The sequence below is a fragment of the Dendrobates tinctorius genome, unplaced genomic scaffold, assembly GCF_039654945.1.
Source record: "Dendrobates tinctorius isolate UK_male_01 unplaced genomic scaffold, ASM3965494v1 ptg000160l, whole genome shotgun sequence".
Lineage (NCBI taxonomy): Eukaryota > Metazoa > Chordata > Amphibia > Anura > Dendrobatidae > Dendrobates > Dendrobates tinctorius.
In genome coordinates this window covers 1,612,287-1,756,465 of record NW_027361827.1, presented here as the reverse complement: position 1 = coordinate 1,756,465, position 144,179 = coordinate 1,612,287, and the positions used below count along the sequence as shown (strand labels likewise).

The 144,179-nt window shown below is 44.3% G+C and overlaps 1 protein-coding gene across 1 annotated transcript; it reads left to right on the top strand.

The window, feature by feature from the left end:
- Positions 1-67,907: 67,907 nt before the first annotated feature.
- LOC141052409 (solute carrier family 49 member A3-like) lies at positions 67,908-143,820 on the top strand. The gene is made up of 10 exons (XM_073549638.1): positions 67,908-68,311; positions 94,095-94,253; positions 113,925-114,144; positions 114,241-114,317; positions 114,406-114,543; positions 115,830-115,946; positions 117,896-118,048; positions 129,680-129,837; positions 132,202-132,314; positions 142,728-143,820. The coding sequence occupies exons 1-10, from the start codon at positions 68,117-68,119 to the stop codon at positions 142,865-142,867; spliced, it is 1,470 nt and encodes a 489-aa protein (XP_073405739.1). The 5' UTR covers positions 67,908-68,116; the 3' UTR covers positions 142,868-143,820.
- Positions 143,821-144,179: the final 359 nt, after the last annotated feature.

Sequence of the window (144,179 nt, the reverse complement as noted above, 5' to 3'; positions counted from 1 at the left end):
CAGCTTCGGTCTCCCCAGCTCCAGTGTTTTCAGCCTATTCTGGCTCCCTGCACCACTCAGTGCACAGGACGCACTGTAGTGATGTCCTATATGTACTCGCCTCTGACAATCTGTTTGATCTGTGACTGTTGCTTGGTGTTTCAGCTGTGTTCAAATCCAAATCCTCTCCTATTTGGTTAGCCTTCCTTTTTTTCCCTGTTGTATCTCTTTCTTGTCTGTGACTACATAGTTTTGTGTTTGGTGTTTCATTTATCACTGTATGTCCTCTCTTGTTCATCTGGTTTGTGTATATACATACATTATTACTCCCGATTTTCCTGGGTGGGGAAGGGGACAGACTATCGGGACCTGAAGCACGTGACTGCTGGGGGCGTGGCCTAAGCTCCACAGAGCTAGGAGCTGCAGGGAAACTCCTAGAAAGGTAGCAATAGATCAGAAACCAGAACAGGCAATAGGGACAAACTGTAACGGAGTAACGATAGTCAAGCCAGGAGGTCAGAACCGGAGAAGACAATAGTACCAAAACGAGAGACGGAGTACAGAGTGAGGGAACAGACCGGGTCATACACGGGAAGCAAACAAGCAACGCAGAATACATGCACACCAGGGGTCAGACACACCAGAACAACAGTATAGCTGACAGAGAACCCTGGTAAAGAGTGAGTATAAATACCCCTCCCAGATCCAGAAAGAGGCCACGAACACTTAACCCTGTGAGTGCAGGGCAAGAACCTTGTTCAAACCATGACAGTAAGGAGTCCCTGGCCCTGGGTATTCTGACAACAGAGTTATGACATGGCTGCTGTACTCACGTGGCGTGTGCACATGGATCGCCTGTCAGGGCAGTGGTGAATACTCGATACTGGGCCACTTTTTAAAGGGGCAGTGTCACAGCAGCGGTGACCCAGTCTGTGGCCCTGGGCATCCAATAAAAGGGGATATTTACAAGGGATAAAGTTTATAAAGTTTGTGATAAGTGTTCGTGATGCCACCTGTGGTCTCTGGTCAGAGGTGACCAGCGCTGCCGGGCAGATCCTCTGGGACTGATGGTGATGCAGCAAAGTTTGTATAGTTGTTATAGCTCTCCACAGGTAGAGCTTTGTCCCAGGGCTGTAGTGGTAGAAAAGAGGTTGTGTTTAATGGTGGTAGATGTAGCAGTGCTGTGTGAGTGTTGCAGAAAGAATTCAGAGGACACAGCTGGATGCAGTTCCGAAGCTTTACTCACAGTTCTGTTGCGCACAGATGCCCGCTTGGTGCTGAGTCCTCCAGGTGAGGGGCTCAGTCAACTCCCAGGCAAATGGAGAACACCTTTCCAGCACTCCCTTCAGTGTGTGCCTTTCCTGGCCGACTCACTTTGTTGATTTCTCGCCTCTTCCTTCCCAACACCTCACAGTCAGTGTCCCAGACCAGCAACCGCGGACCTTGTCGGGTAACATCCTCACTATGTTCCCTTGCTCCTTTATGGCTGCCTTTCCGGCGAAGATAACTGTGGCTTGTGGCTGAAGTACCTAAAGGTGCCTCAGCCTCTGGCTTGCTAATTGAGTCTGATGATATCTCCACTAGGCTAGAGGACCGGTCCCCCTCTACGACCTGATCCCTCCACCTGACGGCAGCCGGTGTGGAACGAGCCCCACGGGCAGTATGGTCGCTGCTCCGTGCCTCTAGGATCCCTTCCCTCTACAGGGAGCCTCCTTCAGTCTCTTTCCTTCCAGCAGCTCCTCTGGACAGGAGCTGCTCCACACATGTCTGTTCACCTCTCCCCCTACGGGAAGTCTGTTCTGACTAAAAGCCTATTCTCCCGCTCTGAATCTACAAGCTCCACACACCTCCCAACCCCCTTTACCAGGCAGGGTTGAGATCCTGCTCCCGTAGGGTACATTCAGATGCCCTGCTGCTATAGGGTGTGTTTAGGGTGCAGGTGTTAGAGTACTGTCAGGTGCCTCCATCTTATCTGGAAAGTGGGATACCACACCTCTGGTTGATGTGCAGTACCTCTGTGGCGACTGAACCCTCAGGGGCGCCACACACACATCTAATATTAGACTAATTGGAGCAATGAGGAGAGCTCAACAAATTATTTTAAACAATGCACACATTTTAGTAGGTATACACTTGTGTTTAAAGAGAGCCTATCACTATTTTTTATAGTATATAATTTAAAATGACATGTATATGGGTCGCCCTCACACCCAGGGCTGTGGGGTACTCGGTACCGGGCCCGATGAGCTTCAGTGGGAGATGTCACGGCAGCTGGGACCCGGCCCGTGGCCCTTGGCGCCCATTGTAAAAAGGGGTTGTTTCAGTGTGCTGATGGTAGTGAAAGTTTATAAGTGATTCGTGATGCCACCTGTGGTATTCGGCAATAGAGATGTAAGCCGACGCTGCAGGCAGATCCTCTGGGACAGATGGTGTGGTGCAGCAGTGATGTTATGGCCCTCTACAGGCAGGGCTGTAGTCCCAGGGCAGTGTAGGTGAAGTGACACTTAGATGATGTAGTGTCAGACGCGAGGGATGAAGCGGTGCTGGGCAGGTTGGCGCAGGAATAAGTGGAGGACACCAGGGCATGTAGTTCCAAAGCTTTACTCACAGTCTGTTGTGCAAACAGGTGTCCGCTTCCGTGCCGTGTCCTCTGGGTCAGGGACTCAGTCAACTTCCAGGCCAGATGGAATACTCCCTTCCAACACTCCACCAACATATGTGCCTTTTCTGAACGTCTCCTCTTATAGCGCCTTTGAGTGAAGTACTCCCAGTACTGAGTTACACTGGAGTTCCTCCTGCCAGATGTTCCTATGAACTCTACTTGTACGGCAGACAGCTGTAGCCTGCTTCGGGGACTCCTTGCTATTAAGTTCTGGCTCACTAATATGTTGCTGTTGTGCCCCCAAGTCTTGTATGGGAATAAAGTGGTCACTACTTCTATTCCTCCTGTGTCTGCTGCAGGACCATTAGTATCCGTACAACCTCGGGGACCGGACCCCGGCCTTGCGCTTAGAACTTGGGAAGGGTTCTCCTCTAACCCTAATCCTTAGTTCTCTTATTCTCCTCACGTTCCGTGCTAATCCTTCTTTCCAATGGAGAATCAAGCTTCCTTCCTCTGTCTTTTTCCTGTGCCAGCAGACCCAGATCACTGTGGCCTGCTGCAGCACTTCCCTCTTCCATCCCTCTCCCGGGGATCTTCTCTGTCTCACACTCTGGCCTTCTACATCTTCACTCACTGACTGAATGAAAGACTGACTGACTCAACTCTTCTCGCTCTTTTGGTGCGAACTAAACTCCACCCACCTGCCAGCATGTTTCGTGTTCCAAGCAGGGAGCCACCAAGGGGTGCTTTGCTATACTCCAAGCAGGGGGCCGCCGAAGGTGCTTTGCTACACTACTTTGTGGTGTGGGGTGCAGGTGTTGGAGTATGGTCAGGTGTTTCCACCTTACCTGGATGGTGGGGCACCACACCTCAGGAGGAGGTGCAGTACCTCTGTGGCGACTGAACCTCAGGGGCGCCACATAGACCCCCTTTAAACACAGCACGTCCGCGGGCTGCAAGGAAACAAAGTTGACAATAGAGGAACATACAAATTTTTAAATTGCATAATGAACAGTTCTTATCTAATCTTCTCAATATGAGAGGCACTCGTTCTTGAACGTTACAAACAATTGAACTGTCTATCTATATTTAAAGTTATGCTACCTAATTTAAAGTGCTATAGAAGCAAATTCACTATCAGCTTGAGTAACACGTTTTCTAGCAACACATTTCTTTTCTGTTATCTTTCACATTTTCTATTCTCTTCTTTTCCTTTTGTCTAGATTCGTCATCTGCATATTTTTATTCAATTCTCATATCTTTATTCAAACATTGTAAAACATTCACTGTATGTCTGTCTCAATTAAACCCTATGAAATCTGTCATTAATATTTTCACTTCCTAGTTTCTTATTCAAAAATGCTAAGCATTATCAACAAGTGCAAAGAGTAGACATTGGACCGGCCATCATGTCTGGAAATGTCCTTATAACGAGGTAGTCCTTGTTCCAAGGGCAGGTTCCTATGTAAAACCAAGAGAAAGCACCTAAAGAGGTGCAAACTATATACATTAACAGTTCTGGATCACTCAGCGTCCATGATCTCCACAGTTCAGATGCAAAGGCTGCCAATGAAACTGGGCAACAAGTGGGAAGAAACAAAAAACATGATAACCAAAAAGAAAAATAGAAAACAAGAACAAAGGGTGCAAATACCCTCTAAAGTAACAAAGTTAGTTATTAGGGCTAGTTATCCCCTCCCGGGGTTCTGGAAACTGGTTCTTGGTAGGACCTGCACGGCCGCGTCAGGTCCAGGCGGGAGCTCCTCTTCCTTCGCTTCAGCTCCCAATGCTTCACACAGCGGCGATGGTAATGGAGAGACTGCAGGGGATGCTGCCGGTGGTGTTGCAGCGGTCGCAGGCGCTACAGGGTTCGTCTGGGGGAGATCCGGTGCAGCAATGGCGGGTACCGGTAACTGGGGTACCACGGGTGTAGACCCCTCCAGGGCAGGCTGCCACTTCCTCCTCCAGAGCGCCTCCTGCTTCATCCGCAGTTCACAAGTCAACTGGATAATCTCTTCCTCCAGCTGTTGACAGTCCATCCTGGAAGCTGGGTCGGAGCCTTCAGCCATGGCACCGGGGAGATTCAACGCAACCTCCTCACGCTCCGCAGGACTCCTCCCTTCTCCTTCCAATATGGCGTTCTGGTGTTCTTCATCCTGCCTCAGCCCTTTTCCCGCCACTGGCTTCCGCTCCTCCATCTGGGGGTATCGTCTTCTTCCAACTCCTCCATACCAAGCCAGTATACGAACCCCTCAGGGGTGGGCCATGTTGCTGTCGCATAGAAGTTTAGAAAGGGGAGGCCCAGGACAGTTCACGGTCTTTTCTTAGGACCACCCAGGTTGTCACACCCTTCTTCGCCGCGCCGGCGGCCATTTTTAACATTCATCTCACAGTCTATCAAATTAGGTCTTCTGCACATTTCCAAAAGTTTTAAGTCCAACAGATCTCAGGCACACAGAACCCGAAGGCATCGGGTCTCGTCATCCTGTTCGTGATGCCAAAAATGGGTCGCCCTCACACCCAGGGCTGTGGGGTACTCGGTACCGGGCCTGTTGAGCTTTAATGGGAGATGTCACGGCAGCTGGGACCCGGCCCGTGGCCCTTGGCGCCCATTGTAAAAAGGGGTTGTTTCAGTGTGCTGATGGTAGTGAAAGTTTATAAGTGATTCGTGATGCCACCTGTGGTATTCGGCAATAGAGATGTAAGCCGACGCTGCAGGCAGATCCTCTGGGACAGATGGTGTGGTGCAGCAGTGATGTTATGGCCCTCCACAGGCATGGCTGTAGTCCCAGGGCAGTGTAGGTGAAGTGACAGATGATATAGTGTCAGGCGCGAGGGATGTAGCGGTGCTGGGCAGGTTGGCGCAGGAATAAGTGGAGGACACCAGGGCATGTAGTTCCAAAGCTTTACTCACAGTCTGATGTGCAAACAGGTGTCCGCTTCCGTGCCGTGTCCTCTGGGTCAGGGACTCAGTCAACTTCCAGGCCAGATGGAATACTCCCTTCCAACACTCCACCAACATATGTGCCTTTTCTGAACGTCTCCTCTTATAGCGCCTTTGAGTGAAGTACTCCCAGTACTGAGTTACACTGGAGTTCCTCCTGTTTGATGTTCCTATGAACTCTACTTGTACGGCAGACAGCTGTAGCCTGCTTCGGGGACTCCTTGCTATTAAGTCCCGGCTCACTAATATGTTTCTGTTGTGCCCCCAAGTCTTGTGTGGGAATAAAGTGGTCACTACTTCTATTCCTCATGTGTCTGCTGCTGGACCATAAGTATCCGTACAACCTCGAGGACCGGACCCCGGCCTTGCGCTTAGAACTTGAAAATGGTTCTCCTCTAACCCTGGTCCTTGTTCTCTTATTCTCCTCACATTCCATGCTAATCCTTCTTTCCAATGGAGAATCAAGCTTCCTTTCTCTGTCTCTTTCCTGTGCCCGTAGACCTAGATCACTGTGGCCTGCTGCAGCACTTCCCTCTTCCATTCCGCTCCCTGGGATCTTCTCTGTCTCACACTCTGTCCTTCTACATCTTGACTCACTGACTGAATGAAAGACTGACTGACTGACTTAACTCTTCTCGCTCTTTTGGTGCGAACTAAACTCCACCCACCTCCCAGCATGTTTCGTGTTCCAAGCAGGGAGCCACCAAGGGGTGCTTTGCTATACTCCAAGCAGGGAGCCGTCGAAGGTGCTTTGCTACACTACTTTGTGGTGTGGGGTGCAGGTGTTGGAGTGTGGTCAGGTGTTTCCACCTTACCTGGATGGTGGGGCACCACACCTCAGGAGGAGGTGCAGTACCTCTGTGGCGACTGAGCCTCAGGGGCGCCACATATAAACATTAATAATTTAAAAGGAAAATATAAACAAAGCATATACCAAGCAGGAGAAAAACTTCTTTCCTTGGCTGGAGACTCTCATTTGAGTCAGCTTCAGTTAAAGTTGCTTCCAGGGGGAATTCCCAAGCTCCTCTGCTCTGCTTACCTCACTCTCCCATAATGCATTGCATCAAGGAAAAGTGAGCAGCAGTGCAGGTCTGCGCTCTGCTTATGCTAGATCTGCTCAGCTAGGGGTAAGACGCAGAGCAAGATCGCTGGGCTGCTATATACATTTGGTAACTATCCTGCTAGCAATTTAGCAATAACTTAACGATTGTACTCTGCATCTGCTGGCCATAATAATCATCTCTGTGTCTGCTGAGGTCCTGCAGCTAAGGGCTCATACTCACATGCGAGAAACTCAGACGAGTCTCGCACGTCAATATACGGCACTGCCGACGGCACGTGGGAGCGTAGCTTTCAGCTTCATAGAAATACATGGAGCTGAACGCTCTGATCCGAGTGCCAGCAACAGTGCCGGGTATTGACGTCCCTGACTTGTCCGAGTTTCTCGCATGGGTATGAGTATGGGTCGCCCTCCCAGGGCCGTGGGGTACTCGGTACCGGGCCCAACGAGCTTCAATGGGAGATGTCACGGCAGCTGAGACCCGGCCCGTGGCCCTGGGCGCCCATTGTATAAGGGGGGAATGTTCAGTGTGCTTATGATGATTTGAATGAATGAGTCGTGACGCCACCTGTGGTGTTCGACAATGAAGATGTTAAGCCGACGCTGCAGACAGATCCTCTGGGACAGATGGTGTGGTGCAGCAATGATGTTATAGCCCTCCACAGGCAGGGCTTTAGTCCCAGGGCAGAGTAGGTGAAGTGACACTTAAAGTAGATGGTGTAGTGTCGGGCGCAGGGGAGGTTGCAGTTTCGGGCAGGTTGACGCTGGAATAAGTGGAGGACACCATGGCATGTAGTTCCAAAGCTTTAATCACAGACTGTTGTGGCACAAGAGCCCCCACCCGTGCCGTGTCCTCCGGGTCAGGAGCTCAGCCAACTTCCAGGCCAGATGAAGTACTCCTTTCCAACACTCCCCCAACTTATGTGCCTTTTCTGAACGTCTCCCTCTTAGCGCCTTTAGTGAAGTACTCACAGTACTGACTTACACTGGAGTTCCTCCTGTCAGATGTTCCTATGAACTCTACTTGTACGGCAGACAGCTGTAGCCTGCTTCGGGTACTCCTTACTACCTAGTCCCGGCTCTCTTACGATGCTGTTGTGCCTCCAAGTCTGGTGTGGGAATAAAGTGGTGACAACTTCTATTCCTCTGGTGTCTGTTGCAGGACCATTAGTATACATACAACCTCAGGGACCGGACCCCGGTCTTGCGCTTAGAACTTGGGAAGGGTTCTCCTCTAACCCTAATCCTTAGTTCTCTTCTTCTCCTCATGTTCCGTACTAATCCTTTCCTTCTTGTGGAGAGTCAGGCTTTCTATCAAAGTTCCTTTCCAGTGCCAGCGGACCCAGGTCACTGAGGTCGGCTGCAGCACTTCCTTCATCCATCCCACTAAGGGGATCTTCTCTCACAGACTGACCTCATCAGACTCCTGTGACAAACTGACCGAATCCTAAACTCTTCCCACTCTTTTAGTGCAGACTAAACTCCACCCGCCTCCCAGCAAGCTTTGTGTTCCAAGCAGGGAGCCACCAAAGGGTGCTTTGCTACACTACTGTGTTGTGTGAGATGCAGGTGTTGGAGTGTGGTCAGGTGTCTCCACCTTACCTGAATGGTGGGGTACCACACCTCAGGAGGAGGTGCAGTACCTCTGTGGCGACTGAACCCTCAGGGACACCACAATTATGAGCCCTTAGCTGCAGGACCTCAGCACATCTCAACATCTCAAATAGGACTCCAACGTCTGGTTTGTTCTCTCAGTCTGCACATTGGTCTGAGGATAAAATGCAGAGGAGAAAGACAACTGAATTCCCAGTTTGGAACAAACAGCCCTCCAAAATCTGGAAACAAACTGGACCCCTCTGTCCGACACAATGTTCTCAGGAATCCCGTGCAAATGAACCACTTGTTGTAAAAACAAGGGCACCAATTCAGAAGAAGATGGCAACTTTGGGAGTGGTACAAGATGCACCATCTTAGAAAATCTATCAAAGATCACCCAAATAACAGTCATTCTCTGAGAGACAGGGAGATCAGAGATAAAATCCGTTGAGATATGGGTCCATTTCAATAGCAGACGGGGACAAAATGAATCCCAAAAACGAAATCCTCTGTACATCAAAAAGACATTTTGATCCCTTAACATACAGAGTATTTTCCCTCAAAATCCAGGACACAGTCCGGACATGTTCCACATGAGAATCCCAATCACTGGAAAAAATCAAAATATCATCCAGATAAATGATCAAAAACTTATCCACAAGGTCCCGGAAAATATCGTTCATAAAAGATTGGAAGACGGAAGGAGCATTAGTGAGCCCAAATGGCATCACCAGGTACTCAAAATGTCCCTCCGAAGTATTAAACGCCGTCTTCCATTCATCCCCGTGCTTGATGCGAATAAGATTATACGCCCCCCTGAGGTCAAGTTTGGTAAACCAACAAGCACTTTTAACTCTGGAAAATAAATCAGAAATCAGGGGTAACGGGTACTGATATTTAACCGTGATTTTGTTAAGGGAACGATAGTCAATACATGGCCTTAATGAGCCATCTTTTTTGGCCACAAAGAAAAAACCAGCATCAAAAGGCGAAGAGGATGGTCTGATATAACCCTTCTCCAATGATTCTTTGATATAAGATATAGCATCATGTTCAGGTATCGATAAGTTGAAAAGCCGGCCCTTGGGAAATTTACAACCGGGCATTAACTCAATTGCGCAGTCATAACTCCTATGTAGAGGCAAAGACGCTGACTTACTCTCACTAAATACATCAGAAAAATCAGCCAAACAGTCAGGAACGTCATGAGACTGGGGAGAGGTGGAGAAAACAGGAGTGTCACCAAGAACACACTGACAACCCCAACTCACCACAGACAGAGATTTCCAATCTAAAATAGGATTATGGGTTTGTAACCAAGGAAAACCCAGTACAATAGTATCATGTAAATTGTGCAACACCAAAAATTTACAATTCTCTTGATGGTCCAGGGCGACCCGCATTACCACCTGGGTCCAAAACTGGGATTTATTCTCCGCCAAAGGGGTAGCATCAATCTCCCTCAAGGGAATAGGGGTTCTCAGGGGCACCAAGGGGAAACCACAACACTTGGCAAAGTCAAGATCCATCAGATCCAAAGCTGCTCCTGAATCAACAAAGGCCTTAGCAGAAAAAGTAGACAAGGAGCAGATCAAGGTAACTGCCAACAGGAACTTAGGATGTACACTGCCCACTGCAAATGCATGAGCAAAACGTTTTTCTCGTTTAAAGCAGACAGAAATAACATGAGAGGCATACCCACAAAAAAAGCATAACATATTACGCCTTCTGAACTCTTGACGTTGCGCCCTAGACAAAACCCTATCACATTGCATGGGTTCAGAAGTTTGTTCAAAAGGCAGCACCGCCTCTCACGTACCTTTAAGTTCACGTAAACGTTGATCAATTTGAATGGCTAATGACATGGAGTCGTTAAGACCAGAGGGGACAGGAAACATGTGTCTGAATGCCCAATGTAAAGCCTGTATGTGTGTGTCTGTGTGTGGAATAGGACCTGTAGTGAGGTCATGACCATGTGATCCATACCTCACCTGTGGGTGTGGTTATGTACCATATAATGTGCCTGAGGTCTGGTCACATGGGGAGAGAGAGTGTACCTGGATGGTTCAGGGTGGAAGGTCCTGGAGGGTCTAGGTGTTGGAAGCTGTGCTGTCTTCCTGAATAGCACCTTGGACCTGGTGAGGCCGGTGTGTTGGGATTCCCTGGGAGTAGGGACGGATCCCTGAATTGCACCCGGTGAGCTGTGAGTGTTGGACAGTCTCAGGACGGGACGGACGTCCTGAATAGCACCCGCTGAGGCCCTGGACCTGGTGAGGCCGGTGTGTTGGGAGACCCAAGGAGGAGGGTCGGTTCCCTGAACAGCACCCGGACCGGCCACGTGTGAGCAGAGTCTGTGACGGCACTGCATTGGGGGATCTACTGTCCGTCTGTGGATCTGGACTGTCAGGTGGCCTGGTGAGCAAGGTGTTGTCTGGAACGTTAATCCCAGTTCGGCAGCTTCGCTGAGAGAGAGGACTACCAAAGAGTCAGCATGTCGAGTAGGAGCTCCTGCGAGGTAACCCCAGACATGGGGATATAACCGTTGGTGCCCGTGATGTTCTTTGGACACTAATGAACTGAGAGAGCGGAGCTCTACTACGATCATTAAGGATTAATCTGTCTGATGCAAGACTGTATTCTTTGTGTTGCCTAACATGGTTTATGCTGTTTAATAAACCACATGGACTGTTTAAGTGGAAAGTGTTTCTGTGTGATGTGAATCCGCTGCCAAGTGAGTGTCCCCCAATACACTTGGTGAGCGCTACCTTACAGTGTATATACTGTCTATATGTAGTGTGTGTACAGTATATAGTGAATGTCTCTATGCTGTGTGTATATGTACTGTATGTCTGTATTCATTATATGTATAAACTGTCTATTTATACATGCCAGTTTACAGAGAAGCCCCTCATTTCTCCATCTCTTGGGCTGGAAGCGGTTGCCCTCTTCTTTCCAACACCTGTAGCTGTACTTTATCCCCTTTACCCCCAAGGGTGGTTTGCTCGTTCATGACCGGGCCAATTTTTACAATTCTGACCACTGTCCCCCTATGAGGTAATAACTCTGAAACGCTTCCATGGATCCGGGTGATTCTGACAGTTTTCTCATGACATATTGTACTTCATGTTAGAGGTAAAATTTCATTCAAATAACTTATGTTTATTTGTGAAAAAAAATGGAAATTTGGCGAAAATTTAGAAAATTTCGCAATTTTCCAACTTTGAAATTTCATGCCCTTAAATCACAGAGATATGGCACACAAACAACTCAATAAGTAACATTTCCCACATGTTTACTTTACATCAGCACAATTTTGGAACCAAATTTTTTTTGTTAGGAAGTTATAAGGGTTAAAAGTTGACCAGCGATTTCTCATTTTAGCTTTACGGACCACATCACATTTGAAGTCACTTTGAGGGGTCTATATGATAGAAAATCCCCAAAAGTGACACCATTCTAAAAACTGCACCCCTCAGGGTGCTCAAAACCACATTCAAAAAGTTTATTAACCCTTCAGGTGCTTTACAGGAATTGTTTGAATGTTTAAAAAAAAAATGAACATTTAACTTTTTTTCACAAAAAAATTACTTCAGGTCCAATTTTTTTTATTTTACCAAGGGTAACAGGAGAAATTAGATGGCAAAAATTATTGTGCAATTTGTCCTGAGTACGCTGATACCTGACATGTTGGGGGGAACCACTGTTTTGGCGCATGGCAGAGCTCAGAAGGGAAAGAGTGCCGTTTGACTTTTTCAATGCAAAATTCGCTGGAATTCAGATCGGATGCCATGTCACGTTTGGAGAGCCCCTGATGTACCTACAGTGGAAACCCACCATAAGTGACCCCATTTTGGAAACTAGACCCCCCCAAGGAACTTATCTAGATATGTGGTGAGAACTTTGAACCCACAAGAGCTTCACAGATGTTTATAACGTACAGCCGTACAATTAAAAAATCATATTTTTTCCACAAAAATGATCTTTTCACTCCCAATTTTTATTTTCCCAAGGGTAACAGGACCCTAAAAGTTATTGTGCAATTTGTCCTGAGTACGTTGATACCCCATATATGGGTGTATACGACTATTTGGGCGCATGGCAGAGCTCGGAAGGGAAGCAGCACAATTTGACTTTTTTGGCTGGAATTGAGATCGGACACCATGTCGCGTTTGAAAAGCCCCTGATGTACCAAAACAGTGTAAACCCCCCACAAATGACACCATTTTGGAAACTAGACCCCCCAAGGAACTTATCTAGATGTGTGGTGAGAACTTTGAACCCCCAAGAGCTTCACAGAAGTTTATAACATACAGCCGTACAATTAAAAAATCATTTTTTCCACAAAAATGATCTTTTCACACTCAATTTTTATTTTTCCAAGGGTAACAGGACCCCAAAAGTAATTGTGCCATTTGTCCTGAGTACGCTGATACCCGAAATGTGGGGGTAAACCACTATTTGGGCGCATGGCATAGCTCGGAAGGGAAGCAGTGCCATTTGACTTTCTTGGCTGGAATTGAGATTGAACACCATGTCGCGTTTGGAAAGCCCCTGATGTACCAAAACAGTAGAAACCCCCCACAAATGACACCATTTTGGAAACTAGACTCCCAAAGGAACTTATCTAGATGTGTGGTGAGAACTTTGAACCCCCAAGGGCTTCACAGAAGTTTATAACATACAGCCGTACAATTAAAAAATCATATTTTTTTCACAAAAATGATCTTTTCGCCCTCAATTTTTATTTTTCCAAGGGTAACAGGACCCCAAAAGTTATTGTGTAATTTATCCTGAGTACGCTGATACCCCATATGTGGGGGTAAACCACTATTTGGGCGCATGGCAGAGCTAGGAAGGGAAGCAGCGCCATTTGACTTTTTTGGCTGGAATTGATATTGGACACCATGTCGCGTTTGGAAAGCCCCTGATGTACCAAAACAGTGGAAACCCCCCACAAATGACATCATTTTGGAAACTAGACACCCTAAGGAACTTATCTAGATGTGTGGTGAGCACTTTGAACCCCCCAGTGCTTCATAGAAGCTTGTAACGCCCAGGCATGAAAATAAAAAAAATCATATTTTTTCCACAAACATAATCTTTTAGTCCCCAATTTTTTTATTTTCCCAAGGGTAACAGGAGAAATTGGACCCCAAAAGTTGTTATCCAATTCGTCCTAAGTACCCTGATACCCCATATGTGGGAGAAAACTACTGTATGGGCACACGTCGGGGCTCGGAAGGGAAGTAGTGACGTTTTGGAATGCAGACTTTGATGGAATGGTCTGCTGGTGTCATGTTGCCTTTGGAGAGCCCCTGATGTACCTAAACAGTGGAAACCCCCCTTAAGTGACCCCATTTTGGAAACTAGACCCCCCCACGGAACTTATCTAGGTGTCCAGGCGTGAAAATAAAAAAATCATATATTTTTCCACAAAAATGATATTTTTGCCCCCAATTTTTTATTTTCGTAAAGGTAACAGGAGAAATTGGACCTCAAAAGTTGTTTTGCAATTTGTCCTGAGTAGGCAGATACCCCATATGTAGGGGTAAACCACTGCATGGCAGAGCTTGGAATGGAAGGAGCACCTTTTGACTTTTTCAACGCAGAATTGGCTGGAATTGAGATCAGAAGCCATGCTGCGTTTGGAGAGCACCTGATGTGCCCAAACAGTGGAAACCCCCCAATTCTAACTCTGATACCCCATATGTGGGTGTAAACGACTATTTGGGCGCATGGCAGAGCTCAGAAGGGAAGCAGCACAATTTGACTTTTTTGGCTGGAATTGAGATCGGACACCATGTCGCGTTTGAAAAGCCCCTGATGTACCAAAACAGTGTAAACCCCCCACAAATGACACCATTTTGGAAACTAGACCCCCCAAGTAACTTATCTAGATGTGTGGTGAGAACTTTGAACCCCCAAGAGCGTCACAGAAGTTTATAACATACAGCCGTACAATTAAAAAATCATTTTTTCCACAAAAATGATCTTTTCACACTCAATTTTTATTTTTCCAAGGGTAACAGGACCCCAAAAGAAATTGTGCAATTTGTCCTGAGTAGGCAGATACCCCATATGTAGGGGTAAACCACTGTTTAGGCGCATGGCAGAGCTTGGAATGGAAGGAGCACCTTTTGACTTTTTCAACGCAGAATTGGCTGGAATTGAGATCAGAAGCCATATTGCGTTTGGAGAGCACCTGATGTGCCCAAACAGTGGAAGCCCCCCAATTCTAACTCCAACCCCAACCCCAACACATCCCTAACCCTAATCTCAACCCTAGCCCTAACCCTAGCCCTAGCCCTAACCATAGCCCTAACCCTAGCCCTAACGGGAAAATGGAAGTAAATACATTTTTTTAATTTTATTATTTTTCCCTAACTAAGGGCAGGGTGATAAAGGGGGGGTTTGATTTACTATTTGTGGCGGGTTTTTATGTTTGGCAGCTGTCGCACGCTAAAAGACGCTTTTTATTGTAAAAATAGTTTTTGCATCACCACATTTTGAGAGCTATAATTTTTTCGTATTTTGACCCACAGAGTCATGTGAGGTCTTATTTTTTGCGAGACGAGTTGATGTTTTTATTGGTACCATTTTCGGGCGCGTGACTTTTTTTATCACTTTTTATTCCGATTTTTGGGACGCAGAATGAACAAAAAACAGCATTTCAAGAATTTCTTTTGGGGGGTGCATTTACACCGTTCCGCGTGCAGTAAAATTGATAAGGCGGTTTTGTTCTTTGGGTCAGTATGGTTACAGCAATACCTCATTTATGTCTTTTTTTATGTTTTGGCGCTTTTATGCAATGAAAACAATTTTATATAAAAAATAATTATATTTGCATCGCTTTATTATGTGAGCTATAACTTTTTTATTTTTTCGCTGATGATGCTGTGTTATGGCTTGTTTTTTGCGGGACAAGATGATGTTTTCAACGGTACCATTGTTATTTATATCAGTCTCTTTGATCGTGCGTTATAGCACTTTTTGTTCGGCGGTATGATAAATAAATCATTATTTTTTGCTTTTTTTATTTTTATTTTTTAAGGGGTTCGCTAAAGGGGTTAACTAGTGGGACAGTTTTATAGGGCGGGTCGTTACGGACGTGGCGATACCAAATATGTGTACTTTTATTGTTGTTTTTTTATTTCCAAAAAATGAATTTATTAGGGAATATTTTTTTTAAATTTATTTAGCGATTTTTTTATAAATTATTTTTACCCTTTTTTTTTCTTTTTTAACTTTATTACAATGTCCCAGGGGGGACATCACTGTCATGTGACAGATCGCTGATCTGTCACATCACAGATCTCTCTGACAGATCTGCACTGCAGCAGACTTCCTCATGCCTGCGCTCAGCAGTCATGAGGAAGACGCCTCCCTTGCAGGCCCCCGAAGGTCCCTGGCGCCATATTGGATCCGGGGACCTACAAGGAAGGAGGCCCCTGCAGCAGCGCTGCACATCGCCCTGCTGCTGGGGGCTCAGGGAAGCACGGCGGGATCCCCCTCCCTGCCGGTGCTTCCCTAAACCCCCGGTACACTGCGATCGTGTTTGATCGCAGTGTGCCAGGGGTTAATGTGTCGGGGGCGGTCAGTGACCGCCCCTGACACATAGTGCCGGGTGTCAGCTGTGATAATCAGCTGATATCCAGCCGCGATCAGCTGCGCTCCCCCGTGAGCACAGCTGATCGCGCTAGACGTACTGTACTATCCTGTGCATGGGCATAGGGGCCCGGGTTCCATGGATGGGATAGTACGTCTGATGTCAGAAAGGGGTTAATTTGCATTTTTTTTTCTGGATCAGCTGCTCTACCTCTCGTAGGTACGTCGCTCGATATTCCAGGAGCATTCTGATGTTCCTAAGGCTTTCCACAGAGCCAACAACAATGACTGGAACCATGTCATCTTCAACAGCTACTTGGATTTCACCAGCAGGTGGGATCCTCACTCTCTTCACACCGGATCTATTTACCATCTCCTGCATTACCTTTCCAATTCTTCCAACGACTTTCCCCACCAGATTTCTGGGTACCGTAATTTTGTCTTCCACAAAGCCCAGCCGACTTTGAGCCTCAATCGCAAGCTCCAGATGTCGAGCGGCTTTCTTATTACGCAACACGAGCATGTGTTTCGTGCGGAGACATTATAGGTGCATCTCCTTCAAGACAGCCACCCTCTTCTCTGTGTCTTCCGTTTCTGCCAGTATCACCAACTGGTCCGCGTCTGGTGCCCAGTTCACTCTATAGGCCTTTACTGCCTTTTTAAAGGCCTCATGCACACCCTCGCTGGCACATGCTTCTCGCACGTCTTCGGGTACCTCCATCACGCACTAAAAGCGCGAAGCCTCACTCTCTTCAGAGACAGACGGGTCCTGGTTTACCACGGCAACATCCATCAAGACATCTGCCCCGACCGGGTGACTGTCTTGTTCAGCTTTTGGCTCACAATCTTCCTGAGCTTTAGTCTTCAGGACCCTTTTCCAAGATGAGCATAGGCAGTTCTGCCTTGCTATCACTTGGGCACAGCCGCTGTAAGTTTTTGACGACCACCTTCTCCTCTTGCAGAAGACCTCTCACTGCTTCTCTGAGCACTTCCATATCTTCCCTTAGGGTCTTATTCCCACCTTGCCATGTTTGTCAGGTGACCTCTGAGCTCCAAGACTTCTTTCTCCAGCTCATCCACTCTGTGCTCGGCCATTTGTCTCAGGGCCTTGACTGCCAAGAGCTCGGACTCTAGGTTGTGCAGCCGCTCCAACTGCATGGAGTTGGCGACTTCCATACTCGCCACCTTTGAACATTCCTTCACCAGCTGTTGACAGATCTCTTTGCGCTCTCTCTCCGAATTTCGTATGTGCGCTTCTACCTGGTGAAAACTGTCAACTCGCTCTTTCCACATGCACACTTCCTTGGTCAGTTTGTCAACTTGACCCTCTAGCTGTCGGGTGATAGCGGTCAAATTGGAGAGCTTCTCCTCCTCAATGGTCACACATTCTGGTTTGACTACCAGTGTCCTGCTGCCTTCACCTTGTGGAGCACTGTCATTACACTGGGTTTGTGCTTCTGTCTGACAAACATTGTCTTCAGCCCTAGTGGTTGCAAATGGTAATAACATATTACAGTCATGCCCGGTACCTGTGTCACACCCCACAGTATGGTAAACGCTCAGGTCGCCCTCTGTTAGGATGTCAGCTCCACTCTTTTTAATTACCACATCACTATCAGTCACCCTGTGGTACCTGTCAGGTGACATCATGTCCGTAAGTTGGGCCGACGTACCCTTCTCTCTGGTCATACTTTCGGGCATGGCTGTTACCATCATGTCACTAAGTTGGGCACGTCCACCATTTCCTTTGGTCATGCCTAACTTAGGACTGTCAACTTTAGGGGGCGCACTTCCCACACCATTACCTCCCACCACATTATTTCTACAGACACTTTTTTCTCCACCAGTCCCACAGGGCTTCTAAGTCCCGCCCTATTACTATAGTACACTGTAAGTCCGGGACTACCATCACTTCATGGTACGTGGAACTATCAGTCATGTAAATGTAGAAGTATGCTGTCAAAGGTTCTTTATTGTCCCCACCAAAGCCATTCACTCTCGTCCACGTCCCAGGCGACACAGAACGTCCAGGAGGGGTCCTCAGCTCAGACACCCTACTCCCTGGGTCTAACAATCCCATCACCCATTCTCCATCCAGCCAGAAGGGGCACTGTAGTGTCAGTTCACTGACCGAGCTATCCACAGTATAGCAGGGGCCTGTATAGCAGGAACTTCGCTGCTCCCAGCTACAGTCCAATGGCGCCTTTGCCGCTGCCTCTTTTTTTGCCACCACCCCAATTTGGGTTACCGCCCCCTTTTGGGACTCCACCCCCTTTGGGGCAACTACTCCATTGTGGGATACCACCCCCTTTTTGGATTCCACCCCCTTTTTGGCAATCATCCCTGTATGGGTTACTGCCCCCTTTTGGGACTCCACCCCCTTTTGGGCAACTACTCCATTGTGGGATACCACCCCCTTTTGGGATTCCACCCCCTTTTTGGCAATCATCCCTGTTAGGGTTACCGCCCCCTTTTTTGGGATACCACCCCGTTTATGGATACCACCCCTCACCGGGGTACACTCCATGGACTCCCCCACGGCAGTCTCAAGACCGAGTTCACACAGTCCCTTATGTCTTTCTGGGGCTGGTACTGGCCCTTTAAGAGGTTGCACAGTCTGTACCTCTGATGTCTCTATGACACCCTACCAGCTCCTGCTGGCACTGCCACAGCTCCTGCTGTAGCCACAAACCACCGGCACCTCTAGCTGCCGCTCACAAGCAGCTGATGGTGTCACTGCAGCTCCTGCTGCTGTAGAACCTCTTGCTGCAGCTTGCAATTGCAGCTCCCGCTGCCACAAGTCCGTGCACGCTTCCGCTGCGCCGTCTTCGTGGACCCGCCGATCCACAGCAACCTTCGTAACCCCGACGAGTTACAGCCAGCCGCTTGTCACCTTCGTGACCCCACCGAGCCACTGCAAGTTGACTTGAGGAAAAAAAACTTTGTGACCCCACCGAGCCACAGCAAAACACCTCACACGTGCTTTCTGGACCATTGCTCCTAGCAACCGAGTTTGTAGACCTCGTCTGTTGCCCCTAGCAACAAGGCTACAAAAGTGCCCTTAGCATTCTCCACCATATGTAATGTAGCGCTTATTGCTAGTGTTGGGGAACACTCACTTGCCAGCAGATTAATAGGGTCAGGCACAGGTTTTTCCACATAAACAGTCCATTTTGGTTTATTCAAACATCATAAACCGCTGTAGGCCATGTTACACTTCACAGGCTTAACACATAGTCCAGAACATTTACAGGTTATGGCTTTTCCTTGCAGTCCCTAAACACGCTGAACCTCTCTGTCCAGTGACCGTGGGCGACCACACGCCAAACAGTTCATTAACGTTCATAGAACCTCACAAGCACCAACAGTTAATCCCCCTGTCGGGGGTTACCTCGCAGGAGCTCCTGCTCCAGATGCCGACTCTTTAGTAGTCGTCTCTCTCAGGGAAGCTGCCGAACTGGTATCAACATCCCGGACAATGCCTTGCTCACCAGGCCACCTGACAGTCCAGATCCACAGACAGACAGTAGCTCCCCCAATGCAGTTCCGTCACTGACTCTGCAAACACACGTGGCCTGTCTGTGTGCTATTCAGGATGTCCGTCCCCACTTTGGGACCGTCCAACACACAGGCCTCATCAGGTGCTATTCAAGGATCCAACCCTCCTCCCAGGGTCTCTCAACACACCGGCCACCAGGTCCAGGGCCTCAGGGGGTGCTATTCAGGACGTCCATCCCCTCCTGAGACCGTCCAACACTCATGCCTCACCAGGTCCAAGGTCGCAGCATGTGCTCCAGGGATCCGATTCTTCTCCCAGAATCTCCCAACACTGACCCTCCAGGACCTTGCACCCTGAACCATTCAGGTACACACTCTCTCTCCATTTGACCAGACCTCAGGCACATTATATGGTACATAACCACACCCACAGGTGAGGTATGGATCACATGGTCATGACCTCACTACAGGTCCTATTCCACACACAGCCACACACATACAGGCTTTACATTGGGCGTTCAGACACATGCCCCTGGGTGGGTTTGTAGGTGACTGGTCCCACCCATCTCACCAAGTCACCTGGAAGTTTCCCTGATACACAGTGTAAGGTAACGCTTGTTATTAAGGTTGGGGACACTCGTTTGGCAGCCAAATAATCAGATCCGGCACGGGTTTTCCATAAAACAATAACAGTCCATGAGGTTTATTCAGGCATCATAAACCATGACCAGCAACATAAAGTTCATATCAAACAGCATAACGTCCATGACAGAGCTCCACTCTGTCAGCCCTGTAGTCATACAGGTTAGGCAATGTCCAATACGCAGGCTTTCTAGCCTCACAGTTATCTCACCCCGTCAGGGTTTCCTCTTGGCTACTTCTCCATACTACAGACGTTCATTCCCTCTCCTCTGGGAACTCTCAGACACGTGCAGCCATTACACACAGCCACTTCAGGAAGGCAGACACATCTTCCAGCGAGACCTTCCAAACGGACTAACCGGGTCCCAGCATTCACTCATGTGACCTTCCCCGGCCACCTTATATGATTCGTAGCCACGCCCACTGGATCACATGGCTATGACCTCATCACAGGTCCTTCAAGCACTCACACATACATTTTACTATGGCATTCTAGACACACCCCCAGGTGGGTTTGTAGGTAGCTGGGGTCGCCCGTCTCACCAGCTACCTGGAAAGCTCTTCCCTGACATAGTGTAACAAAAGCTCAGCAGTACCTCTGCTGATCAACACACATATTCAAGCTTCCTTGGGATACATAATGATCATTCAGCATCCTGCCACTCATCCTCTCTCCTGGGACACCCACACAGCGCCCCCTAGTGGACACAGTGGTCACTACACCACAACAGCAACAAATCCTCAGCAGTATATCTCTGCTGATTAATACATATCCCAGCTTCCATCACAAGGCACCCACCCTTGTGATACATATCGGCCATTTACAATCCTGCCGCTCACCATTTCCCCATCACAATAAAGGAAACGTCTGCATGCATGTTCTGGGAATCCCATACAGTGCCCCCTAGCTGTCACAGGGGTCACTGCATCACAGTATATATACTGTATGTGTGCAATGTGTGTATATACTGCATGTCTGTATGCAGTGTGTGTACATACTTTCTATGTATAGTCAGAAACTGTTGGCATCCTTGAAATTGTTCCAGAAAATGAAGTAATTCTCCCAGAAAATTATTACAATTACACATATCTTGTTATACACATGTTTATTTCCTTTGTGTGCATTGGAACAACACAAAAAATGAGGAAAAAAAAGACAAATTGGACATAATTTCACACAGAACCCCCAAAACGGGCCAGACAAAATTGTTGGCACCCCCAACTTAACATTTGGCTGCACACCTTTTGGAATAAATAACTGCAATCAATCTGTAAAGTAGTGAGAAGGTACTGTGGGCACCTAGGCGATTTGCCGAACTAGGGGCACCCTAGTCTAGCCCTGTTCCTTGGATTACCCCAGATGGTGAAGACACCAGAGTCTCGTACCTAACTATGCACCTAACTTAACCCTTATATAGTGTATAGGAAAACACTAACCAGACAGGTGTAAACAGTAAACTACAATCATACAAATACACTCACAAAACAACAGAGAGAGAAATGGGAGGAATAGGAAGGGAAAACAAAAATGTGAGAGGATGAACACGGAAACCAACTCCACATAGAAATCTCCAGAAAAACTCTTGAACCGCCAACTCCAAACATTGAACTTTCTCCTTCACCACCAAACCAGGAAATAGAACTATCACTGGCAACTTCCAAGTGCCAGTGGCGAGCATATATACCAGATGGGGGAAGCCAACACAGAACAGCTGAGACAATTCAGGATGCAGAGCTCCTGGAGATCAACTGAACTGATTAACTTTTGCCATGACGGGGCAAGGAAAACCTGCACTAATTTATAGGATGGCGAAGCAGTTCTAATAAGTGCAGGAATTCATGTAACCAGATGCCCCTCTATCGTGGTATTCCTGTGATGTTACCCCCCTCCAAAGCGGGACATCAGGAACCTGAAAACCAGGTTTATCTGGATGTAAAGCTTGAAAAGACTGGATCAACCTTATCGCATGAATGTCAGACAGTGGTACCCACATTCTCTCCTCAGGACCCTTTCAATAAACCATATACTGAAGAGACCGGTGTACCAATCAAGAATCGATAATCTTTGCTGGGATTCCAGATTCCCATCAACAATAACTAGAGAAGGTGCTGGTGGAGATGATTCAGAGTAAGCAATATATTTTTGAGAAGTGATCAATAAAAACTTTATAAATCTTAAAAGTGGGTGGCAAAGCAAGGTGAAACACTACAGGATTACAAGTATCTTATAGGGGCTGATGAACCTGGGTCTCAGGTCCAAGAAGGAACCTTTAATTTAGAGGGCAAGCACACCAAATCACCAACACACAGTTCTGGACCCGCCAGCTGTCTCCGATTAGTTTTTCCTCCAGAACACTAAGTGTTGTGAGTGGTTAAGTTAATTTACATAATGGGCTGGCTTTTATGACATTCACAGAACAGGTGGGAGGATGTCCACCTTATCGCCACCCCAGTGTGTGGTCTGGGGCTTAAGTAGCTGGCCTCCAAATGCAGCAATGTCTGGAAAGGAACACTTCAGAGAAGTTGTGCTGGAACCAAACTGAACTGTGTGTTCTGCTAGTGGTGAGCAGGAGGAAATCCACTCTCAGAAGGACTGTGCTTTCTACTCCATTTTTGTTTTGTTTACCAGTTTTGCCCAGAGGACTGTATTTGCTTTACTACACCTTGGTTTATGCTGTCCATAATAAACCAAAGGAAGTTCTTAAAGCCGCAGTGTTCCAGTATCTACCGCTGTGTACAGCCAAGTGAGCCGATCTACCACAGGTCTTAGAACGCTCACAAGTACTGTAGGCAACTACATATTCCCGAACATCCTGGTGCACCCTAAACCACCAAAAACGAGTAAAAAGATCTGTGGTGGCTTTACTACCAGGATGTCCAGCCAGGACCAAATCATGATGTTCACTCAAAATATTAAGATGGAAATTCACAGGAACGAACAGTTTATCTGACAGACAGGCAGCAGGGGTTTCCCCCTAAGCCTATATGACCTCTTTTTCCAGATCAGAACACATAGTAGAAATAACTACACCATTCTGTAATATAGGTGTCACAACTCTGTTGTCAGAATACCCGGGGCTCCTTCCCTGTTTTTAATGCTAGGGGCGCCCTAGCCATCCCTGCTCCCTCGATTACTTCTGATGGTGAAGCTGTTGGGGCTACACACCTTGCTGACATTCTAAATCAGCCCTATATCTGTACCCCCACCCAGGGAAGTGGGGAGTAATAGTATATGTATATTCACAAACCAGACTAGCAAGGGAGGATTTACAGGGATAAATGAAAATATCAAACATACAAATATGCACTCACAGACAACAAGACAACAGAGAGGAACACCAGGGACAAAATGGAGGTAAACTAAATAGGAGAGGATAACGACTCACACACAGCGGAGACACCAATCAAGAATCGCAGATCAACACTCCAAACGCTTCTACCAACAACCGACTCCTCCACTCCATGCCAGACAATACAAGACTAACACTGGCAATCCAGATTGCCAGAAGCAAGTATATATAGGAGAGAGGAGAGGCCAATACTGAACAACTGAGTTCATCCAGGCAGGAAGACTTCAGAGACTCTTAGGGTATGTGCACACGATGCGGAATGCTCTGTGGATTTGGCCGCGCGGATTTTGTAAAATCTGCAGGTAAATCTGCAGGTCAAAAGACCTGCGGTTTTACCTGCGGATTAGCCTGCGGTTTTGCCCTGCGGTTTTTCATCTCCACAATGGAGGAGATGGCAAACCGCAGCGGAATCCGCAGAAAGAATTGACATGTCAATTCTTTCTCCGGTTTTGAAACCACAGCAAATCTGCGCGGAAAATTCCGCAGCGTCTGCACAGCGGTTTTTTGTTTCCATAGGATATTATGCTACTATACACCGCAGCAAAAACTGCTACGGATCCGCAGCGGCCAAATCCGCTGTGGATCCGCAGCAGAATCCGCAGCGTGTGCACACAGCCTAAGCTCTAACTGTTTAACTCCTGCACTGCTAACAGAAACCTGCACCATTTAATATGAAGGGGAAGTGCTTCTAATCAGTGCAGGAGTACATGAAATCATACGCTGCGGTCTTCTGGCCTCTCTCATGGTAAACCCATGATAATAGGAACTGGCTCGCAATTACTTCTTTCCCCTGGAAAACAATGACATAAAGCATCTACCTTAACGTTCTTATCCCCGGGCCTATAAGTCACAAAAAAAGTTGAATGTAGTAAAAAAACAATGACCATCTTGCTGATCTAGGCGTCAGACAAATACAAAAGATTTTTATGATCCGTGTTTATCATGATTGGATGAACTGCCCCTTCCTAAAAATAATGCCACTCCTCTAAACCCCACATTATTGCCAAGAGTTTCCTATTACCAATGTCATAGTATCTCTCAGCAGACTACAGGTTCTTGGATAAGTATGCACACGTATTCCATTTACTTGGAGAAGAACCCTGCGACAATACAGCCTCATCCCCTATCTCTGATGCGTCATCCTCTACAATAAATGGCTGAGTGACATCAGGCTGTACTGTATAAGAATCGGTGCAGAAGAAAAACATCTCTTGAAAGTAGGAAATGCCTCACTGGCTGGACTGAACCATTTAGATAAGTTCATCCCTTTCCTTGTCATATCCGTCAGTGGATTGGCCAGTACCAAAAAGTTCTTGATGAACTTACGATAATAATTGGCGAACCCAAAAAACTTTTGCAAAGCTTTTAAGTCTTCAGGACGATCCCAATCTAGAACCTTCTGGACTTTTGCCAGATCTATGTGAAAACCGATGGATGATAAGAAATATCCTAGAAAAGGGGTCTCCTGAACTGAAAACATACATTTCTCTGACTGACATATAATTTATTGTCCCTGAGTATTTGTAAGACCTGCCTGACCTTTACCTCATGTGACTCGGGGTCCAGTGAATAAATCAATTTGTCGTCCAGATAGCCTGCCACAAATCTACCTGTCAGATGAAAAAAAATGTAATTTACAAAGTGCTGAAAAATGTTGGGAGAATTAGGCTATGTACACACGCTGCGGATTGGTCTGCGGATTTTGCAAAATCCGCAGGTAAATCCGCAGGTCAAAAGACCTACGGATTAGCCTGCGGTTTAGCCCTGCGGTTTCACACCTCTACAATGGAGCAGGTGTGAAACAGCTTCGGATTCCGCACAATTGACATGCTGCAAATTAGAACCCGCAGCAAATCTGTGCGGAAAAATCCGCAGCATGTGCACAGCGTTTTTGTTTTTCATAGATTATAATCGTACTGTACAACGCAGCTAAATCTGCTGTTGATCCGCAGGGTCAAATCCACAGCGGATCCGCAGCAGAATCCGCAGCGTGTGCACATACCCTTAGTGAACCCAAATGGCGTAACGAGGCTTTCATTGTGTCCATCATGTATTAAAAGCAGTCTTCCACTCTTCCCCCTACTTTATACGGATGAGATTATATGCCCCTCCGAGTACCAGTTTAGAAAACCACTTAGCTCCACCAATTTAGTTAAAGAGATCCGGAATGAGAGGGAGTGGATAAGGATACCAAACCGTGATCTGGTTAAGTTCACAGAAATCTAGGCAGGGGCGTAACCCCCTGACTTTTTTCTTAACAAAGAAGAACCCTGTTGCAACGGAACACGAGAAAGGTCTGATATGACCCTTAGGCTGCCGTCACACTAAACGTATGGAAAATCGGTCTGAGTTTCCCTGCCAAGAGTCGCAGGAGTGTAACGTGAGTGTCATGCGAGTATTTTTCACACCTAGCATCCAATTTACATCCGTATACAATGCGATTGCTATCTGATTGCAATGCGACATTAACATGAGCTTTAACATTCAGCAATTCTCTAAGCCATTTACACATCGTTCTCAAAGGAAATACTCATCAAAACACACACACGTACAGCTCTGGCAAAAATTAAGAGAGCACTGCACAGTTTTATAAAAATCAGCTTCCCTACATGTCTGACAGCCATTCCATTCCAGTGTCAGTTGAATTCCAACCAGAATACACCTCATTCTACATAATGTACTTCTGATGAGGTGACCACCTGAACCAAATCTTATTTAACGAAGGAAAGTATAAAAAAAACCCTGCTGTAGTGTTCACAATCCTCTTGCAGTAGGACAAGCTGGATGGCAAAATAAGTGCTAGTAATATCCCAAAAGTAATAGGAATGAAAAAATTACTTTTAACCATGCCAAAGGAGTTGAAAAGAAAAGTCTTGAGTGAGGAAAAGAAGGGCTCAATTCTGGCTTTACTAGCAGAGGGATACAGTGAGCGTCATGTTGCCTCCATCCTTAAAATTTCTAAGACGGCAGTCCATTACAACAAGGTCAAGCAGCAGACATTGGGGACAACAAAGCTACAGACCGGCAGAGGGTGAAAACGACTCTCCACTGACCAGGATGACCATCATATTATTTGAATGTCACTCAGCAACCATAGGATGACATCAAGTGATCTACAAAAGGAATTGCAAATGGCAGCTGGGGTGAAGTGCACGGCAAGAACAGTTCGTATCAGAATCCTAGAGGCAGGGCTCAAGTCATTTAAAGCTAGGAAAAAGCCTTTCATCAATTAGAAGCAAAGGAGAGCCAGGCTGAAGTTTGCCGAAGACCATAAGGATTGGACCATAGAGGACTGGAGTAAGGTAATCTTCTCTGATGAGTGTAATTTTCAGCTTTGCCCAACACCTGTTCGTCTAATGGTTAGATGGAGACCTGGAGAGGCGTACAAGCCACAGTGTCTTGCACCCACTGTGAAATTTGGTGGATGATCGGTGATGATCTGGGGATGCTTCAGCAAGGCTGGTATTGGGCAGGTTAATCTTTGCGAAGGACGTATGAATCAAGCCGGATACAAGGTTATCCTGGAAAAACAGTTGATTTCTTCTGCTCAGGCAATGTTCCCCAACTCTGGGGACTGTGTTTTCCAGCATCACAATGCACCATGCCACACAGCTAGGTCAATCAATGTGTGGATGAAGGACCACCACATCAAATCCCAGTCATGGCCAGCCCAATCTCCAGACCTGAACCCCATTGAAAACCTCTGGAATGTAATCAAGAGGAAGATGGATAGTCACAAGCCATCAAAGAAGAACTGCTTAAATTTTTGTACCAGGAGTGGCATAAGGTCACCCAAAAGCAGTGTGAAAGACTGGTGGAAAGCATGCCAAGACCCATTAAAGCTGTGATTAAAAATCATGGTTATTCCACAAAAGATTGATTTCTGAACTCTTCCTGAGTTAAAACATAAGTATTGTTGTTTCTATATGATTTTGATCTTGTTTTCTTAGCATTACTTTATTTGAGGTCTGCAAGCACTGCATTTTTCTGTTATTTTGACCATTTCTCATTTTCTGAAAATAAATACAAAATTTAATGCTTGGAATTTCAAAGACATGTTGTCAGTAGTTTATAGTTTAAAAGAGCAATTTACATTTTACTCAAAAATATACCTATAAAGAGGAAAATCAGATAAACTGAAAATTTTGCAGTGGTCTCTTAATTTTTGCCAGAGCTGTTTTTACAGTGGGTACGAAAAGTATTCAGACCCCTTTAAATTTTTCATTACAAAGGGTCTGAATACTTAAGACCATGTGATATTTCAGTTTTTCTTTTTCAATAAATTGGCAAAAATTTCTACATCTGTTTTCTTCAGTCAAGATGGGGTGCAGAGTGTACATTAATGAGAAAAAAAAACTTTTTTGAACTTTTTTGAATTTGCCAAATGGCTGCAATGAGATAAAGAGTAAAAGTCGGCAATTTATGTGCCACGTACAGTAAAATCACAAAGTGACAGGTTAGAATAAAATAGATATATATCTGTAAAATCATTGCAGGAGCCAACAGGATAGAAGAGATGGATTACATACAGTAAATACAAATAGAATAGGTAGATATATAGATTTCAGTGACAAATACATTTAGTACAGTGTATGTGCAAATTACTGGACATATATTTAATTAATAAAAGATTATTTTTCGGAAAAAAATGGCAATTTTTGTAACCAGCAGAGGCAAAACCTATGGCTGAGAGCAGATGTTTCTAGCGTGGGAAGGGGGTAATACCCAGAGAGCTTCCCAAACTACTAATATCAGCTCACAACTGTATAATTAGTCTTTACTTGCTATTAAAATGAGGGACCCTAAAAAATGACTTAGGGTGCCCCTATCTATTTATATAATTGCCTTGTAATGTTTTCATTTCCTGTTCTGTCCAGATGTCACCGTATCCTAGAATTCCAAGCGGAGGAAGTTCAACGATCACCGTATTAGGACACCCAAGTGATGGGTGCCTCAATATGGAAACTGCTGCTGGTACCAACCTATTGCGCGGTACCACCAGCGGAACACCGTGGCACCACACACACACACACTGTATACGCCATACGCACCACACACTCACTCACAATCTCATACTCACACACTCACATTCTCACACTCACACACTCACACTCACACACTCAGACTCACACTCATACTCACACTCAGACTCACACACTCACATACTCACATTCACACTCATACACTCACACACTCAAACTCTCACACTCATACACATACTCATACTCACTCTCACACTTACACTCACACTCACACACACTCACGCAGCCTCTTGCGCAGTACTACCAGCAGAACACCGTCGCACTGCGCCTGCGCGAATTCCATGCAGGCGCAGTGATCCCGGCGGCAGAAGTGTAACGTGTCTACAGGCAGAGGAAGACGGTCACATTAAAGGGGTTTTCCCATGAACGAAAGTTAATTTTTAAAATTGTCTGCGTCTGACCGTGTACGGAGCATACCACCGACTGTTTTTAAACAATATTTTTCCTCACAAAATGTATCCTCTGTGATCTCCTGCTGTAATGTCAGTATTGTCTTTTGCTTCTCCCCTGCCCAGGAGCTGTGGTATGTTTGTTCTGTACACGGTCAGACACAGAGGTGAGAGATGGCAGAAAAAACTGACGGCACATCTAGAACTAGTCTGAATAGGTGCATACCAAAAAACAGCTTACATATCAAATAAGGAAATGGTTGCACTCAATTGCATCAAGGCATATCAAATATGAAATATATGAAGTACGAATAGCATAATGGCTTTTGTAATCTAGAAAAACATATGAGATACTTAGCACAAAATTTGGCCAAAAGATGTAAGCCCATTCGCCAACGTCAAGGTGATCTCATTGAATGGGTCCCTATTCTAACTGCCTAGTGTGAACTAACCTCTGGCTAATAATATGGTAAAGCATGTATTTTTAGGAAGATATGCCTTGATGCAATTGAGTGCAACCATTTCCTTATTTGATACAGAGGTGAGAGACAGAGCACAGGGGGGAGACAGCTCAAACGGGACAGCACATGAGGGGAGATCACAGCACAGGAAGGAGAGAGACAGCAGACAAGGGGGAGAGCACATGGGGTAGACAGGTCAAAGAAGAGAGCACAGATGGGAGAAGTCAGCACATGGGGAAAGAGAGAGTGGATAGATGGGTGAGCACATGGAGGGGAGAGATTCTCAACACTGCAAAGCCTGCCCCCATCGTGACATTACTGCCCTCCCGATGTGATAGCATCGGGCCTTCATCTAGTAATTAATAACCAGCAAAGGCTATGCAGACAGCTGCAGGTTATTAATAGCCTAGGAAGGGGCCATGGATACGGCTTCCCCCCAGGCTAAAAACATCAGCTCTCAGCAGCCCTAGAAAAGGCACATGTCTAAGATGCGCCAATTCTGGCACTGAGCTTTGCTCTTCCTACTTGCCCTGTAGCCAGGCCCGGATTGGCAATATAACTAACCGGGCATTTTCCCGCTGGGCCGCTGTCACGTGGGCCGCGGGCATCTGGCCGCTTGCCAGCTGCTGCGGCCACTGTTGCTCCTGCTGCCGGCCCTCTGCGGGCATGGCGGTGATAGTTTCAAGTTCCTCCCGCACTGCAGGGAGATAAGCCGCCACGCCCCCCGCACCCCATCCTCGCCTTAGCATGAGACCCCCCCCAGCCACTCACAGCGTCGCACTCACTTGCCTGCTCACTCTGTTCGCAGGCCCTGTGATGAGGTCACAGGAGGGGAGGAGTCAGGGGGTCACATGATCAGCAGGAGCCTTTGTCCAGACCCCCGATCATGTCACCCCTGACTCCGTCCCTCCTGTGACCTCATCACAGGTCCTGTGCGCTCAGCCTTGCCTCTACCGTCTGCAAGACTCTCCTTTGCTGTTGTCATGGTGCTGGTTGAGGTATGTATGTGTGGGGTCAGGATTTACAGTGTGGATGTAGCAGAGCTGTGTGTGTACGAGGTGTACGGAGCGGAGCCGTGAGTGTACGGAGCGGAGCCGTGTGTACAGAGAGGAGCCGCGCGTGTACGAGGTGTACGGAGAGGAGCCGCGTGTGTACGAGGTGTTCGGAGCGGAGCCGTGTGTACGAGGTGTACGGAGCGGAGCCGTGTGTACGAGATGTACGGAGCGGAGCCGTGTGTGTGTACGAGGTGTACGGAGCGGAGCTGTGTGTACGAGGTGTACGGAGAGGAGCCGCGTGTGTACGAGGTGTACGGAGAGGAGCCGTGTGTACGAGGTGTACGGAGCGGAGCCGTGTGTACAGAGAGGAGCCGTGTGTACGAGGTGTACGGAGAGGAGCCGCGCGTGTACGAGGTGTACAGAGAGGAGCCGCGCGTGTACGAGGTGTACAGAGAGGAGCCGTGTGTACGAGGTGTACGGAGAGGAGCCGCGCGTGTACGAGGTGTACGGAGAGGAGCCGCGCGTGTACGAGGTGTACGGAGAGGAGCCGTGTGTACGAGGTGTACGGAGCGGAGTCGTGTGTACAGAGAGGAGCCGTGTGTACGAGGTGTACGGAGAGGAGCCGCGCATGTACGAGGTGTACAGAGAGGAGCCGCGCGTGTACGAGGTGTACAGAGAGGAGCCGTGTGTACGAGGTGTACGGAGAGGAGCCGTGTGTACGAGATGTACGGAGCGGAGCCGTGTGTGTGTACGAGGTGTACGGAGAGGAGCCGTGTGTACGAGGTGTACGGAGAGGAGCCGTGTGTACGAGGTGTACGGAGCGGAGCCACGCGTGTACGAGGTGTACGGAGAGGAGCCACGCGTTTACGAGGTAGACGGAATGGAGCCGTGTGTATGGAGTGGAGCCATATGTGTACGGGATGTACGGAGCGGAGCCAAGTGTATACAAAGCGGGCTTTTCCCACGGACACAGGAGTACACGGCGGAGCCCCGAGGAGCATTTTAAAACACACACATGACGTTCCACCTGAAGTGATGTGCTGGAAGCTGACCGGAAATGAGATAATTTCTTGAGGAGATTGTGACGCAACCAGGAATGCTTCAGATCCATCACCGTGTCCTCCTCAGACAGCGCAGACAGCAGGATCGCCTTGGAATCGGGGATGCCGGCCATGTGAGCGGATCATGATAGGTCCTGCACCGGGAGGCTCAGGTGGGCACTACAATGGGAGCCGGGCTGCTATAGTATCTTTGTAGAATCTTTCTTTATTTCTTTTTCTCTTTTTCTTTCTTTCTCTGTTCTTTCATTCTCTGTTCTGTCTTTCCCTCATTTTCTTTCTCTCTGTTCTTTCTTTCTCTCTCTGTTCTTTCTTTCTCTCTCTGTTCTTTCTTTCTCTCTCTGTTCTTTCTTTTTTCTCTCTCTGTTCTTCCCCTCTTTCTTTCTTTTTCTTTCCTCTCTTTCTCTCTGTTCTTTCTTTCTTTTCTTTACTTCTTTCTTTCTCTCTCTGTTCTTTCTCTGTCTCTCTCTGTTCTTTCTTTCTTTCTTTCTTTCTTTCCCCTCTTTCTTTCTCTGTCTGTTCTTTCTCTGTCTCTCACTGTTCTTTCTTTGTCTCTCACTGTTCTTTCTTTCCCCTTTCTTTCTCGCTCTGTTTTCTTTTTTCTCTCTCTCTCTGTTTTCTCTCTTCCTTAGTGCCAGTCAGTGTGCCCATAATGCCAGCCACTGTGCCCTCAGTACCAGTCAGTGTGATCAGCATTGCTAAATGGGTGCGATTAGGTGTGGACATGGGTGTGACTAGTTGTGAAATGGGTGTGGCTGGGCGCGGCCAAAATTTGCAGCGGCGAGCATCTTTGTCCATCTTTCCCTTCTTCAAAAGTTGGGAGGTATGATAGGGGCGGCTATGACCAGGGGGTCTGGTTGCCCAATAGAGAGCAGTTCTGCCAGGAATTCTGTAATCATGCATACAAAAGGGGACAGAGATTTGGGAGGAGTACTGTACCTAAAAGCAATAAATAGGACTGAGCTGAAATACTGGGCACAGCTGTGACTACATGTTATATAGTTGTGTTAATCTCCTCTCACTTCTTGTAAACTACAAGTGTACAAAGATATTATATAGTCACCATGTGACTAGTGGGCCTGTGTAACTTCAAATGCCAGGGCTGAATTTTAGTCCCAGTCCGGCCCTGCCTGTAGCCAAGGTAGTCAAAGAACCATAGGAGTAGAGATGAGCAAATATGTTAGAAAAACGATTGCCAAATATAAATTCAACATGAATATGGCACATTCGTATTCATGATCAGAAACACAAGCAAATTTTTATAAAATCGGACAAAATCGGTGACACTCGGTAAAAAGTGTGGGAAAATATTTGCGTTGCCACTAAAGTATTTTGGACACTTCGGCTAGCATAGTGGCGGTTTATGATGAGCGTGGGGCACGTGTCTGATGAGGGTAAGGAGTGGGGAGAGCCAAGAGGAGTCGCATGCTTGTAAAAATGTTTTTATTTTTTTTTCTAACGTTATGTGTGCACATTGCGATTTGCCAATCAGGGCACAGGAAACATTCACAATATTCAGACACAACGGCTTTTTTCAAAAAAGTGTGTTGTGCACTGTTTATATTGTGCTCCATGCACGAGTAGACCTTTCTAAATCTTATTTTTTCTATTGCTAAATGTGATATAGCAAGGCATACGTCACCTTGTCATTTAGTGGCAGTGACATTGTGCTGTGATTTGAGCTGTTGGCCAGTAAAAACATTTTTTTGGCAGTAGCAAACGTGATTCAGCACACCATATCTCACCCTGTCATTCAGTGGTGTTGAAATTCATCTTTCTGTACAGCTGTTGCACAGTAAAAAAAAAAATTCAGTAGCTAAATGTGAAACAGCCTGCTACATTCCACCCTGTCTTTTAGTGATGGTGAACTTCATCTTTCTGCACAGCTATTGCACAGTAAAAAAAAACAAAAAAACTTTTTTTCTGTTGCTAAACATGATAAAGCCTGCCATAATCCACCTTGTCATTTTTTATGGCAGTGAAATTGTTCTGTGTATAGAGCTGTCGCACAGTGAAAAATTTTAGGTAGTTGCTAACGTGATTCAGGACACCATATCTCACCTTGTGATTTATTGGGGGTGAAATTAAGCTTTGTGCAGAGCTGTTTTACAGTTAAAAAATAAAAATTTTGCAGACCTTTCTAAATCTTATTTTTCAGTTGCTAAATGTGATACAGCAAGGCATATGTCACATTGTCATTTAGTGGCGGTGATATTGTTTTGTGATTTGAGCTGTGGGCCAGTAAAAAAATTTTGGAGGGGCAGTTGCTAATGTGATTCAGCACGCCATATCTCGCCCTGTCATTTAGTGGGGGTGAAAGAAATTCATCTTTCTGTACAGCTGTTGCACAGTAAAAAAAAATTCTGTAGCTAAACATGATACAGACCGCCATATAGCACCTTGTGATTTTGTGGCGGTGAAATTGTTCTGTGTGCAGAGCTGTTGCACAGTAGAAAAAAATTTGGGGACAGTGGCTAACGTGATTCAGCGCGCCATATCTCACCTTGTAATTTATTGGCAGTGAAATTCAGCTTTGTGCAGAGCTGTTTTACAGTAAAAAAATATATTTTTTGCAGTTGCGAACGTGATTCAGCCCGCCATATCTCACCTTGTCATTTAGTGGCGGTGAAATGTAGCATTGTGCAGAGCTCATGCAGAGTAAAAAACAAACAATTTTTTGCGGTCACAAGTGTGATACAGCACGCGATATTTCACCTTGTCATTTAGTGACAGCGAAATTGTTCTGTAATTTGACCTGTTGCACAGCAAAAAAAATATTTTTGACAGTTGCTAACGTGATTCAGCATGCCATATTCCACCTTCTTATTTAGTGGCAGTGAAATTCATCTGTCTGCACAGCTGTTGCACAGAAAAAAAAAACATTCGTGCATTCGTCTGGAGACCTGGGCAGGTAAACATCGCTGCCTTCTTTTTGCTGTTTTTTTTAATTTTTGGAGGAATTCAGTCCTCTTTTAGTTGCTTTGCTGTTTAGAGCAGGACTCGCAAGCATGAGGGCCCATGACGCGGATTGCGAGCTTGCATATCTTGGCCAAAATATCGACTAATACCTCACATATTTTTATATGTACTGTATTTTCTGCACTTTATTTTTCAGGGTGCAGCCAGGCCCATTTGGTCTTGTAAATTGTGGTGTCTTTTCACATGGAATGCTTTTGGATAGAACTGGGCAGCCCGCCTGATCTAATAGTGTGGGCGTCACTAATAGGCTGTTAAACTGGATGCTGTGCATTACCATTGTGTGAAAAGCGCCACATGCAAGTCTCTATTGTGCAATAACATACAAAGCAATCACCCCCTCCATGGATTGGTAGTTCACTGTAAGAGAGTGTCACCCCGAGCCTGTACACATGGACCATTGTAATGAATGGGTCACCGAGGAGAAAAAAGCAAAACAAGCTAAGTCACAGAAAACCAGAGCGGTTGGTAACTATGCAGATTGCAGATCCCTGATTTTACCACACAACTAGCAGTAGCCGTGGAGCGTGACTACGATGTTCCTAGATGCCTTGTAACGGCCAGAGGACTAAATAAGCCTAAAGCAAGAAAAGGGAAAACTAACTGCCCCAGAGCAGACCCCAAAGGAATAGATAGCCCCCACACATGTATTGACGGTGAAACAAGATGAAGGCACAAACACAGGCAGGAAAATAGGCTGAGCAAATGATGGGGCCCAAACTAACTAGACAGGAAAGGAAAGGAAAGACACTGTCTGCAACCTGCAAAAAACCCTACAAAAATCATGTCCAACACTTCTGATAGCAAAATTAACCCTGAAGTCACTAGACTTATCCCACTATATCAGCACTCTGAAATATTCTGAGACAGAGCAAAAAGAGACCGAACTAGTAAGGGACAAAAAGCCAATGGGCAAAATACTGATAAATAAGAGTGGAAATTCAGCACAGCCCCCAGTAGGGGCTGGCTAAAAACTGAATAGACCAACAAAATCAAGTGTGAACATTAGCAGAAAAACTTAGCTTTAGATGACTGGAACAGAGCTGAAAACCAAGAGCTGACAGGCCAGAAGGAATCACCAGCAACTGAATAGGGCGTCGGCTGTCTTAAATCCAATCTGAGACTCCTGAGATCCAATCGTCATCCTCATTCTCAGGTGGCAGATCTCCACCGATCAAATCACCCTCTCCACCTCCTGTTACCACCAGAGGGAGTCTGGAAGGAGAACTCACAACTGGTGAACCAGAGAATGAACTCACAACAGTACCCCCCACTTGAGGAGGGGTCACCGAACCCTCTTCCACGCCACCAGGTCGATCAGGATGGGCCCGGTGAAAAACACGAACCAATCTATTGGCATGAATATCGGAGGCAGAGACCCAAGAATTATCCTCCTGACCATAACCCGTCCATTTGACCAAATACTGGAGTCTCTGTCTAACCAAATGAGAATCCAATATTTTCTCTACCTCATATTCCACATTGCCTTCAACCAACACAGGGTCAGGAGGTGCTGCCATAGGAACCACTGGCTCAACAAACCTCTTCAGAGATTTGTGAAATACGTTATGGATCTTGAACGTAACTAGAAGAGCCAATCGAAACGAAACAGGATTAAGACTTTCCAAAATCTTATAAGGACCAATAAATCTTGGCTTAAATTTAGGAGATGCAACCTTCATAGGAATATTCTTAGATGACAACCAAACCATATCACCCACTTTAAACCGGGGACCAATGGTCCTATGCCGGTTGGAAAATCGCTGGGCCTTTTCTTGAGAGAGTGACAACTTATCCACCACTTGGTCCCATATCTGCTGCATTCTCTTAACCACAGTGTCCACACCTGGGCAGGACGAAGATTCCACTTACCCTGAAGAGAATCGAGGATGAAACCCAAAATTACAGAAAAAGGGTGACATCAAAGTGGCAGAACTAGCTCTATTGTTCAGTGCGAATTCGGCCAAGGGCAAAAATGAGACCCAATCATCCTGATCAGCAGATATAAAACATCTCAAATAAGACTGCAAGGTCTGGTTTGTTCTCTCAGTCTGTCCATTGGTCTGGGGATGAAACGCGGAGGAGAAGGATAACTGAATTCCCAGATTGGAACAAAAGGCTTTCCAGAATCTGGAAACAAACTGAACTCCTCTGTCGGACACAATATTCTCAGGAATCCCATGTAACCGAACCACCTGTTGTGAAAACAAGGGCACCAACTCAGCAGAAGATGGCAACTTTGGGAGTGGTACAAGATGGACCATCTTCGAAAATCTATCACAAATCACCCAGATAAGTCAGTCTCTGAGAGACAGGAAGATCAGAAATAAAATCCATTGAGATATGGGTCCATGGCCCCTTGGGCACCGGCAAGGGCATCAGCAACCCACTAGAACGAGAACAGGGTTTAGACCCTAGAACAAGTCCCACAGGACTGTACAAAATTCCTGACGTTACGAGATAAGGCAGGCCACCAAAAGGACCAACTCACCAAATCTCTGGAACCAAAAATACCTGGATGACCAGCCAATGCAGAGAAATGAATTTCAGACATCACTCTCTTTCTCCACTGGTCAGGAACATACAATTTTCCCATAGGGCATCGCCCAGGTTTATCCTGAAATTTCTCCAAGGCACATCTCAAATCGGGCGAAATGGCAGAAAGAACTACCCCCTCACCTAGGATGGTAGTAGGCTCGGTCACACTAAGAGAATCGGCAAAGAAACTCCTAGAAAGGGCGTCTGCCTTAACATTCTTAGTGCCCGGAAGAAAAGAGACCACAAAATTAAAACGCGTGAAAAACAAGGCCCCTCTAGCCTGTCTAGGATTCAAGCGTTTGGCCTACTCCAGATAAATCAAATTCTTGTAATCGGTGAGGACCACAACTTGATGTCTAGCTCCCTCCGACCAATGTCTCCACTCCTCAAATGCCCACTTCAAGGCCAACAATTCCCGATTCCCCACGTCATAGTTGCGTTCCGATGGGGAGAACTTTCGAGAAAAGAAGGCACAGGGATTCATCTTAGAAGTCACAGGGTCTTTTTTGACAAAACAGCTCCTGCACCAATCTCAGAAGCATCTACCTCCACCTGAAATGGAAGTGAGACATCAGGTTGCCGTAAAACTGGAGCTGAAGTAAATCTCTGCTTAAGCTCCTGAAATGCTGAGATAGCCTCAGGAGACCAATTCAGCACATCAGCGCCCTTCTTGGTCAGATCAGTCAGTGGTTTGACAATACCAGAAAAATTACCTATAAATTTACGATAGAAAATAGCAAAACCCAAAAACTTCTGGAGGGCCTTCATAGAAGTAGGCTGAACCCAATCATAAATGACCTGTTCCTTGACCGGGTCCATTTCAATAGTCGATGGAGATAAGATAAATCCCAAAAATGAAATCCTCTGTACACCAAAGAGGCATTTCGATCCCTTAACAAACAGGGAATTCTCCCTCAAAATCCGGAACACAGTCCGGACGTGTTCCACATGAGAATTCCAATCACTGGAAAAGATCAAAATATCATCCAGATGATCAAAAACTTATCCACAAGGTCACGGAAAATATCATTCATAAAGGACTGGAAGACAGAAGGGGCATTAGTGAGCCCAAAAGGCATCACCAGGTGCTCAAAATGTCCCTCCGGAGTATTAAACGCCGTTTTCCATTCATCCTCGTGCTTGATGCGAATAAGATTATATGCCCCCTGAGGTCAAGCTTAGTAAACCAGCAGGCTCTCTTAACTCTGGAGAATAAATCAGACATCAGAGGTAACGGGTACTGATATTTAACCGTCATCTTGTTAAGGGAACGATAATCAATACACGGTCTTAATGAACCATCTTTTTTGGCCACAAAAAAACCCCTGCACCTAAAGGTGACGAGGATGGTCTAATATGACCCTTCTCCAATGACTCCTTAATATAGGATCGCATAGCATCATGTTTGGGTACTGATAAGTTGAAAAGCCGACCCTTGGGAAATTTACACCCAGGCATCAACTCAATTGCACAGTCATAACTCCTATGAGGAGGCAAAGACGCAAACTTGCTCTCACTAAATACATCAAAAAAATCGGCTAGATAATCAGGAATATCATGAGACTGAGGAGAGGTGGAGAAAACAGGAGCGTCCCTAAGAACACACTGACAACCCCAACTCACCACAAAGCCAGATTTCCAATCCAAAACTGGATTATGAGTTTGCAACCAAGGAAAACCCAGAACAATAATATCATGCAGATTATCCAGCACCAAAAATTTACAATTTTCTTGGTGGTCTGGGGCAACTCGCATTGTCACCTGGGTCCAAAACTGAGGTTTATTCTCCGCCAAAGGAGTAGCATCAATACCCCTCAAAGGAATAGGCATCCGCAGCTACGTCATGGAAAAACCACAACGTTTAGCTAAGTCCAAATCCATCAGATTCAACGCTGCTCCTGAATCCACAAAAGCCTTCGTGGAAAACGTGGATAAGGAGCAGATCAGAGTAATTGCCAAAAGAAACTTAGGTTGTATACTGCCCACAGCAAATGTGTGTGCAAAACGTTTCTCTCGTTTTGGGCAGACAGAAATAATATGAGAGGCGTCTCCACAGAAAAAACACAGCTTATTACGCCTTCTAAACTCCTGACGTTGCGCCCTAGACAAAACCCCATCACATTGCATAGGTTCGGACGTTTGTTCAAAAGGTGACAGCGCCTCCCGTGTAGTTTTACCTTCACGTAAACGCCGATCAACTTGAATGGCTAATGACATAGAATCATCCAGACCAGAGGGAACAGGAAATCCCACCATAACATCTTTTACCGTCTCTGATAAACCCTTCCGAAAGAGAGCTGCCAATGCACTATCATTCAATGTAGTAAGGACAACTTTTCCCTGCTTTTGAGTACCCTAGAATCTGCGGTATGGCTGGTGATCCTGTTATGAATGGGTCACCGAGGAGAAAAAAGCAAAACAAGCTAAGTCACAGAAAACCAGAGAGGTTGGTAACTATGCAGATTGCAGATCCCTGATCTTACCACACAACTAGCAGTAGCCGTGGAGCGTGCCTATGATGTTCCTAGACGCCTCGTAACGGCCGGAGGACTAAATAAGCCTAAAGCAAGAAAAGGGAAAACTAACTGCCCCAGAGCAGACCCCAAAGGAATAGATAGCCCCCACACATGTATTGACGGTGAAACAAGATGAAGGCACAAACACAGGCAGGAAAATAGGCTGAGCAAATGATGGGGCCCAAACTAACTAGACAGGAAAGGAAAGGAAAGACACTGTCTGCAACCTGCAAAAAACCCTACAAAAATCATGTCCAACACTTCTGATAGCAAAATTAACCCTGAAGACACTAGACTTATCCCACTATATCAGCACTCTGAAATATTCTGAGACAGAGCAAAAAGAGACCGAACTAGTAAGGGACAAAAAACCAATGGGCAAAATACTGATAAATAAGAGTGGAAATTCAGCACAGCCCCCAGCAGGGGCTGGCTAAAAACTGAGTAGACCAACAAAATCAAGTGTGAACATTAGCAGAAAAACTTAGCTTTAGATGACTGGAACAGAGCTGAAAACCAAGAGCTGACAGGCCAGAAGGAATCACCAGCAACTGAATAGGGCGTCGGCTGTCTTAAATCCAATCTGAGACTCCTGAGATCCAATCGTCATCCTCATTCTCAGGTGGCAGATCTCCACCGATCAAATCAGCCTCTCCACCTCCTGTTACCACCAGAGGGAGTCTGGAAGGAGAACTCACAACTGGTGAACCAGAGAATGAACTCACAACAGACCATACTGTAATCAGGCTTACATTAGCATTCCTTTTCCTGTATCTGGTGGGGGCATGCTTGTCTTTTTTCCCCTCTGCAAGGGGGCAACTCCAATACACAAACCTGTAGACAAACTGCAGACAGAGTTTCTGGAACGTTCTAAATCCTTGGAGCTATATTTAAGAGTGATAGGACAATAAGCTACATGTTCAGTTAATTGATGCTGTGTCTTGGTAAGAAAAGATCTGCAGCTGCGGCCAGGTCCTGTGTCATGAATGGAGATGGAAGATCATTTGCCAACTGGGATTGTGATGTCTTACAACTCAGCTGGATTTAAGAACCGAATCTAGAGAATATTGTTACAGATTTCTTGGCGTCGGATTAAGGGGTGGTGCCCCCAGGTCAGCTCCCTTTGTGTGGACTCATTGTGGACTCATTACGGACGATGTAGCATTACCGTCATTTGTGCTGCCCAGTTCCCTGTTCCAATATATCGTTGGATTGTTTATGGGCCTGATGTCTCTGTCACATACCCCGTCACAGCCATGAGTGGTAGTTTCATCAGTATTTTTGCACCTGTGTTACCTCCATCTTAACTACATGGGTCTGCTGCACCCTGATAGTGCATTTTTCTGGAGGCCTGGGCAGGTAGACATCGCTGCCTTCTTTTTGCTGTTTTTTGAATTTTTGGATGATTTTCAGTCCTCTTTTAGTTGCTTTGCTGTTTATTATATTGATCACCCATAGACTATTCCTTGGTCTGGAGTACATTTTGTTGCTATATAAGCCTCAAAAAACTTTTATCGGTAATAAATTGCTCATCCATAGGGTATTACATATTCTTGGGTAAATTTTATTGCTATAAAAGCCTCAAAAAATGTTGGCAAAAATGTATCGGTATTATATTGCTCATCTATATAGGGTATTACCTCTTCTTGGGTAGATTTCGTTGCCATAAAAGCCTCAAAAAATAGTCCAAAGTTTATGGGTATTATAATGCTCACCTATAGAGTATTCTGCGGTCTGGAGTACATTTACTTGCTATATAACCCTCCAAAAATTGTTCAAAATTTATCGGTATCATATTTCTTACCCGTAGACTATTCTGTGGTCTGGAGTCCATTTCGTTGGTATATAACCCTCAAAAATCTTGTTTTTTGTGTATTGGTATTATACTACTCATCCATACACGATTCCATGGTCTAGAGTACATTTCATTGCTATAGAAGCCTCCAAAATCTTGTTCAAAATTTTACTCTGCGGATCTGGTGCATTTTTGTTGTGTTTTTTTTTCGGTGCCGATTTGTGACAAAACCTGAAGCAAAACAAGATGTCAGCAAAGTGAATGAGAAAACTAAAGTGTTAAACGTACACGTTAAATATTTTTGATTGACGGAAAATAATATGTCGCATGTCAATTCTCTGTGTTTTTGTTTTTTTCACCATTGACTTCACTAAACTCAACCAAAAACGCAAGGCAAAAATACACCAAAAACGTGCGGTTTTACAGCTGCGGTTTTCCTGCCAGGAGATGCAGAAATGGTGCAGAAATTTTTCTCAACGTGTGCACATACCCTTATTGGTATTATATTGCTCACCCATAGACTATTATTGGTCTGGAGAACATTTAGGCCGGGGTCACACTAACCGACGCAAAATACGGTCAGTATTTTACATGCGTAATACGGATGAATGGCCCCTAAATAGTGCTCCGTATGTCATCCGTAATCAAGGTGTGGTCGCGTATTTTGCGCATGTAAGCATCCGTATGGCATCCGTATGGAGAGATTTTCTCGCAGGCTTGCAAAATGGACTTATAATGGAGCCCTATGACAGGGTTTCTAACAGAAACCAAAGAATAGATATATACACATAGAATGCATATATATATATATATATATATATATATATATAGTGGGGCAAAAAAGTATTTAATCAGTCAGCAATAGTGCAAGTTCCACCACTTAAAAAGATGAGAGGCGTCTCTAATTTACATCATAGGTAGACCTCAACTATAGGAGACAAACTGAGAAAAAAAATCCAGAAAATCACATTGTCTGTTTTTTTTTCCTTTTATTTGCATATTATGGTGGAAAATAAGTATTTGGTCAGAAACAAGCAATCAAGATTTCTGGCTCTCACAGACCTGTAACTTCTTCTTTAAGAGTCTCCTCTTTCCTCCACTCATTACCTGTAGTAATGGCACCTGTTTAAACTTGTTATCAGTATAAAAAGACACCTGTGCACACCCTCAAACAGTCTGACTCCAAACTCCACTATGGTGAAGACCAAAGAGCTGTCAAAGGACACCAGAAACAAAATTGTAGCCCTGCACCAGGCTGGGAAGACTGAATCTGCAATAGCCAACCAGCTTGGAGTGAAGAAATCAACTGTGGGAGCAATAATTAGAAAATGGAAGACATACAAGACCACTGATAGTCTCCCTCGATCTGGTGCTCCACGCAAAATCCCATCCCGTGGGGTCAGAATGATCACAAGAACGGTGAGCAAAAATCCCAGAACCACGCGGGGGGACCTAGTGAATGAACTGCAGAGAGCAGGGACCAATGTAACAAGGCCTACCATAAGTGAAACCAAACTGGAACTGTTTGGTAGAAACACATCTTGTCGTGTTTGGAGGAAAAAGAATACTGAGTTGCATCCATCAAACACCATACCTACTGTAAAGCATGGTGGTGGAAACATCATGCTTTGGGGCTGTTTCTCTGCAAAGGGGCCAGGACGACTGATCCGGGTACATGAAAGAATGAATGGGGCCATGTATCGTGAGATTTTGAGTGCAAACCTCCTTCCATCAGCAAGGGCATTGATGATGAAACGTGGCTGGGTCTTTCAACATGACAATGATCCAAAGCACACCGCCAGGGCAACGAAGGAGTGGCTTCGTAAGAAGCATTTCAAGGTCCTGGAGTGGCCTAGCCAGTCTCCAGATCTCAACCCTATAGAAAACCTTTGAAGGGAGTTGAAAGTCCGTGTTGCCAAGCGAAAAGCCAAAAACATCACTGCTCTAGAGGAGATCTGCATGGAGGAATGGGCCAACATACCAACAACAGTGTGTGGCAACCTTGTGAAGACTTACAGAAAACGTTTGACCTCTGTCATTGCCAACAAAGGATATATCACAAAGTATTGAGATGAAATTTTGTTTCTGACCAAATACTTATTTTCCACCATAATATGCAAATAAAAGGAAAAAAAAACAGACAATGTGATTTTCTGGATTTTTTTTTCTCAGTTTGTCTCCCATAGTTGAGGTCTACCTATGATGTAAATTACAGACGCCTCTCATCTTTTTAAGTGGTGGAACTTGCACTATTGCTGACTGACTAAATACTTTTTTGCCCCACTGTATGTATATATGTATTCTATGTGTATATATCTATTCTTTCGTTTCTTTATTAAAACTGTCAGTGTGAGTTTACTGTATAGCGCACTGAATTGCCGGCTTTGCTAAAAGACACCGGGTGCGTATTTCTCGCAAGTCACATGTGTGGGCCGTGTGTAATCCGTATTTTTTGCGCACCCATAGACTTGCATTGGCGTACTACGGCCGTAGTACGCTGACAATCGCAGCATGCTGCGATTGGCACGGACCGTAGAATACGGATGAGAAATATACGGCTGGTGCGAGTGACCCCATAGAGAATCATTGGTCCGTGTCTAATGCGTGCTTTTAGCGCCTCTCACTCGGCCGTATTCCTCGCCAGTGTGACCCCGGCCTTACTTGGTATATGTCCCTCAAAACTTCATAGCCTCTATGAGTCTAAGAGTACCAATACATGACAATGTGAGCAGAATGTATATAAGGCCCTCCTTTACGTGTAATACAGGGTGTATCTGAGTCCCTCTGAGTCTCTAATTTTTGGCAGTTCTTGCTTCTGTGGCTCCCCTGCGGGTCCAGTAGCCACAGAGGTATTGCACCTCACCCAGAGGTGTGGTAATTCACGACCAGGTAAGATGAGTGAACCTGATCACACTCCATACCTGCATCCCGCACACACTTAGAACAGCAGAACACCCTCTATGGCCCCTGCTTGGTTCAAAAAGAGTGTTGGGAGGTGGGCGGAGCTAAGGAAAAGAGCGGGAGATTTGTAGTCAGTTGGTGAGTTCCCTCGGAGGGAGGGGAAGTGAGAGGATGTGTTTGGAGCAGCTCCTGTCAGGAGGAGCTGCTGGATGGATTGGCTTTGAAGGAAAGCTCCCTGAAGGAAAGAGTGGTTCTTCTAGAGGCACGGGTGAAGAGTGCTCCCCATTGGGCTCGTCCCACGCTGACAGCCGTCAGGTGGGGGAAGAATCCAGGTCGCAGAATGGTTTCATCCCCTAGCCTAGTGGAGTGTACATCGTGACTTAACTAGCAAGCTGACAGCTGTGGCTACTTTATGGGCCACAGTGAATTACCATAGTTATCTTCGCCAGAAAGGCAGCCACATAGGATCAAAGAAACGCCTGAGTCACGTTATCTGACAGGATCTGCGGCAGCTGGCCTGGGACACTGACTGTGAGATGCTGAAAGGAAGGAAAGTGGAAAGCAGCATTGTGGAGATGGCCTGGGAAGGTACAAATTGACAGGGAGTGTTGGAAGGGTGTTCTCATTTGCCTGGGAGTTGACTGTACCCCACACCTAAAGAACACAGCACTGAGGCGGGCATCTGTACTGCAGACAGAACTGTGAGCAAAGTCTTGGAAGTACATTCAACTGCGTCATCTGTTTCCTTCCTGCGTCATCAACCCGGCACTGCTTCCATTTTCACTCCACATTACATCACCGCCTCTAAAACTACTCTCAACGGCCCTGGGACTACAGCTCTACCTGTGGAGAGCCATTTTCACCTCAGCTGCGTCAAACCAACGGTCCCAGTGACACGGCATTGCAGCGTGGTTGCCTCTGACCAAAATATCACATGTGGCGTCACGAATCACATATAAACGTTATTTTCATTTAATTACACGCCAAATTACATGACCGCCTGGGGACACGGATCGGCTCACTGCCACTGTGACATTTGCCATTGAAGTTAACATGCCCGATACCGAGTATCCCACGGCTCCCGGGGCGCATCACTTCCTTCATAAATTACACTGAAATTTCCTATTTTTTTTAATTTAAAAAATCAATGGTTTACTTAAAATATATATTTTTTAAAATCCTGTTTAAAGGGAATCTGCCACCTATTTTTTGGCATATAAGATGCGGCCACCGCCATCAGGGGCTTGTCTACAGCATGCTGTAGATAAACCCCCGTTGTAACCTGAAAGATAAGAAAAATGAGTTGTATTATACTCACCCAGGGGCGGTCCGGTCTGGGTCCGATGGGTGTCGTGGTCCGGGTCTGGCGCCTCCCATCTTCTAGCAATGACATCCTCTTCTTTGCTCCGGCGCAGGCGTACTGCTCCGCCCTGTTGAGGGCAGAGCAGAGTACTGCAGTGCGCAGGCGCCGGACCTCTCTGACCTCTCCCAGCGCCTGTGTGTGACGCTTCAGGGATTTGGCAGCGTCCGAGAGTGGACCCTCTGTGTCGCGGAACTGAGGCCCCCGGGGCGAGAGCGCCAGGTGGAACTGACCCCTATACAGGGACCGTTAGGGGCAGGCCCGCGGGGGTCAGACACCGCGACAGCTGGAACCAAGAGGGGCCGCTCGAAGGACTGGAGTGGCCACAGGCAGGACCGGGATACTGGACAGGAACCAAGGTACGGGACTCCGTGCGGTAAGTGCGGGTAGAGGCACGGAGCGGTTTAGCACCAGGAACAACTAGGACGACAGACAGTTAAAAAAATCCCAGAAAAAGGAGTTAAAACTAGGTGATAAAAATAATAAAAAGTATACTCCAATAAAACTTGTAAACAAAAAAGAAAGAATAAGGAGCATCTAATACCATATGCAAATAGTATTTTATTGAATATATTCATAAGTTATAAAAAAAAAGATTTTTATTCATTATTATTTATATAAAAAAAAATTTTATTAAAAATGTGAAGGACACAAGACATAAGGTCCAACACAGTTACTATAATTACAGATCAGGGAGACAACTTTATAATATCTTCACATATACCAATGGTATCAGACATATAGAGTCATTTATGCCACTTTAGATATACATATATATACATATAGCATATGCCAAAATAGCATCCACACACAATCTATTTGAACAATCTGAATAGTATAAAAGGTCTCAACCGAAAATATCTGTGTAACCGGTCACACCAAGCAGCCCCAATCGCTTGGGCTTCCTCAGGGGGCTGTGCATAAGTCTATGTGTTCAGTCATATATATATACCCCATACAGCTGTACCAGAACACGGTATAATGAGCGGCGCACATGGATGAGTCACATAAGGTCAAAATCTAAAAGGGTCCGGGTCATAGAACAATCACATGACGACACTATTACCATAGCAACCTCACATATCGTAAACAAAAGTCAGCTTGTAAATACCCACATCATCATGAACATACTAAGCGGCGCATGTGGATGACACACGCGGGGCCGAAAAGGACGTCCCCCCGGCCTCCAGTGAGTAGTGCGAGTACACAGATCGCCCCATAGCAATCTGAGTCTCACACCCCACACCACGGTCGCCAGAAGCAATGTCCCCGCTCATACGCGTCATAGACATGCGCACATGTTCATAGGAAACCAGGCATATAATAACATGGATTTTATATCTCCCCATATAGCACAGCCTGCAAGAACACTGACGGGGATCGTTGGAAAGACATCAGAACCACCAAGTGATCCCGGTTAAAGCACCACTCAACGAGAGTATATTCATAATTTAAATTATAAGCTAATAATGAGAGACTTATTTATAAATATCAAGAATTTACCATTATATATATAACAGATACATATAAAGAAAAAAGAAAAAAAAAAAAAAAAAAATATATATATATATATATATAAATAAAGTGACCAATTATAATAAAAGTTGAAAATATCATAAAGATAATAATACAATCATAGAAAAGTGTAAATAATTAAAATCATAAGTGTCATGTCATATAACATTATACATAATGTATACAATAACAATACAATATCATAAAGTGACCAATAATAAACATAATATATAACAAAAAAGTGAAAAACACCGTGAAAACAAAAAACAAATCTTGGTCCGTAGTCTAGCCATTATTCTTTCTACTTGTTGTTTTACTTGCTCCCATGTTCAGCCAAAGGATTCCATATATGCAATATGGGTATTTCAATGGGGTAACATCAAATAGACAAAAACTAAATAAAAGACAATAAAAAATGTTAAAAACAGAACACACAAATGAAAAACCAAATCTATCTCATAGATATGAGGCAAAACAGAGTTGCTCATTTAAACCGTGGGGCACCATAGTTCCCAGAGTTGCAATCCACTTGCACTCTCTCTGGGTCAATATCCGTTTATAGTCACCCCCTCTAATCCCTAATCGAATCCTGTCTATCCCACAGATACTTAATTCTTTAGGGTCACACTTATGTTTCTCCCTAAAGTGTCTTGGGAGGGTTTTTAGGGTACTAACATCATCCACATTATTAGCAGCTATTATATCTCTGACGTGTTCACGTGCCCTTACATGCAGTTCCCTTGTAGTCAAACCCACATATATCAGTGAGCATGTACATTTCGCATAGTACACCACATTGGTAGTGCTACACGTAATGTAGTTCTTGATCTTAAAAGTCCGGGAACCATCGCTAGATGCGAATGATGTAGTCCTTACAAAATTATTACATGCCAGACAGTCACCACAGGGATAAAAGCCAATCCTAGATGTACCAGCCCCAAAATAATCCGGGGGCTTCGCCACATAATGACTATTGACAAGCAAATCCTTCAAATTTCTAGATCTCATTGCCGTCATCATTGGTCTCTCCGGTAGATAACTTGCTAGAAAAGGGTCAGTCTTTAGTACCGACCAATGTTTAGTCATAATGGCCCTCATTCTCTCCCATTGATGATTATATGTAGAAATAAATCTGGTGACTGTCTGTCCTTTCTTTTTCTTATCATCCCTCCTAGACTGGTTATATGACAGAAGTGAACCCCTATCTGTTTTTTTAGCTCTCAAATATCCACTCTTAATATTCCTCTTACTATACCCATGTTCTAAAAACCTCACCCCCAGATCCGCTGCCTGTCTTTCGAAGGCTTCTGATTATTGGGTGGTTCCGCTATATTGATGAAATTCTGTTTATATGGCAAGGTACAGTTGAGCAATTACAAATTTTTATGATGGATCTGAATCGCAATGACTCAAACATTAGGCTCACATATACTTATCATCATCAGGAGATTTCTTTCTTGGATATTAAGTTACAAGTCCAAGATGATGGCTCTATCTGTGCAGATGTCTTTAGGAAGGAGACGTCCATCAATGCCCTCCTTCATGCATCATCAGCACATGTCGGGTCCACTATTAGAGCTGTACCTACTGGCCAATTCCTTCGTATGCGAAGGATTTGTACTACGTCAGAAGTAGCTTATAATTTAAATTATGAATATACTCTCGTTAAGTGGTGCTGTGTGGTACTTGAACCAGGATCACTTGGTGGTTCTGAGGTCTTTCCAACGATCCAGTGCTCTTGCAGGCTGTGCTATATGGGGAGATATAAAGGCCATATTGTTATATGCCTGGTTTCCTATGAACATGTGCGCATGTCTATGACACGTATGGGTGGGGACGTTGCTTCTGGCGTCCATGGTGTGGGGTGTGAGACTCAGATTGCTATGGGGCGATCTGTTGTGAGTTCATTTTCCCCTTCGTCACTGGGGTCTGGTGAACTCCCTATTCTGATGAAGGAAGGTAGTAAGCCTGATTATCAGGCACCTGAGTCTAATGAGGATGACTGGCTGAGTGGAGTCACAGACTGGATATAAGGCTGCCGACGCCCTTCTGCCCTGCGGGTGATTTCTCTGTGGACTCCTAGGACACCAGTCTGATTCCTGCTCCCTAAAGCTAAGTTTTCTGTTTTGGCTGTTAGCCTTTTTGTTTTGTTTTTTGTTTTCCTTGCTTTTCAGTATTCTGCCATCCCCTGCTGGGGTGAGCTGAATCTCCTTTTGCCTGTAGCTCTGTCTTCAGTATATTCCTGAGTGCTGACATAGCTTTTTGAAGCCTAGCGTCTTCAGGGCCTTTTTCACTGTCAGTTTGTTGGCTCTTATTTTCATAGGGTTTTTCACGGATTGCAGACTGCAGCCTTCCTGTCCTTTTCTACCAAGTTAGTTTGGGCCCCTCTTTGCTCAGTCTATCTTTCTGTCTGTGTAAGTATTTTCATCTTGCTTCACCGTCATTATATGTTGGGGGCTGCCTATTGCTTTGGGGTCTGCTCTGGGGCAGTTTAGATTTCCCCTTTCTTTCTTTAGGCCTATTTAATTCTCCGGCTGTGATCGAGGGGTCTAGGGCATCGTAGGAACCCCCCACGGCTACTGTTAGTTGTGTTGATAGGTTCAGGGGTCTGCAATCCGATAGTGTGACGAACAGCCCACCGCCGTTCGTCTACTTACGGGCGACACTAACGGGGGTCCCGCTGCCACCAAAACGCGACGGACAGCGGACCCTGTGTCACCACTATGTCACAATCCCTCCACTGACACGGGTGTATCAGCGGACGGAGGGACGTGACACAATGCCGGCACACAGCTATCACAGGCACCGTTGGGGCTTATCTTAGTTATCCCACCACCGGCACCATGTGACAAAAATATCCAGCAAGCTAATCTCGCTCTACAATTTGCCGCAGGGGGAGTTTAATTTGGATGCCCCACCACTGCTATCAATCTTCCAAGTACTGCGGGGATTTATGTATATCCCACTTTCTCAGTTCCACTTTGGAACTCACAGCTCTCCGGCGCCCCCCTTACCCTCAGGTCAGTCAGGGAACTGCACCTAGGATAATTGGTCGCCGGACGGGCTGCCTGTTGTGAACCGGCAATTAGGCTTCTGCAGTAAGGGAATTATCAATGCTGTGGCCGCAGACCCTTATTCAGCAATATAAGACCCTTCTGTACTGCCAGCAAGCCGTAATAGCCGTACACAACGCGCTGCCACCAGTCACGGTTACTTAATTCACAGTGTTAAATTAAGAGGGTCCGTGGCAAACCCTTTGAATTAGTAGCGATTATCTAACAAAGGCGTATAGTTCGATTCTTAGAGCATGGAGACAGATCTAAATAATTTCATTTATTTTCCGAAAGAGGACAGTGATTACAGATAAAAGTTGCTATAAAATTGAGACACAAAATATGTACAGTACAGGTATAAAATAAAAGTGGAGAAAACAAAGAGATTACACTCACAGTTCCATATTGTTCCTTAGGCAGACCATGCGGCTTTAAGGTGGGTGGAGGCGGAGCTGCACTTCTCCGCTCATCTGAGTTCTTGTCAGCACGGACTCTGCAGCTGTTCTGTGCTGGTTTGCCCAGGGAAGGCCTTATAGGCTTTGCTTTGTGACATCACGGAGAGATGCATTCTGGGTTGATCCCTCCTCTCTCATCCGAGTTATGTTTTGGCTACAAAACTTAGATTAGCTATAACTTTATGGGAGAAGCTGGTATGGACTCATCAGTGGTATCATGTTACCCAGCGTAATGAGCCTATCAAGAAAACATCAAACATCTATGCGATATGACCGTCCATTTGGGCGCAAATCATATCTCAGGTTCTGGACAGGGTAGAACTTCGAAACATACGCGGTCTCGAAGCTGGGACCGCTCAGGTTACAAAAATATGATTTTCATATCTCTAGGGTATTTGGTTCTTATGGTATAGTCTCTCATAGTTTTATTCGTTTCAAACAAAGAAGTTTAGTTCCCGCACTTTTTTCTCTTTCAGCTGAGAGAAGCCAAATGGTGTGAGGAAGATGGTCTAGCTAATTAACATTCCTGCTCTTCCAGAGGAAGTGGCAGGGTTGGTAAAACCTGGGGGGAAGGAATTCCTACTACTGACAGTTTACAATGTCCTAGGATGGAGGATTTGTTAGCACATTGCAACAGAAAACATATCTTGCAGATATTGTACATCACACCTCCCCCCTTAAGAGGGCGCTAAGGAGGCATTACCTCTCGGTAATCGGCCATGCGCACCTCAGCGGGTTCGCTCCGGCGGGACAACCCATCGGCATTGCCGTTTTCACTGCCCTTCCTGTGTTTTACAGTAAAATCGTACTGTTGAAGGGCAAGGCTCCAGCGGAGCAATCTTCCATTGGTTCCGGACACTGTGTGCAACCAGCTCAGAGGGTTGTGGTCGGTTACCACCGTGAAGGCGCGCCCATACAGGTAGGGCTGCAAACGCTGCAGTGCCCACACCATGGCCAGACACTCCTTCTCGATGGTCGAGTATGCCACTTCCCTCGGCAAAAGTTTCCGGCTCAGGTACAACACGGGGTGCTCTTGGTCCCCCGAGTCGACCTGGCTAAGCACAGCACCGAGGCCAAACTCGCTGGCGTCGGTCTGTACCAGAAACGGGCGACTGCTGTCGACTGCTCTCAACACTGGAGAGTTGCACAGGGCTGCTTTCAAAGCTTGGAAAGCCGCCTCACAGTCATCTGTCCAGTTGACTGTTTGGGGTAGCCTCTGCTTGGTGAGGTCAGTCAAGGGTTTGGCAAGGGCGCTATAGTCCTGTACGAACCGCCTATAGTACCCTGCAGTGCCCAAGAAGGACTTCACCTGTTTCTTGGTCCTGGGGGTGGGCCAGGACACGATTGCGTCCACTTTTCCTGGCTCCGGACTCATGGAACCCCCGCCTACCCGGTGCCCCAGGTAGTGGACCTTGCGCATGCCTATCTGGCACTTCCCCGGCTTGATGGTCAGGCCTGCCTGGTGAAGACGCTTGAGCACCTCCTGGAGGTGCTGAAGGTGTTCCTCCCAGGTGGAACTGAAGACGGCAATATCGTCTAAGTACGCCACGGCGTACTCCTCCAGTCCCCGAAGCAGGTGGTTGACCATCCGCTGGAAAGTGGCAGGGGCATTCTTCATGCCGAAGGGCATGACCGTGGACTCGTACAGTCCAAAGGGGGTGATAAAGGCGGATTTCTCCTGCGCCTCAGGGCTCAGGGGAATCTGCCAGTATCCCCGACTCAAATCCATGATGGATATGTAGTTGGCGTTTGTCAACCGCTCGAGCAGATCCTCGATGCGCGGCATCGGGTGGGCATCAGAGGTTGTGATGGCGTTGAGCCCCCTGTAGTCCACGCAGAACCGGGTGGTTCGATCCTTTTTAGGCACGAGGACTACAGGTGAAGCCCACGCACCTTTTGACCGTCGAATCACTCCCAGCCTTAACATCTCATCGACCTCTCGGCGCATGACTTGTTGCACCGTTTCAGAGATCCGATAAGGTGTTCGCCGTAATGGGGCATGATTCCCGGTGTCCACCTCATGAACCGCTAACTCCGTCCTCCCAGGACGGTTGGTGAACACGGGCCGGAAGAGTTCCAGGGTGGCCATCAACTGCAACCGCTGGGACACGGTGAGCGAACCACTTATCTCCATGTCCTCAATGGACCCATTGGCCTTGGCCTGGGCCAGCATGTCCAGGAGGGAATCTTCCTCCCCATCCTCTGGCAGATTGCAGACCGGTAGGATGCAAGCTTCACGTTCGTAGTGCGCCTTCAGCATGTTGACGTGAAAGGCCTTGCGCCTACCCCGAGCATGGTCAAGCGTGACCACGTAGGTGACCGGGTTGAGCTGTTGGTGGACGACGTATGGGCCTTCCCAGGCTGCCTGAAGCTTATCCGTTGGTACGGGGACCAGCACCCACACCTTTTGACCCACCTGGTAGGTCCGCTCCCGGGCGTTCTGGTCGTACCAGCGCTTCTGGTCAGCCTGAGCCTGCGTCAGGTTGTCATGCACCAACTGCGTCAAGGTCTGCATCTTGTCACGGAAGCGCATGACATAATCCACGATGGACACTTCTGTGGGGTTTGGCTCATCTTCCCAGGATTCTCTTATCAACCCAAGGGGTCCCCGGACTCGCCTGCCATACAGGAGCTCGAAGGGGGAGAACCCGGTCGAGGCCTGCGGAACTTCTCTGTAAGCGAACAGCAGGTGTGGGAGGTACCGCTCCCAGTCGCGCCCTTGGGTCTCAACCAGTATGCGGAGCATCTGTTTGAGGGTACCGTTGAAACGTTCACACAAACCGTTAGTCTGTGGGTGATACGGACTCGATACCAGCTGCGTCACCTGCATTTTCTCACAGAGAGCCTCCATTAGGCGAGACATGAATTGGGGCCCTTTATCGGTAAGCATCTCCCTGGGAAATCCTACTCTTGAAAAGATGGTCACCAGTGCGTCAGCCACCTTATCTGCCCTGGTTGAAGACAGAGCTACTGCCTCTGGGTACCGGGTAGCGTAGTCTACCACGGTGAGAATGTATCGCTTTCCGGAGCTGCTGGGGACGGACAGCGGTCCTACAATGTCCACCGCGATTCTCTGGAAAGGCTCCTCTATCACCGGCAAAGGAATAAGGGGAGCCTTAAGAGCAGGCCCCGCCTTACCCACTTTTTGACAGGTGGCACAGGAGCGGCAGTAGTGTGTTACATCTGTCCCCATCTTGGGCCAATAGAAGTGTTGAGACAGCCGTGCCTTTGTTTTGCTGATCCCCAAGTGTCCAGCGAGTGGAATCTCATGGGCAATCCGCAACAACTCAGTTCTGAACTGATAGGGGACGACCAGCTGTCTTTCCCTCAACCACTCCTTTTTAGGATCTCCGGGTACTGTCTCCCGGTACAACCTTCCTCGTTCCCAGAACACCCTCTCCTTATCAGACTTGGAGGTGGGCGTCTCGGCGAGACCTCTCAATTTCTCCAGGCTGGCATCTGAGTGCAGAGCAGCCTGGAACTCCATGCTGGAGGCTGCCAGAAGTGACGTCAGGGTCCCCTCTTTACTGGGACCCTCTGGAACCGGCTCTGGGTTCACCTCTGGTTCAGTCTCTCCTGTAGCAGCAGAGGGTCCAGAAGACAGTGCGTTACCTGCGATCTGGGCACTCTGACTGCGTGTGACAGCTGCTATGTATGCTGTCTCCCTGGGGATTTCTTCAGACCCACCAGCTGGTGCTGCCCTGGGCTCTACCTCCCCATCCACCCCCAACACTTCAGGAGCAGTGCTACTTATGGGCCAGTTACCTTCCTCGGTGGCACTGGTCAGCTGCATGGCATTACCTTCCTCATGGTCCCCATGCACCTCCCCATTTCCTTGAGCACCGTTGCTTGCTCCTGCCAGGGGTTCCTCAGCCGTCTCACTCCGCAGAGTGACGGGGCTGAGCACTTCGGTACCTGTGGACACATCTACCGCTTCAAAGAAAGGGTTAACGGGTTCAGTCGGCACAGATACATCAACATCATCATCATCCTTCCTAGGAGAAGAATGGTTATCAGTTTGCTTTGGTACATTCACATCAGCATCAGCATCGTACCTGGGGAAAGAATGGTTGTTAGTTGCATCATTACTCATCAAGGCATTAGCAGGTAACACATTCAGTTTCCCGTCATCATCATCATCATCAGGGTTAACGTTACCCTTATTATCAGTTTGGGGAAGGGTGTCAGGGACGTAGTATGCAACCATCCGCCCCAAGTCAGTCCCCAATAAAACATCAGTGGGCAAATTTTCAGACACTCCCACCTCCCTCAACCCGCTCCCAGCACCCCAGTCAAGAAAAACTCGTGCCACTGGCAAGGGACAACGGGTGCCTCCAATCCCGGTGACAGTCAGGGTTTTCCCCTCAACAAACTCTTCAGGGGCCGCCAGTCCAGGACGGATGAGGGTTCGTTCAGCCCCGGTGTCCTTGAGGCCTGTAGCAAGACGGGCCCCCACCTGAACAGGTTGAACGTTGTCTTCAGCCCTCCCAACCACACCTCCCACCAAAAGAACAGAGGCGTTGGGCCCGGGGGCCTTGGCTGGGGGGTTCTTCGGCCTATCCGGACAGGTGTAAGAGAAGTGACCAGGCCGCTTGCAGTGGTGACACAGGCGACTGTCAGTAGCCGGCCTGTTGTTGGCAACAGGGACAGGGCCTCCGGAGGGACGGCTAGCTGGGGCATTGGGGTTGGTTGCTGGCTTACCCCCTTTCCAGCTGGTGGCGACTGGCCTCCGCGTCTCGGGCTTCCGGTTGGCCTCGTGGTTGTCGGCGATCTGCGCCGCTTTGTCCGCGTTCGTTGGTTCGCGGTCCAGGATGAACTGTCGGACCTCAGCTGGGCAGAGATGCAGGAACTGGTCTTTGATCATCAGGTCCCGTAGCTGCTCAAAGGTTTCAACGGACAGTCCATGGATCCACTGGTCAAAGTGGGTCCTGAGTCCTTGCACCACATCACTGTAGCTATCATGTGGGCCACGTTGGAGGTGTCGGAACTTCTTTCGGTATACCTCAGGTGTCAGCCGGTATTTGGCGATCAGCGCCTGCTTTATGGCGTCATAGTCGTCATCAGCTTCTGGCGGAAGAGAAGCAAATGCCTCCAGGGCTTTGCCTTTTAGCCCTGGGGTCAAGTACCTTGCCCATTGGTCTCTAGGCAGCTGGTACTGTCTGTAGGCTTTCTCAAAGGCTCGCAGAAATGTGTCCAAGTCCCCATCCTTTTCCATCACGGGAAAATGCTCTGGCCGGGGTTTAGGAGTCTGGACGCTGCTGGGCTCACTGCTTCGGGCTGTGGGGGCATTCCCACCCCGCTGGAGTACCTCCAGTTCATGGGCCCTCTGCGCCTCCCTCTCGGCTCGCTGCTCTGCTCTCTCAGCCTCCGCTCGGCGCTCAGCTCTCTCAGCCTGGGCTTGACGCTCGGCTTGGGCCTCCTGCCGATATTGCTGGATCAGCCTCACCCGCCCATCACTGTCTTCTGCGGGAAGTGCGTCCAAGGCCATTTGCAGATAGGGGTCCACCCCGTCCTGGTTGAATGTGGGGCCAGCGCTCAGGAGTGGAGCCTCTGCTGCAGCCCCATTGCCACTTGGGCCAACTTCTGCGCTCGCTGGATTCTGGTCGTTGTCCAGCTGCACTAGAGCCGCGATCATTTGAGCTCTGTTTTTGTTCGTGGCGTCAAGGCCTTGGTACGTGCATAACCCAGCAAGAACTTCCTTTGTCTGCCGGTTGTACCAAGGTTCTCCTTTTGCCGCCATGGTTGCCAAATAAAAGATAGAAAAAGAAAAACGAAGAAACGGGAGGGGGATACTTGCAAGTACACACTAATGTCTCAGGACTAGTAACCACTGAGTCTGTTCTCCAAAACCTATGATGCAGGATTCCCGCAGGAACCGTGCAGGTTTTTAGTGAGAGGAATGATTGCTCAAACCAAATCACTAATGCTCTAGGATTATCCCACTGCTGCCACCAATATGTGACGAACAGCCCACCGCCGTTCGTCTACTTACGGGCGACACTAACGGGGGTCCCGCTGCCACCAAAACGCGACGGACAGCGGACCCTGTGTCACCACTATGTCACAATCCCACCACTGACACGGGTGTATCAGCGGACGGAGGGACGTGACACAATGCCGGCACACAGCTATCACAGGCACCGTTGGGGCTTATCTTAGTTATCCCACCACCGGCACCATGTGACAAAAATATCCAGCAAGCTAATCTCGCTCTACAATTTGCCGCAGGGGGAGTTTAATTTGGATGCCCCACCACTGCTATCAATCTTCCAAGTACTGCGGGGATTTATGTATATCCCACTTTCTCAGTTCCACTTTGGAACTCACAGCTCTCCGGCGCCCCCCTTACCCTCAGGTCAGTCAGGGAACTGCACCTAGGATAATTGGTCGCCGGACGGGCTGCCTGTTGTGAACCGGCAATTAGGCTTCTGCAGTAAGGGAATTATCAATGCTGTGGCCACAGACCCTTATTCAGCAATATAAGACCCTTCTGTACTGCCAGCAAGCCGTAATAGCCGTACACAACGCGCTGCCACCAGTCACGGTTACTTAATTCACAGTGTTAAATTAAGAGGGTCCGTGGCAAACCCTTTGAATTAGTAGCGATTATCTAACAAAGGCGTATAGTTCGATTCTTAGAGCATGGAGACAGATCTAAATAATTTCATTTATTTTCCGAAAGAGGACAGTGATTACAGATAAAAGTTGCTATAAAATTGAGACATAAAATATGTACAGTACAGGTATAAAATAAAAGTGGAGAAAACAAAGAGATTACACTCACAGTTCTATATTGTTCCTTAGGCAGACCATGCGGCTTTAAGGTGGGTGGAGGCGGAGCTGCACTTCTCCGCTCATCTGAGTTCTTGTCAGCACGGACTCTGCAGCTGTTCTGTGCTGGTTTGCCCAGGGAAGGCCTTATAGGCTTTGCTTTGTGACATCACGGAGAGATGCATTCTGGGTTGATCCCTCCTCTCTCATCCGAGTTATGTTTTGGCTACAAAACTTAGATTAGCTATAACTTTATGGGAGAAGCTGGTATGGACTCATCAGTGGTATCATGTTACCCAGCGTAATGAGCCTATCAAGAAAACATCAAACATCTATGCGATATGACCGTCCATTTGGGCGCAAATCATATCTCAGGTTCTGGACAGGGTAGAACTTCGAAACATACGCGGTCTCGAAGCTGGGACCGCTCAGGTTACAAAAATATGATTTTCATATCTGTAGGGTATTTGGTTCTTATGGTATAGTCTCTCATAGTTTTATTCGTTTCAAACAAAGAAGTTTAGTTCCCGCACTTTTTTCTCTTTCAGCTGAGAGAAGCCAAATGGTGTGAGGAAGATGGTCTAGCTAATTAACATTCCTGCTCTTCCAGAGGAAGTGGCAGGGTTGGTAAAACCTGGGGGGAAGGAATTCCTACTACTGACAGTTTACAATGTCCTAGGATGGAGGATTTGTTAGCACATTGCAACAGAAAACATATCTTGCAGATATTGTACATCACAGATAGCTGCCAACTTCTCTGGTTTTCTAGACTTAGCTAGCATTTCTGTTTTTGCCTCCTACGGTGACTCAATCATAACAGAATCACCCGCCATACCGCAGATCCTAGGGTACTCAATAGCAGGAAAGAATTGTGTTTAAAAAAAAAAAAAAAAAAGGTGTGTGTATATTCTTTCCTCTATATCTCTGAGGCCGTAGGGGGAATTTTTTTTTTCTCTCAATGGAGATAAAGCAATTGTCTGATCATGTGGAGCAGCTCGCTGCGGAAGTGCGGGGAATTTCCGCCTACCTTGCTCGTTCGCATGCTGTTGAACCAAAGATCCCTACACCTGATGTATTTTTTGGGGATCGATCTAAAATTTGAGTTTCAAAAATAATTGTAAATTATTTTTGGCCTTGAAGCCTAACTCGTCAGGGAGCTCCGCGCAGCAGGTTAAAATTGTCATCTCTTTGCTGCGTGGCGATCCCCAGGATTGGGCGTTTTCTTTGACACCAGATGATCCTATTCTGACTAATGTGAACGCATTCTTTCAAGCTTTGGGGTTGTTGTATGACGAACCTAATGCTATTGATCAGGCTGAAAAGACCCTGTTGGCATTGAACCAGGGTCGAGATTCTGCAGAGTTGTACTGTCAAAAGTTCCGAAAGTGGGCGGTCCTTACTACCTGGAATGATAATGCCTAGGATGCTCTCTTTCGGAAGGGTTTGTCAGAAGCCGTAAAAGAAACTATGGTGGGATTTCCTGTTCCCTCTGGTCTGGACGATTCTATGTCATTAGCCATTCAGGTTGATCGGCGTTTACGTGAACGCAGGATTGCACGAGAGGTGTTGCCACCGGTTGAACAGACGTCTGAACCTAGGCAATGTGATAGAGTATTGTCTAAGGCGCAACGTCAGGAGTTCAGAAGGCGTAATAAGCTGTGTTTTTTCTGTGGAGATGCCTCGCATTTTATTTCTGTTTGTCCTAAACGAGAGAAACGCTTTGCACACACGTTTTCTGTTGGTGGTGTTCAACCTAAGTTTCTTCTGGAAATTACTCTGATCTGCTCCCTGTCCACATTTTCCGCCAAGGCTTTTGTGGATTCGGGAGCAGCGCTAAACCTAATGGACTTGGATTTTGCTAAACGTTGTGGATTTCTGATGACACCTCTGCAGACGCCTATCCCTTTGAGGGGGGATTGATGCTACTCCTTTGGCTGAAAATAAACCTCAGTTTTGGACCCAGGTGGTCATGCGGGTCGCCCCAGACCATCAAGAAAATTGCAGATTTTTGGTATTGCATGGTCTGCATGATGCCGTTGTTCTGGGGTTTCCCTGGTTGCAAATTCATAATCCAGTTTTGGATTGGAAATCTGTGTCTGTGATGAGTTGGGGTTGTCGGTGTGCCTTTAGTGAGGCTCCGGTTTTTTCCACCTCTCCTCAGTCGCATGATGTTCCTGACTATTTGGCGGACTTTTATGATGTATTTAGTGAGAATGCCAACTTCTTTGGTTTTCTGGACTTAGCTAGCATTTCTGTTTTTGCCTCCTACGGTGACTCAATCATAACAGCGATCTGTGTACTCGCACTACGCACTGGAGGCCGGGGGGACATCCTTTTCGGCCCTGCATGTGTCATCCACATGCGCCGCTTAGTATGTTCATGATGATGTGGGTATTTACAAGCTGACTTTTGTTTACGATATGTGAGGTTGCCATGGTAATAGTGTGGTCATGTGATTGTTCTATGACCCGGAACCTTTTAGACTTTGACCTTATGTGACTTATCCATGTGCGCCGCTCATTATACCGTGTTCTGGTATAGCTGTATGGGGTATATATATATGACTGAACACATAGACTTATACACAGCCCCCTGAGGAAGCCCAAGCGAAACGCGTGTTGGGGCTGCTTGGTGTGACCGGTTACACAGATATTTTCGGGTGAGACCTTTTATACTATTCAGATTGTTCAAATAGATTGTGTGTGGATGCTAGTTTGGCATATGCTATATGTATATATATGTATATCTAAGGTGGCATAAATGACTCTATATGTCTGGTACCATTGGTATATGTGAATATATTATAAGGTTGTCTCCCTGATCTGTAATTATAGTAACTGTGTCGGACCTTATGTTTTGTGTCCTTCACATTTTTAATTAAAATTTTTTTTATATAAATAATAATGAATAAAAATCTTTTTTTATAACTTATGAATATATTCAATAAAATGCTATTTGTATGGCGCCACCGAGGTACTGCACCTTATCCTAAGGTGTAGTGCCCCACCATCCAGGTAAGGTGGGAACTCCTGACCACGCTCCACACCTGCATTCCACACACAAGATAGTTCAGTGAGGCCACCTAACAGCTTTATGCCGGGGGTTAGTAGATCACCCCTCGTGGAACCCTGCTTCGTAACACGAGATGTGCTGGGAGGCGGGTGGAGTAAGATGATACAAAAGAGTGGGAAGAGTGAAAGTTGTGTTAGTTGGTTAGAGGAGAGAGAAGAGAGAAGATGGGTGTCTGAGGGACATGCTGCAGCAGGTCCCAGTGATCTGGGCTGCTGGCACGAGAAAGACCAGAGAAAGAGATTGATAACCTAACCTTCTATAAGAGAGAGAGAGAGAGAACAGATCGGAACGAAGGAGAATAGAAGGACGGTGGGAAGCAGGTTGAGAAAGAGAGAGAACCCTTCCAGTCCAGAGAGCGCAAAGGCCGGGGCCCGGTCCTCGAGGTTGATTGGATCTTTATGTCCGGCAACAGACACCGGAGGAGTAGTGAGCCGCTAACGCCTTGCTCCCATCATAGACTTGGGACACAACAGCAACTGAATAGAGAGCCGGGACGCAGAGTGGAGTCCCCGAAGCAGGCTACAGCTGTCTGTCATACAAGTAAAGACTAGGAACACCTAGAGAGAGGCATTCCAGGGTAACTAAGTACTGGAGTGCTTCGCACCTAAAGGCGCATTGGAGGAGTCGTTCAGTAAGGTACATGTCGGCGGAGTGTGGAATGGAGAATCCTATCCTGCCTGGAGGTTGGCTGGAGCCCTGACCTGGAGAACACAGTACGGAGGCAAGCAGTTGTGTGAACTGCAAACAGTGAGTAAAGCTTTGGAACCGCATACTCTGGTGTCTTCCAGTTATTCCAGCACCGCTACATCTGGGTAACATCATCCATACCAATCTGCACCTCTCCTCATCCATTGCACCTACACTGCCCTGGGACTACAGCTCCACCTGTGGGGAGCTATACCATCTCTGCTGCACCACACCATCAGTCCCAGCGGATCTGCATGCAGCGTTGGCTTACCATCTTACTTGCCAAACACCACGGGTGGCGTCATGAACTATTCATATAAACTCCCTACACCATTGACATCACCGCCATTGATATTGGGCGCCCAGGGCCACGGACCGGGTCACCGCTGCTGTGACACATTCCCGCCTTGACACCGGCCCAGTACCGAGTACCCCGCTGCCCTGGGTGTGCGAGGGCGCCCCACTTGCATATGGTATTAGATGCTCCTTATTGTTTCTTTTTTGTTTAGGACGACACAGACAGCAGGCAGGAGAACTGGACAGGGAGCGGGACAGACACTGGAGGACAGAACTGAGACTGAGACCAGAGGTGACATAGGCTGTGGAACAAGGACCAGGCAGGACGGAATACAGGCAGGGAGGCAGGAAATAGAACACAGTGGCATAGACAACCAAGGCTGGGACAGGAGGAACCACGAGACTGAGGGAAAGACTATAGACTAGCTATAGGCGTCCAGATTAGTGCAGGGAAGGCACACGATAACCAGGCGTCCTCCCCTTATGGGAGAAGCCTGATATATCCCCTGCTGGCAGGTGATTGGCTGGCCGAGATCCGGCAGTCGCCCACCGCAGGGTTAAGAAATCAGACGGGCGCGCGACCTAAGGCGCATGTGCGGGACCGCAGATGCCCAGGAGGAAGGAGGAGGGAGAGCGCATGAGCAGGGAGGAGCGCGGCAGGCTGGGTAAGAAGATGCAGTGGCGGGACCCGATGCTGGGGGGGACGACGGCGGACACGACCGCCGACGTTACACTGTGCACTGCAGTACTCTGTTCTGCCCTCAACAGGGCAGAGCAGCACGCCTGCGCCGGAGCCGCAATGGGAGGTAAAGAAGAGGACGTCATCGCCGTTTAGTGATTGGGTTAATTTTTTTTATATTGATTGGGCAATTCTGAACGCAGCAATACCAAATATCTTTGTATTTGATTTTTTTATTGCTTTATTTTGAATGGGGCGAAAGGGGGGCGATTTAAACTTTTGTAAATTTTTATTTTTTAAATATTTTTAAAAACTTTTTGCATGCTTCAATAGCCTCCATAGGAGACTAGAAGCTGCAGTTGTCAGATCGGCTCTGCTACACACAGGCGATTATCAGATTGCCTGTGTGTAGCAGAAATGCTCAGTTGCTATGAGTGCCGCCCTGCTGGAGACCTCTGGTTGTTATGTTAAACCTTAGGTGACCCGCGATCACGTGATGGGGACACCGATGGGTGGGATTTCCGACACGCTTCCGGTAAGCCGCTGTCATAGACTTACAGAGGCATCTAACTATCTAGTTAACAGCCGCGGATGGATCTCGATTCCACCTGCGGCTGTTGCGGGCACATGTCAACTGTATAGATCAACTGACATGTGCCTAGAAAGGTGAGCACTCAGCGCCACAGCCCGCACTAAACAGGGGAAGTCCAACATCGACATACTATTACCCCCGATGTCGGAAAGGGGATAAAGTGGAATAAAAGTGTGACACCATTTTTCTCAGCAGCAATCTGGTAGTCAGAGATGCTTCCAGGGGTCTTCCCCATACTATTCTCCTTCCATTCAGCACTTTTCCCATCCATACACATTACAGTCCTTTTTTGTGGTCCCTTTGTTTCATACTGATTGTAATAGACCCCTGATTGTCTGTGCTACACCATGTAATCAGATTACTGCAGGGTATAATAGGGAAGCCTGCATTGCTGCGCCAGATGTCATTAGCCTGCTTATTTTATTTAGTGTGCAGCTTTTTTCAAATAGCGCTGGGCATTTTTTTTCATCGTAAATCTTAACGCAGATTTTTCGCTCTTTCAACTGTATCTGTATCCTGGATGCAGATACAGTTGAATGCAATGATGTAACAGGGAGTGGACCCTCCTCCATCATTCTCCCTGTACGTCTGAGCTTTGATGTCTCAATGCAGTAGGTGTGATGACGTCACTACATCACACCCGCTCTGCAGAGTTGTGCAGAGCTTAAGAAAACACGCCACAGAAACCGGAGCAGTGGGGGAACGAGGCAAGATGAGTATTTTATTTATATTTTAACTAATGAATACATTCTATGGGGCCTTTATACTGTTTGCAAGGCTATGTGAGGGGTCTTTAAACTGTTCAGGGTTATGCGGGGGGATTTATACTGTTTGTAGGGCTATGTGAGGGGTCATTATACTGTTTTCAGGGTTATGTGGGGGCCATTATACTGATTGCAGGGTTATGTGAGGGGGCCATTATACTGTTTTCAGGGCTATGTGGGGGCCATTATACTGTTTTCAGGGCTATGTGGGGGCCATTATACTGTTTTCAGGGCTATGTGGGGGCCATTATACTGTTTTCAGGGCTATGTGAGGGGGCCATTATACTGTTTTCAGGGCTATGTGAGGGGCCATTATACTGTTTTCAGGGCTATGTGAGGGGCCATTATACTGTTTTCAGGGCTATGTGGGGGCCATTATACTGTTTTCAGGGTTATGTGGGGGCCATTATACTGTTTTCAGGGCTATGTGAGGGGCCATTATACTGTTTTCAGGGCTATGTGAGGGGCCATTATACTGTTTTCAGGGCTATGTGGGGGCCATTATACTGTTTTCAGGGTTATGTGGGGGCCATTATACTGTTTTCAGGGCTATGTGAGGGGCCATTATACTGTTTTCAGGGCTATGTGAGGGGCCATTATACTGTTTTCAGGGCTATGTCAGGGGCCATTATACTCTTTTCAGGGCTATGTGGGGGCCATTATACTGTTTTCAGGGCTATGTGGGGGCCATTATACTGTTTTCAGGGCTATGTGAGGGGCCATTATACGGTTTTCAGGGCTATGTGAGGGGCCATTATACTGTTGGTTTATATGGGGGCCATTATACTGTTTTCAGGGCTATGTGGGGGCCATTATACTGTTTGCAGGGCTATATGGGGGCCATTATATTGTTTTCAGGGCTACGTGGGTGCCATTATGCTGTTTGCAGGGCTAAGTGGGGGCCATTATACTGTTTTCAGGGCTATGTGGGGGGCCATTATACTGTTTGCAGGGCTATGTGGGGGCCATTATACTGTTTTCAGGGTTATATGGGAGCCATTATACTGTTTTCAGGGCTATGTGGGGGCCATTATACTGTTTGCAGGGATAAGTGGGGGCCATTATACTGTTTTCAGGGCTATGTGGCGGCCTTTATACTGTTTTCAGGGCTATGTGGGAGCCATTATACTGTTTGCAGGGCTATGTGGGAGCCTTTATACTGTTTTCAGGGCTATGTGGGGGCCATTATACTGTTTTCAGGGCTATGTGGGGGGCCATTATACTGTTTACAGGGCTAAGTGGGGGCCATTATACTGTTTTCAGGGCTATGTGGGGTTCATTATACTGTTTTCAGGGCTATGTGGGGGGCCATTATACTGTTTGCAGGGCTATGTGAGGGGCCATTATACTGTTTTCAGGGCTATGTGGGGGCCATTATACTGTTTCAGGGCTAAGTGGGGGCCATTATACTGTTTTCAGGGCTATGTGGCGGCCTTTATACTGTTTTCAGGGCTATGTGGGACCCATTATACTGTTTGCAGGGCTAAGTGGGCGCCATTATACTGTTTTCAGGGCTATGTGGGGGCCATTATACTGTTTGCAGGGCTAAGTGGGGGCCATTATACTGTTTTCAGGGCTATGTGGGGGCCATTATACTGTTTTCAGGGCTATGTGGGGGCCATTATACTGTTTGCAGGGCTATGTGGGGGCCATTATATTGTTTTCAGGGCTATGTGGGGGCCTTTATACTGTTTTCAGGGCTATATGGGAGCCATTATACTGTTTGCAGGGCTAAGTGGGGGCCATTATACTGTTTTCAGGGCTATCTGGGGGCTATTATACTGTTTGCAGGGCTATGTGAGGGGCCACTATGCTGTGTTTAGGGTTATGTGGGGGCCATTATACTGTTTTCAGGGCTATATGGTGGCCATTATACTGTTTTCAGGGTTATGTGGGGGTCATTATACTGTTTGCAGGGCTATGTGAGGGGCCATTATACTGTTTTCAGGGCTACGTGGGTGCCATTATACTGTTTTCAGGGCTATGTGAGGGGCCATTATGCTGTTTGCAGGGCTATGTGAGGGGCCATTATACTGTTTGCAGGGCTATGTGAGGGGCCATTATACTGTTTGCAGGGCTATGTGAGGGGCCATTATACTGTTTGCAGGGCTATGTGAGGGGCCATTATACTGTTTGCAGGGCTATGTGAGGGGCCATTATACTGTTTGCAGGGCTATGTGGGGGCAATTATATTGTTTTCAGGGCTATGTGGGGGCCATTATACTGTTTGCAGGGCTATGTGGGGGCAATTATATTGTTTTCAGGGCTATGTGGGGGCCATTATGCTGTTTTCAGGGCTATGTGGGGGCCATTATGCTGTTTTCAGGGCTATGTGAGGGGCCATTATACTGTTTGCAGGGCTATGTGGGGGCAATTATATTGTTTTCAGGGTTATGTGGGAGCCATTATACTGTTTGCAGGGCTATGTGGGGGCAATTATATTGTTTTCAGGGCTATGTGGGGGCCATTATACTGTTTGCAGGGCTATGTGGGAGCCATTATACTGTTTGCAGGGCTATGTGAGGGGCCATTATACTGTTTGCAGGGCTATGTGGGGGCAATTATATTGTTTTCAGGGTTATGTGGGAGCCATTATATTGTTTGCAGGGCTATGTGAGGGCAATTATATTGTTTTCAGGGCTATGTGGGGGCCATTATACTGTTTGCAGGGCTATGTGGGGGCAATTATATTGTTTTCAGGGCTATGTGAGGGGCCATTATACTGTTTGCAGGGCTATGTGGGGGCAATTATATTGTTTTCAGGGTTATGTGGGAGCCATTATATTGTTTGCAGGGCTATGTGGGGGCAATTATATTGTTTTCAGGGCTATGTGAGGGGCCATTATACTGTTTGCAGGGCTATGTGGGGGCAATTATATTGTTTTCAGGGTTATGTGGGAGCCATTATATTGTTTGCAGGGCTATGTGGGGGCCATTATACTGTTTGCAGGGCTATGTGGGAGCCATTATACTGTTTGCAGGGCTATGTGAGGGGCCATTATACTGTTTGCAGGGCTATGTGAGGGGCCATTATGCTGTTTTCAGGGCTATGTGAGGGGCATTATACTGTTTGCAGGGCTATGTGGGGGCAATTATATTGTTTTCAGGGTTATGTGGGAGCCATTATATTGTTTGCAGGGCTATGTGGGGGCCATTATACTGTTTGCAGGGCTATGTGGGAGCCATTATACTGTTTGCAGGGCTATGTGAGGGGCCATTATACTGTTTTCAGGGCTATGTGGGGGCCATTATGCTGTTTTCAGGGCTATGTGAGGGGCCATTACACTGTTTGCAGGGCTATGTGGGGGCCATTATACTGTTTGCAGGGCTATGTGAGGGGCCATTATACTGTTTTCAGGGCTATGTGGGAGCCATTATACTGTTTTCAGGGCTATGTGAGGGGCCATTATACTGTTTTCAGGGCTATGTGAGGGGCCATTATACTGTTTTCAGGGCTATGTGAGGGGCCATTATACTGTTTGCAGGGCTATGTGAGGGGCCATTATGCTGTTTTCAGGGCTATGTGAGGGGCCATTATACTGTTTGCAGGGCTATGTGAGGGGCCATTACACTGTTTGCAGGGCTATGTGGGGGCCATTATACTGTTTGCAGGGCTATGTGGGGGCCATTATACTGTTTGCAGGGCTATGTGAGGGGCCATTATACTGTTTTCAGGGTTATGTGGGGGCCATTATACTGTTTGCAGGGCTATGTGAGGGGCCATTATGCTGTTTTCAGGGCTATGTGGGGGCCATTATACTGTTTTCAGGGTTATGTGGGGGCCATTATACTGTTTGCAGGGCTATGTGGGAGCCATTATACTGTTTGCAGGGCTATGTGGGAGCCATTATGCTGTTTTCAGGGCTATGTGAGGGGCATTATACTCTTTTCAGGGCTATGTGGGGGCCATTATACTGTTTGCAGGGCTATGTGAGGGGCCATTATACTGTTTGCAGGGCTATGTGGGGGCCATTATGCTGTTTTCAGGGCTATGTGGGGGCCATTATACTGTTTGCAGGGCTATGTGAGGGGCATTATACTCTTTTCAGGGCTATGTGGGGGCCATTATACTGTTTGCAGGGCTATGTGAGGGGCCATTATACTGTTTTCAGGGTTATGTGGGGGCCATTATACTGTTTGCAGGGCTATGTGGGAGCCATTATACTGTTTGCAGGGCTATGTGAGGGGCCATTATGCTGTTTTCAGGGCTATGTGAGGGGCATTATACTGTTTGCAGGGTTATATGAGGGGTATTATATTGTTGCAGGACTTTGTGCGTGTCACTATACTGTTTGCTAGGGTATGGTTGGAAATTATACTGTTTGGAGGGCTGGTGGAGGCTTATACAGTTTGGAGGGTGGCGTGGGGTCCGTAATACTGTGTGGATGGTTATGTAGGGGCCATCATACTGTGTGTAGTGGTGCGGGGGTTATACTGTTAGAAGGGCTCGTATTGTGTGGGGTCACTGTAGGGTCATCATACTGTGTGTGTGTGGACTGGAGGGTGCTGTGGGAGACTGTATAATACAGTGTTTTGTTGGCAGAGACCGTCAAAACACCAAGAATTAAAACACAATATGAGAATCCTGACGAAGGAGAAGAGGGAAAGCTGGAGACCAGCCTCTGCCCAGTGCAGGGAGAGACTACGCCGTGGGAAGCCGGGCTGGTTTCCGTGTCTGTGCTGTGGGCAGGACTCAGCCCGTGTCATGAGGCTCCAGTCACAACCATCACACAGTGATTACACGGGGTTTGTGTGGCTTTCCCACTTCCTAGTCGGAGCCGGGTGCAGGGCGGACGGATCAGTCAGGGGGCCGTCTCCGGTGCGTCCCGGTCATCTGCCTCTGTGCCTGGCATCACTGAGGGCGAGCTTGGTGGCCGATGCATCGGACATGTGTTACTTGTGAGCGATAGAACCCTGGAGAGACATGGCTGAGGCTGCCACCCTCCACGGGCCGGTGCACAGTGCCCCTGACGATGCCACACAGTTGCCAGTTGGTGAAGAAGATCCCAGCAGCTACGAGCGGTGCCAGGCTCTGGGGAAGCTCGGCCAGGTCCGGCTGTACAACAAGAGGTGGCTGGTCCTGGCTGCAGTGTGTCTGCTCAACTCCTCTAACGCCATGGTAAGTGCCTGTGAGGACCCACTCCATGTCCACTTGTGCCGGCAGCGTGTCATAGCTTCCTTGTCAAGAGGTTCTGCAGCAGCACGTCTGTCTATATATGAAATTGTGTCCATAAGCAATACTATGCATCTCAGTATATAAGTGTATAACCATGGCTGCTTTACTTATGTGCTTTATTTATAAGTGAAATAATATAAATAAACCACACAATACACCAGTACTGTATATAGTGTAACTATGTATACCACACAATACACCAGTACTGTATATAGTATAACTATGTATACCACACAATACACCGGTACTGTATATAGTATAACTATGTATACCACACAATACACCAGTACTGTATATAGTATAACTATATATACCACACAATACACCAGTAATGTATATAGTATAACTATGTATACCACACAATACACCAGTACTGTATATAGTATAACTATATATACCACACAATACACCAGTAATGTATATAGTATAACTATATATACCACACAATACACCAGTACTGTATATAGTATAACTATATATACCACACAATACACCAGTACTGTATATAGTATAACTATGTATACCACACAATACACCAGTACTGTATATAGTATAACTATATATACCACACAATACACCGGTACTGTATATAGTATAACTATGTATACCACACAATACACCAGTACTGTATATAGTATAACTATATATACCACACAATACACCAGTACTGTATATAGTATAACTATATATACCACACAATACACCAGTACTGTATATAGTATAAATATATATACCACACAATACACCAGTAATGTATATAGTATAACTATGTATACCACACAATACACCGGTACTGTATATAGTATAACTATGTATACCACACAATACACCAGTACTGTATATAGTGTAACTATGTATACCACACAATACACCAGTACTGTATATAGTATAACTATGTATACCACACAATACACCAGTACTGTATATAGTATAACTATGTATACCACACAATACACCAGTACTGTATATAGTATAACTATATATACCACACAATACACCAGTAATGTATATAGTATAACTATGTATACCACACAATACACCGGTACTGTATATAGTATAACTATGTATACCACACAATACACCAGTACTGTATATAGTATAACTATATATACCACACAATACACCAGTACTGTATATAGTATAACTATGTATACCACACAATACACCAGTACTGTATATAGTATAACTATATATACCACACAATACACCAGTACTGTATATAGTATAACTATGTATACCACACAATACACCAGTACTGTATATAGTATAACTATATATACCACACAATACACCGGTACTGTATATAGTATAGCTATGTATACCACACTATACACCAGTACTGTATATAGTATAACTATGTATACCACACAATACACCAGTAATGTATATAGTATAACTATGTATACCACACAATACACCAGTACTGTATATAGTGTAACTATGTATACCACACAATACACCGGTACTGTATATAGTATAACTATGTATACCACACAATACACCAGTACTGTATATAGTATAACTATGTATACCACACAATACACCAGTACTGTATATAGTATAGCTATGTATACCACACTATACACCAGTACTGTATATAGTATAGCTATGTATACCACACTATACACCAGTACTGTATATAGTATAACTATGTATACCACACTATACACCAGTACTGTATATAGTATAACTATATATACCACACTATACACCAGTACTGTATATAGTATAACTATGTATACCACACAATACACCAGTACTGTATATAGTATAACTATATATACCACACAATACACCGGTACTGTATATAGTGTAACTATGTATACCACACAATACACCGGTACTGTATATAGTATAACTATGTATACCACACAATACACCAGTACTGTATATAGTATAACTATGTATACCACACAATACACCGGTACTGTATATAGTATAACTATGTATACCACACAATACACCGGTACTGTATATAGTATAACTATGTATACCACACAATACACCAGTACTGTATATAGTATAACTATGTATACCACACAATACACCAGTACTGTATATAGTATAACTATGTATACCACACAATACACCGGTACTGTATATAGTATAACTATGTATACCACACAATACACCGGTACTGTATATAGTATAACTATATATACCACACAATACACCGGTACTGTATATAGTATAACTATGTATACCACACAATACACCAGTACTGTATATAGTATAACTATATATACCACACAATACACCGGTACTGTATATAGTATAACTATATATACCACACAATACACCAGTACTGTATATAGTATAACTATGTATACCACACAATACACCAGTACTGTATATAGTATAACTATATATACCACACAATACACCGGTACTGTATATAGTATACCTATGTATACCACACTATACACCAGTACTGTATATAGTATAACTATGTATACCACACAATACACCAGTACTGTATATAGTATAACTATATATACCACACAATACACCGGTACTGTATATAGTGTAACTATGTATACCACACAATACACCGGTACTGTATATAGTATAACTATGTATACCACACAATACACCAGTACTGTATATAGTATAACTATATATACCACACAATACACCGGTACTGTATATAGTATAGCTATGTATACCACACAATACACCAGTACTGTATATAGTATAACTATATATACCACACAATACACCAGTACTGTATATAGTATAACTATGTATAACACACAATACACCGGTACTGTATATAGTATAACTATGTATACCACACAATACACCAGTACTGTATATAGTATAACTATGTATACCACACAATACACCAGTAATGTATATAGTATAACTATGTATACCACACAATACACCAGTAATGTATATAGTATAACTATGTATACCACACAATACACCAGTACTGTATATAGTATAACTATGTATACCACACAATACACCAGTAATGTATATAGTATAACTATGTATACCACACAATACACCGGTACTGTATATAGTATAACTATGTATACCACACAATACACCAGTACTGTATATAGTATAACTATGTATACCACACAATACACCAGTAATGTATATAGTATAACTATGTATACCATACAATACACCGGTACTGTATATAGTATAACTATGTATACCACACAATACACCAGTACTGTATATAGTATAACTATATATACCACACAATACACCAGTACTGTATATAGTATAACTATATATACCACACAATACACCGATACTGTATATAGTATAGCTATGTATACCACACTATACACCAGTACTGTATATAGTATAACTATATATACCACACAATACACCGGTACTGTATATAGTATAGCTATGTATACCACACAATACACCAGTACTGTATATAGTATAACTATATATACCACACAATACACCAGTACTGTATATAGTATAACTATGTATAACACACAATACACCGGTACTGTATATAGTATAACTATGTATACCACACAATACACCAGTACTGTATATAGTATAACTATGTATACCACACAATACACCAGTAATGTATATAGTATAACTATGTATACCACACAATACACCAGTAATGTATATAGTATAACTATGTATACCACACAATACACCAGTACTGTATATAGTATAACTATGTATACCACACAATACACCAGTAATGTATATAGTATAACTATGTATACCACACAATACACCAGTACTGTATATAGTATAACTATGTATACCACACAATACACCAGTACTGTATATAGTATAACTATGTATACCACACAATACACCAGTACTGTATATAGTATAACTATGTATACCACACAATACACCAGTAATGTATATAGTATAACTATGTATACCACACAATACACCAGTACTGTATATAGTATAACTATGTATACCACACAATACACCGGTACTGTATATAGTATAACTATGTATACCACACAATACACCAGTACTGTATATAGTATAACTATATATACCACACAATACACCAGTAATGTATATAGTATAACTATGTATACCACACAATACACCAGTACTGTATATAGTATAACTATGTATACCACACAATACACCAGTACTGTATATAGTATAACTATATATACCACACAATACACCAGTAATGTATATAGTATAACTATGTATACCACACAATACACCAGTACTGTATATAGTATAACTATGTATACCACACAATACACCAGTACTGTATATAGTATAACTATGTATACCACACAATACACCAGTACTGTATATAGTATAACTATGTATACCACACAATACACCAGTACTGTATATAGTATAACTATATATACCACACAATACACCAGTAATGTATATAGTATAACTATGTATACCACACAATACACCAGTACTGTATATAGTATAACTATGTATACCACACAATACACCAGTACTGTATATAGTATAACTATGTATACCACACAATACACCGGTACTGTATATAGTATAACTATATATACCACACAATACACCGGTACTGTATATAGTATAACTATGTATACCACACAATACACCAGTATTGTATATAGTGTAACTATATATACCACACAATACACCAGTACTGTATATAGTATAACTATATATACCACACAATACACCAGTACTGTATATAGTATAACTATGTATACCACACAATACACCGGTACTGTATATAGTATAACTATATATACCACACAATACACCGGTACTGTATATAGTATAACTATGTATACCACAAAATACACCAGTTCTGTATATAGTATAACTATATATACCACACAATACACCAGTACTGTATATAGTATAGCTATGTATACCACACAATACACCAGTACTGTATATAGTATAACTATGTATACCACACAATACACCAGTACTGTATATAGTATAACTATATATACCACACAATACACCAGTACTGTATATAGTATAACTATGTATACCACACAATACACCAGTACTGTATATAGTATAACTATATATACCACACAATACACCGGTACTGTATATAGTATAACTATATATACCACACAATACACCAGTACTGTATATAGTATAACTATGTATACCACACAATACACCAGTACTGTATATAGTATAACTATATATACCACACAATACACCGGTACTGTATATAGTATAGCTATGTATACCACACTATACACCAGTACTGTATATAGTATAACTATGTATACCACACAATACACCAGTACTGTATATAGTATAACTATATATACCACACAATACACCGGTACTGTATATAGTGTAACTATGTATACCACACAATACACCGGTACTGTATATAGTATAACTATGTATACCACACAATACACCAGTACTGTATATAGTATAACTATATATACCACACAATACACCGGTACTGTATATAGTATAGCTATGTATACCACACAATACACCAGTACTGTATATAGTATAACTATATATACCACACAATACACCAGTACTGTATATAGTATAACTATGTATAACACACAATACACCGGTACTGTATATAGTATAACTATGTATACCACACAATACACCAGTACTGTATATAGTATAACTATATATACCACACAATACACCAGTACTGTATATAGTATAACTATGTATAACACACAATACACCGGTACTGTATATAGTATAACTATATATACCACACAATACACCAGTACTGTATATAGTATAACTATGTATAACACACAATACACCAGTACTGTATATAGTATAACTATGTATACCACACAATACACCAGTAATGTATATAGTATAACTATGTATACCACACAATACACCAGTAATGTATATAGTATAACTATGTATACCACACAATACACCAGTACTGTATATAGTATAACTATGTATACCACACAATACACCAGTAATGTATATAGTATAACTATGTATACCACACAATACACCGGTACTGTATATAGTATAACTATGTATACCACACAATACACCAGTACTGTATATAGTATAACTATGTATACCACACAATACACCAGTAATGTATATAGTATAACTATGTATACCACACAATACACCGGTACTGTATATAGTATAACTATGTATACCACACAATACACCAGTACTGTATATAGTATAACTATATATACCACACAATACACCAGTACTGTATATAGTATAACTATATATACCACACAATACACCGGTACTGTATATAGTATAGCTATGTATACCACACTATACACCAGTACTGTATATAGTATAACTATATATACCACACAATACACCGGTACTGTATATAGTATAGCTATGTATACCACACAATACACCAGTACTGTATATAGTATAACTATATATACCACACAATACACCAGTACTGTATATAGTATAACTATGTATAACACACAATACACCGGTACTGTATATAGTATAACTATGTATACCACACAATACACCAGTACTGTATATAGTATAACTATGTATACCACACAATACACCAGTAATGTATATAGTATAACTATGTATACCACACAATACACCAGTAATGTATATAGTATAACTATGTATACCACACAATACACCAGTACTGTATATAGTATAACTATGTATACCACACAATACACCAGTAATGTATATAGTATAACTATGTATACCACACAATACACCGGTACTGTATATAGTATAACTATGTATACCACACAATACACCAGTACTGTATATAGTATAACTATGTATACCACACAATACACCAGTACTGTATATAGTATAACTATGTATACCACACAATACACCAGTAATGTATATAGTATAACTATGTATACCACACAATACACCAGTACTGTATATAGTATAACTATGTATACCACACAATACACCAGTACTGTATATAGTATAACTATGTATACCACACAATACACCGGTACTGTATATAGTATAACTATGTATACCACACAATACACCAGTACTGTATATAGTATAACTATGTATACCACACAATACACCAGTACTGTATATAGTATAACTATGTATACCACACAATACACCAGTACTGTATATAGTATAACTATATATACCACACAATACACCAGTAATGTATATAGTATAACTATGTATACCACACAATACACCAGTACTGTATATAGTATAACTATGTATACCACACAATACACCAGTACTGTATATAGTATAACTATGTATACCACACAATACACCAGTACTGTATATAGTATAACTATGTATACCACACAATACACCAGTATTGTATATAGTATAACTATATATACCACACAATACACCAGTAATGTATATAGTATAACTATGTATACCACACAATACACCAGTACTGTATATAGTATAACTATGTATACCACACAATACACCAGTACTGTATATAGTATAACTATGTATACCACACAATACACCGGTACTGTATATAGTATAACTATATATACCACACAATACACCGGTACTGTATATAGTATAACTATGTATACCACACAATACACCAGTATTGTATATAGTGTAACTATATATACCACACAATACACCAGTACTGTATATAGTATAACTATATATACCACACAATACACCAGTACTGTATATAGTATAACTATGTATACCACACAATACACCGGTACTGTATATAGTATAACTATATATACCACACAATACACCGGTACTGTATATAGTATAACTATGTATACCACAAAACACACCAGTTCTGTATATAGTATAACTATATATACCACACAATACACCAGTACTGTATATAGTATAGCTATGTATACCACACAATACACCAGTACTGTATATAGTATAACTATGTATACCACACAATACACCAGTACTGTATATAGTATAACTATATATACCACACAATACACCAGTACTGTATATAGTATAACTATGTATACCACACAATACACCAGTACTGTATATAGTGTAACTATGTAAACCACACAATACACCAGTACTGTATATAGTGTAACTATATATACCACACAATACACCAGTACTGTATATAGTATAACTATGTATACCACACAATACACCAGTACTGTATATAGTATAACTATGTATACTACACAATACACCAGTACTGTATATAGTGTAACTATGTATACCACACAATACACCAGTACTGTATATAGTATAACTATGTATACCACACAATACACCAGTACTGTATATAGTATAACTATGTATACCACACAATACACCGGTCCTGTATATAGTGTAACTATGTATACCACACAATACACCAGTACTGTATATAGTATAGCTATGTATAACACACAATACACCAGTACTGTATATAGTATAACTATATATACCACAATACACAGGTATTGTATATAGTGTAACTATATATACCACACAATACACCGGTACTGTATATAGTGTAACTATGTATACCACACAATACACCAGTACTGTATATAGTATAACTATGTATACCACACAATACACCGGTACTGTATATAGTATAACTATATATACCACACAATACACCGGTCCTGTATATAGTATAACTATGTATACCACACAATACACAGGTACTGTATATAGTATAACTATGTATACCACACAATACACCAGTACTGTATATAGTATAACTATGTATACCACACAATATACCGGTACTGTATATAGTATAACTATGTATACCACACAATACACCAGTACTGTATATAGTATAACTATGTATACCACACAATACACCAGTACTGTATATAGTATAACTATGTATACCACACAATACACCAGTACTGTATATAGTGTAACTATGTATACCACACAATACACCAGTACTGTATATAGTATAACTATGTATACCACACAATACACCAGTACTGTATATAGTGTAACTATATATACCACACAATACACCAGTACTGTATATAGTATAACTATGTATACCACACAATACACCAGTACTGTATATAGTGTAACTATATATACCACACAATACACCAGTACTGTATATAGTATAACTATGTATACCACACAATACACCAGTACTGTATATAGTATAACTATGTATACCACACAATACACCAGTACTGTATATAGTATAACTATGTATACCACACAATACACCGGTACTGTATAAAGTATAACTATGTATACCACACAACACACCAGTACTGTATATAGTGTAACTATGTATACCAAACAACACACCAGTACTGTATATAGTGTAACTATATATACCATACAATACACCAGTACTGTATATAGTATAACTATGTATACCACACAATACACCAGTACTGTATATAGTGTAACTATATACCACACAATACAGCGGTACTGTATATAGTATAACTATGTATACAACACAATACACCAGTACTGTGTATAGTGTAACTATATATACCACACAATACACCGGTTCTGTATATAGTATAACTATGTATACCACACAATACACCAGTACTGTATATAGTGTAGCTATATATACCACACAATACACCGGTACTGTATATAGTATAACTATGTATACCACACAATACACCAGTACTGTATATAGTGTAACTATGTATACCACACAATACACCAGTACTGTATATAGTATAACTATGTATACCACACAATACACCAGTACTGTATATAGTATAACTATGTATACCACACAATACACCAGTACTGTATATAGTATAACTATATATACCACACAATACACCAGTACTGTATATAGTATAACTATGTATAACACACAATACACCGGTACTGTATATAGTATAACTATGTATACCACACAATATACCAGTACTGTATATAGTATAACTATATATACCACACAATACACCAGTACTGTATATAGTATAACTATGTATACCACACAATACACCAGTACTGTATATAGTATAACTATGTATACCACACAATACTTCAGTACTGTATATAGTATAACTATGTATACCACACAATACACCAGTACTGTATATAGTATAACTATGTATACCACACAATACACCAGTACTGTATATAGTATAACTATGTATACCACACAATACACCAGTACTGTATATAGTATAACTATGTATACCACACAATACACCAGTACTGTATATAGTATAGCCATGTATACCACACAATACACCAGTTCTGTATATAGTATAATTATGTATACCACACAATACACCAGTACTGTATATAGTATAACTATGTATACCACACAATACACCAGTACTGTATATAGTATAACTATGTATACCACACAATACACCAGTACTGTATATAGTATAACTATGTATACCACACAATATACCAGTACTGTATATAGTATAACTATGTATACCACACAATACACCAGTACTGTATATAGTATAACTATATATACCACACAATACACCAGTACTGTATATAGTATAACTATGTATAACACACAATACACCGGTACTGTATATAGTATAGCTATGTATACCACACAATACACCAGTACTGTATATAGTATAGCTATGTATACCACACAATACACCGGTACTGTATATAGTATAACTATGTATACCACACAATACACCAGTACTGTATATAGTATAACTATATATACCACACAATACACCAGTACTGTATATAGTATAACTATGTATACCACACAATACACCAGTACTGTATATAGTATAACTATATATACCACACAATACACCAGTACTGTATATAGTATAACTATGTATACCACACAATACACCAGTACTGTATATAGTATAACTATATATACCACACAATATACCAGTACTGTATATAGTATAACTATGTATACCACACAATACACCAGTACTGTATATTGTATAACTATGTATACCACACAATACACCAGTACTGTATATAGTATAACTATGTATACCACACAATACACCAGTTCTGTATGAAGTATAACTATGTATACCACACAATACACCAGTACTGTATATAGTATAACTATGTATACCACACAATACACCGGTACTGTATATAGTATAACTATGTATACCACACAATACACCGGTACTGTATATAGTATAACTATATATACCACACAATACACCAGTACTGTATATAGTGTAACTATGTATACCACACAATACATCAGTACTGTATATAGTATAACTATATATACCACACAATACACCAGTACTGTATATAGTATAACTATGTATACCACACAATACACCAGTACTGTATATAGTATAACTATATATACCACACAATACACCAGTACTGTATATAGTATAACTATATATACCACATAATACACCGGTACTGTATATAGTATAACTATGTATACCACACAATACACCAGTACTGTATATAGTATAACTATGTATACCACACAATACACCAGTACTGTATATAGTATAACTATGTATGTCACACTATACAACAGTACTGTATATAGTATAGCTATGTATACCACACTATACACCAGTACTGTATATAGTATAGCTATGTATACCACACTATACACCAGTATTGTATATTGTATAGCTATGTATACCACACAATACACCAGTACTGTATATAGTATAACTACATATACCACACAATACACCAGTACTGTATATAGTGTAACTATATATACCACATAATACACAGGTACTGTACATAGTATAACTATGTATACCACACAATACACCGGTACTGTATATAGTATAACTATGTATACCACACTATACACCGGTACTGTATATAGTATAACTATGTATACCACACAATACACCAGTACTGTATATAGTATACTGTAACTATATATACCACACAATACACCAGTAATGTATATAGTATAGCTATGTATAACACACAATACACCAGTACTGTATATAGTGTAACTATGTATACCACACAATACACCAGTACTGTATATAGTATAACTATATATACCACACAATACACCAGTACTGTATATAGTATAACTATATATACCACACAATACACCGGTAATGTATATAGTATAAATATGTATACCACACAATACACCAGTACTGTATATAGTATAGCTATGTATAACACACAATACACCGGTACTGTATATAGTGTAACTATGTATACCACACAATACACCAGTACTGTATATAGTATAGCTATGTATAACACACAATACAACTGTACTGTATATAGTGTAACTATGTATACCACACAATATACCAGTACTGTATATAGTATAACTATGTATACCACACAACACACCGGTACTGTATATAGTATAACTATGTATACCACACAACACACCGGTACTGTATATAGTGTAACTATATATACCACAAAATACACGGCTACTGTATATAGTGTAACTATGTATACCACACAATACACCGGTACTGTATATAGTGTAAATATATATACAAACACAATACACCAGTACTGTATATAGTATAACTATGTATACCACACAATACACCAGTACTGTATATAGTATAGCTATGTATAACACACAATACACCGGTACTGTATATAGTATAACTATGTATACTACACAATACACCAGTACTGTATATAGTGTAACTATGTATACCACACAATACACCAGTACTGTATATAGTGTAACTATGTAGAACACACAATATACCAGTACTGTATATAGTATAACTATGTACACCACACAATACACCAGTACTGTATATAGTATACCTATGTATATATATCACACAAGACACTGGTATTGTATATAACTATATATACACTGCACAATACTGTACTGTATATAGTATATACTGCATCAATATCTGGTGATTACCCTCTCATAGCGGACCTTTTTGTCATACGTGCATTTATTTAGAGGAAATACAATTTTTTTTTTCCAGGGATAGATGACTTTTACGTGGCTTATCTTGAAGTTGCCAACTTCTGTGGCCAGGCAGGGTTACATGTAAGGATTTTTAGGCATACAGTAGGTACCTGGATCTGTTGGGATATACCTGCCTCCCTGAAAAGTATATTTACAGTTGAAACCAGAAGTTTCCATACACTATATAAAAAGACACATATGCATGTTTTTCTCAGTATCTGACATGAAATCAGAATTAACCTTTTCCATTTTAGGTCAGCTAGGATTACCATAATTATTAATATTTGCCACTGTATTAACATGTGCTTAACCCCTTCCTTACATTGGACGTACTATTCCGTCCATGTAACCTGGGACCTAAGTCCCATGGACGGAATAGTACGTCACACACGATCAGCGGCGCTCACGGGGGGAGCGCCGCTGATCGCGGCCGGGTGTCAGCTGATTATCACAGCGGACACCCGGCACTATGTGCCAGGGGTGGTCACGGACCGCCTCCAGCATATTAACCTCTGGCACACTGCGATCAAACATGATCGTAGTGTAACGGGGACACAGGGAAGAATTGCGCAGGGAGGGGGCTCCCTGCATGCTTCCCTAAGACCCTCGGAGCAGCGCGATGCTCCGAGGGTGTCCTCCCTGCAGGCCCCCGGATCTAATATGGCCGCCGGAGCCTTCGGGGTCCTGCAGGGAGGTGGCTTCCTCAGTGCCTGCTGAGAGCAGTCACTGAGAAAGCCTCTGCAGCGCCTGTCAGATCGCTGATCTGACTCAGTGCTATGCAAAGTGTCAGATCAGCGATCTGACACTTTATTGTACTATTCCCCCTGTGACAGTATAATAAAGTAAAAAATAAAAAAAAGTAATGTGTAAAAGTAATTAATAAAAAATTCCTAAATAAATAAAAAAAAAAAATCAACAACAAATTTTTTTTTATGTAAATAAAAAAGAAAACAAAAGTATACATATTCAGTATCGCCATGTCCGTAGCGACCCGCCTATAAAACTGTCCAGCTAGATAACCCCTTTATTAATGAACCCCTTAAAAAAAAGGCAAAAAACAATGCTTTATCATCATACCGCCAAACAAAAAGTGCAGTAACGCGATCATAAAGACGAATATAAGTAATCATGGTGTGACGAACAGCCCACCGCCGTTCGTCTACTTACGGGCGACACTAACGGGGGTCCCGCTGCCACCAAAACGCGACGGACAGCGGACCCTGTGTCACCACTATGTCACAATCCCACCACTGACACGGGTGTATCAGCGGACGGAGGGACGTGACACAATGCCGGCACACGGCTATCACAGGCACCGTTGGGGCTTATCTTAGTTATCCCACCACCGGCACCATGTGACAAAAATATCCAGCAAGCTAATCTCGCTCTACAATTTGCCGCAGGGGGAGTTTAATTTGGATGCCCCTCCACTGCTATCAATCTTCCAAGTACTGCGGGGATTTATGTATATCCCACTTTCTCAGTTCCACTTTGGAACTCGCAGCTCTCCGGCGCCCCCCCTTACCCTCAGGTCAGTCAGGGAACTGCTCCTAGGATAATTAGTCGCCGGACGGGCTGCCTGTTGTGAACCGGCAATTAGGCTTCTGCAGTAAGGGAATTATCAATGCTGTGGCCGCAGACCCTTATTCAGCAATATAAGACCCTTCTAGACTGCCAGCAAGCCGTAATAGCCGTACACAACGCGCTGCCACCAGTCACGGTTACTTAATTCACAGTGTTAAATTAAGAGGGTCCGTGGCAAACCCCTTGAATTAGTAGCGATTATCTATCAAAGGCGTATAGTTCGATTCTTAGAGCATGGAGACAGATCTAAATAATTTCATTTATTTTCCGAAAGAGGACAGAGATTACAGATAAAAGTTGCTATAAAATTGAGACATAAAATATGTACAGTACAGGTATAAAATAAAAGTGGAGAAAACAAAGAGATTACACTCACAGTTCCATATTGTTCCTTAGGCAGACCATGTGGCTTTAAGGTGGGTGGAGGCGGAGCTGCACTTCTCCGCTCATCTGAGTTCTTGTCAGCACGGACTCTGCAGCTGTTCTGTGCTGGTTTGCCCAGGGAAGGCCTTATAGGCTTTGCTTTGTGACATCACGGAGAGATGCATTCTGGGTTGATCCCTCCTCTCTCATCCGAGTTATGTTTTGGCTACAAAACTTAGATTAGCTATAACTTTATGGGAGAAGCTGGTATGGACTCATCAGTGGTATCATGTTACCCAGCGTAATGAGCCTATCAAGAAAACATCAAACATCTATGCGATATGACCGTCCATTTGGGCGCAAATCATATCTCAGGTTCTGGACATCCGAGAGTTTTGCAACAGGCACCACAGCGAAGCTGGGTCTGCTCGGATCGCAGAAATATGATTTTCATATCTCTACTTGGTACGGTTTTCGCAGGGCAGGCTCTTAAAGTTTTTATTTCAAACAAAGACCTTTTTCCCGCATTTTTCTCTTTCAGCTGAGAGAAGCCAAATGGTGTGAGGAAGATGGTCTAGCTAATTAACATTCCTGCTCTTCCAGAGGAAGTGGCAGGGTTGATAAAACCTGGGGGGGAAGGAATTCCTACTACTGACAGTTTACAATGTCCTAGGATGGAGGATTTGTTAGCACATTGCAACAGAAAACATATCTTGCAGACATTGTACATCACACCTCCCCCCTTAAGAGGGCGCTAAGGAGGCATTACCTCTCGGTAATCGGCCATGCGCACCTCAATGGGTTCGCCCCGGCGGGACAACCCATCGGCATTGCCGTTTTCACTGCCCTTCCTGTGTTTTACAGTGAAGTCATACTGCTGAAGGGCAAGGCTCCAGCGGAGCAATCTTCCATTGGTTCCCGACACTGTGTGCAACCAGCTCAGAGGGTTGTGGTCAGTTACCACCGTGAAGGCGCGCCCGTACAGGTAGGGCTGCAAACGTTGCAGTGCCCACACCATGGTCAGACCCTCCTTCTCGATGGTCGAGTATGCCACTTCCCTCGGCAAAAGTTTCCGGCTCAGGTACAACACGGGGTGCTCTTGGTCCCCCGAGTCGACCTGGCTAAGCACAGCACCGAGGCCAAACTCGCTGGCGTCGGTCTGTACCAGAAACGGGCGACTGCTGTCGACTGCTCTCAACACTGGAGAGTTGCACAGGGCTGCTTTCAAAGCTTGGAAAGCCGCCTCACAGTCATCTGTCCAGTTGACTGTTTGGGGTAGCCTCTGCTTGGTGAGGTCAGTCAAGGGTTTGGCAAGGGCGCTATAGTCCTGTACGAACCGCCTATAGTACCCTGCAGTGCCCAAGAAGGACTTCACCTGTTTCTTGGTCCTGGGGGTGGGCCAGGACACGATTGCGTCCACTTTTCCTGGCTCCGGACTCATGGAACCCCCGCCTACCCGGTGCCCCAGGTAGTGGACCTTGCGCATGCCTATCTGGCACTTCCCCGGCTTGATGGTCAGGCCTGCCTTGTGAAGACGCTTGAGCACCTCCTGGAGGTGCTGAAGGTGTTCCTCCCAGGTGGAACTGAAGACGGCAATATCGTCTAAGTACGCCACTGCGTACTCCTCCAGTCCCCGAAGCAGGTGGTTGACCATCCGCTGGAAAGTGGCAGGGGCATTCTTCATGCCGAAGGGCATGACCGTGGACTCGTACAGTCCAAAGGGGGTGATAAAGGCGGATTTCTCCTGCGCCTCAGGGCTCAGGGGAATCTGCCAGTATCCCCGACTCAAATCCATGATGGATATGTAGTTGGCGTTTGTCAACCGCTCGAGCAGATCCTCGATGCGCGGCATCGGGTGGGCATCAGAGGTTGTGATGGCGTTGAGCCCCCTGTAGTCCACGCAGAACCGGGTGGTTCGATCCTTTTTAGGCACGAGGACTACAGGTGAAGCCCACGCACCTTTTGACCGTTGAATCACTCCCAGCCTTAACATCTCATCGACCTCTTGGCGCATGACTTGTTGCACCGTTTCAGAGATCCGATAAGGTGTTCGCCGTAATGGGGCATGATTCCCGGTGTCCACCTCATGAACCGCTAACTCCGTCCTCCCAGGACGGTTGGTGAACACGGGCCGGAAGAGTTCCAGGGTGGCCATCAACTGCAACCGCTGGGACACGGTGAGCGAACCACTTATCTCCATGTCCTCAATGGACCCATTGGCCTTGGCCTGGGCCAGCATGTCCAGGAGGGAATCTTCCTCCCCATCCTCTGGCAGATTGCAGACCGGTAGGACGCAAGCTTCACGTTCGTAGTGCGCCTTCAGCATGTTGACGTGAAAGGCCTTGCGCCTACCCCGAGCATGGTCAAGCGTGACCACGTATGTGACCGGGTTGAGCTGTTGGTGGACGACGTACGGGCCTTCCCAGGCTGCCTGAAGCTTATCCGTTGGTACAGGGACCAGCACCCACACCTTTTGACCCACCTGGTAGGTCCGCTCCCGGGCGTTCTGGTCATACCAGTGCTTCTGGTCAGCCTGAGCCTGCGTCATGTTGTCATGCACCAACTGCGTCAAGGTCTGCATCTTGTCACGGAAGCGCATGACATAATCCACGATGGACACTTCTGTGGGGTTTGGCTCATCTTCCCAGGATTCTCTTATCAACCCAAGGGGTCCCCGGACTCGCCTGCCATACAGGAGCTCGAAGGGGGAGAACCCGGTCGAGGCCTGCGGAACTTCTCTGTAAGCGAACAGCAGGTGTGGGAGGTACCGCTCCCAGTCGCGCCCTTGGGTCTCAACCAGTATGCGGAGCATCTGTTTGAGGGTACCGTTGAAGCGTTCACACAAACCATTAGTCTGTGGGTGATACGGACTCGATACCAGCTGCGTCACCTGCATTTTCTCACAGAGAGCCTCCATTAGGCGAGACATGAATTGGGGCCCTTGATCGGTAAGCATCTCCCTGGGAAATCCTACTCTTGAAAAGATGGTCACCAGTGCGTCAGCCACCTTATCTGCCCTGGTTGAAGACAGAGCTACTGCCTCCGGGTACCGGGTAGCGTAGTCTACCACGGTGTGAATGTATCGCTTTCCGGAGCTGCTGGGGACGGACAGCGGCCCTACAATGTCCACCGCGATTCTCTGGAAAGGCTCCTCTATCACCGGCAAAGGAATAAGGGGAGCCTTAAGAGCAGGCCCCGCCTTACCCACTTTTTGACAGGTGGCGCAGGAGCGGCAGTAGTGTGTTACATCTGTCCCCATCTTGGGCCAATAGAAGTGTTGAGACAGCCGTGCCTTTGTTTTGCTGATCCCCAAGTGTCCAGCGAGTGGAATCTCATGGGCAATCCGCAACAACTCGGTTCTGAACTGATAGGGGACGACCAGCTGTCTTTCCCTCAACCACTCATTTTTAGGATCTCCGGGTACTGTCTCCCGGTACAACCTTCCTCGTTCCCAGAACACCCTCTCCTTATCAGACTTGGAGGTGGGCGTCTCGGCGAGACCTCTCAATTTCTCCAGGCTGGCATCTGAGTGCAGAGCAGCCTGGAACTCCATGCTGGAGGCTGCCAGAAGTGACGTCAGGGTCCCCTCTTTACTGGGACCCTCTGGAACCGGCTCTGGGTTCACCTCTGGTTCAGTCTCTCCTGTAGCAGCAGAGGGTCCAGAAGACAGTGCGTTACCTGCGATCTGGGCACTCTGACTGCGTGTGACAGCTGCTATGTATGCTGTCTCCCTGGGGATTTCTTCAGACCCACCAGCTGGTGCTGCCCTGGGCTCTCCCTCCCCATCCACCCCCAACACTTTAGGAGCAGTGCTACTTATGGGCCAGTTACCTTCCTCGGTGGCACTGGTCAGCTGCATGGCATTACCTTCCTCATGGTCCCCATGCACCTCCCCATTCTCTTGAGCACCGTTGCTTGCTCCTGCCAGGGGTTCCTCAGCCGTCTCACTCCGCAGAGTGACGGGGCTGAGCACCTCGGTACCTGTGGACACATCTACCGTTTCAAAGAAAGGGTTAACGGGTTCAGTCGGCACAGATACATCAACATCATCATCATGGTTAACGTTACCCTTATTATCAGTTTGGGGAAGGGTGTCAGGGACGTAGTATGCAACCATCCGCCCCAAGTCAGTCCCCAGTAAAACATCAGTGGGCAGGTTTTCAGACACTCCCACCTCCCTCAACCCGCTCCCGGCACCCCAGTCAAGAAAAACTCGTGCCACTGGCAAGGGACAACGGGTGCCTCCAATCCCGGTGACAGTCAGGGTTTTCCCCTCAACAAACTCTTCAGGGGCCGCCAGTCCAGGACGGATGAGGGTTCGTTCAGCCCCGGTGTCCTTGAGGCCTGTAGCAAGACGGGCCCCCACCTGAACTGGTTGAACGTTGTCATCAGCCCTCCCAACCACACCTCCCACCAAAAGAACAGAGGCGTTGGGCCCGGGGGCCTTGGCTGGGGGGTTCTTCGGCCTATTCGGACAGGTGTAAAAGAAGTGACCAGGCCGCTGGCAGTGGTGACACAGGCGACTGTCAGTAGCCGGCCTGCTGTTGGCAACAGGGACTGGGCCTCCGGAGGGACGGCTAGCTGGGGCATTGGGGTTGGTTGCTGGCTTACCCCCTTTCCAGCTGGTGGCGACTGGCCTCCGCGTCTCGGGCTTCCGGTTGGCCTCGTGGTTGTCGGCGATCTGCGCCGCTTTGTCCGCGTTCGTTGGTTCGCGGTCCAGGATGAACTGTCGGACCTCAGCTGGGCAGAGATGCAGGAACTGGTCTTTGATCATCAGGTCCCGTAGCTGCTCAAAGGTTTCAACGGACAGTCCATGGATCCACTGGTCAAAGTGGGTCCTGAGTCCTTGCACCACATCACTGTAGCTATCATGTGGGCCACGTTGGAGGTGCCGGAACTTCTTTCGGTATACCTCAGGTGTCAGCCGGTATTTGGCGATCAGCGCCTGCTTTATGGCGTCATAGTCATCATCGGCTTCTGGCGGAAGAGAAGCAAATGCCTCCAGTGCTTTGCCTTTTAGCCCTGGGGTCAAGTACCTTGCCCATTGGTCTCTGGGCAGCTGGTACTGTCTGCAGGCTTTCTCAAAGGCTCGCAGAAACGTGTCCAAGTCCCCGTCCTTTTCCATCACGGGAAAATGCTCTGGCCGGGGTTTAGGAGTCTGGATGCTGCTGGGCTCACCGCTTCGGGCTGTGGGGGCATTCCCACCCCGCTGGAGTACCTCCAGTTCATGGGCCCTCTGCTCCTGGCGCTCGGCTCTCTCAGCCTCTGCTCGGCGCTCAGCTCTCTCAGCCTGGGCTTGACGCTCGGCCCTCTCAGCCTCAGCTTGGCGCTCACGTTCGGCTTGGGCCTCCTGCCGATATTGCTGGATCAGCCTCACCCGCCCATCACTGTCTTCGGCGGGGAGTTCGTCCAAGGCCATTTGCAGATTGGGGTCCACCCCGTTCTGGCTGAATGTGGGGCCAGCGCTCAGGAGTGGAGCCTCTGCTGCAGCCCCATTGCCACTTGGGCCAACTTCTGCGCTCGCTGGATTCTGGTCGTTGTCCAGCTGCACTAGAGCCGCGATCATTTGAGCTCTGTTTTTGTTCGTGGCGTCAAGGCCTTGGTACGTGCATAACCCAGCAAGAACTTCCTTTGTCTGCCGGTTGTACCAAGGTTCTCCTTTTGCCGCCATGGTTGCCAAATAAAAGATAGAAAAAGAAAAACGAAGAAACGGGAGGGGGATACTTGCAAGTACACACTAATGTCTCAGGACTAGTAACCACTGAGTCTGTTCTCCAAAACCTATGATGCAGGATTCCCGCAGGAACCGTGCAGGTTTTTAGTGAGAGGAATGATTGCTCAAACCAAATCACTAATGCTCTAGGATTATCCCACCGCGCTGCCACCAATATGTGACGAACAGCCCACCGCCGTTCGTCTACTTACAGGCGACACTAACGGGGGTCCCGCTGCCACCAAAACGCGACGGACAGCGGACCCTGTGTCACCACTATGTCACAATCCCACCACTGACACGGGTGTATCAGCGGACGGAGGGACGTGACACAATGCCGGCACACGGCTATCACAGGCACCGTTGGGGCTTATCTTAGTTATCCCACCACCAGCACCATGTGACAAAAATATCCAGCAAGCTAATCTTGCTCTACAATTTGCCGCAGGGGGAGTTTAATTTGGATGCCCCTCCAATGCTATCAATCTTCCAAGTACTGCGGGGATTTATGTATATCCCACTTTCTCAGTTCCACTTTGGAACTCGCAGCTCTCCGGTGCCCCCCTTACCCTCAGGTCAGTCAGGGAACTGCACCTAGGATAATTAGTCGCCGGACGGGCTGCCTGTTGTGAACCGGCAATTAGGCTTCTGCAGTAAGGGAATTATCAATGCTGTGGCCGCAGACCCTTATTCAGCAATATAAGACCCTTCTAGACTGCCAGCAAGCCGTAATAGCCGTACACAACGCGCTGCCACCAGTCACGGTTACTTAATTCACAGTGTTAAATTAAGAGGGTCCGTGGCAAACCCCTTGAATTAGTAGCGATTATCTATCAAAGGCGTATAGTTCGATTCTTAGAGCATGGAGACAGATCTAAATAATTTCATTTATTTTCCGAAAGAGGACAGTGATTACAGATAAAAGTTGCTATAAAATTGAGACATAAAATATGTACAGTACAGGTATAAAATAAAAGTGGAGAAAACAAAGAGATTACACTCACAGTTCCATATTGTTCCTTAGGCAGACCATGTGGCTTTAAGGTGGGTGGAGGCGGAGCTGCACTTTTCCGCTCATCTGAGTTCTTGTCAGCACGGACTCTGCAGCTGTTCTGTGCTGGTTTGCCCAGGGAAGGCCTTATAGGCTTTGCTTTGTGACATCACGGAGAGATGCATTCTGGGTTGATCCCTCCTCTCTCATCCGAGTTATGTTTTGGCTACAAAACTTAGATTAGCTATAACTTTATGGGAGAAGCTGGTATGGACTCATCAGTGGTATCATGTTACCCAGCGTAATGAGCCTATCAAGAAAACATCAAACATCTATGCGATATGACCGTCCATTTGGGCGCAAATCATATCTCAGGTTCTGGACATCCGAGAGTTTTGCAACAGGCACCACAGCGAAGCTGGGTCTGCTCGGATCGCAGAAATATGATTTTCATATCTCTACTTGGTACGGTTTTCGCAGGGCAGGCTCTTAAAGTTTTTATTTCAAACAAAGACCTTTTTCCCGCATTTTTCTCTTTCAGCTGAGAGAAGCCAAATGGTGTGAGGAAGATGGTCTAGCTAATTAACATTCCTGCTCTTCCAGAGGAAGTGGCAGGGTTGATAAAACCTGGGGGGGAAGGAATTCCTACTACTGACAGTTTACAATGTCCTAGGATGGAGGATTTGTTAGCACATTGCAACAGAAAACATATCTTGCAGACATTGTACATCACACATGGTACCACTGAAAACATCATCTTGTCCTGCAAAAAACGAGCCGCCATACAGCGTCATTAGCAAAAAAGTAAAAAAGTTATAGCTTGCAGAATAAAGCGATGCAAAAATAATTATTTTTTATATAAAATAGTTTTTATTGTATAAAAGCGGCAAAACATTAAAAAAAATAAATGAGGTATCGCTGTAATCGTACTGACCCGAATAATAAAACCGCTTAATCAATTTTACCACACGCTGAATGGTGTAAACGCCCCCCCAAAGAAATTCATGAAATGCTGTTTTTTTTTCATTCTGCGTCCCAAAAATTGGAATATAAAGCGATCAAAAAATGTCATGTGCCCGAAAATGGTACCAATAAAAACGTCAACTCGTCCCGCAAAAAATAAGACCTCACATGTCTCTGTGGGTCAAGATATGAAAAAATTATAAGTCTCAAAATGTGGTGATGCAAAAACTATTTTTACAATAAAAAGCGTCTTTTAGCGCGTGACAGCTGCCAAACATTCAAACTCGCCACAAATAGTAACTCAAACCCCCCCTTAGTTAGGGAAAAATAATAAAATTAAAAAAGATGTATTTATTTCCTTTTTCCCGTTAGGGTTAGGGCTAGGGTTAGGGCTAGGGTTAGGGCTGAGATTAGAGTTAGGGGTCTGTTGGGGTTAGGGTTGGAGTTATAATTGGGGGTTTTCCACTGTTTAGACACATCGGGGCTCTCCAAACGCAACATTGCGTCTGATCTCAATTCCAGCTAATTCTGCATTGAAAAAGTCAAACGGTGCTCCTTCCGTTCCAAGCTCAGCCATGTGCCCAAACAGTGGTTTATCCCCACATATGGGGTATCAGCCTACTTAGGACAAATTGCACAACAACTTTTGGGGTCCAATTTCTCTTGTTACCAGTGGGAAAAGAAAAAATTGGGGGCAAAAATATCATTTTTGTGGAAAAAAATATATATTTTTTTTATTTTTATGGCTCTAAGTTATAAACTTATGTGAAGTACTTGGGGGTTCAAAGTGCTCACCACACATCTAGATAAGTTCCTTGGGGGGTCTAGTTTCCAAAATGAGGTCACTTGTGGGGGGGTTTCCATTGTTTAGGCACATCAGGGGCTCTCCAAACGCGACATGGCGCCCGATCTCAACTCCAGCCAATTTTGCGTCAAACGGCGCTCCTTCCTTTTGGAACTCTGCAATGCCCCCAAGCAGTGGTTTACCCCCACATATGGGGTGTTGGCGTACTCAGGCCAAATTGCACAATAACTTTTGGGGTTCTGTTTACCTTGGGAAAAAAAATTGGGGGTGAAATGGTCACTTTTGTGAAAAAAATGATTTTTTAATTGTACGGCTGTACATTATAAACTTCTGTGAAGCCCTTGGGGGTTCAAAGTTCTCACCACTTATCTAAATAAGTTTCTAGGGGGTCTAGTTTCCAAAATGGTGTCATTTGTGGGGGGTTTCCACTGTTTAGCCACATCAGAGGCTCTCCAAATGCGATATGGCGGCAAGCTAATTCTGCGTTGAAAAAGTCAAACAGCGCTCATTCCCTTCCAAGCTCTGCCATGCGCCCAAACTGTGGTTTACCCCCACATATGGAGTATCGGTGTACTCAGGACAAATTGCACAATAACTTTTGTTGTCCTGTTTCTCTTGGGAAAATAAAAATTGGGGGTGAAAAGATCATTTTTGTGAAAAAAATATGATTTTTTAATTGTACGGCTGTACGTTATAAACTTCTGTGAAGCCCTTGTGGGTTCAAAGTTCTCACCACATATCTAGATAAGTTCCTTGGGGGGTCTAGTTTCCAAAATGGGGTCACTTGTGGGGAGTTTCCACTGTTTAGGCACATCAGGTGCTCTCTAAACATGACATGGCGTCCAATCTCAATTTCAGCCAATTTTGCGTTGAACAAGTCAAACGGCGCTCCTTCCCTTCTGAGCTCTGCCATGCACCAAAACAGTGGTTCCCCCCCACATATCAGGTATCAGCGTACTCAGGAGAAATTTCACAATAACCTTTGCAGTCCAATTTTTCCTGTTACCCTTGGTAAAATAAAAAAATTGGATCTGAAGTAATTTTTTTGTGAAAAAAAGCTAAATGTTCATTTATTTTTTAAACATTCAAAAAAAATCCTTGAAGCACCTGAAGGGTTAATAAACTTCTTGAATGTGATTTTGAGCACCTTCAGGTGTTCAGTTTTTAGATTGATGTCACTTTTGGGTATTTTCTATCATATAGACCCCTCATAGTGACTTCAAATGTGATGTGGTCCCTAAAAAAAAAAAATGGTGTTGTAAAAATGAGAAATCGCTGGTCAACTTTTAACCCTTTTAACTTCCTAACAAAAAAATGTTGGTTCCAAAATTGTGCTGATGTAAAGTAAACATGTGGGAAATGTTACTTATCAAGTTTTTTGTGTGCCGTATCTCTGTGATTTAAGGGCATAAAAATTCAAAGTTGGAAATTTGCAAAATGTTCAAAATTTTTGCCAAATTTCCATTTTTTTCACAAATAAACGCAAGTTATATCAATGAAATTTTACCACTAACATGAAGTACAATATGTTACGAGAAAATATTGTCAGAATCACCGGGATCCATGGAAGCGTTCCAGAGTTATTACCTCATAAAGGGACAGTGGTCAGAATTGTAAAAATTGGCCCGGTCATTAACTTGCAAACCACCCTTGGGAGTAAAGGGGTTAAAGGCCACTCTACCAGGAAGAAACCATTACTCCAAAAAAAAAACATAAAAAAGCCAGATTTGTTTGCAAATGCACACAGGAACAAAGACCTTAATTTTTGAAGACATCATGTGGTCTGATAAAACTAAAATTGAACTTTTTGGGCATAATGACAATTGTTACATTTGGAGGAAAAAGGGAGAAGCTTGGAAGCCTAAGAACACCATCCCAACTGTGAAACATGGTGGTGGCAGCATCTTGTTGATGCAAAGTGAACCAGATAAGAATCCGTGTAGAAACTGCTGTTTCTCCTAGATGTATGTCAGTGGGGTTTTCCATAGTTACATTTTGTATTCTTTGGCTTGGGGCGGTGACAAATAATGAAAGCAGAACTGTTTACATATCACTGTTCTAGCCTTGTCTCTTCGCTGCTCTTTTCGTTGACAGGCTGCAGCGGTTACACCATACATGACAGCTACAGACAATCCCTGGACCCAGTAGTCTTGTGCTCTCTGCATTGATACAATGTCTGAGCCCAGTAGTATCTATTAGATTTCTTGTGTGGTCTATGAAGCATGTGTCATGTACTATGTCCTATACTTCTTCCTCTTTATTATTGCCTGGTTAGCATGTTTCCTAATTTGCATGGTCTCATCTTATTGCAGATCACTGACTTTCTTTATGACAATCTGTACTGATCTCATTGTAATCCCTTATTACCACTGTATAATTGGGCAGTTTCTATGAGCCCTTATCTGGGTTCTCCACTTTTCTTATGTCTTTTCAGTAATCTATAAGGGACTTATCTCGTCTTCAAAGCTTTTCTTTTGCTCTTTTTTTTTTCTTATTTCACGATCAGTTCTAAAGTATAACATTTCTTCTTTGTTTCAGTTGTGGATCAGCTTCGCTCCCGTTGCCGATTTGGCTGCCAGTAATCTAACGTGTTCTCTGGATACGATCAACTACTTGTCCCTTGTGTACCTAATTATATCGATACCAATGGGCTTTATTGCATCCTGGCTGCTGGACACATTGGGCCTGAACTATGCTGTAAGTTCTTTTTAAATGTTCTTTGTATATCTGTGAGTCACTGTGAGACCTCATTCCATTTTTTTTTTTTTTGTACAACAAAAAATAGAGCTTTTTATCATTGATTATTTTTCTGTATTAATTTTTATTATCTGTGCAACAAATGATTTTCTCATATGCAAAGAAAATTTCCAATCTTCTTCTATCCATCAAGCCTCACTCAGCCATCTGTTTTAGTCTCACTCATACATGTGATAGTGAATGTGGCCATTCACATGTGCATAATTTTGTACATACAAGTCAATTAACAAAGATCAGACAGCACTCGGATGCCATCCAAGTACTGTGCGTTTTTCACGGACTGATGTATAAGAAAAGATAGAGAATCCTTTTTTCTACTATTTAGTTTCTCATCGGATGGAACTTGGACCAAAGTCTGGTGGGAAAAACTGACACACTGACCAAACTGTGATGAAAACAGTGATAAAACTCGGACCTGTTTTTTTTGCACAAGAAAAATCACTGACGCATGAATGAGCCCTGAAAAAAGCTCAGTAACAATTATGGCATCAGTGCGCTATCCTTATTTAGTCTGAATGGGTGATTTTGATTCTGAAATTATATAAAAATGAGACGTTTATAAAATAAAGAAGGATTATTATTATGCTGCTTTGCTTATACAGCACCATCATATTCCACAGCACTTTACAGACAATATCATTACTGTCCCCATTGGGACTCACAAACTATATTCCCTATCAGTATGTCTTCTGAGTGTGGGAAACCAGAGTATACAGAGGAAACCCACGCATATACGCGGAGAACATACAAACTCCTTGTGGATGTTGTCCTTGGTGGGATTGGAAACCAGGACTCCAGCGCTGCAAAGCAACAATGCTGACCACTGAGCCACCGTGCCATGCTAATGTGCCCACAGACTATATTGAGTACGTCGTGAGTCCAAACTGAAAAATACAGGTATGACACATCTATGGAACATGGGCGTCTTAATGAGGCCCTAAAGGGAATAAGATGTGTAAGGCTAGTTTCACACTAGCGCTTTTGAGCGCAGCGACGGCCTGCGCACGGCCGCCACTAAGCCCCGCCCTCTGCCGCGCCTCTGCCGGTAGCTCCGCCTACCGGCGCAAGACGCTGCATGCGTCCTGCGTCCCCTATCTTTAGCACTGGGGGCGCAGGCCATGCGCAGTATGCGTTTGGCGGCGCATGCGCCTTTTTGACGGTGCGCCGGCGCAACCAAACTGCAGCAGGTTGCGTTTGGCACAGGTCGGCGCACTGTCAAAAGGACGCATGCGCCGCCAAACGCATACTGCGCATGGCCTGCGCCCCCAGTGATAAAGATAGGGGACGCAGGACGCATGCAGCGTCATGCGCCGGTAGGCGGAGCTACCGGCGGAGGCGCGGCAGGGGGCGGGGCTTAGCGGCGGCCGTGCGCAGGCCGTCGCTGCGCTCAAAAGCGCTAGTGTGAAACTAGCCTTATATAGCAATGTATTCCAAACAAGTCATGGACTATTCTCACAGATATATCACATACCAAAGGGGCATGAATTCATGTAATGTACTTTAATAGGAGATTCACGAACCACCCAACAGCAAAACTTCACACAAGGCCATATTAAACTAGGCATAATCTTTGTTAGAAAAATCATAAAATATTAAAAAACCAGGCAGGTACCACAAGTACAGGAAAGAAGAGGTGGGTGACCCAGTAAGCGACTTTAAAAGATCATACACGTAAAAATACCATGCATATAAATATAATAGACTAAAGTTAGTTCAATGTAACTATGCACAGAGGGCACTGTCAATCAAAAGATGCTATATAACAATAAATCACAGAAAAACACTAATTTTCTTCTTCACCACCCGTTATTTCCATTACAGGGCACATAAGAAAGGTGATAGCACAAGTTGCCAAAATAGAGCATTTAATGTGGAAAAATATGCCCTGAGTTGCAAGCAACAGACAGAAAAGCCATAAGAAATCACATGTATGCGCCAAATAGTAAATATCCTTCATACAAGTGTATGTGCATAAAAAGAAGCATAGTTGCCTACAAAGCACTCCCGGGGGACCCACCACACCCGACGCGCGTTTCACACTGAAATGTTTTGTCCAGGGGTGGTTGGGTACTGGCCAGATAGGGTGTATATATATATAAGCAAGGACCAATAGTAAGAGGATAACCTAATTGCATTAATCTTGTCAATCTGTGCAGAATGTATCGATTGTACACAAGACACGACTTGGGTGGCGTCATAGTTAACCTTTATTAATTAGGCCTATTTCACACATCAGTCTTTTCAAATCAGTCAAGATCCGCCGTTTTGCAAAAAAAACGGATCCGCCATCTATCTATCTATCTATCTATCTATCTATCTATCTATCTATCTATCTATCTATCTATCTATCTATCTATCTCTCTCTCTCTCTCTCTCTCTCCTCCCCAGGCAGCATTTCTTTAACATTCTTCCTTCAACGGATCCGTTAAAACAACAGTCCAGTGCCAAACGTTGTGGACAGTAGAGGAACGGATCCGTTGTCCGCCATTTTAGCGGATTTTAACTGAGGAAAAAAAAGATGTGTGAAACAGGCCTTACCGAAAAGGTGTCACCGCTAACCCAGTGGAAAATGAATTACCACCGGGAAATAGTGTCAGGCGCATTAGAGTCACCCCAACACGTCACCTCCTATGCACAGACTCTATGTATGTTGCCATAATAACAAAGCCCTGGAAAGTCATATCCGGTACCAAGTGACAGACCTGTCATCACATCCGGTAATCGCAAGTAAGTGTTGCTATGGTAGCGGCTGAAGCTCCGTTGCTCCTCCTGGTAAAAGATCACCACTAACTCGTCATGGTATATTTGCACTTTTCACTTTATAATTATTTAAGTGTTGATCTTGTTTAACTTATGTATCTTTTTCTTTAATGTCCTTGTATTAATATATATATATATATATATATTTGTTTTTGCAATTTGATAGACATCTGTGGCGTTTTTTATTTTTGCTTTGTTTTGCCACCACTTTTTCCGACGTATTGCATCTTTTTACGGGCACACTGGCTTCCGGGCTTACCGCTGACTGTGTTTTGTATGTGTGCGATAGCATGACGAGCTAGTGGTGACTTTCCCACTGTATATATCTATCTTTATATACTGTATATAAATCTCAAAATCTGTAGCAGTCCGCTCTATACAAATCCACAGCTCTCGGCCGATTTGGGTGAAATTTGGAACGTCCCCTCTCCACCCACAGGAGCAGAATACTGCGCACGTTAAATCTCGCCCCCCCCCCGTCATGAGAGTGGGGCCCCCGAAGTTAGGCCCTATACATATAATGGAGAAATGTGAAGGTGAAAGTAAAAGTGCTGAGTGGGGAAAACAACAGTTGAGACTGACAGGGATGGATTATAACGATGGCGCCAAAGAGTCAGTGCTAAAGGGGCCGCACCACCACACACAAACATTTCACAAACACCATGCAAACATCACACAGACAGCACACATACACCAACCCACAAGCACAACACCACACAAATGCCACAACACACCACACAAATACCAGACCACTCTAGACACACACAACACAAACACCACCCCACAAATACCACAGCACCACCCCATAAATACCACATGCACACCACACACACACGCAAACACGCAAGGACCACACGCATGTCAACCACTTAAAGTAGCCGACATTAATTTGGAGAGCCCGTGTTTTTCACATGGACAGTTGTACGTTGCTTGCTCTAGAGTGGGTAACCCCAAAATATTTGTATTCACCTGAAGGTAAAAGCACAATAGATAATTGTTTAACTGTAAACCAATTTGACTCTTTTGACCGTGAACTACTTGTAGATTACACTGGAGGGAGGGGGGAAGGGTTGCACTATGATGTTAATGGGGTGTAAATGTTTTATATGTTTGTGTAAGGTGCATAAATTTTCATTTTTGATACAAAAATAGTTAAAAAAATAGTTGTAATAGTTTATACTACATAATATGTAAAATCAATAAAAATGTTGACATAAAAAAAAAAGTTGTTCACATCAATGTTACGACAAATTAGTAAAAACACAAAATAATAAAAATTTAAAGTGGAAAAAAAATTTACTGTAGCACTCTGAAAATGTCAATTTCAGGGTGACACTGAAAATTTTACTTTAGCTACCATAACCAACAATTTAACATATTTTCCTTGTTGTTTGAGGAGGGGTTTGGAGTATTGTTCTAAACACTGTTGGTTGGAGTTTTGTCTGTTTGCTTACCATCATCCTCTCCCATTTTGTTTTTTTTATATTTCCTTCACTCCCTGGTGTTCCACTCTGTTGTTTGTAACTGCATATTTGTGTGATTGGTATTTTCCTTTATCCCTATATGTATTCCCTTGTTTGTGTGTGTTGTGTATTCTTAAACTCTAATAAGTAATCTGGGGAGCAGGAATAGCTATGGCGCCCCCTAGCTGTAGAGATAGGGAAGGAGCTGTGACATCTTGAATGTGGTGAAAACACTGAAGGGTATTCATAGGGCATCCATGAACAATGTATTAAATGTGTCTCTTCTTTTTCCATACACGTTTCAGTTAAGAAAACTATTGCTGGTTGATAATTACGTAATAGGAGAATAGTGCACATCTTTTAGTAGGATCCCCTAAACCTCTAATAGTCCATGCTAACATATCAATGCATTTGGACATTTTGGATAGTATAACAACTGTGTAGCATATGATGTTTCAGTTGTTTTGACCTCAATTGAGAGAGTGTTGGCACTCTGCCATCGGCAAATAAGGTAGTACCCTAACTCAACTTCAAACAAAAAGCATAACAATCATATAACAAATACAGTTGATACTCCATCAAGTATAAAGCCCATGTGATATATTATCACGCATAGTGGTATGTAATACACCTGTCACACTTCTACCTGAAGCAAGGCCAGACAGAAGGGAAAGGAAGCTATTCCACTAGTAAAGGATACAATGGGGCTCCTCTAATAGTAGCCCTGCGCCTCCCTGAGCTTCCTAGCGCCCCTAGATGGGTTCCTAATGTCCCTAGATGGGTACTTTCATCCTGTGCGGCGATCATATTTCTGTCCCTCTCTTACCCTAAGTACCACCCTGACTAGTGAGAAGGATAGCAGGAATGCTAGTCCTGCTCTATCATAAAGACAAAGAAGAGAAATGCACAGGGATAAAGGAAAACTGCAATTGTACAAAAACACTCAATCGAGTGGGAAATAGGGAATTATAGGCAAACCAAATGGGAATAGACTGGGAGATGCGCACCCAAACCAACTACATGCAGATATTTTGCTGAAACAACTCCAAATGCCTGCTCCTTTCTCCGCTCACTCCTCCAGCCTCAAACCAGGGAGTTGCAAGCTATCACTGGCAACAACTGAAGTTTAGAGGAGACCAGAAGGGAGAGATGATCTCAGAACAGCTAAGACAACTCAGGACTGAGAGCTCTAGGAGACAAACGGGACTGTTTAACACTTGCAAGAACAGGGCAAGGAAAACCTAAACTGGTATTAGGAAGGTGAAGCTGTTCTAACCAGCGCAAATGTACGTGTAACCAGATGCCGTGATCTTCTGGCTCCATTCTGTTGTGGAATTCCCATGACAACACCCATAATATGGTGCTTCAGCATAACACCTGCATTGCATATAGCGCAGGACAGGATGGGGAAGAAAAAGAGTTGACCTGGATTATTATCCCACAACATCATAGCAGAAGTTATATTCAAGATATTCAGTTCCGCAGGACTTTTTCATTAGTCCTGAGTAAGACTGCTTCGTGAGTCATGAGTAAAGACTGCTTAGTGCATGTCGACCATTAAAATTTTCTTTTGTATGCACTATAATTTCTTTTGAAAAATAAAAAGACAATGAAAATCCAGTCCTGTGGAGCCGGACTCCAATTTTTTCTATTATCCTTGATGTGATGCCAGGGCGAGGCCAGTGTGTGAGTCCCAGGTGGATGAGCATAGAGCAACTGGGTGAGCTGAAATTAAGTTTATAGAATAGTTCAAAATTACCCATGCATAAATTCTATGTAACATACAGCACAGTCAGGCACATCAAAAATGAAGCAAAATGTGTATACACTGGAACATGGAAATAGGCAGATAAGGATTGTACACTGCAGAATACATACAATGTAGCTGGAGCTCCCTTGTGCAAGTGGAGCCCACTGTATGGTGCAGGATTTACACTAACTCTCTACCTGCCCTCCATGTGTAGTGTAGGCTCTGTCACTTTCTATCTACCCTGCATGTATAGTGTGAAGTCTGTAGGCTTCTACCTGCTGTCTATGTATAGTGCAGAGTCTTTATTCCTTCCCTCCATTTGTAGTGTGGGGTCTGTCATTCTCTACCTGCCCTTCATGTGTAGCTCAAGATCTGTCATACTTGACCTGCCTTCTATGTTTAATGCTTGTCTGTTACTCTCTAACTGTCCTCCATGGACTGTACAAGGTGTGTCTCTCTCTACCTGCCGCCAATGTGTAGTGCAGGTCTTTTGCTCTCTACACCCCCTCCACGTGTAGTGTGGGGTCTGTCACTCTCTACCTGCCCTCCATGTATAGTGCAGGGTCTGTAACACTATACTTGCCCTACATGTGTAGTGTGAGGTCTATCACTTTCTATCAAGTTTACATGTATAGTGCGGTGTCTGTTACTCTCTACATGACCTCCATGTGTAGTGGGGGGGACTTTCACACTCTATCTGTCCTCCATAGTGTGGGGTCTGTCACGCTCTAACTGCCCTCCAAATGTAGTGTGGGGTTTGTCACTCTCTATCTGCCTTCAATGTATAGGTCTATTAGAGCAGCCCTCCATGTGCAGTGCGAGATCTGTCACTTTTCATCTACCCTCCCGGTCATCAAACAGAAAACAAAGTTCTGTGGATATGAAGAATCATTTCTCTACTGACTGCTATTATTTTCTGTGGAACCCTAGAGAAGGGTGATAGCTATGGCACAAATGGCGACCGGGCGAGTGACGGTGAAAACAGACGGAATCCCTGTAAGTCTACTTTCACACGTAGCGGAACTCTCGCGGAAGTTACAGCGAGAATTCCGGAATTCCATTACGCGGGAAAATCGCATATTAAATTCCCCCGATTTTCCTGCGGAAAAACTAGCGATTTGCAAGCGTAATTAGCTTGCAGAATGCTAGCGGTTTCCAAGCGATCTGGAGCATCGCTTGGAGAACTGATTGACAGGTTGGGTACACTCGTCAATCACAGTGTTTGACTAGTGTGACCAACTTTTTACTATTGAGGCTGCCTATGCAGCATCAGTAGTAAAAGATAAAATGTAAAAAATATAAAAAAAAAAAAATATATTGTTATTCTCACCTTCCTGCATCCTGCGCAGCCTTCCCGCCTCTCTCCACGCTCCCGGTCCCAGTAATCCTTTGCACGAATGACCGCGAGATGTCGCGCTCCTGCGACGTCATCGCGAATGACCGCAAGACGTCGCGCTCCCACAAGAACGCGACGTCATCGCAGTCATTCTCGCAAAGGATTACTGGGACCGGGAGCGTGGAGAGAGGCGGGAAGGCTGCGCGGGATGCCGGAAGGTGAGAATAACAATATTTTTTATTTTAATTCTATTTTTTATAGGGATATGGTACCCACAGCCCGGAGGACAGTCTCCTCTCCTCCGGACCGTGGGTACCATCCGCAAATGTTCTGCTTACTTTTCGCATGGTGGGCACAGCCACATGCGGAAAGTAAGCAGAACAATGCATCCCTATGTGGGTGGAATCACCGTGATTCCGCTAAATTAATGAGCATGCTTCGTTTTTTACTGCGAAGGGATTCCGCCGCGGGAAAAAACGCAGCATTAGCACAGCATTGCGGAATCCCATAGGATTGCATGGGATGCTTATTTTTTGCGGCAAAATTGCGCGTTTAAAACCGCCGCGAAAACGCGAAAAAAACGCCACTTGTGAACTCAGCCTAAAACTTGATGAGTTGACATGTATGTAATTACACTTACAATGGCCACCTTTATACAAGTCTGGAAATAGCCATCTTACAAAAGTATCTCCCCAGGCCCTTAGTACTGCATGATTGGGTAAAAAGCACAGTTGTTTCTCTTATGTCCACTGGGCACATATCCACATGTTTTCCTACTGTTCCTACTTGGCAATCACGCTTGTGAGAATGTAAAGTGTACTTAAATGTGCACAAGTTAAAAATCTCGATATGATCTAATGAGCCACATCATTGTATGTACTGTTACTGGGACACACACAACAAATTGATTTGACATTGTAGATCAAATAAAAATGTTTTCATGCACTGACAGCAAACACTTTTCAAGGAAGCATCAAAGTTTTTATCCCCTTAATATATTGCAATCATCATATTACATAGCACTGTGCACTTACAATTGCTCATTTTCCCTTTCTACCCAGCTAATCATTCTCTTTTTCTGCTCTGTAGAAACAGGAGGTCTCTTGTCCCTGCATTTATCTTCCCACTCCTGACGTAGCTGCTACCTCCTCCCCCTCCCCGCTCTAGACTTTTGCACTGACTCATAACTTGTGCTTGTAAAATTGACCTCCTGTATCTATAGATAGAATTGATATTTTTGTGTTTTTGCATTCTGTGTATGCCCTGTGTATGGTCTGTTGTAAGCAATGCCTCCTGACTGTACACGGTCTGTTGTAAGCAATGCCTCCTGGCTGTACACGGTCTGTTGTAAGCAATGCCTCCTGGCTGTACACGGTCTGTTGTAAGCAATGCCTCCTGGCTGTACACGGTCTGTTGTAAGCAATGCCTCCTGTCTGTACACGGTCTCTTGTAAGCAATGCTCCCTGGCTGTACATGGTCTGTTGTAAGCAATGCTCCCTGGCTGTACACGGTCTGTTGTAAGCAATGCCTCCTCGCTGTACACGGTCTGTTGTAAGCAATGCCTCCTGGCTGTACACGGTCTGTTGTAAGCAATGCTCCCTGGCTGTACACGGTCTGTTGTAAGCAATGCCTCCTGGCTGTACATGGTCTGTTGTAAGCAATGCCTCCTGGCTGTACACGGTCTGTTGTAAGCAATGCCTCCTGGCTGTACACGGTCTGTTGTAAGCAATGCTCCCTGGCTGTACACGGTCTGTTGTAAGCAATGCCTCCTGGCTGTACATGGTCTGTTGTAAGCAATGCCTCCTGGCTGTACACGGTCTGTTGTAAGCAGGGCTGTGGAGTCGGTAAGCCAAACCTGTGACTCCGACTCCTCAATTTCCCTTACACCGACTCCGACTCCAACTCCGACTCCACGACTCCGACTCCCACACATATTGCTTATATTTAAGTGAAAAATTTATTGTAGTACAATGTGAACCTCAGACATTTAATCATTTTTATGATCCAATAATCAAGATATTTAGATAGAACAGAATATATATTGTGTACTACCCGGTTTTCATTCTTTTTGGTACAGATACGATATGGATAGACAGATATGGATAAATGGATAGATAGAGCAGATTTCTAATCTGCTTTTGCTATTGAAAACATTATCTATGAGCTCAAAAACCTTTCAGGTGATGCAGTTTTTTAAAAAGATGATCAGCTTTTGCAGCTGAAAAACGTATCCTCAAAAAACACAGGAAAAACGCTGTGTGTGAATGTATCCTTAGATCAGGAATATAACAGCCATTTATAGGACATTTCATAACTTTCCCAAACTCCTATGAAAAAATATTCAGCACATCCTGCATTGAATTACTGTACCCAATTTATTATATATTTTAGGAGTCGGAGTCGGTCCATTTTATACCGACTCCAACTCCGACTCCGACTCCACCAAAATGAGCACCAACTCCGACTCCACGACTCCGACTCCACAGCCCTGGTTGTAAGCAATGCCTCCTGGCTGTACACGGTCTGTTGTAAGCAATGCTCCCTGGCTGTACACGGTCTGTTGTAAGCAATGCCTCCTGGCTGTACACGGTCTGTTGTAAACACTGCCCCCCTGGCTGTACACAGTCTGTAGTAAACATTGCCCCCTTGGCTGTACACAGTCTGTAACCAATGCTCCTTGGCAATACACAGTCTGTAGTAACTTGCTGTAGATTTGATAAAATGATTGCTGGAGAGTATCACTAGAGGTCTACTAAACCTGCTGCCATGTAGTCCTCCATATTCATGAGCTCTCTATAACCCCGCCCACACAACTATGCACAGTGTACACAGAAAGATGCCAATCAGTGGTTTGGGTGGGGTTATACACAGCTCAGCATTCAGAGAACTGCTAGATCTGCAGCAGGGATTTTACCATAATGACTTCAAGCAGCCCAGTAAGTTATACATCACTGGAATCAGAGTCTCTCTACCTACATCATGCTGCTCTGATGAACTTAGGCCACTTTCACACTTCAGGCTTTTGTAATCCGGTGGCCTGCGGCGAAAAATTTTAAAACCGTATCCGGCATTGTTTATCGCCGGATCCGGTATTTCCCCCATTGACTTGCATTGGCGCCGCATGGGCACGCGGTGTGTCCAGCTTTTGCCGGATCCTGCAAAAATTGCCGGTCCGGTGTCTGGAAAAAACGTTACATGTAACGTTTTTTGTCTGCGTCACAAAACCAGTTAATGCCGGATCCGGCATCATCCAGTTTTTTTTTTATAATGGAAGCCTATAGGCGCCGGACCCGGCGGCTGGATCCGTTTTTTGGTCTGAGCATGCTCAACAAAGTATCAACTCATCCAAAAAAGTTGGCAACCAAACCCCACAGAAAAGGTATAAAAGCCTGATAGGTAGGGCTTCATTCATCAATTGTCCTTCAAGACACCAGAGGAGTCATCCAGCAAGACTTCAATCAATCCATCCATCCTTCCATCCATCAGGAGTTGCCAGCCATCCTGCCAGCTATCCATTGGGAGTTGCCAGTCATCCTGCCCAGCTATCAAGTTTCCTGCTTTGTACTCTTCAGCTTTGTTTTTGTTTTGCCTTGTTTTTTGGGAGTTCTGCCATCCCTGGCCGGGGGTGAGCTGAATTCCATTTTTGTCTCTGATCTGTTGATCTTTTGCTCTGTCTTCAGAATATACCTGAGTGCTGATATAGACTTTTGAAGCCTAGCGACTTCAGGGCCTGTTTTTCCTATCAGTCGGTTGGCTCATTTTGATAGGGTTTTTGCGGATGGCAGACAGCAGCTTTCCTATCCTGTCCTGTGTAGTTAGCTTGGGCCCCATCATTTGCTCAGCCTATCTTTCTATCTGTGTTGGTGTTTTCATCTTGCTTCACCGTCATTATATGTTGGGGCTGCCTATTGCTTTGGGGTCTGCTCTGGGGCAGTTTAGTTTTTCCCCCTTTCTGTCTTTAGGCTATGTAGCTCTCCGGCTGTGATCGAGGAGTCTAGGGCACCGTAGGAACCCCCCACGGCTACTGCTAGTTGTTGTGGATAGGTTCAGGGGTCTGCAATCCGATAGCTGCCAACCTCTCTGGTTTTTCTGGACTTAGCTGGTATTTTGTTTTTTCCTCCTTCGGTGACTCATCATAACAGAATCACCAGCCATACCGCAGATCCTAGGGTACTCAATAGCAGGAGAGAATTGTAAAAAAAAAAGGGGGAAAAAAAAAAGTGTCAGAATTTTTTTTTTTTTTTTTGTGTGCAGATTTTTTCCTCTATATCTCTGAGGCCGTAGGGGGAATTTTTCTCTCAATGGAGATGAAGCAATTGTCTGATCGTGTGGAGCAGCTCGCTGCTGAAGTGCGGGGAATTTCCGCCTATCTTGCTCATTCACATGCTGCTGAACCAAAAATCCCCACGCCTGATGTGTTTTTTGGGGATCGGTCTAAATTCTTGAATTTCAAGAATAATTGTAAATTATTTTTTGCCTTGAAGCCTAACTCGTCGGGGAACTCCGCGCAGCAGGTTAAAATTGTCATCTCTTTGCTGCACGGCGATCCCCAGGATTGGGCGTTTTCTTTGAAACCTGATGATCCTATTCTGAATAATGTGAAAGCATTTTTTCAAGCCTTGGGGTTGTTGTATGATGAACCTAATGCTATTGATCAGGCTGAAAAGACCCTGTTGGCATTAAGCCAGGGTCGGGATTCGGCAGAGTTGTACTGTCAAAAATTCCAAAAGTGGGCGGTCCTTACTACCTGGAATGATGGTGCCTTGGCAGCCCTCTTTCGGAAGGGTTTGTCAGAAACTGTAAAAGATACTATGGTGGGATTTCCTGTTCCCTCTGGTCTTGACGATTCTATGTCATTAGCCATTCAGGTGGATCGGCGTTTACGTGAACGCAAAACTACACGAGAGATGTTGCCACCTGTTGAACAAATCTCTGAACCTATGCAGTGTGATAGAGTTTTGTCTAGGGTGCAACGTCAGGAGTTCAGAAGGCGTAATAAGCTGTGTTTTTTTGTGTGGAGATGCCTCGCATATTATTTCTGTCTGCCCTAAACGAGAGAAACGTTGTGCACACACGTTTTCTATGGGTGTGTTCAACCTAAGTTTCTTCTGGCAATTACTCTGATCTGCTCCCTGTCCACATTTTCCGCCAAGGCTTTTGTGGATTCAGGAGCAGCTCTGAACCTGATGGACTTGGATTTTGCTAAACGTTGTGGATTTCCTATGACACCTCTGCGGACGCCTATCCCTTTGAGGGGTATTGATGCTACTCCTTTGGCGAAGAATAAACCTCAGTTTTGGACCCAGGTGGTAATGCGGGTCGCCCCAGACCATCAAGAAAATTGCACATTTTTGGTGTTGCATAATTTGCATGATACCATTGTTCTGGGGTTTCCCTGGTTGCAAATCCATAATCCAGTTCTGGATTGGAAATCTTTGTCTGTGGTGAGTTGGGGTTGTCGGTGTGCCCTTAGTGATGCTCCTGTTTTCTCCACCTCTCCCCAGTCGCATGATGTTCCTGACTATTTGGCTGACTTTTATGATGTATTTAGTGAGAATGAGTCTGCGTCTTTGCCTCCTCATAGGAGTTATGACTGTGCAATTGAGCTGAACCCGGGGTGTAAATTCCCCAAGGGTCGGCTTTTCAATTTATCTGTACCCGAGCACGAGGCTATGCGATCCTATATTAAGGAGGCATTGGAGAAGGGTCATATTAGACCATCCTCTTCACCCTTAGGTGCTGTTTTTTTTTTTCGTGGCTAAAAAGGATGGTTCATTAAGGCCTTGTATTGACTATCGTGCCCTCAACAAAATTACTGTTAAATATCAGTATCCGTTACCCCTGATTTCTGATCTATTCTCCAGAGTTAAAGGTGCTTGCTGGTTTACCAAGCTTGACCTCATGGGGGCGTATAATCTTATTCGCATTAAGCATGGGGATGAATGGAAGACGGCGTTTAATACTCCGGAGAGACATTTTGAGTACCTGGTGATGCCTTTTGGGCTCACTAATGTCCCTTCTGTCTTCCAGTGCTTCATGAACGATATATTCTGAGACTTTGTGGATAAATTTTTGATTATCTATCTGGATGATATTTTGATCTTCTCCAAGAATTGGGACTCTCATGTGGAACATGTTCGGACTGTGTTCCGGATTTTGAGGGAGAATTCCCTGTATGTCAAGGGATCGAAATGTCTTTTTGGGGTACAGAGGGTTTCATTTTTGGGATTTATTTTGTCTCCGTCAACTATTGAAATGGACCCGGCCAAGGTACAGGCCATTTATGATTGGGTTCAGCCCACTTCTTTGAAGGCCCTCCAGAAGTTTTTGGTTTTGCTAATTTTTATCGGAAATTTATAGCTAATTTTTCTGGTATTGCCAAGCCATTGACGGATTTGACTAGGAAGGGTGCTGATGTGCTGAATTAGTCTCCGGAGGCTGTTTCTTCCTTTCAGGAGCTGAAGCGAAGATTCACTTCTGCTCCGGTTTTGCGGCAACCTGATGTCTCACTCCCGTTTCAGGTGGAGGTGGACGCTTCTGAGATTGGTGCAGGAGCGGTGTTGTCCCAAAAAGATCCTGTGACATCTAAAATGAATCCTTGTGCTTTCTTTTCCCGAAAGTTCTCCCCATCCGAACGTAACTATGATGTGGGGAATCGGGAACTGTTGGCCATGAAATGGGCATTTGAGGAGTGGAGACATTGGTTGGAGGGAGCCAAACACCAAGTCGTGGTCCTTACTGACCAAAAGAATTTGATTTACCTGGAGTCGGCCAAGCGCTTGAATCCTAGACAGGCTAGGTGGGCCTTGTTTTTCACACGTTTTGATTTTGTGGTCTCTTTTCTTCCGGGCACTAAGAATGTCAAGGCAGACACCCTCTCTAGGAGTTTCCTTGCTGATTCTCCTGTTGTGACTAAGCCTGCTACCATCTTAGGCGAGGGGGTAGTTCTTTCTGCCATCTCGCCCGATTTGAGACGTGCTCTGGAAGAGTTTCAGGAAGACAAACCTGAGCGTTGTCCCAGTGGAAAGTTGTATGTTCCTGACCAGTGGAGGAAGAGAGTGATGTCTGAAGTTCATTGCTCTGCATTGGCTGGTCATCCAGGTATTTTTGGTACTAGAGATCTGGTGAGTCGGTCTTTTTGGTGGCCCGCCTTGTCTCGTGATGTCAGGAATTTTGTGCAGTCCAGTGGGACTTGCTCCTGGTCTAAACCTTGTTCTCGCTCTAGTGGCTTGTTGATGCCTTTGCCGGTGCCCAGGAGGCCATGGACCCATATTTCAATGGATTTTATCTCTGATATGCCTGTCTCTCAGAGAATGACTGTTATTTGGGTGATTTGTGATAGATTCTCTAAGATGGTCCATCTTGTACCACTCCCTAAGTTGCCATCTTCCTCTGAGTTGGTGCCCTTGTTTTTGCAACAGGTGGTTCGCTTGCACGGGATTCCTGAGAACATTGTATCTGACAGAGGAGTTCAGTTTGTGTCTAGATTTTGGAGGACTTTCTGTTCCAAGCTGGGAATTCAGTTGTCCTTCTCCTCTGCGTTTCACCCTCAGACCAATGGGCAGACGGAGAGAACAAACCAGACTTTGGAGTCGTATTTGAGATGTTTTATTTCTGCTGATCAGGATGACTGGGTTTCATTTTTGCCCTTGGCCGAATTTGCTTTAAATAATAGAGCTAGTTCTGCCACTTTGATGTCACCTTTTTTTTGTAACTTTGGTTTTCACCCTCGATTTTCTTCAGGGCAGGTGGAGCCTTCTGCCTGCCCAGGTGTTGACACTGTGGTGGAGATAATGCACCAGATCTGGGACCAAGTAGTGGATAAGTTGTCTCTCTCCCAGGAAAAGGCCCAGCGGTTTTCCAACCGGCGTAGGACCATTGGTCCCCAGTTTAAGGTGGGTGATATGGTTTGGTTGTCATCAAAAAATATCGCTATGAAGGTGGCTTCTCCTAAGTTTAAGCCTAGATTTATTGGACCTTACAAGATTTTGGAGATTATTAATCCGGTCTCTTTTCGGTTGGCTCTTCCTGTCACATTTAAAATTTATAATGTGTTTCATAAGTCCTTGTTGAAGAGGATTGTTGAACCAGTAGTTCCTGTGGTGGCACCTCCTGACCCTATATTGGTTGAAGGTAACATGGAATATGAGGTAGAGAAGATACTGGATTCCCGTCTGGCTAGACGGAGACTCCAGTATTTGGTTAAGTGGAAGGGTTATGGTCAGGAGGATAATTCTTGGGTCTCTGCCTCTGATATTCATGCCGAAAGATTGGTGCGTGCCTTTCATCGTGCTCACCCGGATCGCCCTGGTGGCATGGATGAGAGTTCGGTGACCCCTCCTCAAGGGGGAGGTACTGTTGTGAGTTCATTTTTCCCTTCACCATTGAGGTCTGATGAACTCCCTCCTCTGGTGAAGCAAGGTAGTGAGACTGATTACCAAACACCTGGGCAGCTAGATGATAACTGGGTGGCTGGAATTGAGGACTGGATATAAGGCTGCCAACGCCATTCTTCCTGGCTGGTGATTTTCCTGCTGGATTCTTGGAGACCAGTCTGATTCCTGCATCTCAAAGCTAAGTTTTTCTGCTCTGCTTTGTACTCTTCAGCTTTGTTTTTGTTTTGCCTTGTTTTTTGGGAGTTCTGCCATCCCCGGCCGGGGGTGAGCTGAATTCCATTTTTGTCTCTGATCTGTTGATCTTTTGCTCTGTCTTCAGAATATACCTGAGTGCTGATATAGTCTTTTGAAGCCTAGCGACTTCAGGGCCTGTTTTTCCTATCAGTCGGTTGGCTCATTTTGATAGGGTTTTTGCAGATGGCAGACAGCAGCTTTCCTATCCTGTCCTGTGTAGTTAGCTTGGGCCCCATCATTTGCTCAGCCTATCTTTCTATCTGTGTTGGTGTTTTCATCTTGCTTCACCGTCATTATATGTTGGGGGCTGCCTATTGCTTTGGGGTCAGCTCTGGGGCAGTTTAGTTTTCCCCCTTTCTGTCTTTAGGCTATGTAGCTCTTCGGCTGTGATTGAGGAGTCTAGGGCACCGTAGGAACCCCCCACGGCTACTGCTAGTTGTTGTGGATAGGTTCAGGGGTCTGCAATCCGATAGGTGCCAACCTCTCTGGTTTTTCTGGACTTAGCTGGTATTTTGTTTTTTCCTCCTTTGGTGACTCATCATAACACGACTCGTCTGCACCTTCCCAGCCTTCCCTCGTGTGTGATCCCTCAGCCCCATCCACCAGCGCTGGAGCATCTTTGCAGACTTCGTTACATGAAGCTGCTGGTTACGAGGTAGCTTTCCCTTTACCCCACCCCTCTGACACTGCTGCCTTCTCTGGGACACCTGTGCGTTGTGTGCGGCAGCGTCAGAGGGGTCAGGAAAAGACGTATACGCAGGAGTTCTTGCATCTAAATGCATCATTCCAGAACGCATTAAAAATTATGTCAGCACAAATTAGCTCTGGCTTCACTGTTGTTAGTAAAGATATGGTCGATTTGAGCAGGCGTCTGGATAGGATGCATTTAGATTCAAGACAATCTCCTCATCATACTTTTTTTCGAGCAGTAGTAGAGCGCATGGACACGCTATCTCCTGACCAGCAGATGCATGTAATGCAAACCTGCCAGGTTGCTCTAGCTCAGGCAACATCACAAGCCCCTACACCCACCCCAGTACTTTCTCCTGCACCTTCCCCCCGTCCTTCCTCTGTCCTTCCTTCCCCTACTGTACCATACCAGTTTCATCCCCAGTACCAACCTCCTGCTCCTTACCAGCCTCCTTCCCAGTACCATTTCCCTACCCCAGCCCAACCTGTACTCCCTGCCCACTACCAAAAGTCTACTTCCACCTCCATGTCTCAAGTCCAAAATTCCATCCCCAACACCTCTTTTGTCTCCCAATCCACTTCCCAGAGTTTTGTTTCCGCCCCGTCTGTTGTTTTGTCTACCCCTACACATACTTTCTCCCCTTCACCTTCTTTCCCCAGCGTACCTTCTCCTCTTGTGTCTGAACCCTCCCCAATTCCAACCACCTTCCAAAATCCCAGTGTCGAAGTGGTCCCTGCGAGCCCCTCCAGTACTATTTCCACCCCCAAGTTTCGTAAATTTATGATGGGTTGCAATAAACAAATGTTTGGACATGGGTTGCAATAAAGATTGCTTTTATGGGTTTGCATTGTTGCCCTGAACAACAGTTTTTTTGGGGTTCTATAAACTATGTTAAATAAATTATTTTTTGATTGAACCAGCTTCAGTGTATTTGATTTATTTCATAATGTAGAAGGTGAAATTATGTGTAAAATGTGGATGACTGGGTTTAAAAAAGGTACATACCAACCAAACATGGTCAAATAAAGGTTTAAGAGTTGGTTAAAAATGGGACAATACAGGGAGTAAAATACTTTGATAAAAGGTTTAATACTTTTAAAAAACAAGGTATATACTGGTTTAACAGAGGGTAAAACAATGTATAATACCTAAATCCAACAAGGCACAACATAAAAAAGGTACAATACTTACATACAGGGTACAGCTCTGATAGTACAATCTCAAACCATGTCATCCTGCCATTCTACTCTACCTTCAGGTGACATAAAATACTCAGCAAATTTGTCCCTCATTCTGGACACTGCAACAGTACTTCGAACATTAAAAGTGCGATAATCATTCAAGGTGGTTTCTACATCATTGTCTTCAATGGCAATCGGTTTCTTGGTAATAACAAAATTATGTAGGACCACACATGCTTTGACCACCTCATCCACAGTGTCAGTTTTCATGTTAATTGCGGTCAACAGTACTCTCTATTTTGTGGTCAAAATTCCAAATGTACATTCCACCATCCTCCATGCTCGTGTCAACCGATAATTGAACACTCTTTTGATTGGTGTCAAGTCTCTGCTTGCGTACGGCTTGAGCAAGTGTTCCGACAGTTGGAAAGCTTCATCCCCAATGCATACAAATGGCAGTGGTGGCTCAGAAGTTTGAGGTAGCGGTCTGGGAAGAGGAAATTGGAATGTGTTTCCATACAAATTACGTCCCATTGCTGACAGTTTAAAAACTTGGGAGTCATTGGAGCGGCCATAGGCCCCAATATCCACCGCAATGAATTTGTACTTAGCATCTGCAATCGCTATCAGGACTATTGAAAAATATTTCTTATAGTTAAAAAATTCAGATCCCGAACCAGCTGGTTTTGTGATCCTGATGTGCTTGCCGTCAACTGCACCCAGGCAATTAGGAAACTGACAGATGTTGTAAAATTGGTCAGCTATTTCCAGCCACCTCTCTGTTGTGCGCTGTGGGATAAACTCTTCCCGTAGACAGTCCTACAATGCGCGGCAGGTGTGCTTGATGATACCTGATAATGTTGAAATCCCAATCCTATACTGGTAATGTAGCGAGGAAAGGGATTCGCCAGTTGCAAGGAATCTGTGAAAAAATCAAAAACAATAATTAATACAAAATACCAGCAACAACATTACAGTTAGGAGGAGAAACATTGGCTTTAACAGGAGGAGAAACATAACAGTTATAAGTCTGCTTTTGAGTAGAAAAAAAAGAAAATGGCCTACCGTAGAGTCACCATCAAATGCTCTGCTGGTGAGGTGGAGAAGCAGCAGTAGGTATCATGTCTCCGGATCAGTTCTCCAACCCGGTCCACCAGAAAGTCAAAGCTTTCCACTTTCATCCTCACATAATTAGAAAACTTCTCTGGATTTGCTCGCAACTCAAGATATAAAGTGGAAAACACCCCACGTGTCATCCTCAGTGCCGTTATAGAGTGAATCCAAAGCCGACGTCGGCGAAGACGCATGACATGCTGTCTTTCTCTCTCCTTCTGCATGACAATCACTGCCAAACGATTGGCCTCAAAAGTGAAATCCACATATATCTGCAGGATGTTTGCAATAATAGCTTCAATTTTTCCTATTGCTCTCCAACAATCTCCAACAACCTATCAAGCAAGGGGTGTAAAACCATTGTATATAGGTTTCCTGTAGTTATCCAGTAGCCAATAACGTTTTGGGGGCGTTTCTAAAACCAGATCCGGTAAAAAAACGGACGAAACGGATGGAAAACCGGATGAAACCGCATGAGCCGGATCCGGCACATGCGGCTTTCACATTTTATGATGGATCCGGCGATGCGGCACGGTGCCTGATTCAAAAAGCCTGAAGTGTGAAAGTGGCCTTAGTGACAGTTTCCCTCGTACATTTGAAATGATAAAATGTATGTATTCCAATGTTATCAGTTAATTACCCTGCAATAGGTATCCTGTAACTGACCATTTCTTCTTGTCCATGCAGATAATTCTCAGTTCCTGGCTGAACATGACGGGCAGTATAGTACGTTCTGTGAGTGCGGTCACATTTTTGAATACCGGGAGGAGTAACTTGGTTTACCTGTTTGTGGGACAGAGTATTTGTGCGGTGGCCCAGCCTCTGGTGCTCTTCGTTCCTGCTAAACTTGCTGCGGTGTGGTTTCCAGAACATCAGCGTGCCACAGCAAACATGATTGCCTCTATGTGTAAGTAATATTTCGCTTATGGCTTTCACTGTGTAGGATGCCATCTACAGAAATAGACTGTGTTTATCTAGAATCGTTTTGTTCTACTTTATTCAGCGAATCCATTTGGCATTTTTCTGGCAAACATATTGTCTCCAGTAATTGTATCTAGAGTTGAAGACCTTCCAATATTGGTAGGTAAAATCAGATCGTTACATCTGAATCATACCATATACATACCAGATACATAAAAGTTAACTTTTCCATGTTTTATATTTCAAGCATTGTGTATATGGCATTCCTGCTGTACTCGCCTGCATTTTAGCAACAGCAGGAGTTCAGGAAAAAGCCCCTCCAACCCCACCTTCAGCCAGCGCTGTTCATTCTGCCTCTGAGCCTTTCTTTGCTGGTTTAAAACAGGTAAGCTTTGTAGTCATGTGCCATTCTTTTGTCTTTGATGCCTTAAAGGGCAGTTCAGTAGCTATGGAGTCTGAGAGCAGCATCATGTACAGACAGAGACCCTGATTCCAGTGATGTATCACATACTGGACTACTTGTTGCAATTTTGATATAATCTCTGTTTTCTCAGCTGCAGAGGTATTTATTAGTGCTATGAATGCTGAGCTCACCCCACCACTGATTGGCAGCTTCCTGTGTACACTGTACATTATCAACAAGCTGCTAATCAGTGGTGAGGGCGGGGTTACATAGATTAGCTGGTCTGGCTGGCACAAGACATCTAGTCCTGCAGTGATAATCTCTTGCTGGTAAAACACTAATTGGATTTAAACTACTACAAACTTCTGAACAAGTGATACATCACTGGAATCCGCATCTCTGTCCCTACATTACATTTTTATAATGGGCATCAAATAAATGGCCAATAAGCACAGAAAACCTACATAAATAGAGTGGAAGGCACAATATCTATAGTAAGTATATTTATTAAGTTTAATTCAGTACTGCCATAGAAACTCATTGATGCCCTGCGGTCACTTCATAGGAAGCTGATGGAAACTAATACATGCAAGCACCAGCATGCGTTCCTTTTAATTGCAGTTGTCAGAGATTGACAGTGGTGTTTAAATGTTTAATAGCCAATTTCAGAACTCAACTTCGACTGTAGCTATTAGACACAACAGGAAAGCTAAAGAAATGAGCTGGAGCACATGTTGGAATAAGTGCAATGTGTGGGTATACATTCACACTGTGGCCATTAGCAAACATAACCTAGGAAAAAAAAAACAAAATGAGCAAATACCCTGTAATAAGTAAAAAATAATAGTATATGTCAATAATATAGGGTACTTGTCAGACCAAGATGCTAGCTTTTGCTGACTGCGAAGCGGGCTCAGCTCCTGAGTCTGCTCCACACACTCTGACCTGCTCCATGAAATCTAAGGTGAATATATCTGTCATGAAGGGGATAAAGAAAGATAAAATGCTGCCAGAATGATCTGGAAGCAGCATTCTTCTCCTCGTTTAAAAATAAGTGAACACTTGTCTGTACTGAGCGCTCATTTGGAAGGGGATTACAAGAATAAAACATAGTTGAATGACAGCACTATCCTTCTTGGAAACACATTTAACCCTGTCACATTGAAGCCATATTTTATAATGTTGCACAAAATAGTTACAAGAAATGGCAAATGAATGCACATGATCAGTAAATTTTACATTTGCAATTGTCTCCTTGTCTCTTACAGCTCATAAAAAATAAAGCTTACATTATACTAATGATTTGCTTTGGAAGTGGTCTCGGCATTTTCACTGCCTTCTCTGCATTCCTGGAACAGATACTATGCTTCAATGGCTATTCAAATGTAAGTCTAACACTTATTTTCTTATTCTTAAAGCACCACTGCAGCATTTTTTTTTATTTTACAGGTGGAGTGGTGCTTCTAATGTACACTAAGTTCCCTACCCTTAGTCTTAGACTTATTACTTATCCTCCGCCCTCTTCACCTTCTATCGTCGCCACTATTGTTGGTCTCCAAAAGTGTGGTGTCACTCCGGTGTTTGCTGTGTGAGCCGAGGTCCCTTTACAATGAAAGTCTATGAGAGCCTCGTACACTTGCATTGAGAACTTATGATCATTACTGCTGGCCAGGCAGAAGTTGCAGTCAGAAGATGGCAACACTTAACCGGAGTGGCGCTGAGGAAAGGTGAAGACTGCGGCGGGTTAGACTACGGTGAGGAACCTTAGATTGGAAGCACCACTCCAGCACTGAAAAAATACAACGCTGCAGTGGTGCTTTAAATTTAATCTCAGATGTAGAATAGTATGAAAAGTCTATGCCCCTTCATAATATCACCTGCTATAAAATATTTGTCATACTGTACATACATACAGTACATACATACATACATACATACATACATGTACTTTGGCCCTGATTCATTAAAAGACTGGCGTTTTGTCTTTATGAACTGTGTGCTGCAGTAAGGCTAGGTTCATATTTGCGTTCAGGAGGGCTGCAGATGGCAGTCTACTTCCTCCTTTCTTCCTCTCTGAAGCTCCGCCTATGCTCCGCCTACTGCCGCATGTGTCCAGCGTTTCCCTGTGTACCTATATTTAACATTGGGTACGCAGTTGTATGCGAATGTTGTATGGCTCGTGGAAGAAGGGAAGTTATAAAACAAAAATGAAAAAAACGGAAATTTGCCTGCGACGGATAAGTTAATATAGCCAATTTAGATAGGCAGACTCCGCTTCCATGTACTCATAACTATTGTTAATACTGTACATTCGTTCTGTGTGCCTAGAAAAAAATTGTTTTTGGCACCACTTATCTTGTCTACAGAACGATATGCTGACGAGAATGATGATATTTTATGCAACCATTAGATAATTTCACCAAATGAATGGGTGTTTTGCTTGTTCATCAGGTGTTTAGACTGGGTGATAATCAAAAAAACTAACATTTTTAGGAGTGGTAATTCCGTGATTATCACCCAGTGTACAGGCACCCTAAACCACTTGACCTGACAGAACCGGGAAGTGCTTTCTTTTTCACCCCTAGTTTGGCTGGTTTAGGTGGTTGGCTTGTATAGGTACTCCAGGACTTCCCATACTTTTTTCCCTATACACAAAACCACTTATTAGAAAGTTATTTTTATCCCTGATAAGGAGTTAGCTCTTCTTCAGTCCAATTATGAAATTATAAAAATATCATTAAAGGAAATCTGTCATCTCCTTGGACGTACCTAAGCTATAAATATGGGCAGACAGGTTATAGAATACTTAAATAGTCATACCTACTGTATATGCCTCATATTTGGGGTCTTGTTCTTCAGAAATCATCTTTTAATCCTTTATGTTAATGCATTCTTCCAGGCTCCAGGGTGTGTGGTGCCTGAAAGAAAACTCCTGCCTCCGGTCTTCATTTGGGTGCCTGTTGCTTCTCATCAGCATCACAGGACCCTGTGATGTCTAGTGGTTGTCCTGTGCCCAGCAATTGCGATATTCCGGTCTTCTATGGGCATTGCCTTCTTGTTTCTTCTGCACAGAAGTAGTTTAGGTACTTCCAAATGACAGACTCCCTTTAAATGAACTGTATGCCTATTTTCTAGACACTCTTATCAACCAAAATGATTGTCAGCAATTATATTGGGTAAAAACGGAATATTCCCCACTACCTGTTAGTATTAGTGGATGGACCCAAACGTATACCGGTATAACAATGTAAGCGCTGTTGATGGTTACTATGTTTATTCTTCTGCTCCATATGTAATTTTCTAAGAGAGGTTAATTCAGTCTCCTTTTTCCCAGTTTATTTCAGGTTTATGTGGAGCCCTTTTCATTGTATTTGGGGCTATTGGTGCCTTATTATGTGGACTTTATGTTGACCGGACAAAGAAGTTTACAGAAGTTGTGAAAATTAGTTTTGCTTTGACAGCTTTAAATGTTATAGTGTTTGCTGTGGTAAGTATGCAAATCATCAGAAAATGAGCACAGGTATAGCACATCCTTGTGTTCCTGTGCCTGAACCCCTCTGTGTAAAGCTTGTTTCATGTGACTTCCTCTCAGACCATACTCAAACACTAAAGTCCATGAGAGGAAGTCATGAAAAGTAGAGCAATACGTCATCCAAACTTAGTAGCAAGGCCACAGAAGAGGACTATAAATCCTCCAAAAATTCAAAAATACAGCTGAAAAAGGTCAGCACCGCTTACCAGCCCAGGACTCTGAACAAATGCACTACAGGATGCAGCCAGTCCATATATCAAAGATGTTGCAAAACACAGGTGCAAAATTACAATACGTCATCCTTAAAGAGTCCTATCAGCCGACCATTATTCCAACTCAGCATGACCAGGCAGATATATTAGTTTTTTGTGGACAGGAGAATCGAATTCAGCCAGACATCACCGGTGTTGACTGTCTCCAAGATGAAAAATTACCCACGAGGAATAGCAACTTATATTCTCAAAGGGTTCTGGGAAAATAAAGAATTAAAAAAAACCCAGGAAACAGTCTACCCACCTGGAAGGTTTTACTTTGCGTGGGGCGGAAATGTAATAACATCTGATGAAGGCCAAAAGTCTAACTGCACTCTGGAATCTGCCACACCGCAGTCAAAGAAGGTGGCAAGTATGATGCCACTTTTCATCTGAAAGCAATGCCTATCCATGCAGGTTCTTGAAAAGACGCTCTGTCCAAGAACCTCTGGTCAAACTAACTAACAGGGGTGCGAAACAAGTGACGTTTAACTTAAAGGGAATGCTCTACCTATATTATTTTCAAATATTTAAAGGGAATTTGTTGGTATGATTTCACCCCTAAACTATTTATATGCACATGAAGGTCTTTTAAAGACAAGTCTATCAATATCTTTACATGCCTAGTCTGTTCCTACTGAGAAGTCAGTGTTTGAACTGATATGCAAATAAGGCTGAAGATCCGAAGCCTCTGTCACTCCAGCTCTATTTCCCACCAAGTGTCGCCATCTCCTGTTTGAATAACGGCTCTTACTTCTGAAGTCACACAGGACAGAGGCTATCAGTCAAGAAGAAGGAGGCAGAGCACAGAGCTGGAGTGATGTAGGCTTCAGATCTACAGCAGTTCTTAGGCCTCATTTACATATAAATTCAAATGCTGATTTCTTAGTAATGGAGGAACAGACCGGCCATGTAAAGGTATTGTCTGCCTTGTCTTTGAAAGAGCTACATGCGCATATAAATAGTTTAAGTTAAATCCTGCTGACAGATTCCCTTTATAACCAGTAAGTGACGTATTTATTTTTGTAGAATTTTTGTATACTATTTTCTGTACATGATTATATGGGCTGTAAAGCAGCAACATGGACATAGAAAACAGCACTTCAATGGATTCACAAAAACAAGCAATTTATTTACCCTATGTCAAATACACGCAAAGTGGAGCAACTAAAACATAGTGTGTATTTGACATTTGGGTGAATAAATCACTCGTGTTTGTGAACCATAGGGTGCTGCTTTCATTTGTTACATTGTCTATTAAAGTAGGAGGTTTGGAGTGGAATTTGTGGATGCTCTGTATCCATTGACGAAGGACTATTTCAGCTGTACTGCTCCCTCCTTTTTTCACTATTGTGTGTGTCTACATAGAAAACAATAGTCGGGATCTAACTCCTTGACATCTATGGGAGAGCTTTTAGGTTCTTAGGCATGCTCTGTGACTTGTGTAGAGGTAATTTGTCACACGGTGATAAGATGAGCTGTGATATTACATATTGTGACTGGTGTTATCCTTTATTAGCTACAGTGAGGAAAATAAGTATTTGATACATTGCCGATTCTGAAAGTATGTAATTTTTATCATAGGTACACTTCAACTGTGAGAGACAGAAGCTAAAAATCACATTGCATGATTTTGAAAGAATTAATTTGCATTTTATTGCATGACATAAGTGTTTGATAAAATAGAAAAACAGAAATAAATATTTGGTACAGAAACCTTTGTTTGCAATTACAGAGGTCAAACGTTTACTGTAGTTCAAGTTTTGCAAACACTGCAGCAGGGATTTTGGCCTATTCCTCCATACAGATGTTTTCCAGATCTTTTAGGTTTTTGGGCTGTCATTGGGCATCATTGCGTTTCAGCTCCCTCCAAAGATTTGCTGTTGGGTTCAGGTCTGGAGATTGGCTAGGCCACTCCATGAACTTGAAATGTTTCTTACGGAGTAACTCCCTAATTGCCCTGATTGTGTGTTTTGGGTCATGCTGGGAGACCCAGCCATGATCCATCTTCAATGCTCTTACTTAGGGAAGGACGTTGTTGGCCAAAATCTCACTATGCATGATCCCATCCATCCTTCTTTCAATACAGTGAGTCATCCTGTCCTCTTTGCAGAAAATCACCCCCAAAGTATGATGTTTCCCCCACCATACTTCATGGTGAGGACAGTGTTCTTGGGGTTGTACTCATCCTTCTTCTTCCTCCAAACACGGCGAGTGGAGTTGTTACCAAAACATTCTATTTTGGTCTCATCTGACCACATGATCTTCTCCCATGCCTCCTCTGGATCAACCAGAAGGTCATTGACAAACTTAAAATGGGCCTGGACATGTGCTCGCATGAGCAGGGTGACCTTGCGGACCCTGAAGGATTTTAATCCGTGACGGTGTAGTGTGTTTCTAACAGTAATATTTGAGACTGGTCCCAGCTCCCTTCAAGTTATTGAGCAGGCCCTTCCGTGAAGTTCTGAACAGATTCCTGACCTTTCTTAGACTCACCCTTACAAAACAAGGCGATGTCTTGCGTGGGGCCCCAGACTGAGGAAGATTGACAGTCATCTTGTGTTTTTTCCATTTTCTAATAATTTCAGAAAATAAGTATTTGATACACTCAATGTAGCCTAGTGACAGCCCCGAAACCTTAAAGATCTGGAGAAGATTTGTATGGAGGAGTGGGCCAAAATCCTTGCTGCAACGTGTGCAAACTTGGTCAATAACTACAGGAAACGTCTGACCTCTGTAACTGCAAACAAAGATTTCTGTACAAAATATTAAGTTCTGTTTTTCTATTATATCAAACTAGATGGATCTCGGAAGGGCGGTAATGTCGCGATGGAGGCAGGCTTTGCAGTGTTGAGTATCTATCCCCCAATGTGTAATCACCCACCTATCCACTCTCTCTTTCCCCATGTGCTGACTTCTCCCGTCTGTGCTCTTCTTTGATCTGTCTACCCCATGTGCTATCCCCCTTGTCTGCTGTCTCTCACCTTCCTGTGCTGTGTTCTCCCCTCATGTGTTGTCTCATTTGAGCTGTCTCCCCCCTGTGCTCTGTCTCTCTCACCCCTGTGTGCTTTCTCTCTCCCCATCTACTTCTTCTCCACTCATGTAATCTCTTCTTTGACCTGTGTACCCCATGTACTCTCTCCCTTGTCTGCTTTCTCTTTCTCCACCACTGTGTTGTCTTCTTCCTTTTCCTCATGCGTTCTCTCGTTTGAGCTGTCTCCCTCCTGTGTGAGCTCTTTCCTGTGGTAGGTAAAGGTATCATTTTATTAACATGGAACAATATATGACAAAGGTGCTTTAATTTACATTGTATCCACATAAGGACAAGAAAACACATTTTATTGTATAATCTATGACTAACATTACAGCAGGAGATCGCAGAGGATACATTTTGGGAGGTAAAATATTTTTTAAAAACAGTCAGTGAAATATTTACCTCACAAAATGAATCCACTGTGATCCTCTGCTGTGATGTCAGTATTGTCTTTTGCTTCCTCCTCTGCCCAGGAGATGTGGTATGCTCCGTACACGGTCAGACACAGTCAGTTTTTAAAATGAACTTTCGTTCGTGGGAAAACCCCTTTAATGTGACCGGCTTCCTCTGCTTGTAGACATGTCGCGCATCTGCTTCTGGGATCAGCCGAATGATTCACTGACCTGCTCGTAATTTGCACAGGTGCAGTAAATCAGACCGCCGACATCTTTGTGCAGACAAATAGCGGCGGTCACATTAAAGCTGCGCATGCGCTCCTCCTATACAAAAATGGCGGCAGTCAGTGAATAATTCGGCTGATTCCGGCAGCAGCGTGTTCACGATGGTGTTCCGTTGGTGGTACCGCGCAAGAGGCTGCGTGAGTGTGTGAGTGTGAGTGTGTGAATGTGAGTGTGAGAGTGTGACTCAATGTGTGTGAGTGAGAGTGTGTGTGTGTGTGGTGCCTACAGCATATAGAGTGTGTGTGGTGCGACGGTGTTCCGCTGGTGGTACCGCGCAATAGGTTGGTACCAGCAGCAGTTTCAATATTGAGACCCCCATCACTTGGGTGTCCCAATATGGCGGTTGGTGAACTTCCTCCACTTGGAATTCTGGGATACGGTGACATCTGGACACAACAGGAAATGAAAACATTACAAGGCAATTATATAGATAGATACTTATGTCATGCACTCTCTCCCATGCTGCTGAATGCCCCATGTGAACTGCATTGTATTCTATATGGTATGCATTGCTGAATTTCCACCTCTCCCATGCTCCTGAATGCCCCATGTGAACTGCATTGTATTCTATATGGTATGCATTGCTTACCCATCTTCTTGTATCCATAATTGTACTCCATCTTGTTATCTTTGCCACACATCTAAGTGGTCTGTATAACCCCTTCCCCCTTTTATGACCTTTGCTTAACTTTGTGCATTTGGCCTGGGCAGTCACACCCCACTTTCACTCACACCTGTCTTTAGCTGCACATATATACAGCACCATGGGTCTGCTCCAGCCGTAGTCGGCTCCATCTATTTCAAAATCCATATTTCAAAGTACAGATTTCTAAGTACAATACTCTGAATTAGACTAGAATTGGACTGGAATTGACTGTAAGGTAACGGACTATAACACCACAACAATGTTTCGCCTTCTTTTTACTATCACCCCCATACTCCTGCAATCCCTCCACCCAGTAAGGAACTTGTCATTTCCCCCTCCATCCTTCCCAGCCATCTCACCTCTTCGTCACAACTGTTCCTCCACATACAATCCTTTTTCTCCAGACACAGGAAAAATAAAAATAAGAGAAAGCTACTGACCAAGAACTGGGATCACCACAATAAGTCACAAAAATATCAAATTTTTTTTATTTAATGTCAAATAGACCAAGACCCAATTAAAAACATTAAAAAGTCATTCAATGACAATATACCTATAAGGTTAATAATATAACCCATAAAGGTTCCCCTATAACTTAAGGTACAGGTATAATACAGACAGATAATTGGTCCATAGAATCAATGGTCACATTGTATTATTCCACAAAACATATAATACAGATGAATAAATAGAGTCCAAATGGACACAATAGGAAACCAATGACAGCAGACTGCTAAATAGTATAAGATGTATCCTTAATCAACCCGCCCCATAGTATGAGCAAAGGACATAATCTAGAGGCGGAAAAAGTTTCCAATGGTGCAGCTGAGCCCTGCAGAAATATACTCAGAGCCAGATGACCATCCTCCAGAGTAGCGCATAACCTGTGCGCTTAAAAATATAGCAGCCGTACCATACCAAAGTTAGGGGGAGCCTGTGGATGCCCGACGTGTGTCGCTACCGCACAGGCAGCTTCATCAGGGGCTCAGTGACTTTTTAATGTTTTTAATTGGGTCTTGGTCTATTTGACACTAAATAAAAATTTTTTGATATTTTTGTGACTTATTGTGGTGATCCCAGTTCTTGGTCAGTAGCTTTCTCTTATTTTTATTTTTCCAGTTTCTTATACTGACTATTGGTGTATCCCCGTGTTTATTGTTGGTGGTGCCCTCCCCATCTCTACTATTTTCTCCAGACACACACGGCAACATCATGTCCTATCCTGCTCCCACCTTCTAATGCTCTGTCTACCACTCCTCATTGCTTGCGACGTATCCCCAAATCCTGGCCCTCCTCAACACATCCCTACACTCACTTCTATCACCCTGCCATGATCCTCTACACATCTTCACAACCATGATAATCTCATACCCATTCATCCAGCCCCCACTCCCCCAACCCCCTTACCTGGAGCCCTATGGAACGCACACTCTGTCTACAATAAACTGTCGTTTATCCATGACCTCTTTATCACCAACAAACTCTCCTTTCTTGCCATCACTGAAACCTGGCTCACTCCCTCTGACACAGCCTCTCCAGCTGCGCTTTACTATGGCGGATTCCATCTCTCTCACACCCCTCGCCCCAGCAACAAGCGTGGTGGAGGAGTTGGCTTGCTCCTGTCTGATACCTGCTCCTTTACCCCAATTCCTCTGCCACCCTACGCTACTCTTCCCTCATTCGAGGTGCACTCCGTCCGCATCTATTCCCCCTCCAACTGGCTGTCATCTACCGCCCCCCAGAACTAGCCATCTCCACCTTTCTCGACCACTTCACCACCTGGCTACTCCATTTCCTTTCTGCTGATATCCCCACCATCATCATGGGCGACATCAACATCCCCATTGACACTTCCATCCCGGCTGCCTCTAAACTTCTATCGCTCACGGCTTCCCTCGGCCTCACTCAAAGGTCCTCTGTGGCCACTCACAGAGATGGTCACACGCTGGGCCTTATCTTCACCCGTCTCTGTTCCCTCACTAATCTCAATAACTCACCCCTCCCCCTGTCTGACCACAACCTACTGACATTCTCTTCCCTCTCCTCTCCTACTGCGCAACCCCCGCTCCATAAACTCGCTCACCCTTGCAGGAATCTCAGAACACCTCAATTTACAATCACTCTCTGAGTCCCCTTCTCCCTCTTACAGACATAGCTTCCCTTCATGACACAGATGCTGCTGCCACTTTTTATAACACCACAATAACAGCAACACTTGATTCAGCTGCCCCCCTCACGCAGAGCAAAACTCGAACAATCAACAGGCAGCCCTGGCTGACCAGCCTGACCAAAGAACTGAGACGGGTTTCCAGGGCCGCTGAGCGGAGATGGAAGAGAACCCATTCTACTGAGCACTTCAGCGCATACAAGCAGTCCCTTGCCAGGTTTAAGTCCACGCTCTCTGCCGCAAAACAAACTTACTTTGCATCTCTCATATCCTCCCTGTCTCACAACCCTAAACAGCTCTTCAACACTTTCAATTCTCTACTCTGTCCCACAGCACCTCCTCCCCCTCCTCTCAATTCTGCTGAAGACTTTGTCTCCTTCTTTAAGCAGAAGATCGACACGATCAGACAAAACTTTGGCCCGCAGCCCCCAATGCCCCTCTTAGCCACTCAGCCCTGTTCTGCAAAAGCCAGCTTCTCCACCATGACAGAAAATCAGCTCTCCACCCTTCTGTCAAGATCACACCTCACCACTTGTGCCCTCGACCCACTCTCGTCTCACCTCATCCCTAACTTGGCCACAGTCTTCATCCCATCTCTAACACACCTATTCAACCTTTCACTTACAAACGGTGTCTTTCCCTCATCCTTCAAACATGCCTCAATCACACCCATCCTCAAAAAGCCCTCCCTTGTCCCATCCTCTGTGTCTAACTATCGCCCGATATCTCTTCTCCCTTACACCTCAAAACTACTGGAACAGCATGTATATCTTGAACTGTCCTCCCACCTCTCCTCCTGTTCCCTCATTGACCGGTTACAATCTGGCTTCCGTCCGCATCACTCAACTGAAACTGCCCTAACTAAAGTCACTAACTACTTACTAACCGCCAAGAGCAAGCGACACTACTCTGTCCTCCTTCTCCTGGACCTGTCCTCTGCCTTCGACACCGTAGACCATTCCCTCCTGCTACAGACTCTCACATCTCTTGGCATCACAGACTTGGCCCTATCCTGGATCTCATCATACCTAACAGACCAAACATTTAGTGTCTCCCTCTCACACACCACCTCCTCACTTTACCCCCTGTCTGTCGGTGTTCCTCAAGGCTCTGTCCTAGGACCCCTACTATTCTCCCTTTACACCTTCGGCCTGGGACAGCTCATAGAATCCCACGGTTTGCAGTATCACCTCTATGCCGATGACACGCAGATCTACCTATCTGGACCCAACCTCGCCTCCTTACTGACTGAAATCCCACAATGTCTGTCTGCTATCTCAGCCTTCTTCTCTGCTCGCTTTCTCAAACTGAACATGGACAAAACAGAATTCATCATCTTTCCCCCATCTCACTCTACCCCTCCACCAGACCTGTCCATCAATGTCAATGGCTTTTCTCTTTCCCCAGTCCCGCACGCTCGGTGCCTTGGGGTGATCCTCGACTCTGCGCTCTCTTTCAAACCATATATCCAAGCCCTCACCTCCTCCTGCCGCCTCAAACTCAAAAATACCATGAAACCACAAAAACACTAGTGCATGCTCTTATCTTCTCCCGCCTCGACTACTGCAACCTCCTACTCTCTGGCCTCCCCTCTAGCACTCTGGCACTGCTCCAGTCCATCCTACACTCTGCTGCCCGACTAATCCACCTGTCTCCCCTCTATTCCCCAGCCTCCCCCTATGCCAGGCCCTTCACTGGCTTCCTATTGCCCAGAGGCTCCAATTCAAAACCCTAACCATGACATACAAAGCCATCCACAACCTGTCTCCTCCATACATCTGTGACATGGTCTCTAGGTACCTACTCGCACACAACCTTCGATCATCTCAAGATCTCCTTCTCTACTCCCCCCTTATCTCTTCTTCCCACAACCGCATACAAGACTTCTCCCGTGCTTCCCCCATACTCTGGAACTCTCTGCCACAACACATCAGACTCTCACCATCAACGGAAACCTTCAAGAAGAACCTGAAGGCCCACCTGTTCCGACAAGCCTACAGCCTGCAATGATCCTCGGTCTACTGAACCACCGCACGACCTGCTCTACCCTCTCCTACTGTATCCTCACCCATCCCTATAGACTGTGAGCCCTCGCGGGCAGGGTCCCCTCTCCTTATGTACTTGTGTGTCCCTTGTTTTTTATACTTGTCTTTATTATTTCCCCTTTTCACATGTATAGCGCCATGGAATAAATGGCACTATATAAATGCATAATAATAATTTAATTATGTAAAAATCATACAATGTGATTTTCTGTTTTTTATTTTTAGATTGTCTCTCACAGTTGAAGCGTACCAACGATAATAATTACAGACATCTCCATTCTTTGTAGGTGGGAAAACTTGTAAAATCGTCAGTGTATCAAATACATATTTTCCCCAGTGTATGTGCTCTCTGTATACATACACTGGTATTTGATCCCTTGCTGATTTTGTAAGTTTGCCCACTGACAAAGACATGAACAGTCTATAATATTAAGGGTAGGATAGTTTTAACATTGAGAGATAGAATATCAAAAATAAAATCCAGGAAATCACATTGTATAAATTATATACATTTATTTGCATTTTGCAGTGAGAAATAAGTATTTGATTCCTCTGGCAAACAAGACTTAATACTTGGCGGCATAACCCTTGTTGGCAAGCACAGCAGTCAGACATTTTTTGTAGTTGATGATGAGGTTTGCGCACATGTCAGGAAGAATTTGGGTCCACTCCTCTTTGCAGATCATCTCTAAATCATTAAGATTTTGAGGCTGTCACTTGGCAACTTGGAGCTTCAACTCCATCCATAAGTTTTCTATGGGATTAAGGTCTGGAGACTGGCTAGGCCACTCCATGAGCTTAATGTGCTTCTTTGTTGCCTTGGCTGTAAGTTTTGGGTCATTATCTTGCTGGAAGACCCAGCCACGACCCACTTTCATACTGTGTGCCCACGTAAGCGTTTTTTAAGCGTTTTTGAAGTATTTGTCCCAGTCAAAACGCTTCACAAAAGCTTAAAATAAGCATCCCATTCATTTTAATGCATTTTGTCCTGTTTGTGCCAATTGATGCGTTTTTTTCCGCAAAGGAAACGCTTAGCGGTTAAAAACGCAACATGCTCATTAATTTTGCGGAAAAGTCCGCGTTTTTAGCTATTTCCTATGAGTCAAGACGCGCTGGAAAAAAGCGCATAAAAACGCGCATTTTTTTTAGCAAAAAGGCGCGTTTTCTGGGAAGGAGTCCGTTTTTGAAGCAGAAATTTTCTGCATACCTGGGCACATAGCCTTAATATCCTGGTGGAGGGAAGGAGGTTCTCACTCAGATTGTTTTCCGGCACATGGCTTCATCCATTTTCCCATTGATGCAGTGAAATAGCCTGTACCCTTAGCAGAGAAACACCCCCAAAACATAATGTTTCCACCTCCATGCTTGATAGTGGGGACGGTGTTCTTTAGGTCATAGGCAGCATTTCTCTTTCTCCAAACACCGTGAGTTGAGTTAATGATAAAAGAGCTCAATTTTTGTCTTCTGACCACAGCACCTTCTCCTAATCACTCACAGAATCATCCAGGTGTTCATTGGCAAGTTCCCTGCCGTGAAGTTTTAGGCTGATCTCTCACCTTCCTCATGATCAAGGATACCTCACGAGGTCAGATTTTGCATAGTGCCCCAGATTGATGTTGATTGGCAGTCATTTTACATTTCTTCCATTTTCTTACTTTTGCACCAACAGTTGTCTCTTTCTCACCCAGCGTCTTACTTATGGTTTTGTAGCCCATTCCAGCTTTGTGCAGGTCTATGATCTTGTCCCTGACATCCTTACAAAGCTCTTTGGTCTTGCCCATGTTGTAGAGATTAGAGTCTGACTGAGTCTGTGGACAGGAGTCTTTTATAAAGGTGACTATGTAAGACAGCTGTCTTTAATGCAGGTAACGAGTTGATTAGGAGCTTCTAACTGGTCTGTAGGAGCCAGAACTCTTAATGGTTGGTAGGGGATCAAATACTTATTTCTCATTGCAAAATGAAAATAAATTTATATAATTTATACAATGTGATTTTCTGGATTTTATTTTTGATATTCTGTCTCTCAATGTTAAAATTATCCTACCCTTAAAATTATAGACTGTTCATGTCTTTTGTCAGTGGGCAAACTTACAAAATCAGCAAGGGATCAAATACTTATTTCCCCCACTGTATATATGTGTGTGCGCTATGTGTATATACATATGTGTGTGTAGCATTTATAAATACCATCAGCACAGATGAGAGTTCATAGATGTAAATATGTTGACAATCGCTCAGAAAACAAGTAAAATGCTGCTCTTTCATTGGGTGATTGGATTGTTTATGGCATAACAAAAATCTTTGTTTTTCAGCCATACAACACTTGGTGTAAACTGTAGATGTGCTGCTGATAACATGATACTGTATGGGGACAGATTGATCTATTAGTGATTGTTCTGTGCCCATCATTTTTCCTCAGCCAGTACAAAGCTAAAACATGCTACGAATGATTTCAATATTGTTGATCACGCTAATTTAACGGCCTGAACTCAGCGCACGTAAATGCAACCTTTACCCAGGGCCCCACTTTATCTAAAACCGGCCCTACTGTAGTCACAACTACATTTTACAAAGAAATTGATTTCATAGGAGCAATTTTTATTACCAACTTTTATATGAAAATAGGTACCATTGTGACACTCTTTCTCAACAGGTAGTTGAACTGTGTACATTTGTGCAGCAGAGTAGCTCTAATTTTGGTTAGTCGTAGCTTATGGTCCGCCATGTGTAAAAATCTTGTCCATCTGTTTGTTTCGTCTTCAGGCATCTAATTTGAAGAAAGTAGCGCCTCTTTTGGTGGTTATTTGTTCTTTGCTGGGATTTTTTGGGTTTGCAATTTATCCAATTTCTATGGAACTGGCTGTGGAGTGCTCCTACCCAGTTGGTGAAGGCAGCTCCACAGGTTTGGCTTTTATATCTGGGTAAGTGGAATTGTTCACGCTTGCTGAACCTATGTGCCAACTGCTACTGTTCTACTGTGTTTCTGAGGGTTTGGCAGCATAAACTGGGGAACTGCTGCTCTGATCATCAGCTCTGAACATACCAATATTTAATATTTCTAACTATTCCCTAAGAAAAACTCCCAGAAAACTATTTTTCCTGGAGTCGACCAATTAGATGTAGAGATAGAATATGGCCTAGTTAGATGCAAATGGTGACAAGGAGAAGACATGACAGATTGTCCCTCTTTCTATTCTCTCCCTTTTTATACAGTCACGGGAAGCTAAACGTTCATTCCTCCCCAGCTTTATAGTAATGCCATAAACATACTTTCCAATATTTAAATAGCCAAAATCAGGATATTTAACGGGATTATCCAGGGCGTTTTCTTTTTTAAAGCTATCAGTCAAGTCGTTGCTAACAGAGGCAATTACCTGCCGGTTGTACCTGGCGCCAGCGATTCAGCTGCTCCATGTCATTAGGGTAGCTCTTCTTCTGTTCTGCTCTGTAGATAGGACTTGACTTATTTTGCCATGCTGACTGACAGCTGGCTTCCCACTCAATGCTGCTAGAGATTGGTGCTGGCTACAACTGGCAGGTAGTTAGCAATAAAAAATAATAGTCCCGGATAGCCCCTTTAAGTCCCGCCTCAATGGCAGTCAATCAAAACTGTCCTTTGTACATTAAAACTTGTCTGTAGGCAAGTATGCCCAGATGTTGTGCCTTACAGCTTTGATACTGGTTTTATAGGAATATGTCAGGCCTAAAAACAAAGAAAACCTGTGTTTTCAATGGCCCATGTCATTCTTCTTTCTGTGTATCCCATATTTCTTTCCGGCATGCATTTGTTAGGTTAGCAAGAAGTAGGGGGCAGATGTAAGAACTGCAGGATCAAATGAAACAATGTGTTGCCTGTCATGGAGGAGAATGGATTTGCATGTTGAGTGTTTTGTCTAAAGTGTCATAGCCAGTGTTTGGTTCATTCTGCCAGTCATTTGGGCTTTAGGAATCAGCTAACAGGTTCCCTCTAAGAAGGTTGTTGCCAAGTGGACACTTCCAACAGAATGGTAAAAACAGCAATGTACAGTAAGGGGCCTATTCATCAAACAGTTTCAACCATAAAACTGGCATATAACAGTTTGACATGTATCAAAATTTTTGTGCCACTTATTAAACAATGGGTGGTGCTTAGCTGGTGAAAGTGTGGCCCAGCAAATTAATTTTAATTCATAAAAGTAGAGTTAATGTATGAAAGAAATGTGGTACAGGTCGTGAGTGACTAGAGCATATTTCTGACACTGGAGCATTTTAGCTAAAAGATGGACCAAGTCCATTAAAGGGAATCTGTCACCCCTTTTTTCGAATATGAGCTGCCGGCACCGACATCGGTGGCTTTACTACAGCATTCTGTAATGTATTCTGTAATGCTGTAGATAAGCCCCCGATGTAACCTGAAAGATAAAAAAAAGAGTTAGATTATACTCACCGGGGGGGGCGTTCCGGTTCGATAGGTGTCGCAGTCCGGTCCGGCGCCTCCTATCTTCATACGATGCCGTCCTCTTTCCTTCCTGTCGTGGCTCTGGCGCACTGCTCGGCCCTGTTGAGGGCAGAGTAAAGTACTGCAGTGCGCAGGCGCCGGACCTCTTTCATTACAGAATGCTTTAGATAAGCCCCTGATGTCGGTGCCGGCAGCTCATATTCGAAAAAACGGTGACAGATTCCCTTTAAGAGCCACGCACCTTTTCATGAATTTGGCCTTCCTTACTCCAGCACACCCGGCATCAGTACTGGTGAACTAATTTCTATACCGGCTTACATAGTGCTGTGATCTTCTGAAAGCAAATGACATAACTTTGAAACCATATTTCAAACATGTTTGTAACAAAGTTTATGACCAGCCTGAATTGTTAGGCTATGTGCACACGTTGCAGATTCAGCTGCGGGTTTTTCCGCGCGGATCCGCAGGTAAAGTGACCTGCTGTTTTCCTGCGGTTTTGCCCTGCGGTTTCACACCTCTACTATGTTAAAGGTGTGAAACCGCTGCGGAAACCGCCCAAACAATTGACATGCTGCGGTTTGTAAACCGCAGCAAAACCGCATGGAAAAAACCGCAGCGAGAACACAGTGGTTTTGAAAAGCCATAGGGTTACATGGTAATGTACCATGTCTGCGGAACTGCTGCGTTTCCGCAGGGCCAAAACCGCAGCGGAAACGCAGCAGAATCCGCAACGTGTGCACACAGCCTTAAAGTTACTGAATGTATCGGTTATCCTCTGAGATGTGTAACATATACCTCATTAAAAAAAAAATCTGTTTTAATGGCCCTTGTTTTTTCTTCTTTCTAGCCAGGTGCAGGGATTAATATACATGGTGCTGTTCCAGTCACTTGCCAAACCTTATGCTGCTTCTCCACTGTCCTCATGTGGCAAAAATCAGACTGAAATTTTCGACTGGTCAAGTAAGTAGCTTTCTTATTCCTAAGGGCCTGCTCAGATGGATAGCACACTGATCCGATAATAGCCAATGTGCCTGTGCAACCAATGATTTCTCACATGGACCATCAATCGCAGCCTACGCTAAGCATGTCAATACCCGGCAGGGCCGGCCTTAGGCTGAATGGTGCCCAGTGAAAATTTTCTATTCGGTGCCCTCCAATTCATTGTTTGTTTACTCAGAACACATGAGCATGCTACCATTCATCTCCACAATAGCTGGAATTCCCAGAGAAATTAATAGGAATTCCGATCAGTTATACTTTCCAGGGCCTCGTTGTTGAGACAGATACAGATTTGTTTTTCATGCAATTTGCAGAACATCCTTGCCATTCAAGCAAATGGGTCAGTCAGAAAACAGAACTTAGAAACCATCTGTGTGTCATGCAATTGCAATATGCTTTTTATACTGTCTAATAGGCAGGAGAAGATTAGAAATTTACATTTTGTTGGTTCCTTATGAGAAAAAAATCACCACAAGTGATAAAAAATGGTCATTTTTTTACTCACATGTAAAAGAAAAATTGGACTTCTAATATGTATGGGGGGCTTAAATGGGTTTTCTGTTTTCAAGAAAGTTGTGTCCCCGTGCGCAATTTGTTGTAAAAAAACAAACAGTGTGCCTTGCGCATCCTACCCAATTCCAACACTGAGCCTTTGCCCCTACTTCGGTGTCTGTTGTTGTCTGCAGCACTAACATCACAGTGACAGCACTGCCCCAATCAGTAAGTTTTTTTTCACAATGAACTGCAACTGGGGACACAGCTTTTCTGGAAAAACACCCCTTTAAGCTTTCCATACAGCTTTCTCCCCTGACATCCCCATACAGAGAAACATTCACCCTAGCCAAGCAATTATCTCGGATAGAGCAACTGCCAATAGAGTTTCAACATGCTGCATCATTCTCACCTAATCTCATCTTTTACCTTAAGGGGGTTTTACACATAGCGATATCGCTAGCAATGTCACTAAAGCATCACCGATTTGGTGACACAGCAGCGATATCGCTATGTGTGATACTTACCTCCGACCGGGTCCCCCACTGTCTGTCGCTGATCGCGCGAGATCGTCCACGTCCATTTCTTGTCAGGTGCTTCCTGCTGGCGCCGACGAGCGACGCCTGGACGCGGACAGAAGGACGTCAGGATCACCTCGTCTGAAAGGTAAGTAACGACCGCTGTATCGCTGCGGCATCGCTGTGAGATCTGCCTGTGTGGCAGCTCACTAGCGACCCCTTAGCGATGCACCAGCGATCCTGACCGGGTCGTATCGTGGTCCGGATCGCTGGTGCATCGCTAAATGTAAAGGGGCCTTTAGAGTTTGGAGATCTAATTACACATTAGACTAAAAGATTCAGCTGATTGTAGTTCTGAAAAACAGTGCAATATATCACCAGAACTTCTGGGAGAGACCACCCCGGTACATGGCCTACAGTAATACAAGCAGTCAATCACAGTTTCAAGTTCCATTATTCGGCTTCAAAATATAGTAAAAGGTAAAAAAAAAGTTTTTTAAAATATCAAAAAGATAATTTTTGTTTCTACAATGCCAACATAGTTAATCGTTTTAGAAAGTATTTAGTGTAAGAAAAAACTATAATATCAGAGACTTGAGCACTAAATGTCAAATGTAAACTATATTAACCCCTTTAGGCTGTGTGCACACGCTGCGGATTAGGTGCGGATTTTGTAAAATCCGCAGGTGAAACCGCAGGTCAAAAGACCTGCGGTTTTACCTGCGGATTGCTCTGCGGTTTTGCCCTGCGGTTTTTCATCTCCTCAATGGAGGAGATGGCAAACCGCAGGAGAATCCGCAGAAAGAATTGACATGTCAATTCTTTCTGCGGATTGAAAACCGCAGATAATCCGCGCGGAAAATTCCGCACCGTCTGCACTGCGGTTTTTGATTCCCATAGGGAATCATGGTACTGTACACCGCAGCAGAAACTGCTGCGGGTCCGCAGCGGCCAAAACCGCTGCGGAACCGCAGCAAAATCTGCAGCGTGTGCACACAGCCTTACTCCCAAGGGTGGTTTGCACGTTCATGATCGGGCCAATTTTTATAATTCTGACCACTGTCCCTTTATGAGGTAATAACTCTGGAATGCTTCCATGGATCCCGGTGATTCTGACAATCTTTTCTCATGACATATTGTGCTTCATGATAGTGGTAAAATTTCATTCATATAACTTGCGTTTATTTGTGAAAAAAAACAAATATTTGGCAAAAATTTTGCAATTTTCCAACTTTGAATGTTTATGCCCTTAAATCACAGAGATATGGCACACAAAAAACTTAAGTAACATTTCACATATGTTTACTTTACATCAGCACAATTTTGGAACCAAAGTTATAATGGTTAAAAGTTGACCAGCGATTTCTCATTTTTGCAACATCATTTTATTTTTAGGGACCACATCACATTTGAAGTCACTTTGAGGGGTCTATATGATAGAAAATACCCATAAGTGACACCATTCTAAAAACTGAACCCCTCAAGGTGCTCAAAACCACATTTAAGAAGTTTATTAACCCTTCAGGTGCTTCACAGGAATTTTTTGAATGTTTAAAAAAAGATGAACATTTAACTTTTTTTCACCAAAAAATTACTTCAGGTCCAATTTTTTTTTATTTTACCAAGGGTAACAGGAGAAATTGGACTGCAAAAGTTATTGTGCAATTTGTCCTGAGTACGCTGATACCTGATATGTGGGGGGGAACCACTGTTTCGGCGCACGGCAGAGCTCAGAAGGAAAGGAGCGCCGTTTGACTTTTTCAATGCAAAATTTGCAGGAATTCAGATCGGACGCCATGTCACGTTTGGAGAGCCCTTAATGTGCCTAAACAGTGGAAACCCCCCACAAGTGACCCAATTTTGGAAACTAGACCCCCCCTAAGGAACTTATCTAGATATGTGGTGAGAACTTTGAACCCACAAGGGCTTCACAGATGTTTATAACGTACAGCCGTACAATTAAAAAATCATATTTTTTCCACAAAAATGATCTTTTCACCCCCAATTTTTATTTTCCCAAGGGTAACAGGACCCTAAACGTTATTGTGCAATTTGTCCTGAGTACGCTGATACCCCACATTTGGGGGTAAACCACTATTTGGGCGCATGGCAGAGCTCGGAAGGGAAGCAGCGCCATTTGACTTTTATGGCTGGAATTGAGATCGGACGCTATGTTGCGTTTGGAAAGCCCCTGATGTGCCAAAACAGTGGAAACCCCCCACAAATGACCCCATTTTGGAAACTAGACCCTCCAAGGAACTTATCTAGATGTGTGGTGAGCACTTTGAACCCCCAAGGGCTTCACAGAAGTTTATAACGCTCGGGCATGAAAATTAGTCCCCAATTTTTTTATTTTCCCAAGAGTAACAGGAGAAAATGGACCCCAAAAGTTGTTGTCCAATTTGTCCTGAGTACGCTGATACCCCATATGTGGGAGAAAACTACTATATGGGCACACGTTGGGGCTCGGAAGGGAAGTAGTGACGTTTTGGAATGCAGACTTTGATGGAATGGTCTGTGGGTGTCATGTCACGTTTGGAGAGCCTCTGATGTGCCTAAACTGTTGAAACTCCCCACAAGTGACCCCATTTTGGAAACTAGACACCCCACGGAACTTATCTAGATGTGTGGTGAGCACTTTGAACCCCCAAGTGCTTCACACAAGTTTATAACGCCCGGGCGTGAAAATAAAAAAATCATATTTTTTTTCCACAAAAATGATATTTTTGCCCCCAATTTTTTATTTTCCTAAGGGTAATCAGAGAATTTGGACCCCAAAAGTTGTTTTGCAATTTGTCCTGAGTAGGCTGATACCCTATATGTGGGGGTAAAACACTGTTTGGGCGCATGGCAGAGCTTGGAACGGAAGGAGCACCATTTGACTTTTTCAACTCAGAATTGGCTGGAATTGAGATCAGACGCCATGTTGCCTTTGGAGAGCACCTGATGTGCCCAAACAGTGGAAACCCTGCAATTCTAACTTCAACCCTAACCCTCAACACACCCCTAACCCTAATCTCAGTCCTAACCCTAGCCCTAACCTTAGCCCTAATGTGAAAATGGAAATAAATACATTTTTTTTATTTTATTATTTTTTCCTAACTAAGGGGGTGATAACGGGGGGTTTGATTTACTGTTTATGGCGCGTTTTTATATTTGGCAGCTGTAATACGCTAAAAGACGCTTTTTATTGTAAAAATAGTTTGTGCATCACCACATATTGAGAGCTATAATTTTTCCATATTTTGACCCACCGAGTCATGTGAGGTCTTATTTTTTGCGGGACGAGTTAAAGTTTTTATTGGTACCATTTTTGGGCATGTGACATTTTTTGATCGCTTTTTATTCTGATTTTTTGGGAAGCAGAATGAACAAAAACCAGCATTTCATGAATTTCTTTTGGGGGGTGCGTTTACACCATTCCGCATGCGGTAAAATTGATAAAGCAGTTTTATTCTTCGGGTCAGTAAGAATACAGCGATACGTCATTTATGTCATTTTTTTATATTTTGGCGCTTTTATGCACTGAAAACAATTATATATAAAAAATAATTATTTTTGCATCGCTTTATTCTGCGAGCTATAACTTTTTTGTTTTTTCGCTGATGATGCTGTGTGGTGGCTCGTTTATTGTGGGACAAGATGACGTTTTCAGCTGTACCAGGGTTATTTATATCCGTCTTTTTTATCGCGCGTTATTGCACTTTTTGTTCGGCGGTATGATAATAAAGCATTATTTTTTGCTTTGTTTTTTATTTTTTAAGGGGTTTGCTAAAGGGGTTAACTAATGGGACAGTTTTATAGGGCGGGTCGTTTCAGACGCGGCAATACTAAATATGTGTACTTTTATTCTTTTATTTTTTTTATTTCCAAAAAATGAATTTATTAGGGAATATATATTTTTTTAATTTAGTGATTTTTTTTTAAATTATTTTTACACTTTTTTTTTGTAACTTTATTATACTGTCCCAGGGGGACATAACTGTCATGCCGATGCCGATGCTTCCCTAAACTCCCGCTACACTGTGATCGTGTTTGATCGCAGTGTGCGCCAGGGGTTAACGTGTCGGGGGCGGTCCGTGACTGCCCCTGACACAAAGTGCCGGGTGTCAGCTGTGATAATCAGCTGACACCCGGCCGCAATCACCCCGTGAGCGCCGCTGATCGCGCTAGACGTACTATCCCGTCCATGGGCTTAGGGGTCCAGGTCCCATGGTTGGGATAGTACGTCTCATGTCAGAAAGGGGTTAAAACATCACTTTTATTCAAAGATATATTAAAAAGGAAAGGGAATTAAGTAAACAATAATATAATATAGTGGCCTACACTTGGTCACTCAACTAAAGAAGCATGAGGAAAATAGATGCTCTCTATTAATGGCCTGAGGTGACCCTGCCTAACTGCAGAGGTTGGCACCTTTATCCAGCGCAGTGGTGCCCCCTCTCGAACATCTATCCCTGTCTGACCTTATAGGAACCTAACAGGAACGAAAGGGTAGAGACAGGTAAAGTGTTCAATAGTGATCTCCTATAGTGGAAGACCAATGTCACCGAGGATTTAACAGATCCCATATAGGAGTAACGGAAAAATACAAAATGAAAAAAACTCAACAAGATAAAGAAGATAAAATGCACAGTAGATGGGTTTTGACTTGGTTATATAGTATAACATTCAAAATGGGTATATACAGGTGCTTCTCAGAAAATTTAGAATATTATCAAAAAGTTAATTTATTTCAGTTCTTAATACAAAAAGTGAAACTCATATTAGATAGTCATTACAAACAGAGTGATCCATTTCAAGTGTTTATTTCTGTTAATGTTGATGATTATGGCTTACAGCTAATGAAAACCCAAAAGTCATTATATCAGTAGATTAGAATAATTAACAAAAAACACCTGCAAAGGCTTCCTAATCGTTTAAAAAGGTCTCTTAGTCTGTTTCAGTAGACTCCACAATCATGGGGAAGACTGCTGACTTGACAGATGTCCAGAAGGCAGTCATTGGCACACTCCACAAGAAGGGTAAGCCACAAAAGGTCATTGCTAAAGAAAGGTGGCTGTTCACAGAGTGATGTATTCAAGAATATTAATGGAAAGTTCAGTGAAAGGAAAAAGTGTGGTAGAAAAAGGTGCACAAGCAACCGGGATAACCACAGCCTTGAAAGGATTGTTAAGAAAAAGTCTTTCAAAAATTTGGGAGAGATTCACTAGGAGTGGACTGCTGCTGGAGTCATTGGATCCACAACACACAGCCGTATCCAGGACATGGGCTACAAGTGTCGCATTCCTTGTGTTAAGCCACTCATGACCAATAGACAATGCCAGAAGTGTCTTACCTGGGCCAAGGAGAAAAAGAACTGGACTGTTGCTCAGTGGTCTGAGATGTTGTTTTCAGATGAAAGTAAATTTTGCATTTCATTTGGAAATCAAGGACCCAGAGTCTGGAGGAAGAGTGGAGAGGCCACAATCCAAGCTGCTTGAGATCTAGTGTGAAGTTTCCACAATCAGTGATGGTTTGGGGAGCCATGTCATCTGCTGGTGTAGGACCACTGTATTTTATCAAGACCAAAGTCAACACAGCCATCTACCAGGAAATTTTGGAGGACTTCATGCTTCACTCTGCTGACAAGCATTTTGAGATGGAAATTTCATTTTTTAGCAGGATTTGGCACCTGTCCACACTGCCAAAAGCACCAATACCTGGTTTACAAACAACAGTATCACTGTGCTTGATTGGCCAGCAAACTCGCTTGACCTTAACCCCATAGAGGTATTGTAAAGAGGAAGATGAGAGACACCAGACCCAACAATGCAGATGAGTTGAAGGCTGCTATCAAAGCAACCTGGGCTTCCATAACACCTCAGCAGTGCCACAGGCTGATCGCCTCCATGCCACGCCGCATTGATGCAGTAATTGATGCTAATGGAGCCTTGACCAAGTATTGAGTGCATTTACTGAACATACATTTCAGTAGGCCAACATTTCGGATTTTCAAATCATTTTTTAAGCCGGTGTTATAATGTATTCTAATTTACTGAGATAATGACTTTTGGGTTTCCATTGGCTGTAAGCCATAATCATCAACATTAGCAGAAATAAACACTTGAAATACATCACTCTGTCTATAATGATATAATATGATTTTCACTTTTTGTATTGAAGAACTGTAATAAATGAACTTTTTGATGATATTCTAATTTTGTGAGAAGCACCTGTAGTAGAAAAATCCACTAAACAGGCAATTCAGGTAAATATAAAAGAAATAAGGGTGTGAAAATGAATTATAATAATAATTTGACCTGAAATGGCTGAGAAGTGCTAAAAAAGGTCAAAACTCCATTATTTCACATGATAAAAACGCGACTGGCAAAAATCAAATAAATATGGTAACATGATTATCAAAGAATAATACCAAAAATAATAATATAATGATGATTACAATTATATTCCAAAAATGGGAAATCATTAAAAAACGGAAAATGTCAGAAAGGGCTTAATGATTATACGCCAGGTGTGGTGGGTGTTTTTCTATGATTGTAATCGGGAGAAGGGGGCATTATTTTATGTGATTATATTCTGGGTTGGGGGACATTATTCTGTGATAATACTCCAGGAGTGGGGGGTATTATTTTATAATTATACTCAAGAGGATAGGAGACGTTATGAGTATACTCTGAGGGGGCGCGCTACTTTATGATTATACTCCAGGGGGTGGGGGCGTTATTTTATGATTATACGACAGGAAGGGGGTGTAATATTATTATTATACACAAGAGAGAAGGGGCATAATATTATTATACTCCAGGGAGGAGGCATTATTTCATGATTACATTCCAGGGAGGGAGCATTACTTTATGAATATACTCCAGGGGCGGGACATTATTTGATGATTTTACTATATAAGAGCAGGGCCGTTATTTTATGATTATACTACAGGGAGGGGAAATATTAGTATTATTATTATACTCCAGAGAAAGGGCTAACATATTATTATACTCCAGGGAGGAGGCGTTATTTCATTATCGTATTCCAGGGAGGGGGTGTAATTTTATGATTATACTCCAGGGAGGGGGTGTTACTTCATGATTATACTCCAGGTATTTTATGATTATACTCCAGGGCAGTGATGTTATTTTATTATTATACTCCAGGTAGAGGGTGTTATTTTATGATTATACTCCAGGGAGGGGGTGTTATTTTATGATTATACTCCAGGGAGGGGGTGTTATTTTATGATTATACTCCAGGTATTTTATGATTATACTCCAGGGAGTGGGCATTATTTTATTATTATACTCCAGGTAGAGGGTGTTATTTTATGATTATATTCCACAGAGGTGGTGTTATTTTATGATTATACTCCAGGGAGGAGGCATTATATTATGATTATTCTCCAGGGAGGAGCCTTTATTTTATGATTACACTACAAGGATGAGGGCGTTATTCCAGGATTATATTCCCCTGAGGGCCGGAGCATTATTTTAAGATTGTACTCCAAGGGAGGGGGGTGCTATTCCATGATTATACTACAGGGAGGGGACATTACCTAATGATTACACTCCAGGGGAGGGGGTGTTATCCATGACTATACTCCTTCAGGGAGGGCGTTATTTTATAATTAAACTCCAGGGAAGGAGGCACTATTTCATGAAGGGGCGGTAGTTTATGATTATACTCAAGGGTGGGGGAATATATTATGTTTATATGAAAATAAAGTTAATTTAATAATTCAATTTAGGGACATGTCATCTTATAACAATGGATATATGCGATTTATACTGCTGTGTGGCTCATATCTGTGATTCATACACACAACTCCCCTTCCAGTAAAATGAAGCCCCCCCAACTCCAGTAACATACTCATATGCTCCCCCTGAAATAAAATACCCTTCTCTCTCTCCATTGCAAACATGTGCCGTTATTTTCCCCTTAGTAACAACTGGACAAACACATTTGTATGTTACCTTGATAGTAATGTAGCCCTATCCCCAATAACTTTCCTCAACCCCCCCTCCCAACCAGTTCCCCTGCTGAGTGACCTTACACACTATTTGGCAGTGTAGTGCTACTCACATCTGTCACGCATAGCAGACTGCCACAGGCTGACTCTGGAGCTGGACAGCAGGGACCCAGCAAATAAGTGAGGATGATTTCCCGCCCCACAATCCTCTCCGGCAGGCAGAAATAGCAAAGTGGGAAGAGTGTCAGACGCTCATTGAAGTGAAGCAGTCGCAGCAAGTGATAGTGAGTTGCTGTCTCCCTGCGGCGCCCCCTCTGATATCTGTCGGTTGGTGCCCTGTGTGACCGCACCGGTTGCACATAGGTAAGGGTGGCCATGATACCAGGCAGCTCCTGCACTCGTCCGCTATGCAGACAAATACAAAGAGCTGCACACAGAGCCAGTCATGTCGGTGATTTGCAACAGTGACTGGCCCTAGTTTTAGAATGGCCATCTGAACTCAGTCTCAGGGCTCGTGCACACGCCCGATTATATCGGTTGAGTGCTCTCCTTGATTTTCATGGATAGCACTCGTACCCATGTTATTTTATAGAGCTGTGCACATGTCTGACTTTTTGCTCATCTGAGTAAAAAATCGGATGCATGTCTGATTTTGATCCGAGCGTCGGATCTAAATTGGCAATAAAAGTCTGAGTCTGGGAAGAACATCGGACCGCACTCAGGTGGCATCCTAGTGCAGTCCAATTTTCACGGACTGACATAATGGAGAAACTTTTTCTTTCTATCCACCTCAGAGATATACTGATCCCAGTCTGATCAATCTCTGACCAGAGAAATTGGACCGGCATTCTCAGACGGAGAGAGAACAGTCGCGTTCACCTGCCCTTAAGGTGCCTGCAGACGAGTGTATGAAAAAGCTTCCGGGCTTCATCCAGAAAACTTGGACAATTTTTTTTCTAATTTTCGTCAGTTTTTCATCAATGTGCCATCCATGTGTCAGTTTTTTGCGTCTGCGTGATGTCCACGTGCCCCGTTTCCTAGGTATAATATGGATCTGTCTGTAAAAATCCGCTACCACTCTGATCTTTATATACTATATTATCTCATGGGGCTATTTAAAAAAATAACACCTACTAATCTGCTGGGGAGCATCACACATTGGCTTCAGCCTTCACAATCCTTCCAAACAGCGGGAGGGTGGCAGGTGAGTATATGGTCTTCTTTGCTCTAATGCCATCATGGACCGATTTTTAACAGAAAAGATGCGGTGGGCAATGCCAATAGTGGCATGTCAATTGGAATGTCACAGTGGGAAGATCCCTTTCCGCTCTCGTACTGCAATGTTTTATCACCACTAAATATCGGCTTGCTTTTTAATCACTTGCATTTTTTTTCCAACAGTTGCAACATTAGTAATGGCGGGGATTTGCAGCATCGGAGCCTGCATATTTATCATCTTTTTTCATACGGACTATAAAAGATTAAAAGCAGAATTGGCAGCTGAGAATGAAAAACATGACGATCAACTTGTTCAAGATTAGCCCGCTAGAGGTTTTTTATATATATATATACTACTGAGCAAATGTAATCAGAGAAGAGCGCGACGTTTCTGACTTTAGTGCTATTGCATTTATTGGAAAGATATCCATAAATAGGTAAACCACTCACTTAGGCAACTTTCCCAAACAGATGTACCAGTGTGAAACTACTTCGTGATGGCGATAAAAGACTATTGTTCGCAAGTGGCTGAGATTTCATGTACGCTGCCAGACATGGTTGGTGTTGTCTAGGTGGCGTACTATAGTTCTGGTTTCAGGTGAGCACGTTTTTTACTGCTAATGTGTAGCGTGACTTGTTTTTCAAACATGAACTGTACGTTTAGCAGAAAGCAATGCAGCTACGGTAAGGGTACACCCCAAATGGCACATTTGTGGCAGCACTGTGTAAGGAAAGTCACGCACATGGTGCGGAAACCACAAATTCAGATGTACAAAGGCGAAATTTCATGTTGCAGATTTTCTTGAGGGAGTTTCTGCAATTGAAAATTGGTTCCATTCATCTGAATATGATTGCTTCAGATTAACGAGAGAGTTGCAGAACTTGCGGGTGAAAGCGACTGAACGAGACAAATGTAACCGGACGTGCAACAAATGACACCGACCACTGTGCAAAGATGACAACAGATGATGCTCAGCATGAAAAAAAGACAGTCCATTAAAATAAGGAAGAAAAAAAAATTGGCACTCGCCATGAGTATCTTGTTTCTTTATTTTGTATAAAAAATGTGGCAGCTAGAATACAGCAGGAGGAAGCTGGTGCATGTAGGCGACGGCCGTTTCGCTCTGCTCTGTGCTTCGTCTGGCCTATACATGTGTGTGCATAGAATTTACCATAGCGACTTCACACCCTAAGACTAGGGCAACACGTGACAGCAATTTTCAGCCATGGGACTATTTTAGACATGTGATTGCGGTAAATAAAACAGCCAAGCTGACTGTATCTCATGTGTGACTTGTGGCCAGAGACAGAAAATTCTACACCAGCAGGTTGCAACGGAACACCGGTGAGAATCGGTACATCCAATATTGCGATTTCAGTGTCGCGTGGCACATGTTGCTACGTAGCATGAACCTTAGAGGTCCACTATAAGGAAAGTGCTCTCAGCATCTTTTAGATGTCGGCATACCCACAAGGTTTTGCTAAAAGAAGACACTTCAGACACACACCAACAGTGTTTTTCCTGAAGCCTCTTTTTGTTTGTGCCTGCCTATTTTTCTTCCTTAGTTATGTATACCATAGCGATTGGCTTCCAAGCAGAAGCTGCCTGAAGAATGGTCAGGTCTAGTGATGAGC

What these genes read in the sequence shown, in the direction of transcription:
- LOC141052409 (XM_073549638.1), top strand. Translation starts at nt 68,117, where the DNA reads ATGGCTGAGGCTGCCACCCTCCACGGGCCGGTGCACAGTGCCCCTGAC. An exon ending in CATTGGGCCTGAACTATGCT is followed by an intron (nt 94,254 to 113,924) that starts GTAAGTTCTTTT and finishes TTGTCCATGCAG; the next exon opens with ATAATTCTCAGTTCCTGGCT. An exon ending in TCTTTGCTGGTTTAAAACAG is followed by an intron (nt 114,544 to 115,829) that starts GTAAGCTTTGTA and finishes TGTCTCTTACAG; the next exon opens with CTCATAAAAAATAAAGCTTA.